Source organism: Conger conger, chromosome 12, assembly GCF_963514075.1.
Source record: "Conger conger chromosome 12, fConCon1.1, whole genome shotgun sequence".
NCBI lineage: Eukaryota > Metazoa > Chordata > Actinopteri > Anguilliformes > Congridae > Conger > Conger conger.
In genome coordinates, this window is record NC_083771.1 from 25,375,025 (window position 1) to 25,504,475 (window position 129,451).

General features: G+C 41.4%; 1 protein-coding gene and 1 non-coding gene across 3 annotated transcripts; both read left to right on the plus strand.

The window, feature by feature from the left end:
- The first annotated feature begins 1,668 nt into the window (after positions 1–1,668).
- On the plus strand, positions 1,669–84,987 carry ptbp3 (polypyrimidine tract binding protein 3). 2 transcript variants are annotated; one of them, XM_061262418.1, is made up of 14 exons: positions 1,669–1,809; positions 47,642–47,717; positions 61,633–61,802; positions 64,993–65,139; positions 68,061–68,228; positions 69,090–69,200; positions 70,697–70,871; positions 72,939–73,013; positions 74,390–74,529; positions 74,730–74,763; positions 75,207–75,299; positions 75,423–75,639; positions 77,641–77,718; positions 78,867–84,987. In XM_061262418.1, the coding sequence occupies exons 2-14, from the start codon at positions 47,693–47,695 to the stop codon at positions 78,997–78,999; spliced, it is 1,566 nt and encodes a 521-aa protein (XP_061118402.1). In that variant the 5' UTR covers positions 1,669–1,809; positions 47,642–47,692; the 3' UTR covers positions 79,000–84,987. The 2 variants fall into 2 exon arrangements, with proteins under 2 accessions (XP_061118402.1, XP_061118403.1); XM_061262419.1 differs by lacking the exons at positions 77,641–77,718; positions 78,867–84,987 and adding an exon at positions 76,252–77,621.
- A 41,546-nt stretch (positions 84,988–126,533) lies between these two features.
- Positions 126,534–126,640, plus strand: LOC133106124 (U6 spliceosomal RNA). Its single transcript, XR_009704296.1, has one exon. It is a non-coding gene; the product is annotated as a U6 spliceosomal RNA (small nuclear RNA).
- Positions 126,641–129,451: the final 2,811 nt, after the last annotated feature.

Sequence of the window (129,451 nt, forward strand, 5' to 3'; positions counted from 1 at the left end):
GATCCAGTTTCTACCATTTGCCTTGCTTCACCTCAAGCCATGAAGCTAAACTAAAAGACCTGGTCCACCCTGTAGCCTAGCCATGGATTTTGCTGTGGGAGAGTAGCTACCCCTAGACTACGGCCAGTTGGTTATTGCCAACTACTTAAAGAAATCTCTTGCAAACTTTAAAATATATTGATCATTTTAGAGATAATTTCTGTAATTACCTCAGAATACTGAGGATCAAATATCCTCCTCTGAAATGCTTAATACTTGGCCAGAATAGCTTAGATCTGTCATCATACTGACACTCTAAAGAGAGGAGTACACCCAGACCAGACCAGGGGACTCCACTCACACAGAGCCACAGGAACCCTACACTGTGGAACCAAGCAATCAAACCTGGAGGCTTCTTCAAGGTATAAGGTGAAGGGTGGGTGATCTGACCATACTCCTCCGTTACTGCACCCCTGTACTTGTAAACATGCATTACCAGGTAGCATGAGTGGTTTTAGGCTCTACATTCTATTCAGTACAATGTACAGTAAGTATGTTGCTATTACATCCCATGCTATTACATTATTTCCATCCCCAGGGCGGGATTGAACCTGCAGCCGCCTGTCTGCCAGACGACTGCTCTTACCACCTGAGCCAATGTCACCCCCCACACGGTCCATCTTGCTGCTCTTTTAAATCTTTTAAATTCCGGAAGTAATGCTGAACCTTTATTGGAACCATGGCCATGGCCAGATGAGACCAAAATGGAACTTCTTGGCCAGGCAAATCAGCAGTGCTGGGTTCAGTGTTGGAAAAAGGATGCTTATGTCCATACCCTTCAAACCTGGCTGCCATTGGAAAAGCACCAGGAAATGGTAAACTGACAACAGAACGACTGTTTTGCAATGGCTCTCTCAGTATCCGGTCTTGAATCTAAACAAAAATTGCAGTCCACAGATGTTGACCGAAGGATCGTGAAAGACTGGTGGGACCTGATGATATCAGAATTGAAGGGTGAAAGAATTCAATATGTAGTTGGAGGCAGAAGAAACAATTAAATTACAATTTACAGTGAAAATGTGTCAGAACCAGAATCCTAGCCCACATATTGACTAATAGTTATATTTGTAAATATGCAATAAATTATGATCAGGAGCAGTTGTTAGTCCGTTTATTTTATTCATTCATATATGACACTTTATTAAAACCCGAAAATATGATTAACATTTCTGAAGGAGTTTATTTCAAGAAATATGCCAACAAGTCATATTGTCGTGTACATACTGTCACATATTGTCGGTGCTTATTCCTGTGCAATTTACCTGACATTAATAACAAAACAAACATAACTGAATCCAACTTCATATTACACTCGTCAGTCGTTGAATTCAATACCTGCACAGAATGCATTACACTCCTGGTTGCGCTCCTGGTCAGCTATCATAAAGCACCTAGGCTAACTCAATTTCCCACATGCAAAGTCAACTGAAATTAGATGTAGGTACGTCATAATTCGTTTGTTGTTAAACTGTAACTTTTTGACAGCATCAAAAACATCACTGAAACCAAATAACAACGGATATGCAGAGCTCGGTGATGTGGCTCGATAATAAAAGGAAGCCATTTTGTGTGGTGAGGCGTCTGTACATGTCTGTGTATTTCTGTGTTCACGTCAGTAGCAGGAAGCGTGTCTTTGTGCCTATGAGAGCAGAATATTGTGTGTTGGCGAGCTAAGCTGCGCTGTAGTAACAACACCCAAACCTATCTCCTTATTTCTGAGCCCTGTCTGCAGCTTCATCCCGTTTCCTGCTTCCTCTGTGCAATGGATGGGTAGGTTTTTTTTTATATTACCTACTTTTAATGCAAGCGTGCCTGTGGCAAGATATGCTGTATACAAAACTAGCAACCTACTGGACTTTTCACAAATCTTATACGGAGCAACGATTCAATCATATTGCTTGGTAGAAAATAGGAGGAAGCGCAAGCAGCGAGGGTGTGTGCAAACAAGCAGTTTTCAGCTTACTGTTCCTCTCAGTTCGTTGAAAAATAACGTTTTTTATTTTCAAGTTATCCGTGTTATTATTTTATTTATAGTCAAATATTATCTAATATAAAACCGTAGAATCGCGCATGTGTTCTTGATGTTGTTTAACTATACCGTCAAATAGGGAATGGCAATGTTTATTATCAAAGTTGGATAAAGGAAGTATGCGTCAAATGTCTTGTCAACGAGATTTGTATCCATTACATTCAGTCCAACAGATGAGATGAAAATACTCCCTGCATTTAGTTAATTTTGTTGAGATATTAGACCTATAATTTTGCTATATTTTAATTACCAATGTGATGCTTCGGAAATATCCCTATGCTGCCATTTTAAGATCAGCGAGGGGCGTAACTGATAAATGTAGTATTGCTCGCGAAAACCGCGCTTGTGCAGCAAGATTTTTCCGTCTAGCCGGATAAAAAATTCGAATTTTCAGCAAAAGAAATTAAAAGTCGACCGAACAGGTCGTTACAAGCACGTGAGGTAGCATATGGTTCGATAATTAGGTACAACAGGAGCAGGAAACAGATTATTGTTTACCATTCGACTGCGTGTGAAAAGCATTCGCCTGGTGGGCGGGGGATTTCTATTTTCACTCTCACTTGAATTTGAGAAATAATACAGATTTTGGGCTTTTTAGCTGAGCATGTAAACCGTTTGTCTCGATTGCGCAGTTCGGACCCCTTGTAATGTTCTGCGAGTCGTGTTTCTTGTAGTCATCAGGCAGGTAAATTTATATAATGGGGCGGAACTGCGTGATGGAAAACACGGTTGAAAAAAGATCACGCTTTATTATCGTTAAATCGGGTTTTTGTAACCGAGGACTATTTCTCTAAAACGTTTGCCTTGCTCATTTTACTGGCTTTTTGTTAAATGTGGAATCGAAAGTGGTGCTGTAGAGTGTAGAGACTAATTAGTGACTTCTCGGTGCCTTTGTTAAACTTCGCATGGTGTCACGCTGGGCACTTCTAGAACAAAAGATCGACGAAGTCTTTTTTGCGTGACTGTCATGATGCTTTTTCCTTTTACTCCACATGCTTCTATTTATGGACCTCGTTATTTGTTGTAGTTTTTTGTGTATAGCATCTGCGTACAGCGTATCACGTTTACGAGTGATGAAAGTAACAATGTATTCTCAGCATTGAAATCGAAGGTGTTGGCCTTGTCCTGAATTAACTGTGGGAATATAATATTGTCCACCATTTGCACTAAAATCGATGTTCTGAACAAATGACCATACTCATTGTCCTATTATATTGACCAAACAGTTTGAATGCATGTTTTGTATTTTGGGCTATGTTTTAGAGATTTGAGAAACTGCCTATATGCCAAATTTTGACTGTGTCACATCAGGTTACTGTGTTGTCAAGTTAAGTAGCCAGATTTGTCCCATGTGTTCTCTATAACTGCAGGAGCATGTTTTTTTTTAATTAACTTAAATGTCTGTGATTAAAATCTTACCTGCACAATATATTTTTATTTTTAGTGTTTTCAAGTTGTGCTCAAGGTCTGTGTTTATGGAAGGGGCTTGTGTCTATGGTAGAGTTATAGTATGTTATAGAGTTTCAGTTTAAATTTTTTTTACTTTTTGTTCCAAACCAAGACAAATACGTGTATGCCTATGACAATAGTTGTGTTATATGACTGATATAAGCTGCCACTATACATGCATGTAACAGACAAGCTTCTATACATGTACAAATTTGGTTTAGATGTCTATCCAAACTTTTAGTTTCTGGGCAGATTGAATGTAGGGGGAGCTTTGGTTCCATCTTCAGAACGTGGAAAGTGAGCCTACTCGTCCGAGATGGAGCTTGGCTGGTTGGATAATGGAGTTAGAATGAATGTGTCAGTAGTAAAGCAGTATAAGATCTTTGGAAGAAGTGCAGTGGGGTTGAAGGTTTGTAGGCTCTGTCATTGGTAAGGCATAGTACTGGGTGCAGGGCCACAGTGGTGAAGCTTCTTCAGACAGAGATAAGTAGTTACACATGGGAGATGAATGTGGTTTGCCCAACAGAGTGAAGAAGGCAGCTCAGGTTAGGATTATTACACAGGGCTGGGCAACACTGCCCAGTGTCCAATCACCAACGTGACTGGACCAGACTAAAGATCAGTATTGAGAAGGAGATGAGAAAATCCAGTAACACTTTACTTGAACCCCTCACAATAAGGCAGACATAACACTGTTATGACAGATGTTACTGTCATAAAATGTACAGATAAAATTATGACAGTTTTATGTAATTCAACATAACCTGACATCCCGTGTTAGCCATCTTGCTAATGACAGCTGTTATGTCAGCCTTATGGTGAGGGGATCAAGTATAACTTATTTCATATAAATGTAAAAGCTTATTTTTGTAGCTTATATTTGTATACATCCTAAATGTAATTTCTAAACTGACATTTATGATACATGTCAAAATGGAAACGAGATAAAAAGGTTATTCACCAAGGCAACAAGCCATAAACTGTATCATGATTGAATCATAAAGACTTTTTTTTGGCAAGTAGGTTATAAGTAAGTATGTTTATGCTGAGATTATGTAGGTTTGGTGTAAAACCAGAAGTTTCTGGTTTGAGCTCTTTTGGTAACTACTGTAGTGTGGTTGGTGGTTCATGTCCCAATGTAACCACAATAAGACCACACAGCTGTTGGCCCCTTGAGCAAGGCCCTTAACCCCACATTGCTCCAGGAGGGATTAGCCTAATTAGTCTAATCAGCTGTAAATCGCTTTGGATAAAAGTGTCAGCTATATAACTAATGTAAATGTAATCTAATGATGCCTTCCCTCTGTTGATGGGAGGAAGTTATAAGAAGGAAAATCATAATTTGTTGAATATGCTGCAGAAGCATTCTCAGGGAGATGCTAATAGTGCTAATAGTGTAAACATTTCATATTGAAGTCCATTGTAACAAAATGATCATTTCTGTCTTCTAAAATAATTTCTTCTTGTTTCATACAGAGAGAAAGGTGTATTGGTAAAAACACAATTGAAAATGGAACAACACAGAATGAATCATGTGTATGTTATGACATCATCTCAGTAATTTCTGCCGCACAGATCAATGGCATTGATGCAGGCCTGCACTCTGGCAGGGGAACTTGTAATGTACAGTAGGCCTGTCTAGCTGTTTTTTCTAATTATGATATGTACAGCAGAGCAGTAGGCCCATGTCTCTAAATGTTTTTTATGTGTAATGTGTCCAGCACAGCAGTAGGGCTATGTCTCTGACTGTTTTGTACTAATAATATGTATAGCATAACAGGAGGCCCATGTCTCTGTTTTTACTTATAATATGTACAGCAGAGCAGTAGGTCCATGTCTCTGACTGTTTTTACTTATAATATGTTCAGCAGTGCAGTACAGCTATGTCTCTGGCTGTTTTGTACTTATAATATGTACTGCAGAGCTGTAGGCCTGTCCCTGCCTGTTTTTTTTAAAACTTATAATATGTACAACAGAGCAGTAGGCCTGTCTTCCTGTTTTTTTACTGATGATATGTACAGCAGAGCTGTAGACGGACGGTTTTTACTTATAACATGTACAGCAGAGCTGTAGGCCTGTCTCTGACTGTTTTATAGTTACAATATATACAGCAGGGCACTAGACCTGTGTCTCTTGACTGTTTTTTACTGATAATATGTACAGCAGAGCAGTCAGGCTTTGTCACTGACTGCTTTGTACTTACAAAATATGTATAGCAGGGCAGTAGGCCTATCTCTGCCAGTTTTTTACTTAACATATATACAGTAGAGCAGTAGAGTTATGTCTCTGACTGTTTTGTACATATGTACAGCAGAGCAGGTAGACCCAGTCTCTGACTGCTTTGTACTTATAATATGTACAGCAGAGCAGTACGCCCATGTCTCTAACTGTTTTTTATGTGTAACATGTCCAGCACAGCAGTAGGGCTATGTCTCTAACTGTTTTGTACTAATAATATGTATATCATAACAGTAGGCCCATGTCTCTGTTTTCACTTATAATATGTACAGCAGAGTAGTAGGCCTATCTCTGCCAGTTTTTTACTTAAAATATATACAGTAGAGCAGTAGAGTTATGTATCTGACTGTTTTGTACATATGTACAGCAGAGCAGTGGATCTGACTGCTTTGTATTTATAATATGTATAGCAGAGCAGTATACCTATGTCCCTGGTTTTACTTATAATATGTACAGCAGAGCAGTAGGCCTGTCTCTGACTGTTTTTTATTTACAATATGTACAGCAGGGCACTATACCTGTGTCTCTTGACTGTTTTTTACTAATAATATGTACAGCAGAGCAGTATGCCCATGTCTCGGTTCTTTACTTCTAATATGTATAGCAGAGCAGTAGGCTTATCGCTGCCAGTTTTTTTACTTCAAATATATACAGTAGAGCAGTAGAGTTATGTCTCTGACTGTTTTGTACTTATGTACAGCAGGGCAGTAGACTCATGTCTCTGACTGTTTCTTAGTTCTAATATGTATTGCACAGCAGTAGGACTATGTCTCTCACTGCTTTGTACTTATAATATGTACAGCAGAGCAGTAGGCCCATGTCCCTGGTTTTACTTCTAATATGTACAGCACAGCAGTAGGCCTTTCTCTGCCACTTTTTTTACTTATAATATGTACAGCAGAGCAGTAGTTATTTCTCTGTTTTGTACATATAATATGTACAGAAGAGCAGTAGGCGCATGTCTATGACTGTTTTTTCTACTAATAATATGCACAGCAGAGCAGTATGTTCATGTCTCTGACTGTTTTTACTTATAATATGTACAGCCGGCCAGTAGACCCATGTCTGACTGTTTTTTACGTGTAATATGTACAGCAGAGCAGTAGACCTGTCTACTTATAAAAAATCCTTTTTTATAGGGCTTTTTAACAGAGGGTACATTTTAATGTACAGCAGAGCAGTAGGGTTATGTCACTGACTGCTTTGTACTTACAAGAGTAGTAGGCCTGTCTCTACCAGTTTTTTACTTAAAATATATACAGTAGAGCAGTAGAGTTATGTTTCTGGCTGTTTTGTGTATATTATATGTACAGCAGAGCAGTAGGCCCATGTCTCTGACTGCTTTTTTTACTTATAATATGTAGCACGTCCATGCCCTTTTGCCGTTGTGTTTTCTGTGTATTCCCTCCCCTTCCAAGATTTTTCTGTTTCCTTTGCATTTTGTGCCTTATGTCCCTGTTCTCTTTCCGTTGTCCATTCTGTTCTGCCTGTTTATTTTCTTCACCTGTGTCTATGCCTTCCACTCCTGATATGTATTTCCTTCCTGTCTCTTGTCATTGGTTTCACCTGTTAGTCGCTGTGCACTTGTTAGTTTCGTATTTAAACCTGTCCTATTTCAGTCCTTGTACCTAGTTCATCTTATACTTATTATTTCCTATCCCCGGTTCTAGTCTCTGCTGTTTCCTTTACCTGTGTTGTTTTCTGTTCTGTTTTTGTTCTGTTTTGGACTCTGCCTGGATTCTGCCTGGATTATTTTTGTATTCTCTTTCTGTATTGTTGTTTTTGTACTTTCGCCTGTTTGGACTGCTTCCCCATTACCGAACTCTGCTTGTTTTATCTTTATGTACCTGATACCTTTTTGCTGGTTTTTGACCTCTGCCTGCCTGGATCTGCCTTTTATTATTAAAGCCTGCCATTTTCGCATTATCCCTGAGTCTGTGCTTGGTTCCTCTGTCCTGCACTCTGTTAGTGGGGCATTTCATTGGCTAATGCTTCTTAACCCTTTCCATTTTGCCCCCCCCCCCCCCCCCCCAGAGGGAAATTTTGTGCTAGTCCTATAAAAGTGTCAATATCTCAAATCCTATTTACTGCTCACTCATGCATGAAAAATGAAATTAAAAGAAGAGACTTGTACCATTCAGAATTTTGAGACACATTTATGTCAGAGCATGACATTCAGTGTACACAAAAGATACACTAAAATACAAACAAAATACAAAACACTGAATATCTCAATTGAAGTCAAGGACCAACCCAGAACTTGGTTGTGCACGAACTTGATGTCAACTCGTTTACAAAATATGCTAATGATATTGAATGATATGGCATTCAAATTCCGCATGAGTTTTCCCAAAACTGCACCCAGATGTTCCCAAATCTCTCCAAATAAAAAACATCTGCATATTCTTTGGTCCAGATACATGAACAATCAGAAAAGCTTATTTTTCTATTAAAACAGATTCTTTGATATAAAATGTAAAGACAATTAGCCTTCACATGCGTTTCATTTACATATATGTGAGTATGTTTTTATAAAGCATGCCCAAAGTGTCTAAAATGATAACTCACCCAAACGCTTTTAACCAATCTGCATCACATTTAAAATGGAACTGTATTTCAAAATTAGGTTACCCAGAGCCCCGTCAGCCCTGTTAGCCAGTGCAATTACAGGTTTATCATTAATTACAATGGATGCTTTCCCTTAGTCTACGCTACATTGACTAGAATAGATAACAAGGATACTGCACATAACCATTGAAAGAAGCACTTTAGCCCTTTAAGGTGTCACAAATATGGGATTAGTGTGAAATCCGTATTTAGATTATTATTCACTGAACATTATAACGCTGATGTAACAATTACTTCTGGTAACTGAAAGCAATGGAGGTCTAGAATGCTGACCAAGAACTTTGAAAAGAACATTCCAGAAAACCTACTCTGCAAGGGGTTAAAAGTCACATGGAAAGTATCCTGGCAGGCAAGTGGGGTCTCATCTCTGCTGTGCCCTTATTGCAAACTCATTAGCAGCTGCAGTGCTGCCCCTTTAGTGCGTCTCTGTGTCAGAGAGCAGTTAATCAGGCTGGTACACAGCGGAGAGTGCTCGTCTGGTGCTTCCACATTGAGAGAGATCTGTGAACGGGGAGCGAGGGTGGTTTAGTTAGTGGCTGACTCATCGTACTGTTAAGACTTTGTCTAGTAATAAGATGCAATACTAAAAACACTGCTGGTTCCATGGCTTAAACTGATATGTTGTTTTGGTACAGATGACAAATCGGTCGTGTACATTATATGTACCTATTCCATGTATTAAATTAAATTCAACTAAATCTTTTATCATTCTACTCATCTTTTTATTCGGTTGGAATTGAATTCCCAGCGTGAATTGAAATATTCTAGTCAAATTCATTCAATTGTCCACGTCAAATAAGATATCGTGGAATAAAAAACCCCCCGAAATATCTGTAGTTTCAGATCGTCACTGATCTGAGTCACTGATTTCATAAATTGCCCTCTCGGTTACAAGATCTTAAATTCCCCAAATTCTGACTGAATGTCTGAATCTCATTGTGTAATCCCCTCACAACCAACCACACTAATGATGCCAACAGGGTGCTGAGGAGATGAGTAGACTGTTTAGATGAGTGGACTGTGTTTAGGAGGTGAGTGGACTGTGTTTAGGAGGTGAGTGGACTGTGTTTAGGAGGTGAGTAGACTGTGTTTAGGAGGTGAGTAGACTGTGTTTAGGAGATGAGTGGACTGTGTTTAGGAGATGAGTACACGTGTTTAGGAGATGAGTGGACTGTGTTTAGGAGATGAGTACACATGTTTAGGAGATGAGTAGACTGTGTTTAGGAGGTGAGTAGACTGTGTTTAGGAGATGAGTGGACTGTGTTTAGGAGATGAGTACACGTGTTTAGGAGATGAGTGGACTGTGTTTAGGAGATGAGTGGACTGTGTTTAGGAGATGAGTGGACTGTGTCTAGGAGATGACTACACTGTTTAAGAGATGAGTACACTGTATTTAGCAGATGGGTAGGCTGTTTAGGAGATGAGTGGAGTGGACTGTGTTTATTAGATTACTAGACTGTGTTTAGGTTATGAGTTGAGTTTTTAAATGAGTGGACTGTGTTTAACAGATTGGTGAACTGTGTTTAGGAGGTGAGTAGACTGTGTTTAGGAGATGAATGGACTGTATTTAGGAGATGAGTGTACAGTAAAAGTCCAGTATTCTCTTCACAGCTGCTTGGAAGTTAATTCCATTTGTAAAAACCTATGATTGAGGGTACTAATGTGGTTGCAGTCTGTGGGGCTGTGAAAGTTAAATTGTTCATAAAAATTTTAGATCCTGAAAGTGTCCCTTTCAATATATTTTTTAAGTAGTACAACTGACTGCTGAGAACTGCTCTGCAACTAGGCTATTGACTCATGGAGATATTTCTGATTGTAATACAGAATCATTTTGTAATCTTGGCCCACAGTAGTCCTGTTGCTGTGATGTTTGATACAGGAACGGATGTGTGCATAACACTGTCAATCCTCCTGTCCCCTCTTGTATTAAGTTGCCTTGGTAACTGCTTTCTCCCCTAACCTTTATCAAAGATGAGACTATAAATAGCACTATGGTAATTCTAGTCGACTCCACCCTTGTCAAGACATTATGGATGGTGTGCGACATGTAAAACTATCCCCCACACACCCCTCTCTTTCACGGCACTTATGGTGTAGGGCACTAAGCACTCACTCATCAATAACCCAACACACACCTCCCCCTGATCTGCCTCAGCTGCTCTTTCATGTGGCTTTCGCTGCATTACAATGAATTATATCGACTATAGATTAAAGATACACTGCTCAAAAAAATTAAGGGAACACTTAAGTGACACATTAGATCTTGAACCCAGGGCCCACTGCACCAGCGTAAGGTCTGACAATCGGTCTGAGGATTTCATTCCAGTACCTAACAGCAGTTAGGGTACCTTTAGCTATGACATGGAGGTCTGTGCAACCCTCCAAGGATATGCCTCCCCAGACCATCACTGACCCACCACCAAACCGGTCATGCTGGATGATGTTAGAGGGATAAGGAGAGAGCAATTGTCTATGGCCACCACATGCAAAACCATTACCTTTTTGGGTTGGGTTTGGGTTGTCTTGGTTTTGCATCTCCATTCCACCTGTTGTCACTTTCATTTGCACCAAAGCAGGTGAAATTGATTCACAATCACTTGTGCTTCCTAAATGGACAGATTGATATCCCTGAAGTTTAACTGACATCACTGTTACACTGTGATGATTAAGTGTTCCCTTAATTTTTTTGAGCAGTGTATATGTTGAATTCATCTTTGTACCTTGACTACATCTATTCACTATATCTGCTAAATGACAATAAAAGTACAGTATATAGTTCTGGTGTTTAAGTAAGGTGCTTTGGTTCTGTAAACATAGCAGCTACACGCACAATCACGGAGCCCATTATTCATCCATTTTCAGATGATTATACATTTTCATGCTTTGTATTGAGGTGTTTTGGACAATCTTATTTCAGTTTTATTTTACTGTTTGAATGCAGGAAAAGTGACAGCTGATTGTGAGGCATACAGCAGCACAGTTTGTTCTGTTTTTATAATATTTTGGTATTTTCTTACATGTCACCTTATGGTAAATAAAACAATGCATGATTTCACTAGGAGAAATATGGCTATTGTAATTTCATAACATTTAAAGAGCAATTCCTGTCCATCCAGTGTAACATTTTATCTAAAATTTAAGTTATTACAAAGTAAGAAAATCCTTTAAGGAAAGCCATATATCAGTCAGGGCTTGGATAAATGGTAAGGCCAGCTCTTACAGTATCGTGTACGCACCATAAGTCATACTATCTAAACACAGGAGACACGCTGGAGTGTGCAGCTTAATAGAAGGTAATTGCTGGTTTAACAGAGCACCAGGTGCTGGGAGATTTAGCTCAGATTGTAGGGTATGGTGAGCTTGGTGTACCATGGCTGTGCTACAGTCTCATTGTAGCATGTTTTTGTGCTTCACCTGCTCAGATCCAGTTGACTCACCACTGAGGATTAATGCAGGAGGATTAACGTTTTGAATGTTCTTTACCTCCTGAACAAAGAAATCCAACGTCGCCTTTGCGATGCATGGCTCCCATTATTATCTGTATTCATACAGCAGCTACTGATGCCACCATTTGGTTTCATTGTAACAGGTGTCTTTCCTGCCACCAGCCTCTAGCATCACCAGCCTTTAGCACCACCAGCCTTTAACACTAATAGCCTTTAGCACCGGCAGCCTTTAAATGGTAAATTGTAATTTATATAGCATCTTTATCCAAAGCACTATACAATTGATTCTTCTCATTCACCCATACACACACCAACAGCAATTGGCTTCCATGCAAGGCACCAACCAGCTTGTCAGGATCAAACCGGAAACCCTCCTACTGCCAGACAACTGCTCTTACTGCCTGAGCCAATGTCGCCCTGAGTACCTTTTGTACTAATAGCCTTTAGCACCAGTAGCTTTTAGCACTAATAGCCTTTAGCACCACTAGCCTTTAGCACCAGGACCCTTTAGCACCACCAACCTTTACCACCAAAAGCCTTTAGCACGACTAGCCTTTAGCACCAACAACTTTTTAGCACCAGTAGCCTTTAGCACCAGGGCCCTTTAGCACCACCAGCCTTTAGCACCAAAAGCCTTTAGCATTAATAGCCTTTAGTGTCAGTAGGAGGTAGTCATAGATTTTCATATTGTGATAACACGTCAATTAACTGAGAAAGTTTGTAATACAGTTTTGAATCTCAAAAACTCTTTTTTGGTATGAGTTGGTGTAATTCGAACAATGATTCCTGTAGCCTGTAGCCTAGTGGTACATGACTGGGACCCAGAAGGTTGGTGGTTCAAGCTGTTGGGCACTTAGGCAAGGCCCTTGACCCCACATTGCTCCAGGGGGGATTTTCCCCTGCTTAGTCTGAGTCGCTTTAGATAAAAGCATCAGCTAAATAAAGGTAATGTATTGTAATGTAATCTTCGTTGAGATGGCTTACTGTATGTCTTAAAACAATGGCATTCTGCTGGATGCTGTCCCCAATAAATGGATCTGAAATCAGGAAAGGAAAAGTAATCTTTAAAATCCTGGCTGGAGGTAGAGAACTCATAAATGTTAAAAGATGATTTATGAGTTGCATCACAGGAATGCACTATGTACAGATGTGGGTATGGACAATTTGACTATTTTCTAAATTCAGATTATGTTTTTATATATCACACAAGCTACACAGACCAGATACACACAAAGGGCCTCATTTATCAATATTTTCGAAAATCCATCTGAAAATGTATATGTGATCGGAAACAAACTAAAGATTTGTGCTGGAGTAGACCCATTTTTTTTCGTATCCACATGTGTATGTTGATAAATACCAATCAATCATAAACAAAAAGCACTTGCACAAAATTAGCATAAATTGACGCCTCTAAAATACCTCATAAGGACCACAGAAATAATTTTCAAGCTATTTAAAGAGATGGCAGAGAAAAGATGAGAACTTTTAAAATACTGTGTAGCCTACACAAGATCAGATTTTTAAAATATATATCATTATATGACTGTGTGTGCTACAGCTACTTTGTACTTTGCGAACATAAAAATATATATTAAAACATATTTAGGTGTTAACATCCTCTATGTCATAATGTTTTGTTATAATAAACTTGAACTCGCCGTTATTGTTCGTTGTTTATTCTGTTCAATGTCGGACAAGGAAATTAAGCTGATTGTTCTGGTGGAGAAACATGCGATGTGCCAAATCTGATGAAGATCCACTGGGATTGAACGTTGTCTACAATAAAGGTGTGCAAGGAGCATATCAGTGTGCAGGGTTCCTTCTTTTCATCCAAACTAACATCTAAACATCGGTAATTTGCGTACTTTTGTTCATATTAGTGACATAAACTACGTATGCGCCACGTAGAACTCGAATAAAAATGTGGAGCGGCGTCCAACCTGCTACAATTTTCTACACATCAGAGATATTGCTGTTTTTGTAATCTATGTCTTGAGTTCCACATACTGTGGAACAGATTCAAATAAATAGCTTGACATAAAACTGGAGGCAAAGTTATAAAATGAAACATTACCCATTTTATTGTTGAATCCTGTTGCATTTTTATATGATATGAATAATTATAATATCCAATTGGCATATTAAAATAATTTAGCGACTCTAAATTCATGGAATAATAAAACAACAAAACTTTCATTTTCATGCTTTCAGCTGAGACCACTCCTGAAGTTCGGCTCCTCGTTAGGCTACACAGCTCACATCTGATAAATGAGGCCCAAAGTGTTTTGTAACATTTCTGCGGCATTATCATTTAACTGATGGTTGGACTATTTTTGCTAATGCCAAGGAACTAATCTGTCTGTAAGTGCCTGTTCCAAAACTCTAATTTATTAAGTGTACTTTTTAGCAAACTCTGGCCTTTCTGCTATTGAGGCTTCTTCTGTTCTTGATGTTTACCAGGATTTGCATCTAGCAATAATCCCTTTGGTTTTGCTAGTGTAGTCATGTCTTTATGGCAATATTTGACACATCTATGTCTACATCCTGGAGAGTGTTCTTGATCTGTTCAACAATTGAAAAGGGTTTTTTCTTCACAATTGAAAGTATTATTTGGTCATCAGTGGTCTTCTATGGTCTACCAGGTTGTTTGCTATTGCTGCGCTCACCTGTGTGTTTTTTTATTTTTCTTGAATCAACTGTAGAACTTATGTAAGTTTCTTGTGAATGCTCTAATAATGATGGCCAAGAAATAGCCGAGCAGAAAATTGTCCAATATCTTCTGATCGCCCAAAATGAGGCACTATGTATGGAATGGCTATGATTCTTACAGGGCTCACCCGATATCGATGTAAATGCCCGTAAATTGAATCTGGCTGTCTGCACTTTAACCTCACATTGTTTCATTTAAAATCCCTTGGGCTTTGAGTCTTCATCATTGCTTAAGCACAAAGGCTTGAATATGCTGCAGTATGAGTCTCATTGTGATGTAAGCACATACAACATAGCCATGGTCAAGCTACACTTCAGATCTGTGGGTCATGTTGGTACAGCACATTATGTGTACACAACGTCAGTCAAGGTAGGTCACATAGTAAATATACCATTTCTGGTGTGGGGTATGGCTATATGAATTGAAAATGTATATACTGTATTTTTATTTCATATACAGCAAATGCTATTTTAAAATCAATTTACCATACAAGACTTCGCATTATGTGTAGACTATTGTTTTGATCCCATTTACTGTGAAAGATGTAGGCTGTAGCAGTTAAGGTGATTTATTTAAGGTCACTAAAAGAACTAAACTTGAAATTATGCCACTAACAGACATGATTGAGTTTGAGCTGCTAACTAACCCAGTAATTGGTGAAATGTTTAAGGTCTCTTGTGTATTGAGATCTTTGTTAGATCTATCTATTTAAAACCAAGACTGAACATCTGTTCACGTTAAGGAACAAGAAAGAAAGCAGTAAAAGCCTCTCAAGGCATATTCCTTGACAGCTGCTGCTGGTGGCAGTAGAAAAGACCCAGACATACTGCTCTCAGACAGATGCTGTACTCACGCCTAACAGTGTCACTCTACCCAACTGCAAAGCGAATGTGTAACTGCTTATACCCACATACTTCCATTATGGCATAACTGTATAGAGGGGAAAAAGAACGAACAGGGACAAACAGACAGTGTGGAAAGGACATTCTTTCACACTAATTTCAGGCCAACATACTCTTCCTCTTAATGGAAACGTTTTTTTCCCAATTTTAAATTCACATTAAAGTACAGCAGCTCTTCTGGCTCCGGACTGGACCATATGGTTCATAATTCCTTATGTTGCAGAATATGATCCCAACAGATCTTGCACACCAATGGGCAAATTTCACACAATATTTAACAGGAGAATTCCATTTTAGTCTCACTGCCCATGATATCGCCTCATATGTGTTTTGTATTTTGCTGGATTTTACAGGTTAATACATTTTCTGTTCTGCAGCAAATTCTGACTGGATAGAAATATATTCTTTATGCAAGAATACTTGATTTAGAGCTTGATTTAGATATTTGTGAAGCTAGTTAGTTTTAGCCTAATTATAATCAGTTGTAATAGTACCCATTGTCAATGCTACTTATCTGTAAAACAAAATGTTTCAGTAGAGAAAAATATATATAATTAGTAGTTTAGCTAGTTAGAAGAGTATGGCAGTTCATTCAGCAATGAATTTATCCCAACTAAACAGTGTTTTTCCCCTATTACTTCTCTAGTTGATCAATTTGTAAAAAAATTCACTTAACCGTGTTACATAGATTTTTGGCCCATTTTGTGTTTGATGAGCAAACGCAAAGCATATGAGCTATGCCTTATTCTTCCAAAGACTGTCATCAGTTTCCTCTCCTGGTGAAAATCACATTAACTGCTCCTATAATTTAAACAGATCTTATACCACATCTTATTACATCAAACCGACAGGTGCAATCAGCTGGTGAGACAAGGCTGCAACATGTGACCACTAAACTACAGAACAGGGCCATAACAGCGTCATGAGTCATTTCTGTGATGTCTTCTGCATTGCTACGAGGGAGGCCACAGTTCCATGGTCATGCTGCACTTGCATGCTGCTCTCATAACATGGTGCTCATTAGGAAATGCTACAAAGGGACATCTATGAACAATTAAATCAGAGTGACATCCCTACAGGCCCCGCCCCCAGCACCCTGTCATCACTCTGGCTCCTCCCCTATTGTTGTGCTGATGAGGAAGATCCCTGAGTCCCTGTTGTCCCTGAGATAAGAGTAGCTTTAAGCCAATCCCCAAACCCTTCCTTCAGAAGTACATTGTTTTAATGGCCAGGGTCTTTAAGGGTTTTTATGTTTAAGTGGCCAGGGTTGTGGCTTTGCCTTGCCCAGCAGAGTGTGAATTACTGCAGGGGGCGCTGTGGTCTTGGTCGATTATCATTTCATATGCATCAGAGGTAAAATTTATTCTACTGCATAAATGATTTGATTAGAATGAGTACCTTATGAGGTGACGCATTGACACTGATATCATTTATTATAGCTTTAATCAGCACAGCCAACCGCCATTCACGATAAGCCCAGTACATTTCACCATTGTAATTAATGGCATTATAATTATAATAGGAAGATAATAGGAGTGTCAGTAGATTAATTGATTCCACCACTGGAATAGCTCACCAAGCAATGCTTAGATGAGAATACAGATACATGTATTGCTGGGGTTGTGCCCACCTGTACGTGGACTGTGGCTTCTGCTAGCTCAGACCATTATTACATTACATTTACATTATTGGCATTTGGCAGACGCTCTTATCCAGAGCAACATACAGTTGATTAGACTAAGTAGGAGACAATCCTCCTCTGGAGCAATGTAGGGTTAAGGGCCTTGCTCAAGGGCCCAGCGGCTGCTTGGATCTTATTGTGGCTACACCGGGGATCGAACCACCGACCTTGCATGTCCCAGTCATGTACCTTAACCACTACGCTACAGGCCGCCCAGCAGTGTGCCCACCTGTATGTGGCCCGTGGCGTCTGCTAGCTCAGACCTCTCACACTGCCATTCTTCAGTGTGTCTCCCGCACGGCCTTAGCGATATAAACCACTTGCGTTTCAGCAGTCCTCATTACATTACATAATGATGTTCTACTGTGTCACTAATTCCTGCCTTTTGATCCGTTGCTTCTGATATTCTCTCATAAGGTTGAGAAAATTCCTTGCAGCCTTCAGCGTGAAAGGTTCTGCTTTCCCTCTCACAAAACCGGTTTATGGAACGAAGCCTAAATGTAACTTTAGCCTGTGAAAGTAGAAGGACTACGTGTTTATTAGGCGGTACAGTGTGTGAGTGTTGTAAGGATGTTCATGTACAGAGATCATGGCTTTATTGGGTTTGCAGTGAGGTGTGTAATGGTGTTTGAGGTGCACCATGGTCACAGTGTGTTTTGACATTCTGCCTGGCCTGTTCTCCATTTGTCTGAGCGCTCTGATTGGCCTCAGAATGCTCTGCCTGTCTCCGCCTGACTGTTCCAGAAGAGCAGACTCCACCCTTTCTTGGTGGGAGATAGTGAGGTTTGGAAACAGGGCTGAGCCACTAGACTGTTCTCTCTCTGCTGTGGCTGTATCCTGCTGTTCTCTCTCTGCTGTGGCTGCATCATGCTGCTGTTCTCTCTCTGCTGTGTCTGCATCCTGCTGCTGTTCTCTCTCTGTACATAAATATTCCAAAGTCTACATAGGCAGTATGTTTTTAACTTGTAAATAATGTGGTATATAAATATTCCAAAGTGTACATAAGCAGTATCTTATCCTGAACAGGGTCGCAGGGGGGCTGGAGCCTATCCCAGCATACATTGGGCGAAAGGCAGGAATAAACCCTGGACAGGTCGCCAGTCCATCGCAGGGCACACACACCATTCACTCACACACTCATACCCACGGGCAATTTAGACTCTCCAATCAGCCTAACCTGCATGTCTTTGGACTGTGGGAGGAAACTGGAGTACCCGGAGGAAACCCACATGAACACGGGGAGAACATGTAAACTCCACACAGTGAGGCCCCGGCCAACCGGGTTTCGAACCCAGGACCTCCTTGCTGTGAGGCAGCAGTGCTACCCACTGCACCATCCATGCCACCCCACTTATAAATAATGCGGTATATGAATATTCCAAAGTGTACATAGGCAGTATGTTTTTAACTTGTAAATAATGTGTATCTGTGATTGTGGAATAATTTCCAGACAGAGATTTGGGTAGTTTGTATGAGGAGTAACTCTGACACTCTCTATTTGAGACCGCAGAGCGACAGTAACTCTGACGTGCTCTCTATTTGAGACCACAGAGCAACAGTAACTCTGACGTGCTCTCTATTTGAGACCGCAGAGCAACAGTAAATCTGACCTGTTCTCTATTTGAGACCGCAGAGCAACAGTAACTCTGAGGCTCACTATTTGAGACCACAGACCAAACAGTAACCCTGACACTCTTTATTTGAGACCACAGAGCGACAGTAACTCTGATGTGCTCTCTATTTGAGACTGCAGAGCAACAGTAACTCTGACATGCTCTCTATTTGAGACCACAGAGCAACAGTAACTCTGAGGCTCACTATTTGAGACCGCAGACCAACAGTAACCCTGACACTCTTTATTTGAGACTGCAGAGTGACAGTAACTCTGACGTGCTCTCTATTTGTGACCGCAGGGCTGTTATGTACGGTTCTGAAGACCCAAACTCAGACCAAGGAGTATCCAAAAGTAGCCTTTATTACAGTCCAAAGCCAAGAGATCACAAGACAACGATGCCAAAACAAGATGCAAAAGAAAAGTCAAAGCAGGGGTCAAAAATCCATAAAATCCGAAGGCAAAGGTACAGAAGGGCTCGGCAAAATCAAAGTCGATGAAAGCAGAAGAATCAAATCCAAAACCAAACAAATCAAAGGGGCTAGGCAAAGGGTTGTCGTAAAGATTCTCAATTAAACAGGAGTACTGGTAACTTGGCTCTGAATAATGATCAACATTCTGACAAAGAACAATGCAGAGACTGAGGTTTAATTACATGAGGGAATGTGGCAAACTAGGCGGAGCTTGGGAGAGAGGTGGGCTAAACAAATAGACAACAGGTGAAGAACATAATAGGGTAATGATACAATAACAAGGTGAAATGAGAACGCAGGCTGGATGCACATCGACCAACACGTAATACAGACAGCTCCGGATTAGGGAGTGGACATTTGCATAGAGATAAGAGACATAGTGATAGCGAGAGACAGATGCGAATACTTCACTGAAACTAAGCAAGTAATCAATGATAGGATAGGAAGGCGGAGTTACAGAACAGAATAGAAGCTGGAAATAACGTTAGTAAGTTAGTTACGTGCTTCAATCTAAATTACCCAAAATAAGTGACTGTTAGTTAATTAGTTAGACAGACAGTAAGTGTGTTAATATAATGATTACTGTACTATATATATTAGTAGTATTTATTAAGTATAGTGCTATACAACATTAACTAGCGAGAAAGCAGGAAGTAAGGAATGCGAGCCTGGGAAGGAATCTTTGAAACCCTGAATACGGCTCGAAAAATACAGACACAGACATAATGGGATGATGAATGCAATGAGCTGTAGTGGATAACAATAAACCAGATATGAAATAATCATAAGAATAACAATAAACAAACAGACAAAACTCAGGAACATTACAAGGGTGACAGTAACCCTGTCGTGTTCTCTATTTGAGACTGCAGAGCGACAGTAACTCTGATGTCTCTCTAAGAAGCACATGAATATGGCTGCCACAGTCAGAAAAACTGGTGTGTGACGGGACAGAGCAGTGTTACAGGACAGAGCAGTGTTACAGGACAGAGCAGTGTACAGGACAGAGCAGTGTTACAGGACAGAGCAGTGTTACAGGACAGAGCAGTGTACAGGACAGAGCAGTGTTACACGACAGAGCAGTGTTATAGGACAGAGCAGTGTACAGGACAGAGCAGTGTTACAGGACAGAGCAGTGTATAGAACAGAGCAGTGTTACAGGACAGAGCAGTGTTACAGGACAGAGCAGTGTTACAGGACAGAGCAGTGTATAGAACAGAGCAGTGTTACAGGACAGAGCAGTGTTACAGGACAGAGCAGTGTACAGGACAGAGCAGTGTTAGAGGACAGAGCAGTGTATAGAACAGAGCAGTGTTACAGGACAGAGCAGTGTATAGAACAGAGCAGTGTTACAGGACAGAGCAGTGTATAGAACAGAGCAGTGTTACAGGACAGAGCAGGGTCTGGTGCCTCATTTATAGCCGTTGCAGAAAAAAGGGCGAAATGTGCATATGCCACTTTCTAAGCATAAATTGGGATTTATATTAAAAAAACATGACACGGAAATTGGCGTACGTTTAGGGAATGACAATTTCGCTCAATTATTTGGACTCATAACATTCAATTAATTTTCACAATGGACTTGGGGCATCAATTTGTCCACACTGATTGATTCAAAGTGTTAAGCAATTCCACTACTATGGCTTTGGATGGAGATGGTGTTCCGGGACCACAAGGATTTTTCGGCCCAAGATGATGACTGGGTTATGAGCCTATTTTGTTGATTTTGATATCATTGAGCCTCATTATGCCATCCGTGTGGGATGGCATAATTGGAATGACCCAACCATACATAAGGTTTCCCTACACTCCCGATGAACAAGCCAACATCAAAGCGCAATTTGCAGCGTGTTCCCAAATGTAATCAGTGCGATCGAATGCACTCATATTGCAATAAGCACACCACACGATGTGGGATGTGACAGTTTTTGTAAATGGATACCATCCCATTTTTTAAACGGTTAATTGTGTAACCGATACTGTTCGTATCTTTTTCTTTTTTTTAAAACTGTACTTCAACTTTATTTTGGGCCATCTTAATAGTTACACATCAACATTGTCAATTAGATAATAGCCTAATTGCCAAATTAAAGATTTACATGTACATTGACATGGTGCAGTGTAACCTCACAGTTAGAGCAGTCTAGGCTGGCTCAATCCATGTAGTTTACATCGAGGCATGCTGGTCGATTGTGTGTCATTTTTAAAAAATGCATCGGTTAAAATAACAATTCTTCATGTTTTCATCACTCTTCACTATGGCTTCTGCCAGACAGACTTGATTGGTGTGAAATCTGTAAATATGCTGCTGTTAAGAAATATTGCACTCCCCCCCCCCTTGGGAGTGCAATATTTGCCTGATATTATATGACACTATAACATATAACACAATTTTACCATAGGCGACTGGTCTACTGATCATTTATGCCAATACAGGTCTCTATACAATTTGATATATTTTTATGTAACAGTAAACTTTGGCAATGGATTTTATGTGGCACGGGACAATCGTGGTTGTGAGATTAACATATTAAATTTTTCGCTGAAAGCAGGATATTTTCGCTTTCAATATCCAATGGATAAATAGCCTACCGCATACCTATTTGACACCGCAAACCACAGAGCGGTACAACTCAGTTTGGTTAACCGTTTAAACAAGGACAAATTTGCTTTAGTGAATAAATTGCATCAATTTCCACCTTTCTAAATTTCTCTTCTTAGCTTTGCGCTCTGATATTGCCATTCACAGACATAGCCAACATAGGGATTATCAAGGACAGTTCTATGCTTATCAATATTAATTAAGGGTGTTTCTTTAACCATGTATGGGTAATTGTTGGAGTGAACTAGGCTGTGTGTTGGGCTTGTGCATGTACGGACAATTCAAAGTTGTTTTGGGATTTATAACAGGAAATTGCGCACTGACAGGCGTACGCAAGGTGTTATAGATCGCAATATTTTTTGGCATACTTACATTTCCTCTTTTCTACATATGCCAACATTTAGTGTGGAATCCACGCAGAGTTTTATAAATGAGGCCCCTGATGAGCTGCCAGTGTAGATGGAAGTCAACGGCAGTTAAATTTCCCCTCTTCTCTCCTACTGCTGCCACCCTCTCACGTTGAGGGACTGTGCCTCCCACTTTTCTTCATGAGCATTTCCTCCTGGTCTCAGTTAATTCTGCGAAGAATGCCCTGGTCATATGACTGTGAAATCCTGTTATTCTCACCCTCTTTGCCTTACCGCACTTTCTGTACTGCAGGAGCAATCCTACCTGTAGCCATTTACACGAAAACCGTATGTCCATATGTGTGCGTGCGTGTGTGTGTGTGTGTGCATATGTGTATGTGTCTATAGTCCTATATGAAATTATTGGTTACTTGCATTTTGCTGTTAGGGCTGATCAGATTTATCTGGGAATTTAAGTTAGATAAAGTATTTTATGTAACCTACTTTTTTTACATGTGCTTTCAGGGGAGAAGGATTTGAGTAAATGTAAACTCACGTAGACAAAATTGTAGGGAACTGTAAAATGTAGCATTGTGGCTGCTCAAAGTAATTGTAATTACTTTGCAGTTCATTCCCAAATACTTTAAGGATATGGAAAGGATTGTGTCATGTGATGCCTGAGGAACAGGTTTGTGTGCAACAGCCTGGCCCAGCCTGTATGACCTCGGGGCTCATCCCTGCAGTGTGAGAGACACTGTACTCTGTGGTAAACACAGTTATCATTGTACACTGTGCTCATCAACAGTTATCATACTGTACTGTACTGATAAATGCAATTATAATTGCAATTATGCATTATAATTATAATTATAAATGCAATTATAATGCGGTTAGTCGTGGGTTGTTGTGGTTTCTTATAGTTGGTTATTGGTTGTGGGCTGTTGCAGTTGGTTGTGGTTTGTAGCAGTTGGTTGTGGTTTGTTGCGGTTGGTTGTGGTTTGTTGCGGTTGGTTGTGGTTTGTAGCGGTTGGTTTTGGGTCGTTGCGGTTGGTGGTGGTTTGTAGCGGTTGGTTGTGGTTTGTTGTGGTTGGTTGTGGGTTGTGGTTGGTTGAGCAGCAGCATGTCACTGGTATTAAGCCCTGTTAATCAGGTGTTTATTTATGTTTAACCTAGGACGTACACACAGTCTGGACTGGCTCTTCTGATTCGTACAATCTGGCACGAAAGAGATCCTAGAAAAACCTCAGCTAGAATTACCTCAGGTTTCACCACTATAAGATTTTGGTTCTTGAGGCAACATTTTGATATTTGGAAATATCAAATCATTTTGCCACAATACGATCTAAAACAATGCAATGTACTGTAGTAAGAAATGATCAATATATTTGATCCAGCCAACACAATCCTGTTACAATGTACATATCCAACCAAAGGTTAAGAATGCAATAACCTATTGATGTCACGTTTAACGGAACAAAAAATGGCAAACTGAGACATAAACAATGATGTTTGATGTCATTGGTGCTAGAGACCATAAGATAATGATAATTTTGTCTATGATTCATAAAGATAGTGATCAATTTTTGCATGTTGTATTGATTGGATTGATTGGATTGGATCTGGGATATAAATATCTGTCTGCTCTTTGCCTATCATATATCTGTTCTTTGTCAATGCTATATTCCCCTATAAGATTTCCGCTCTGAGAGAGTTTTAAATTCAGGTTATTTGTGCCCATTTTCTTATTTAGCTAGCTTCAGACATGCAAGATGAAATACAAATTAATGTAAATCTTTGGTTCTTTCAGAACCAGATGATCAACTTTGGTGCAATTATAGTAGATGCACAGATCAGCCACAACATTAAAACCACCTGCTTAAAACAGTTTTTTCATGATTAAAAAAACTTTAAACTGTATAAACTTGTCTATAAACACTTCATATTTTATTATATGATGTGTGTACTTATATAAGCAGATAATCATAAGTGAATTGCATTCAAAAGTTAAATTTTTAAATGAAAATCGAAATCTTGTAAACTCATTAGGAGGGGGGTGCATTGTTGTGTTATTGAAATATCTTGGTACGTACTAGTGTTCATGATGACATCTATCTTTACAGGTTCTCCAGGACCTGTAGAATTTTTCATATTTAAAAATAAATAAAACCACCCACCAAATTTCAAAATGCATGCGAGCTATTCCTACATAAGATTCACTACATGCAGTACCATGTAATTCCAATGGAGGGAAGAAGGGTGAAATTTATGTAGGATTAGATGTTAAGATTAGATCTAAGATTAGAAGTGTTTATAGAAATGTTTATACAGTTTAAAGCATTTTTAATAATGAAAAAACTGGTTTAAGCAGGTTATTTTAATGTTGTGGCTGATCAGTGTATATGAGGGCGCAGTTCAAACTAAGGAAAAACATGCTTTTTTTCTTATTTTTATGTGCCGTCTTCTTAACTTTTGCAAAAGTAATGACGCTGCCCTGAGAACATCGCAAGACAGCGGGTGAGATCAAACATAGCAACGTCCTCCTAAACTTCCTAAACGAACTAACAGACCTTGCTAAGGAAAATAAAACAATTTGAGACTATCTTGGATCTCCAGTGCTGCAGCAGGTGCGATAATTTTATTTTCTCCGGAATAACACTAGATAACCCAGAGGAATCAGTCAAACAATTTATGCAATCATCCCTGAAACTACCACCAGACACTGTAAACAAAATAACATTTCACCAAGTTCACCGCCTCAGTGCAAAAAATAACAACAACAAAAGACAAAGAGCAATTGTCGCAAAATTTGAACACTGCAAATCAATCATGAAGCAATTTCGGGAGAAGACTAGCCGCATTGACTGTGGACAAGCTCTATGTCGACGGACACCTCTATCGAGATCGCAACATCACCACTTGGCTCTAGTCGCCCCAAACATACAATAGTCCATACGCCAACATGAAAACAGAACTTTAAATGTACACCCTGCTGTCTCCTAAAACAAATGTCACACTTACTGCTGACTCTACAAACACTACCTATCTGTCTCTGTCTCTCTCTCCTCTCTCTTTCTCTCTGATTTTACCAGACCCTCTTTTTATGTTTAATACGTCTCTGCCTTTTATCTGTTTATGTCTATCTGTTAAAACTAGCCTGTGAAATGTGTGTAAAGGGGAATTTGTATCATGTTATAATTATGGTGAAGCTGCTTTATAGTGATTTCAGTATCTCTACTTCTTTTTCATTTTTATTTTTTACTTTTTATTCCTACAAGTCAGATCAAAATGTGACACAAACGCTGAAAACAAATGTTGACACGCCACATATTTATCAACATTTTTTGCACTCATACCTACTACATAGTCCTAACACACACAAACTTCTTCGCCCAACATATAACTGTAAAATTGATCCAACTGATATCAATTCTAAGAAAGGAGGTGTGTCAGTTTTAATAATTGAAACAGTTCCATTAATCCATAACGCCCCCATCTCTGATCCTGCAGGGCGATGTGTTATCACCAACGCCTCCATTAACAACAACAACTTAACTATTGCAATATACGGACCCAATAATGATGACCCTGCTTTCTTTTATTCATTCTTTGATTCACTATCCAGCCTATCCGATTCTACGATCATAATTTGAGGTCACTTCAATGCAGTTATTAATTGCACTCTAAATAGATCATCCACCACTGTGGCACTCCACAGAAACATTAAAACATTACATATGTGATTTTGGTCTTTTGGTCTGAAAAATCCATCTATCAGAGAATATTCACACTTTTCTCTGCCCCGTCAATCATTCTCTCGTATTGACTTTTTTCTCACCAGTAACTCAATTATAACCAATGTTTCAAATTTCAAAATTCATCCCATTATAATTAGTGATCATGTCCCTGTATCATTTAATTTAAACACCAAACAACTCAAACAACCCATTGCCAGATGGAGAAAGCACACTTATTCGCTTAAAGATCCTGAATTCAATACATTTTTCACAAGAGAGTGGGCATCCTTCATGGAAAAACGACTCTCCGGAAATCACATCCACTGTAACAGCAAAGGTAGTATTGAGAGGAAGAATTATATCATACTCACCACACTAGAAAAAACAGGAACAAGAACTTGAATAAAACCTGGAACAAAAAATCTAAGCACTGAATGACACTTATGCTAAAACCCCCAAGGAGCAAGCCCAGAAAGAATGAACAGAAACTAGCACAGCTAAACAATATAAACAAAATAAAGCAGTGTTTAATTAGAAAATTATTCCATTCTGTGAAAAAAGGTCATTTGATTAAAAAGTTAATTGGAGAGGGGAAAAACGTATAAAGAAGTGCAGCAAATTATAGGATGCTCAGCTAAAATGATCTCAAATGCTTTAAAATGGCAACAAAAACCCAAAATAAAACTACTGTTAAAACGGATCGAAGAATAGTCAGAATGGCAAAGATTCAGCCATTCATCAGCTCCAGAAAGATCAAAGATGATCTACCTGTAAGTGCTGTTACAGTCGGAAGACGTTTGATCGAAGCTAAGCTATCAGCAAGAAGCCCCCGTAAGGCACCATTTTTGAAAAAAGGGCATGTGAGGAATCGGTTAACTTCCTTTTCAGGTATAGTGGTCGTCGACAGTATGTCAAACGGCCCCCAGGTTCAAGCCACAGCACACTGTGAAGACAGTGAAGCATGGTGGCGCAAAAATCATGGTATGGGGATGTTTTTCATACTACGGTGTTGGGTTTGTATACCAGGGATCATGGATCAGTTTGAATACATCAAAATACTTGAAGAGATTATGTAGGGCGACATGGCTCAGGCAGTAAGAGCAGTCGTCTGGCAGTCGGTGGGTTACCGGTTCGATCACCCGCTCGGGCTGTGTCGAAGTGTCCCTGAGCAAGACACCTAAGCCCTAAATGTTCCTGACGAGCTGGTCAGTGCCTTGCATGGTATCCAATCGCCGTTGGTGTGTGAGTGTGTGTATGAATGGGTGAATGAGAAGCATCAATTGTACAGCGCTTTGGATAAAGGCGCTATATAAATGCCAACCATTTACCATTTACGATGTTGCCATGTGCCCATGAATGCCCCTGAAATGGGTGTTTCAACAAGACAACAACCGCAAACACATGAGTAAGCGAGCAAAATCTTGGTTCCAGACAAAAAGGATTGAGGCAATGGAGTGGCCAGCTCAACCCCGACAACTTGAAAACTTGTGGGGTGACATTAAAAGTGCAGTTCCTGAAGCAAAACCCAAAAATTCACAGGAACTGTGGAATGTAGTTTGTTCAGCCTGGGCCAAAATACCTGTCTCTAGGTGCCAGAAGCTGGTTGACTCGATGCAACGCAGATGCAGAGCAGTTATCAAAAACAATGGTTATGCAACTAAATATTAGTTCTGCAATTTAAAGTGAAGTTAAATCTTGAAAAATGTCTTCAGTTTATACAGTTTGAAGAGAGTTTGAAGAGAAACTGCCATTTTTTAATATTCAGATTAATATTCATTTTCTTTGCTTCCTGTAAAAGAATAATGCAGACTTGATAAGATTTGCTAATGCTTTGATTTGGAATTGAATGTGTAATGTTTCCACTACATTTGACATATTGAAATTGAAAAAAATATTTGCACTTTATTCGGTTTTTTTTAACACTATGCTATTTAGTGCTATTTATTTGAGCACAACTGTATATTCATTTTTGGTATACAATTTTACCACTGTTTTTTTAGAATGGTCCTTCAGTACTACTCATCTCAGTACTCTCTGCTCCAGCTACCACCCCCTATCACTCATCAACACAGATCTAAAAATGATCAGTAAAGCACTAGCCACCAGAATGGAAACCGTTAACTCATCACTAAACAATAATTGTATCATTAGACGGAGAAAAAGCATTTCATAGAGTAAAAAAAGTTTTTATTTGGAATGCTACACAAATTTGGTTTCTGAGAATTGTTCTTTCACTCAATAAAAATTCTCTATAGTTCACCAATCATCGAACCCCTCGCTGCTGCAATACATCAAAACAACAACATCAAGGGAATCCAAACCCTCAACACTCACCACAAGATTAGCGTCTTGTGGTGAGTGTTGAGGGTTTGGATTTGAGACACAGATTAACCTTTGTCTCAAACCACAAACTTCCGTTCACCCTGGAGCATGAAAGCACGGTAACGCAGAACATTTTGTTCATTAGTGGGACGCAGTTCATGGGGACATCTGACCTGTTACCTTCAACTGCTGATTAAACTATCTGACGTATGCCGATGGCATTTAGGTTGCAGTTCATAAATAGACATTAGGTGAATGTGCTGTACAAGTAGCTATACTACTGAAATGGTCTGATAGCTTTATGTACACTCAGAGCAGGAGAGAAAGGTGCCTGCGTGTGATAACAGACTAAAAAGGTAAGATTTAGCTTAGATTTAGCTAGCTTTAAATACTGTCTGCACATGGATATATAGAACTGTATGAAGTAAGAATGTATATAATTATACACAATAGAATTTTTTACGGAAACGAGTAATAGCCATTGGCAACGCGTGTGAATGGTAACTGAAAAACAGCCAGACACAGCACTACACATGATGTTGTTATTGTGCGACGACTTGCTAACAACTTAGCCGTAGCAATTAGCTTTTTAAATTTACCGATTTTTTTACAAGAAAAATTGGATGAAAGGCATTCTTTTTTCATATACAAACAAATGTCCAAATGTCATAATTTATTTGAAAGGATTTTTAAAAAATAGATTCCCCTATAGGCTGGAAGATGTTTTGATCCGGAAGTCTAGAACCATCGATATTTCCGAAGGGAATGTTGACACGACTTCTGAGGCCTATTGCAGCTTGGGACAACATTCAGTGAAAAATCTAAATAAAGTTGATTTCCCTAGTCTTGGAGTACCCATTCAAATAGCCAACGATAAGCAGTCAGAGCTGCTAGAAAGCTGTTCGGCTGCCTCGTCCCTCCCTCTCTCGCTCATACAATTCTTGACTGTAAATTCCGGTAAGGTTGAATTTCTGTAAGGTTGTATTAGCACCCATTACCTTCTGGGTAACATGGGCTGGAGATTCAAATTGATACATTATGTGAATGTACCTGTGCTGAGGGGATATATGTGCAGAGCAGATACCTGTGCAGAGGGGATACAGGTGCAGAGGGGCTACATGTGCAGAGGGGATACCTGTGCAGAGCAGAAACCTGTGCAGAGGGGATACCTGTGCAGAGCAGAAACCTGTGCAGAGGGGCTACAGGTGCAGAGGGAATACAGGTGCAGAGGGGATACCTATGCAGAGGGGATACCTGTGCAGATGGTGACAAAGGCCAGTCTCTCCTGCTCTTGGGTTTCTTCTTTATATCTCCCACAGTAAAACGGCAGTAAAACCACAGACCAGTGTCAGCTGGGTTGGTTTCACTCGCCCGTTCTCCATTACGGCATACAATATTAAAGGGAAACATACACCAGCTGTGGCCCTCCCTCTGTAACCCAGTTCCTGTTTCTTTAAGTCATTGTGTTTGCAAAGGCCAGCCGGCAGTGGAAAATGTGCAACCAGCAGACCGGGTGCGTTGTAGACAAGCAGTCCTCTGTTTCCCTGTTTGTGTGCATCTCAGATTAGGAAACCTGGATAACGCATATGGTTAAAAGGGAAACTACACAAAGCAGAATGCCTATGTTTGTTTTTTTAATATAATTTCTTTGTGGTAATTAGTGTAGCAGAAAGCACAATGGTGTGGGGCTGCCTCAGGTGTAGCTGCTCTGATTCCAGTCTGTCCCTTCTCGTTATCATACATAATGTATCATACATTATGTTGTTTTGTGTGTTTTTTTAATTGCATGGTGTAGCACCAGCGCTGATCTGAAGGCGCTAACGCTGTAGCAGCCCACATTTATCTGAAGCCAGCACTCACACACACACACTCTCTCTCTCTCTCTCTCTCTGTTACACACACACATACACACACACACAGGCTCTCCTGCCCTCACACACACACTCTCTCTCTATCTCTGACACACACACACACACACACACACACACACACAGGCTCTCCTGCCCTCACACACAGAGCCCTGCAGTTTCCTGTTCCTGTTTGAGCGGGCGTGTTGTGCTCAGCGACAATTCAGTTAGCCATGAGCGTGGTGACCATTGAGTTAGCCATGAGGTGTGGTGACCATTGAGTTAGCCATGAGTGTGTGGTGACCATTGAGTTAGCCATGAGGTGTGGTGACCATTGAGTTAGCCATGAGCGTGTTGTGACCATTGAGTTAGCCATGAGCGTGTGGTGACCATTGAGTTAGCCATGAGCGTGTGGTGACCATTGAGTTAGCCATGAGAGTGTGGTGACCATTGAGTTAGCCATGAGAGTGTGGTGACCATTGAGTTAGCCATGAGCGTGTGGTGACCATTGAGTTAGCCATGAGTGTGTGGTGACCATTGAGTTAGCCATGAGCGTGTTGTGACCATTGAGTTAGCCATGAGAGTGTTGTGACCATTGAGTTAGCCATGAGCGTGTTGTGCTCAGCGACAATTGAGTTAGCCATGAGCGTGTGGTGACCATTGAGTTAGCCATGAGAGTGTGGTGACCATTGAGTTAGCCATGAGCGTGTTGTGACCATTGAGTTAGCCATGAGCGTGTGGTGACCATTGAGTTAGCCACTAGAGTGTGGTGACCATTGAGTTAGCCATGAGCGTGTGGTGACCATTGAGTTAGCCATGAGAGTGTGGTGACCATTGAGTTAGCCATGAGAGTGTTGTGACCATTGAGTTAGCCATGAGCGTGTTGTGACCATTGAGTTAGCCATGAGCGTGTGGTGACCATTGAGTTAGCCATGAGAGTGTGGTGACCATTGAGTTAGCCATGAGAGTGTGGTGACCATTGAGTTAGCCATGAGAGTGTGGTGGCCATTGAGTTAGCCATGAGAGTGTGGTGGCCATTGAGTTAGCCATGAGAGTGTGGTGACCATTGAGTTAGCCATGAGCATGTTGTGCTCAGCGACAATTGAGTTAGCCATGAGCGTGTTGTGCTCAGCGACAATTGAGTTAGCCATGAGCGTGTGGTGACCATTGAGTTAGCCATGAACATGTGGTGACCATTGAGTTAGCCATAAGCGTGTGGTGACCATTGAGTTAGCCATGAGATTGTGGTGACCATTGAGTTAGCCATGAGAGTGTGGTGACCATTGAGTTAGCCATGAGAGTGTGGTGACCATTGAGTTAGCCATGAGAGTGTGGTGACCATTGAGTTAGCCATGAGAGTGTGGTGACCATTGAGTTAGCCATGAGCGTGTGGTGATCATTGAGTTAGCCATGAGAGTGTGGCGACCATTGAATTAGCCACCACTCTGGTGAAAGTATATAAGCCTATTGTCCCTGTGATGGACATTGCTAAAGGGGGAAATGTATCTGCCATAAACCCAACCCCCCTACAGAAGCATTTGTGTTTATAGTGTGTCATGCTTTCCATTTGTTCCTGTGGTTAATTTCTGTTTCCTATGCAATTTTATGAAAGTAGCCCCACTTTCTTCTTTTGGTTGCCAGAGCTATAATTAAGGTCCAATGCCTTAACCATGTGCCACCACGGCACCCAACCCTATTGTTTTTTATTTTATTTTATTTTATATAGGCTGCTGCCTGGCCTATTACTTCGTTTTGGACTGGTGAAAACTGCTGAACATTGGTATACCTGTTAAGGGTGATGCCTGCTACAATTGATAATGATTTTGCATTGATTGGTGGCACTATAGCATTCAGTCAAACATTCAATATTTAAACAATAATTTATTTTGAGCCATTTGTCATAGAAAGACAGGATTGGTCTTGTTAGATTCTCTCCTCATGCCAAACAAAAAGATATTGGACCATTAAAGTTTGTCTGGTTAGATTGTTTGCTATTCACACTGACAGGCAATGTGTGCCAAGTGTACCAAGTTTGGGGTAAATCGGCCAATAGGGGGCGTTATAGCAAACAAATGTTTGAAACCCCTGAACCAATTGCCGGATGAAGTTGAAATTTTGTATGCTGCATGTTGGTCAAAGGTTTTTTGAGAATCTTGGACAAAGACAAGTTGATTTCACAAACAAGATGGCTGGCATCCACCAATCAAATTTCAGAAGCCCTTCAACTGCCTTTTCTATCACTAATCATAATGAGACTTTGCAGTAATGTTTAGGATGTAGGAATTGGCAATCTCCATTAACATTACCCCAGTTTGCCAGATGATGATGGTGTAGCAAGCAACAAAGCGTTGTGGCCTATAACTCTTGAAATTTTGGGGATAGTGTCAAAATTATTCTAGCACCAAATTCCCTGGCTGCAGCTGAACAAAAAAACTGATTTCGACCAAAACTATTCACCATTTTGGATTTCTGCCGTTTAGATTTTAATAAAAGAACCTTTAACCCCATCCACGCCGCCCACTTTTGGTTGAGTTGTTGACGTCCCAAATTATTGTTGCATTCCTATTTAAGTTAATTTAAGTTGAATAAAAACTGTGAGGTAATAGCACCGCGAAAAAGATGGCGATGCCCGATACCCGTTGAAAAGACTCTCCGCTCGCGATAACAGCCTCTTATTTGCAAAGCAGGGTAATAAAACAGCAGGCTTCCCCATGCCTCATTAATGGCTTACAACGTTGATGGAGTCACAGACTGAGACAGAAATATGGTAAGAAATATGTTGACCGGATGTGCAATAAGTGAGCTAAGAAAAAAAAAAGGCATATTCTAACAATCCTTGATACCATTTCTCTATATCAAAAAATCATATCTGAATAAAAATATACAATTCAGAAGTTGCATGGATAAACACATTATTTTTTTTCTGAGCTCACTCTTATTGCACGTCAACATATTTCCGGTTTGTTAGGAATATAAGTTTGTTTTGAAATCATTAGATATCCCACCTGGTTATGAAGCTACAACTGTTTTCTGATTAACGTTGAAGTTTATTTCGTAATCAGAATTTCGTGTTCAGCCATTTTCTAGAAATGTTTTTGCCAGGACTATACCAGAGCAAATGGCATTTTGAACGAGTTGTTGCATAAATGCATTACTAGGTCAGTTCAGTACAGAACTTTCCAACAAACGATAATATGTCATATTCAAGTGACGGACAGTTTAGGAATATTGCTACATTTGCTTAGCAGAATGAATGTCCAGATGTGCGTAAAACATCAAGTGAGCGTTTGCGTTGGACTTGCTATAGACAAAGATATAAATTTACTGTCTAATGAGGCTAAGGGGCGCTCTGGTTAACCTAATTTTGAAATAAAGTTTTAAATGTGATGCAGGTTCATTAGGGTGACACATGCTTTATAAAACATACTCTCATATATGTGAATAAAACCCATGTATAGCTTAATTTCCTTTCACTTTTGCCTCACAAAATTGGGGTTAATAGAAAAGTAAGCCTTTCTGATCTTTCATGTGTCTGGACAAAAAGATATGCAACTGTTTCATATTTGGAGAGATTTGGGGACACTTGAGGACATCTGGTTGCAGTTGCAGATATCTTTACCAAATCTTCTAAACACATTGAGGTCAAGTTTGTACACAAATATGAAGTAATTCTAGGTTGGTCCTTGACTTAGAAATTGTGATATTCAGTGTTAAACGATAAAACATAAGGTGTTTTGTATTTTTATTTTGTGTACAGTGTATGTACAGTCTCTGACATAAATTTATTCTGCGTCTTCTTTAATTAAAGTCTTCAACTATGTGTGTGCGGTAAATAGTTTTTTGGATACTGACATTTTTATAGGACTAGTGAAATTGCCTACTCAGGGCCTAAAGTGGAAAGGGTAAAACAACACCTCCTCCTCAACTGTTTGAGCAATTTGCAGGAAATATGGCAGGAATCATCTTGTGACGAATACAGTTCCCTCCAAAAGTATTGGAACAGCAAGGCCAATTCCTTTGTTTTTTCAATACATTTAATACATTTTTGGTTGAGATAAACATGAATACCGGCGGCACAGATGGTGCAGTGGGTAGCACTGCCACCTCACAGCAAGGAGGTCCTGGGTTCGAATCCCCGTCGGCCGGGGACTCTTTGTGCGGAGTTTGCATGTTCTCCCCGTGTCTGTGTGGGTGTGCCCTGCGATGGACTGGCGACCTGTCCAGGGTGTATTCCTGCCTTTCGCCCAATGTATGCTGGGATAGGCTCCAGCCCCCCTGCGACCCTGTTCAGGATAAGCAGGTTAGGATAATAAATGAATGAATGAATGAATGATAAACATGAACACGAGACATGAGTTCTTAATTTCAGATTTTATTTCCTGGTATTTTCACCTAGATGTGTTAAACTAATTAGAACATAGCACCTTTGGTATTAGACAACCACATTTTTAGGTGAGCAAAATATTGGAACAGAGAGTATTTAAGTAAAAAAATGTAAAACACTTAATATTTGGTAGCATATTCCTTGCTTGCAATAACCGCATCAAGCCTGCCACCAATTGACATTACCAAACTGTGGCATTCTTCTTTTGTGATGCTTTTCCATGCTTTTACTGCAGCCTCTTTCAGGTTTTGTTTGTTTGTTTTTTTCCCTTCAATCTCCTCTTCAGGAGGTGAAATACATGCTCAACTGGGTGAAGATCTGGCCATGATGCTTCCTCCATCATTTAATCCTAGTCTCATGAGTCCATAATACTTTTGTGGCTTATTTCTGTACTTCTTTGCAAATTGTAATCTTGCCAATTCTTAGTACTGATGAGTGGTTTGCATATTGTGGTATAGCCTCTATATTGCTGCTATATTTAAAAGGTATATAAAGAAAGATGCTATATTAAAAAGCTTGGTTGCAGCTAGCCAATTTTTTTTTTTTTTTTTTTGGTGTGGCCTCTAATTGAGATAATAGCTCTAACTCCTGAATGCTAAATCCAATTCTTTATCAAAGCACCTATTGCTTCATGTTTTGTCGAATACGTGAATAGTTGGCACTATAGCAAACAAATCACCACTCCAATACCAAGTGCCTGGTCAGGTTGAACGGTAGGTCAGATGTCCTTTCAAAATCTATGAGGAAGTTGACTGCTCAAACAATTTGGCTGCCATCAGCCAATCAAATTTTGGCTGTATGCTGCTTGGACCTGGTGAATTAGCACTCACAGTTATATGTACTACTACTACTACTACTACTACTACTATTATTATTATTATTATTATTATTATGATGATTATTATTATTATCATTATTATTATGGATTATAATTATAGCATGGGGTTGGCCGTTTCTGTCCCTGTGCCAGCCTAGCCTGCCCAGGTGTGATCCCATCAGAGCCTCAGGGCTCAACGAGGACAGACGCTGTTCCCCGTCTCCTCTCCCTCTTTGCTCTCCTCTCAAATGCATCAGACAGGCCCCCTCAGGGCAGGTCTCCTTTCAGCGGCACTGCTTAATTGGAGTGAGCGGCTGGCTTTGTTTGTCCAGTCGTATCTGGTTACTGATGAAGGGCCAGCTTCAGTAATACATACCAGAGACAATGGAGGTGAGCAGCCACACACACAAACCCCACACACATATACACACACCACTCATACACACCCCACCCTGAGCGAGCGACAGACAGCCCACAGCCCAGCTGTACCTCTATACACCACACTGCCACTGTTTCTAGGGAGACAACCTGTTGAATCTCTCCCTCCCCCCTTACTCTCTCTCCCCCCACACTTATGATGATGGAGGTATCATTTTAGAAAGGCTATGGGATTTTCCAGTGATGGGTTGCTTGCCTGAGGTTAATTTGTTTATGCACAACAGATTTTATGCACCCCCTCCTCATATCTCTCTTCAACACGGAACATCTATCTCTACAGCAGTGTGTGTCTCTTTCGGTCACATAAAACACACACACATGCTCACCCTCCCTCTCCCTCTGTCCCTCTCTCTCTCCCACTCTCCCTCCCTCTCCCTCTCTCTCCCCCTCTCTCCCTCTCACTCTTGCACTTGCTTCTCTCCAGCTCTCTCTCTCTCACTGTCCCCCTCTAGGCCTGACTGCACTTCTTTTTCTCCCTCTTTCTCATTCCTTCTTCCCTCTCTCTTGGCTGTGCTGTCCATCATGCCACACACAGGACTAGACTGACATGCCGCCCACGTGTTACAGGTAAACTCTCTGTTTGAGTGTGAATGTCTGTTAATTGGGACCCAGAGCAACACGGTCAATAACTATGAGATGAATGTGTCTGTTGGGTGTTCTCCCTCAGCACCCTGTCACTCACCAGGTATCCGTGGCTGTTGTGTGTTTGTGAGGGTGTTGTCTTCTCTTCATGTCTATTGCCGGAGAGGACTCTGTTGAGTAGTTTTGTCAGCCTCTATCTGGCAACTCAAAACCATTTTACTCAAGGTTGAGAAAATGTACTTCTGGTCCTTTTATTTAGTTCTGTGCCTGGTAAAGGAGCCATTTTGACAGCTTGTTTGATCTGATCTGCTGGGCCGTTTCCACGGTGATGAACTGAGAATGTGATGATATATATATACATGATATATTCTCCCTTCTGCTGCTTTCTCAAACTTCAACTGTGATAAAGGGCAAAGTAAGGCTCTACTGTAGTATTTGTACATTTACTTATGTGTGACATTTATTTTGAACAGAATACAGACCGTATCGATCATCATTTTCTATACACACATATGTGGTGTTTGATTTATATCACAAATAGCTTACAATGGCATAAATTATCTGCTTTAAATATGTTCTTTTCAGCTCCACAATATAATCACTTATTCATATGAGCAAAAGGAATTTCCTCAAGGCAGACTCTAATGGAAATAAAGACTCTTCTGTAATTAATCTGTTTTCACCTCTGAGGTTAAATTTTGGCTTCCAATCTGCTTGCCCATTTTATGTTCTCCCGATTCCCCCAGAATCTCGTCCCTCCTCCATATCCAGCCTCCTCCTTTAATTGGATGGTAATTACATTTCTCTGTCGCAGGCCTGTGTGTTAGATTTACACAGGGCATGTAGACCAGGACAGAAATGCGGCTTGAACAAGCAGAGCAGGTTTGAGCACCAGGGTCTTGGTTACGAAAGAGGGACAGACATAGGTGAGGGAGAACAAGTGAGAGGAGAGAGAGAGTAAAGAAAGTGGCTGAATTCTGTGTGTGTGTGAGTGTGTGTATATGTGTTTGTGAGAGTGTGTATATATGTGTATGTGTGTGTATTTACATATATGTGTGTGTGTGTGTGTGTGTATGTGTGTGTGTGTGTGTACATGGAGAGAGTGTGCATGTGTGTGTGTACATGGAGAGAGTGTGTGTGTGTGTGTGTATGTGTGTGTGTGTGTGTACATGGAGAGAGTGTGTATGTGTGTGTGTACATGGAGAGTGTGTGTGTGTGTGTGTGTGTGTGTGTGTGTGTGTGTGTGTGTGTACATGGAGAGTGTGGGTGTGTGTGTGTGTGTGTTTGTGTGTGTGTGTGTGTTTAAATTGTTTATGTCACAGTTCCATCAGCTTCCTCTCTGTCAGTTTGAATGGCTCTGACTGACTGACTGAATTTGACCATGTTCCATGTTTTAACTGCATCTGAAAGGTATTTTGCATGGTTGAAATATAGCATGGTCTGATCTTCACTGTGGGGGGTCTACAGTAAAATGGCTGCCTGTTTCAACGGATAAAAACATGCAAATGCATTAACCCCTTAAGTATCGCCTCTTTTCTTTTCACAAGCTTGAGAATTACATAACCAAAATAAAATGGCAACTATTCTTGAAGCCTTTTGACTACAGGCATAATCCTGATGTCTTCTGAAAGGTAACCCTTTGGGGTTTGTTTTCCGAATTTCTCTTAAGTATTACTAAATGTTTTTGTAGGGTCCTCGCATGGGCCGCCAAATAACGTAGGGATTTTACTGTCTATGCCGCCAATTAATGTTATGTAGCAGTATAACTGCAAAAGGTAATCAATCTCATAAAATGACTGTTATCAGAAATATCTAACCACAAATTTAGTATTATAATTAATAATAAAAATAACCAATATCAATGATTAAACATACCAATAATCTGAAGGTTGGAAGTTCTTTGAAAGACTGATTTGATTCTGCTCTGATGTCTACGTGACAACAAAACAGACACCGGGTTTCATGAAATATATTTATTAAACAGACGTACAAACACAGAACATATATGGGGATGAACTAACGGGAAGTTAGTAGGATATGGTATGTTAGGATGTGTGTGTGTGCTCGCGCAGGCTCGCGTGTCCCTTGAACAAAGGAAAGGTGGGAGTAGCTAGTTTGGGTGGCTAGCTTGGGTAGTTAGCTTGGGTAGTGTGGGAGTGTTAGTGTTAGCTGTGAGAATTGTTGCATTGTGGGAAATGTGGTCTCTACAATTTGGAGATTCCAAAAGGACACATGGAAACTAAGTGATACTGTGGGTCTTTTGACATGTAGAATACTGTATTTTGTGTACATACACTTAGTGAGCACTTTATTAGGTAAACCTGCACACCAGCTTGTTAATGCGTATTTAATCAGTCAATCATATGGCAGCAATAAGTGGATAAAAGCATGCAGACATGGTCAAGAGGTTCAGCTGTTTTTCAGACCAATTGTCAGAATGGGTAAGAAATGTGATCCAAGTAACTTTGACTGTGGAATGATTATTGGTGCCAGGGTGGTTTGAGTATCTCAGAAACTTAGTATAATTCTATATGTTTTCTAATAAATTATCTATTTGACCTTTTGGTTTGGCTATTCTTAACTGAAATATCTGGTGGTGCTGATGTAGTAAGCCATGAAATATTTGAAAAGGAATTCCAAGCGGCACTATTTGCCATCATTTCTAAGTCTGAGCAGTATTATGAAACTTGTGTCAGACTGTATGCTTTCATGTTTTTCCCTGCTTTATTGGCAACGATATGGTGCTCCAAATTCGACACAAACCCCAATTTGAGAGTGACTTTTTGGGTACCACCCACCCCTTATTTAAGAGCCAATATCTCTAGAACAACAAATCAATGTTTTGGCTGTTTATTGCATATATATATAACATTTAGACAAAGTTTGAGCATAAATTGGAGTGGTCAACTCCCACGGAATGACCCCATATTCTATTCCACTTTACATAGCATATTCCAATTTACACACCCTATTCCAGTTTACATAGCCTGATCCATTTTACATACCCTATTCCACTTTACATAGCCTGATCCATTTTACATACCCTATTCCACTTTACATAGCCTATTCCACTTTACAAGGCCTAATTCACCTTATCCGTACTACTGCATGAGTCTTGGCACCCTGACTAAATGAAAGTAGCCGACTGATAAATTCTGTCATTGTGGAATGATTTTAGAAGTTTTTCAGTAACTCTGCTGGAGTTCTGTGAATCCTTTGTAAGCACAGCAACACTGCAGTTGTGACCGTTGGTATGTTTTCCTTTATCATCATTTATTCAGTGATAAACTGCCCTTTGAAGAGGTTTGCAGCTGAACCACAGAAAGATACCATTCCGTTTTTCTTTGTAAACTCACTTTTAATCCAGAAGAGAACAGGATTTAAGGTGAAAAATATGCAGGCCTAAGGTTATCCGGTTCTCTCAGTTTGCGGGATGACCCAAATACTGGTGGCTGGTGGATATTTCTGCGGTTTGGCTGAACCCTGTGACGGCTGTGTTCTGCCTCAGTCTGACGGCTGTGTTCTGCAACAGTCTGACGGCTGTGTTCTGCCTCAGTCTGACGGCTGTGTTCTGCCTCAGTCTGACGGCTGTGTTCTGTGTCAGTCTGACGGCTGTGTTCTGCCTCAGTCTGACGGCTGTGTTCTGCCTCAGTCTGACGGCTGTGTTCTGCCTCAGTCTGACGGCTGTGTTCTGCGTCAGTCTGACGGCTGTGTTCTGCCTCAGTCTGACGGCTGTGTTCTGCCTCAGTCTGACGGCTGTGTCCTGCGTCAGTCTGACGGCTGTGTCCTGTGTCAGTCTGACGGCTGTGTTCTGCCTCAGTCTGACGGCTGTGTTCTGTGTCAGTCTGACGGCCGTGTTCTGCCTCAGTCTGATGGCTGTGTTCTGCCTCAGTCTGATGGCTGTGTTCTGTGTCAGTCTGATGGCTGTGTTCTGCCTCAGTCTGACGGCTGTGTTTTTGGGGCTTTTTGGCTCTTGATAGCCATTTCTTCTGACACATTACAGCGGCACAGTTCATTGTAAATTAAACCTGATTGCCATTTTGGCTTCCACAACTAATGGAAAGTGATAGCCTGTGATATTGGCGCATTGTTAGAAAGCCTGCTCTGCATTGTCAAAACAAACGCTCAATTATACTGATGGTGGGATGCGGAATCCCTTATTTTGGCTGAAAAAGCGTATTACACTTGAGGACTTTTAGTCCTGACAAATATGATGGCCCTCCACTAAGGTGAATGGACCTCGAGTCTGACCTGCTTTTCTGCCCAAACAAGGTACTCCAGATCCTGGATAAATGCATATGGATCTAAAAGATCAGCTCAAAATATATTCACGACTAATTGATTATTTTGCTTTTGATGATTCCAATATTACACATTTCCACCTGTGTTGAGGTATACTGCAATTGCAGTGGGGGGAAAAAATTGAATAATGCTAGTCATGTAATGGATGTCTGAAGATTGTTTCTGTACAAAACATAACTTCTGAATTATGTTGTTGAAAAAATATTTGTTTGATATTTACATTCACTGCGCACTTTATTATGAACGCCTGTACACCTACTTATTCAAGCAATTATCTAATCAGCCAATCGTGTGGCAACAATGCAGTACATAAAATCTAGTAGATATGGGTCTGGAGCTTCAGGTAATGTTCAAATGAACCATCATATTGGGGAAAAAATTTAATCTCAGTAATTTTGACTGTGGTATGATTGTTGGCGCCAGACTGTGTTTTTTGTTTTGTGGGCTCGTTTTAGTTTTTCTCCTGGAATTTTCACGCATAACAGTCTCTAGAGTTTGCAGAGAATGGTGAGAAAAACAAAAAACATCCAGTGAGCAGCAGTTCTGAGGGCATAAATGTGTTGTTAATGAGAGAGATCAGTGGAGAAGGGCCAGACTGGCCAAAGCTGACAGGAAGGTGACAGTAATGCAAATAACCACACATTACAACAGTGGTATGCAGAAGACCATCTCTGAACACACATCATAACATCATAAGTGGATAGGCTACAGCAGTAGGAGTCTAAAAATTAAGTGTAATAACTACCTAATAAAGTGCTCACTGAGTGTATTTTAGACTTATTCAATCTTCTGTTGCTGTAGGTTATCCACTTAGAGGTCAGAAATGCTCTTCTGCATACCACTCTTATAATGACTGGTTGTTTTTTGCACTACTGTCACCTTCTAGTCAGCTTCAACCAGTCTGGCCCTTCTCCTCTGACCTCTCTCATTAACAATGCATTTCCCTAGAACTGCTGCTCACTGGATTTTTTTGTTTTTCACACCATTCTCTGCAAACTCTGCAAACTCTGCTCCATTCTCTGTGTGTGAAAATCCCAGGAAATCAGCAGTTTCTCAAATCACCCTGTCTGGCACCAACAGTGATTCCACGGTCAAATTCACATTTCTTCCCTATTCTGACATTTGGTCTGAAAGCTGAACCTCATGACCATGTCTGCATGCTTTTATACATTTTGTTTCTGCCACATGATTGGCGGATTAAATATTTGCATTAACAAGCTGGTTTCCAAGTTTACCTAATAAAGTACCTAATAGAGTGTATATATTTTTTTAGATTTCATTAAAGTTTTAAGTTTAAACTGTTATAACTGCATGGAACATGGAACAGTTAACTGCGCTATACGTTATATTTGCATTATTTCACTAAATTTAAGGAGAAAATGATTGTCATATTTGTCATCACCGAAAAATAAAAGGAGGTGGAAGAATTGCAGATGCGTCATTCTGATGACATGACTACTACGACTGCTGGTCTATACAACGTGGCTGCCAGGTCTAGTGTATAGGCCTATGTTGCAAATCCTTTGTGCTTCCCATACACAGGTAGGCTTTCTGACCAATTGCAGGCTCTTTTTTCAAATGTGCTTTGAGGAATAATTTCCTGTTTCCTACACAAACACAGCTGCGACTGTTGGGCCACATCACAGACTCTTTTATTGGTGCAGCATCTAACACTCACAACTTCATCTGTGGCTGGTATAACACATGTCAGAAGCAGCAGGACACAAGCAGTTAGTTCCTCAGAAGGAATCAAATCCGCCATTTTGAGTCTCTGCCCCGCAAAGCAACACAACTCATTGTTCAGCCACCTTAGCAACCATCAAAAAGTTGAGTATGATGAATGTATGAAGATAAGGGAGTTTTCGGTTGATTTAAAGAAAATGAATGAAATCCGCTAAATGTTATGTGAAAGGTGCTTTCAGATGTGTATACATTTAATGCTATTATAATACCTTTCTGCATATTACTTTATAAAGACCCAAGATTTTTAGAACTGGAAATAAAAGAATAAAAGAAAGATAGTCTGGTAATAATCTCCTTGCAGAAAGGGAATTATAATGTTTTATTGCTATGCAGTACAATTTTGTTTTGGAAATGGGAGGCATATCTGCCCACTAGTCTTTGGAGAATCACCTGGAAAAGCCAAGCAGCTGTAGCTATTTTGATGATATTTTGATATTTTGATGATGTGATGAAGGCAATAAAAAACATTGTCTGCTCACATGTCAGCATATGCGCTTCATTAATTTTTTTATGTGAGAAAGAGACGGCCAATAAATTACTCTTTAGATATGCATCCCGTTTCCTCGCCGGAATTGGTCTGATGAAGTAGCAGCCGCAAAATATCTAATTGCTACTGGGTGTCTGGCACACTAATTAAAGACACTTAGTGGTAATGGCAGCAGAAAGAGGACATGGCACGGCCAGCTAATTTAAGTGGAGAAGGAGCCTGGCAGGGCATGACCTCTGACCTCAGAGATGGGTGTTGGGAAATGGAGTCAGGGGTGGGGATCTCAGTGTGTAACCTCTCTGTGCTCTGTCATTATGGCCGTCACTGCAGGTCAGAGAGAGAGGGGGGTTTGTGCCATGTCTTTCATCTGCCAGACGAAATGTCAAAGACATTACAGAAGTGTTCAGCTATAAAGGTTAAAGAGGTTGCATCGTTTTTGCATTTTCATACTTCACTGGTTGCAATTTGAATATAATACAGGTTTTTTTTTTATTTGATAAGAGCGTTTTCTCAGGAGGAAGAGTGAGTGTCGGAAGACGCAGAGGAGAATAAGACGACAGGCAAATCCGTCTTGTTAGAGCTGCATAGCTGAACTCCTTTCTTATATTTGAAGAGATGTCAACTTTTTGCTTTGTCAGCATAAATTTTCATCTCCCATTGAAAAGTGAAGGCTGAGATATTTTAACTCTATCTATGACAGATTGGGGTATTAATACCTTTTTTAAATTGGCACTGGGAATTGCTGGACTTCTAAGAGCCACTGCTCCTCATGAAACAATTCTGGGCCTTTCTTCTTTCCCTACAAAGCATTAAGAAACATCAGAAAGTCCTTGAGTGCTAAGCACTCCAGCCCACAGTACTAATGGAGATACAGCTGTATGATTATGTCTCTATACATTTACATTTTACATTTTAGTCATTTGGCAGACGCTTTTAATCCAAAGCGACTTACAAGTGCGTAGGTTCTACCATAAGTCAGAGCATCACATCCAGAAACTAGCAAAATACACAGGAAATGCTGTTCTAAATATAGTTGTCATCAGAAGTGCATTTTTTTTATTTTTTGGGGGGGGGGGGGTTAGACAAGGATAGGGATAGGAGGGGCAGGGGAAATCAGGAGGGAGGACTAAGGTAGAGTTTGAAAAGGTGGGTTTTGAGTCTGCGTCGAAATAGGGGGAGGGATTCTGCTGTTCTGACAGTGGTAGGCAAGTCATTCCACCACTGAGGAACCAGAACGGAAAACAGGCGTGAACGAGCAGCTCGACCGCCAGGTGCACGTAGAGAGGGAACCGTAAGGCGACCAGAGCTGGCAGACCGGAGTGGTCTAGCTGGGGAGTAGGGAGTGATCAGGGATTGTATGTAAGGTGGGGCAGTCCCCATAGCAGCCTGAAATGCCAACACTAGGGCCTTGAAACGGATGCGTGCGGCAATAGGAAGCCAGTGGAGGCCAATGAGAAGCGGGGTGACATGAGCCGACCTGGGCTGACTGGTGATCAGGCGGGCTGCAGCATTCTGGACCAGCTGGAGGGGCTTGATGGCACATGCTGGGAGACCGGCTAGGAGGGAGTTGCAGTAATCCAGGCGGGAAATGACGAGCGCCTGGACTAGGAGCTGGGTGGCTTTCTCAGTCAGGAGATGACGGATACGGCGTATATTATACAGAAAGAACCTGCAGGTTCTGGCAGAGGAGGATACTTGCGGAGCCAGGGTGAGGCAGTTATCAAGAGTCACCCCAAGATTCTTTGCCGTACGGGAGGAGGAAACTACAAAGTCCTCAACAGTCAATGAGAGGTCGATTGACGGAGAGGACTTAGCAGGGATGTAGAGAAGCTCAGTTTTGGCAAGGTTGAGCTTCAGGTGATGGGAAGTCATCCACGCAGAGATATCAGCCAAGCAGGCAGAGATCCGTGTGGTGATTTGGGTGTCGGGGGGGAAGGAAATGAAGAGTTGGGTGTCATCAGCGTAGGAATGATAAGAAAAGCCGTGGGAAGAGATAACAGAACCAAGAGACATGGTGTATAGCGAGAAGAGGAGAGGCCCAAGAACCGAGCCCTGCGGGACTCCAGTTCGTAGGGGTTGAGGGTCGGAGACTGCGCCCCTCCAAGTCACCTGGTAGGAGCGACCAGAGAGGTAGGAGGAAAACCAAGCGAGTGCAGAACCTGTGACACCCATCCCAGACATGAGAGCAGAATCTCATGGTTGACTGTATCGAAGGCGGCTGACAGGTCGAGGAAGATGAGGACAGAGGAGAGGGATTTTGCTTTAGCAGAGTGGAGTGCCTCAGTGACCGCGAGCAGGGCGGTTTCAGTGGAGTGGCCACTCTTGAAGCCAGACTGGTTGGGGTCATGGAAATTGTTCTGGAGAAGATAAGTGGACAGTTGGGAGCAGACCGCCCGTTCCAGAGTTTTAGCGAGAAAGGGAAGAAGAGAGACATGCCGGTAGTTGTTCAGGGCAGAGGGGTCAAGAGTAGGTTTTTTGAGCAGGGGACTGACTCTGGCCCTCTTCAGGGAAGAGGGCATGGTGCCGGAAGAGAGGGAGGTGTTGATTAGAGAGGAGAGAAAAGGGAGAATGTCATCAGATATAGATTGTAGGAGGGGAGAGGGGAAGGGGTCAAGAGGACAGGTGGTTGGGCGGTGGGAAGTAAGGAGTTTCAGTGTGTCGGCGTCAGAGAGGGGAGAAAAGGAGGTTAGGGAGTTGGGGAGGGTAGGAGGGTCAGCAGGGGTGGAGGGTTGGGAGAAGGAATTGCGAATAGCATCGACCTTCTTTTCAAAGAAGGAGACAAAGTCATCAGGTGTGAGTGATGAGGGGGGTGGGGGGGGATTTCTATACACTGAAATGTGTTTCTACACCAACATTGTCCAACCCAGGATACATTTTCAGCTAGTTTTGGATTTACTTCATTTCCTTGCATGTGTGTTTATCTTTTTATAAACCATGTGATACACAAGGGGCAAATTAGAAACTTTTGCACCCTTTTTATACCCATGTATTTTTTTTACTTTTTTGTTGTATTTCCATTTATATTCAGTAACTGGCAGTGAATCCCTTCACAGCTCACAATGATCTTTCAGCTGAACTTCACATGGGAAATCAGGGTTCTGAGCTAAAAATCCCACTAGCCCCCCCGGTTAGCCCCCTTGTACATCCAAACTGCACTATGGACCAGTGGATATGAAGTCTTTGAAAAGTCAAATGTAATAGGAATAGTGTAAATTGTAGTGAGGATATAATGTGAGTTATAGGGAGGATAGAGTGTGAGTTGAAAGCAGAATATAAAGTGAGTTGTAGGGGGGATATAGTGGGAGTTGTAGGGGGGATATAGTGGGAGTTGTAAGGGGGATAGAGTGTGAATTGTAGGGGGGATAGTGTGGGAGTTGTAGGGGGCATATAGTGTGAATTGTAGGGGGGATATTGTGGGAGTTGTACGGGGGATATAGTGTGAATTGTAGGGGGGATATTTTGGGAGTTGTAGGGGGGATATAGTGTGAATTGTAGGGGGGATATTGTGGGAGTTGTAGGGGGATATTGTGTGAATTGTAGGGGGGATAGAGTGTGAGTTGAAGGGAGAATATAAAGTGAGTTGTAGGGGGGATATTGTGGGAGTTGAAGGGAGAATATAATGTGAGTTGTAGGGGGGGATATTGTGGGAGTTGTACGGGGGATATTGTGGGAGTTCTAGGTGGGTTATTAAGTGAGTTATTGGGAGGATGTAGTGTGTGTTGTAGGGGGGGTTATTAACTGAGTTGTTGGTGTGGTATTAAGTGAGTTGTAGGGAGGATCTACTGTGAGTTGTAGGGAGGATCTACTGTGAGTTGTAGGGAGGATATAGTGTGAGTTGTAGGGAGGATCTAGTGTGAGTTGTAGGGAGGATCTAGTGTGAGTTGTAGGGAGGATATAGCGTGAGTTGTGAAGTTTGGCCCTGAAAGAGTAAGACTTCACATGGGGAGGAAGTTAATTAATGAAGTATTCCCTCTGGTCTGACGATCATGCACAGGAAATGAAAGGCCAAGGAAAACATTTCCTCTGTAGGTCTGCAGCAATGCAGAGTCTATATGCCGTTCTTTAGCCCAACCCTGACCAAAATTTCCCGTAAATATTTATTTTTACACGGTGAAGTGCCATTTGAATTAATCCACCCAATGCCATTTGAATTAATCCACAATAAGCCCAAGGCCCAAAACTGATGCCTTGCAACAACAAACTCTTCATAAACAATTTTTTTTTTTCTTCGAAATTGTCCTTCACCATGGTGCATGGCAGAAGTCTTTTTGTTTTCTTAGCATGTGAAGGCCACTCTATGACCTTCAAAACATGCAGGGTAACTGGGTAACGCACCAGCGTAAGATCATTTATCCCAGTGTGGGTGTTTATGGCATTACAGCGTGTACATGCATAGTACTGGTGTTTCCTTTTTTTTCTTTTTTTCTTTCAAATGGGGAAACACCTGTCTTCCTATTGCCCAGCTCTGATACATGTTTTGGGCATGACTTATTCTGGATTCAGTACATTTTACATTCTACTCTCCAAGAGATACTTCATATGAATTGCAGTAAATGTGTTTGGAAACACATATTTTCAGTTATTATTAAACAGTGTCTGTTTATAATAGTATTATAAACTCAATGATTAATATTGAAGTGAAATTGTCAACAGTTGCCATAAAATTTGTAGATATGTTTTCACATTATCACTTTGGCCAAAATCAGCTGAACGTAAATGATTGGATATGAGTACTTGACTTCATTGGCTGAGTGTCAACTTTTACTGGTGTGGCAACAGTTTGCCGACCGTGTGACCAACGGGTTTCCCCGTTTTTTGTCTTTCAGTGGGGATCTGAGGAGCCTCTTTCTGCTGGTTTCACGTGTGGCCCTTCTACCATGAGCAATTCCACTCCATCTACAGGTACTACACATTCCCTCTTAAACCAGTTTCTTGGTTGGAGGTTTCTTAGTAGAAATTAAGAAGTCATTGATACTCCATTACAATACATGATGCATCTCTCCTCATGCAGTCTGCTGTCTGTGTGCATTATGCATTCATGTTATCTTACTCGCCTATCTGTGATAAGCATATAGCTGAGCATTTTTAAAATCATAAATGTTGAGAAACTGAGCTTCAATCTAGAAATGCATGTTGGAGATGTTTGCTGGAGTCATTGATGGGGAAGACAGATGGTGTACACAAAGGGAAGGGTTCAGGGTTCTCTTCTTAAGCCCCAGTGTCCAGTGTACCAGTACCAGCGACCTTGTAAAACTGACCCTTGTAAAGTATAAATGATTTTGTCTCAAACATGCATAACACTCCAGTATGAGCTGAAAGGGAATGAACACAAAAATCAAGTGAAAGAGTTTCTTGACTTGCAAGACAGCAGTAGACCGCAGTCTGTTGGTAAATGTACAGACAGTCATTTACACTGGATAACAGAGAGTACTGCAGAGTAATGTGCTGTATTCCACTCTGTGGAATAAACTTGCCTTACCCTCGTAGAATTACAGCTTTAAAACCAAAACCCACCCTCAGCAGGATCTGTGATGCACAACAATCTGTATAAAACAAGTAGCTTCAGAAACTATGTAAAATGCATAGATTTACAAGCAAGGAAGTGCATTCATTATGATAAAACATGTTTTGCTTTTAGACACTTGGCAGGGGAGTGTGTAGGTATGAAGTTTTAACTTGCTTTTTATTCGATAAGCCTTGCCAGCATTGGCTGTGTGATATTAAGGGCTTAAATCACAGTAAATCAGCTGCTTTCTCACATCCTGCTAAATTTAGCCATAGCATGTGAAGACACATCACACCTACAGCATTACCATCACAGCTCCTTTTATTGTTCTCTCTGAGCTTCACTTACAGATACATTTGGAGCCATTTTATCCCCCGTTTCACCCTGTGATTTCAGTAAGCCTTGTTTTATTTGAGACAAGGCATGAATTGTTTTCTTTGGTATTTCACCACTGAAACACATACAGGCATAGATACCGGTTTTGTTTAATTCTACAAAAAAAATTTATTTTGAGAACTTGTAAGGTGATGGTTGGCATTTATATAGCGCCTTTATCCAAAACACTGTACAATTGATACTTCTCACCCATTCATACACACATTCACACACCAACGGCGGTTGGCTGCCATGCACGGTACCAACCAGCTCGTCAGGCATTTGGGGGTTAGGTGTCTTGCTCAAGAACACTTAGACACACCCAGGGTGGGATTCGAACCAGCAACCCTCCAACTGCCAGACGACTGCTCTTACCACCTGAACCATTGTCGCCCCTAGGTGATGACGCATACAATGCAGGATCAACAATTTAGTGTTGGTGACTGTCCATCTAAAACCCTCTTGCATTGTTTTATATTTTCAGCACAAAATGTTACATTTAATATATAAACCCGTATTTACAGCAGTGTGCTGAGACCCTCACAGTAAGCCTTCCCGTGAAACAAAGCTCAGAGACTCTTTAAAACCAACAAAACAGTCCCCTTCAGAAGTATTGCAAGAGCAAGGTCAGTTCCTTTGTTTTTACTATACACTGAAGGCAATTGGGTTTGAGGTCAAAAGATGTAGATGAGATGACAGATCCGAATTTCAGCTTTTATTTCCTGGTATTTTTATCTAAATTTGTTAACCAACTTAGAACATATCACCTTTTTTATTGGACCACCCATTTTTTAGGTGAGAAAAAGTATTAGAACATGTGACTGACAGGTGTTTCTTGTTGCCCAGATTAGACTGATTGGGTAAACAATAAATGGTTCTGAGTGTTTACTCTTGGTTTTAGCCTTGGGCTTTGCCTGTAAAGACTGCATTTGTGTTAGAAAAGATAAACCATCATGAAGACCAGAGAGCTGTCTTTGGGAGTAAAGCAAGCCATTTTGAAGGTTAGAAATGAGGGGAAATCCGCTGCACAAGCATTGGGGATAGCTTGTACAACAACTTAGAATGTCCTGAAAAATAAAAAAGGGATGGAGTACCGAGCAACAGACATCGACCGAGGAAAACAACACCAATTGATGACAGAAACATTGTGAGAGCTGTGAAGAAAACCCCAAAACATCAGTCAGTGTCATCACAAATGATCTCCACAGGGCAGGGCTGAAGGTATCTTAATCAACCTTTCAAAGAAGACTAACAGAGCAGCAATATAGAGGCTATACCACAAGATGCAAGCCACTTTTCAGTAGTTCGAATCGGAAGTTGAGATTACAATTTGCAAAGAAGTACAGAGATGAGCCACAAATGTTCTGGAACAATGTTTTATGGACTGATGAGACCAAGATTAACCTCTACCAAAGTGATGGAAAGGCCAAGAAAGAAGGGATCTGTTCATGATTCAAAACATGCATGCTCATCTGAGAAGCATGGGGAGTGGACTCACTAATCTTTATTGTTGAACTCATGATGGTTGCAACAGGATGAATTCAGAAGTCTACAAAAACATTCTGTCTGCCAACTTATGGAGAAATGCGTCCAAACTTATTGGGAGGAACTTCATCATGAGTAAGACAATGACCCAAAACACACTGCCAATACAACAAAGGACTTTATTAGGGCGGAAACTTGGAACATTTTAGACTGGCCAAGTCAATCACCAGACCTTAACCAAATTTAGCATGCATTTCACCTCCTGAAGAGGAGATTGAAGGGAACCCCCTGAAACAAACAACAACTGAAAGAGGCTGCAGTAAAAGCCTGGAAAAGCATCACAAAAGAAGAATGAAACAGTTTGGCTATATCAATGGGTTGCAGGCATGATGCAGTTATTGCAATGATATGCTACCACATACTGGGTTAAATTAAAGCAGAAATTCAGAACTCTTGTTTTGCATTCATCTTTTTATCTCAACCACAAATGTATTCAATTTATTGCAAAAACAATTGCTGTTCCTATACTTTTGGAGTGGATTTTGTTTATGCATTAGAATGCATTTATTTGCATTATAATAAAAGTAATGTAAGGTGTTGGGTAGCAGCAAGTGTTTCATATATAAACAGTACAAATAATAATAAACTTTTGTCTCTGTTGGTGATGTAGCGTAGTGGTTAAGGTACATGAGACACGCAAGGTCGGTGGTTTGATCCCCGGTGCAGCCACAATAAGTTCCGCACAGCCGTTGGGCCCTTGAGCAAGGCCCTTGCATTGCTCCAGGGGAGGATTGCCTCCTGTTTAGTCTAATCAACTGTATGTCGCTCTGGATAAGAGCGTCTGCCAAATGCCATTAATGTAATGTGTTCTGGTTCTTTGTTGTTATTCATTTTTGAGGACCCTTTGACACAAAATAGCCATCTGATGTTGTTGGAAATTTAGAAAATTTTGTTTACAATACCACAGTAAACTCGATATAAACACACTTCTGTCCTATGAATGCAGTTTCTGCTGCGATAAAAAGCCATACCTGTCCAGTAAACACAGTTCCTGTCACAATATAAACATACTCCTGTCTTGTAAAAGCAGTTTCTGCTGTCATATGAAGTCACTCCTGCCCTGTAAACAGTTTCTATCACAATGTACGGTGGTTTTGGGTTTCATTTGGTGGTCCTGCCTTGGGAGATCTCCCGGGCAGTGGGAATTATTTTGTATTTGCCACAGTAATTGCACAACCACCACCAAGTGGCATATGTTTGCGCACTAATCCGCAGCGGTCTGACATACTTGCAGGTTCCGACAGTAGGGGGGCAGCAGTACCCTTTTTCATTTGTTTCTATTCATACACAATTCAGATAAAAAGTTAAAGTAACATGGTGGTTGAACGTGACACTTGCCAGTTGTCTGTTGGTAACAACAAAACAAATGTGCAGAATTCTGTATTATTCAGCCATTTAAGTGCATTTTAAAACTTATCTTTTGAAGCCTAAAATTCCCATTTTAAAAGTTCACCCAGACTGTCTGGGCGTGGTTATGAGAACTGTCAATTAGCTATGATTGACAGACCACGCTCCCACTTTCCAAAACATTGTTGTTTGTTACCATAGCTACCTCGGTGATATGCACTCAACTATGGGAGACTGAATTTTCACAAGCTGGCTAACTTAGTCTATCAACTATGGATAGCTAAGGTAAGGACACTGACCTATCCAATGATCATTTTTGCTAGCTAGCTAAAAAGTAACTATAAAAGCACAACTATACTGTCCTTATGAAAGCAAACTAGCTAGCTAACATTATCAATAATGTCACCTTATGGAAGCCAACTAGCTTACTAGCTAAATTAATATAACTAATAGTCCTGAAAAGGCACTCTAATTTAAGGGAAACTAACGTTAGTCAAATATTTGCACTGTCTTGTCTGGAGGCCATGAGCTATGAGTCACAAATAATAGGGGAGGGATAAGGAGAGTGGTTATCCTTGTGTGACGCATAACGAGGAGAACGTTCGAAATGGTTGAAAATAGGACGATATATTTAAAATGCTTACTTCTCCAAAACTAAAGAACAGACATATTTAATACTTTCATCGTGTTTCTTCAATACCATCTTGTGCAAAAACCTAGAAAGTGTTACCAACCACCATGTTACTGCTTTAAGGTTAATTTAGGGGGATAACATGTATACATAGTCTATATAAACTACGTGGTGAAATCACACTCAGACAGCAGACATGAGCCCAGCTGTTGTAAGTGAGCCATCTTTGTAAGAAGGGAACATGTTTTTTTAAGAACGGCGAGACCTTTTTATGTTAACTTTATGAGCGCCTCCGAATTAGTCGCGAGGGTTTCCTCTAGCGATTAATACAAGAAACTTTATTTGTCCTCTCGTTTCATACATAAATGCAACGTAGGCTACAGTACAACCGGCGTAGCCGAGGCACGCTGGAACGCTGTTCCCACCATGCACTTTTAATGTAATGTAGTATATTCCATGTAGACCATGCATCAGCCACAATAACTTTTAATGTAACATTGTATATTCCATGTAGACCATGCAATTATTCAGTCCAATTTAGCACTCGCACTTATCAATTTCTTCCGAGACATCAATTTCATATAAAAACAGTTTTTTTCTTGAACAAGGGTCACGCATCAACTTTACTTTATCACTTTATCAGGAGCATTGAAATCTACAGTCCATACACACATTAATCTATCAGTCCATACACACATTAATCTATCAGTCCATACACACATTAATCAGTCAGTCCATACACACATTAATCTATCAGTCCATACACACATTAATCAGTCAGTCCATACACACATTGATCAGTCAGTCCATACACACATTAATCAGTCAGTCCATACACACATTAGCACTCCTGGCTAGTCTGGTGGGGGTGGGGTAGGTGAAGACAATGAACCACCCAACCCCTGCCCCCTCCCCTTCTCATGATATGAACACTAGCCTGTCCTGTAAACCTGGTTTCTGTCACAATATTAACATACTCCTGTCCTATAAATAGTTTCTGTCACAATGTAAGCACACTCCTGTCCTGTAAATACAGTTTCTATCACAATATTTACACACTTCTTTCCTGTAAACACAGTTTCTTGGGGGGGGGGGGGGTCATTAAAATGAGCGGTGCTGTGTACCAGATTCCTCCCATTCTAGGGTCACATGGGAACACCTCAGACCTGGACGCCCAGGTCTGATGCATCACAGGAAGTATTGCAGTACATCATTTTCCTTAAATGAGGATGGTGAAATCTGAGCCGTGAAGCATAATACATATCAATCAGTACCACTGACATTGTGCTTCATGTCCTTTTAACTCTGAAAGGAACATACAGTACACTGATGATAGAACCAGAGATTCTCTTGTGGAGAATCCCAGTATTTTCCATTGTCTCTCACATTCCAGTTCTGAGCAGCACACATACAGCTCATTTTGCTTGAAAAACTTTGCATCAGTGTGTGTGATTTATAATCCAGTAATTAAAATGTAGAATCTATGATTAGGAAGGAAATGTTTAAGGACAAAACAATCTCTAACATGGCAGCTATGTGGCGTACGGATTTATATATGAATGGATGGACAGCCTGGTGGACTTCATTCATCCCTGAGGGGGGAATTATGTTTTTTAAACCAGCACAGCAGAGGAACAATAAACACAAGACAAAAACAGGACAGACAAAATACCATGTAGTTGCACACACTAGTTTGCTGCCTTATGAAAGTGCCATGATTGAGATTGGGTCACCAGGGTGATGCAGCTGATGGTTAAAAAGTTTAGGTTCCAGCGTTAAGAGCAGCTGGGACTGAACCTCTCTGTGAAGCACCAAGTGGGAGTAAGCCATCCTGTAGAGGTGCCCATCAGTGCAGTTAGTCTGGGCTGCAGGGTCAGCAGACTGTTTTGCATAAAGCCTTAGTTTATTTGATTATGAATTTATTTTTTGCTCCAGTTTACTTTGCAGTGTCACTTTAAGAGGATCCAGACTACACCACTTAGTCCTCACCAGACAAACGTGTTGATAAAGTTGCACATCACAAACTGGCGAACTGCCATTTCCCGTCTCATATTTGCCATATTTCTCTGACCAATGCCGCCTTTCAAAAGGCCTCTGCCACAGCTAATGCGGCACATTCCTTCTTCTGGGGCAAGGAGTGGAAACAACAGCCACTGGGGCCATTTACCACACGACCATTAAACAACCGCATTAAATATGCTTTTGTTTTCCTCCTGATATCATTAAACTCAGGCAACACTCATTTTGTGGAATAGAAAGCAATGCGTGCAAGGCTGCAGTCTCTTAAAGGCCAGCTTTAAAGGAACCTATTGTGGTTGCCAGGGCAAGAAAAAGCCAGATGTCTCTTTGGATGTACAAATAATTACATTTGAGTAATTACAGTGTAGCTGGGGTGATGTTATGATGTGGTCATGGCTGGGTGATAAGGGACAGTACATACAGATGCATCTCAAAAAATTTGAATATCCTGGAAAAGTTTTTCCGTTATTTATTCAAGAAGTGAAACTTTCATATATTCTGGATTGATTACACATAAAGTGAAAAATTTTTTCACTTTTTTTGTTTTAATCTTGATGATTACGGCTTACAGCTCATGAAAATCCAGTATCTCAAAATTTTAGAATATTCCATAAAACCAATTAAAAAAAGGATTTATTATACAGAAATGTCGATCTTCTGAAAAGTATGTTCATTTATGCACTCAATACTTGGTCAGGGCTCCTTTTGCACAAATTACTGCATAAATGGAGGCAATCAGCCTGTGGCACTGCTGAGGTGTTATGGAAGCCGAGGTTACTTTGATAGTGGCCTTCAGCTTGTCTGTATTGTTGGGTCTGGTGTCTCATCTTCCTCTTGACACTACCAGATAGATTCTCTATGGGGTTCAGGTCAGGCGAGTTGGCTGACCGATCAAGCACAGTAATACCATGGTCAGCAATTGAGTGCATAAATGAACATACTTTTCAGAAGGTCGACATTTCTGTATTATAAATCCTTTTTTTCATTGGTCTTACGATTAAATTTTTTTTTTTGCACCTGTGAGTGTACGAGATGGGCACCTTAATCCTGTTAGACACACACCCAGATTGCGTCAGCTGTGCAAGGAGATGAACTGTTTTCCTGCAGCAGATACTATGGTCATGTGCATATCACCATGGAAATGCAGGGTCATTGGGAAATTAGCCAATCAGTGCCTTTTATTTCACAGTGGACTGATATGCCTTCCTCTATATATCTCCTTTTTCCCAAAAAAGGTTTGGATATACACCAGGAGGTTTTTGTTGTTGATGCTGTTCCCCCCTCAGTGAAATGAGCCCAAGCATTTCCAGCTCGTGAGAAATTAGCAGAACGTTGTAATTGCTGACAGTTGATTTGGTATATTTTGCCCACAGCGTCTACACTGCATTGCTTAATTGGTTTTTGTACTTTTCGGGTTGACTGCCTGTCCCATACAATCCACCAGGTGGTGCAAAAGCTTGTCCCAGTAATTCTGCTTTTTAATGGTCTCCCTCCCAAAATTCATTCAATTTTTCAACATTAAGCGCCTACATTCATCAGTGTGACGTACGTACATACTTCATAAGAAAAGATTACAAGTGTCTTTTGTTTTGATTGACATCATCCCTTTTGTAAGGTTTATCAGGTGGCAAGCATTTTTGAGGGTGTTTGTCTTAAAAATATGTCATCCATTTGGATCATCTGCTCATTGGTAATGTCCAACGGACCACCTGTATGAGACACCTCAATAATCCTTATACTGAAAACAAATATTATGTATATGTTTATAGTCTGATGGATCACTGACTTTGTATATATAGCCTGACCATCCTTTCTCGCGATTTATAAAAGAGTGTTCATGCTGAAAGTCACCCTAGCGGTGAATAAACGCATGCTCTGTGCAAGGAATCATGCCTGGTGTTGTTTTTTGTTGGCAGAAGCTCTTCCTTTTGTGTTACCTCAAAATAATTACTAATAATGGCATTAACAATCATTTTTATTATAATTATTTTATTATAATTATTATTAGGGTTTTTTTCTTATTATGATTTTTTTCTCCCAGAAAAATGCTTATATCTCCCAGATGGTATGATGATGGTATGATAACTCTTGAAACTTGGTAGGCATGTTAGGGATGTGAGTAATTGTGATCTATTAGAATACTGACCTAGTGGTGGCGCTATCAGGGCTTAAAGTTTTCAGGCAGGGGTGCCAGGTTTCCGGCGTTTGGCCATTTTCTCCACAAAATTATAGAAAAACATTTTTAAAGAAATGAAAGAGAAAACACAACAACCGCCCCACGGCCAAGTCAAGATAATTCGTAACTTTGCTACTTTCCCCCTAAAATTATAGTATATTGTACAGGAGGAATTTAATTCCATGTAATATACTAATATGATAACATCCCTTCGTTTGTAACATGCAACACAAGGTCTTAAAATGTAAATGCCTTTTCACATCTCAGTGAGCATCGTCTGATCAAACAGATCCACAGGAAAAAACTTTCTTATTTATTTGCAAATAGACACAGAAAGTGAGAGGGCTTACCGGCTCTCTGATTTGAAACACACATTCAGTAGGATTTATACACAGTCTAAGTACTTTTCCATAAGGGCGGATTCTTAACCAAAACAAGGATTATTATTATTTAGTCTCCAGATAAACTCCAACCTTGCCATAAGATTGCAATGTGCTAGCACCCCCCTTCTAGGAAAAGCAGAGACATTAATCTGACAGGCTGTCTGTTTGTTTGAGAGAGACAGACAGAGGAAGATTCTTGGTCTAAATCCATATGTATTATAGAGCATTTTTCCGAAGCACTTAATTCAGCATACGTGGTCTAATTTGTGATAAAGATTATAATAAAAGGTTATTTTTAATAAAATGATTGCCTCTATGTTAACACACATCAATTAAGCAAATTACCCTTACATTTCTCTCCTTTTATCATTTCATGATAACATAAACAACTTTCTGATCAAATCTACTTAATCAGGTAATAATTGATTTAAAAACAGAACATGGATGACAACGATGGTCAGCTGTGCATATGTGCAGTGCAGAGCTCCAGTAACACAGGGGAAATCGAAAACCCGGTAATCCCGGGAAAAGACATTTCCTGGCCCTCTTCTCCTAGAGCAACCGAGTGTTGCCTCGGGATACCGACATAGCACTCCACTAACCATTGGATGATTTTTATACACCAGATTAGTAAAGCAAAACATTGTAGATAAACAAAATTCTAAATTGTAGATGAAAAGAAAATCCAGTAAACATCATAATCACGTATGAATCAAATAGGTGATCATGCAACTAACAAACTGATTATGGGTGTAGCATCATTTATATTTTACATACATTAATAATATTATTGGGCCAATAAAATGCGTCTTAATTTTCAGTTTTCTGAAAAACACAAACTATTTTTTTCTCATGAACTTATACATCCAATTGATGTCAGATTTGTTGTGTACCATCAAAAATGGCTGAATGGTGAGCCAATGAAATTGACCGATCCGGGCATGCCCATTAAAATCACTGTAATGAATTCTAGACATGGTATTCAGCCTTGAAACACATTCTATATTGAAGGCAGAGACATTAAGAATTGGTAATTTTACATTGCAAGCCTGGAAAAAATTCTAATTAGAAATCTTTTCATGAAGCAAAAGTCTGATCCAAGACACCATGTGGAACAAGAACACTTTGTTCAATCTAAATTGCCAAGGAAAATTTTCTATGTTGAAAGATAGCAAAATGATAGTCAATAATTTTTTTGTATGAAAATATGAATTGTAAGTCTTGGCTGTTATAGCTCCTTCATTAGTTTGGCCTTCATTGTGTAGCATTGCACTGCCTGCTTGGACCCTGTGTATTGCTATAGCTATTATTATTATTCATCTATACAGTGTGTTTCATGCTGTGCATCAGCAAGTACAATACAAGTTTACACTAAAGGATACACTAAATGTAAGGTAAAATATATAGTGCTAAAAAAGACAGTGTAAAGCTAAAATAATGTGTCTGAAAGAGATTTAAGCTTAGTTAGTGTTGGTGTATGACCTTGAGTTCTGAAATGAAACTCAAGTCTACTTTTATCTTTAAACCCTAACTCTTAGGCTTATAGGGTGGGGTTGGTTCAACAAACTGGGTTTTTTTTTTTTCATCCATTTCCGTTGTGACTGTTATGTGTCTGTGTTTGTAACCTTCGTTGTTTTAAGGTAGATGAACCACATCTTTAGATCAGACATGAATAATCTTTGTAACTAAATAAATCTCTTGATTTTCACCTGGTTGCAAGTTTGATAAAGGTTGATCCAATCACTGAATTTGGCAATTTAATTGATCATTTATATCTTTGATAATAATTACAAAGTTAAGTCAAATAAACATATTTTACATATTGAGTAAGTGGGGTGTATTAACTGTTGACACACCTGTGTTCAGTATTTAGAGTGCAGGACATTTAAATGACTGCTGGATTCAAAAATAGCTGTTTTAAACACATTTCAATTCATCCTTGCTTCCCTGACAGTACCAATTACCAAAACATTAAAACCAAATGAACAGACTATTTTGTTTAAGTTGATGAAGGATGTATACAGTAATAGATCACACCCTGTTTAAAAAGTGGAATAGTCCACAGTGGCTATACTGATAACTGCAATCAGACTTTTCCATTTTAGATAATAGGGTTGTTACAGGTATGTAAAGATGAATGAATGAACTTAAGGATCATTGGAAACCCACTGAGTGCCAAAGCTTTTTTCTTGAAAAGTTGGTGTTTGAGCAATCTATAGTCCCCTCCAAAAGTATTGGAACAGCAAGGCCAATTCCTTTGTTTTTCAGTACACTGAATACATTTGGGGGTAAGATTTAAAAGTTGAACACGGGACAGAGAGTTCAGAATTTCCTCTTTTATTTCCTAGTATTTACACCTAGATGTGTTGAAGACTTAGAACATAGCACGTTCATATGTTCTAAGTTATTTAACAAATCTAGATAAAAATACCAGGAAATAAAAGCTGGAATTCAGATCTGTCATCTCATGTACACATACATTTTAACTCAAACTCAATTGTCTTCAGTGTATAGCAAAAACAAAGGAATCAACCTTGCTGTTCCAATACTTTTGGAGGGGACTGTACATGCTTAGGAGCATGGTTGTAGCGTGAAATAAGAAACTGCTTTGATATCTCTTTTTTTATATATTTCTTCCTGGGTATGAATTAAAGTATATCAAAGTTTTTATAATAAACAGAAACTATATAAATGCCATATAAATGCCAACCATTTACCATTTACCAACTTTGAAGGCTGCACTGCTATAGTCTGGATGGCCCGCATTATAACAATGCACTCTCACGCTTCAAGGTCTGAGTGCCAGATTGCCCACACTGGGTACCGTTTGCAGGCTGCCTGGCGTCATAATCCACATAATCCTGTCAGAAGCCTCTCTGCCACGAGGTTCAACATTTGGAGGGCTGCTGGGTGCCGCAGTCAGAGGATGACGTGGTCATCGTTAGTCAGGGGTGACGAGGATGTATTACAGGATATACAGTCAGGTCCATAAATATTGGGACATCGACACAATTCTCATCTTTTTGGCTCTATACACCACCACAATGGATTTGAAATGAAACGAACAAGATGTGCTTTAACTGCAGACTTTCAGCTTTAATTTGAGGGTATTTACATCCAAATCAGGTGAACGGTGTAGGAATTACAACAGTTTGTATATGTGCCTCCCACTTTTTAAGGGACCAAAAGTAATGGGACAAACTAACAATCATAAATAAAACTTTCACTTTTTAATACTTGGTTGCAAATCCTTTGCAGTCAATTACAGCCTGAAGTCTGGAACGCATAGACATCACCAGACGCTGGGTTTCATCCCTGGTGATGCTCTGCCAGGCCTCTACTGCAACTGTCTTCAGTTCCTGCTTGTTCTTGGGGCATTTTCCCTTCAGTTTTGTCTTCAGCAAGTGAAATGCATGTTCAATCGGATTCAGGTCAGGTGATTGATTTGGCCATTTCATAACATTCTACTTCTTTGCCTTAAAAAAACTCTTTGGTTGCTTTCGCAGTATGCTTCGGGTCATTGTCCATCTGCACTGTGAAGCGCCGTCCAATGAGCATTTGGCTGAATATGAGCAGATAATATTGCCCGAAAAACTTCAGAATTCATCCTGCTGCTTTTGTCAGCAGTCACATCATCAATAAATACAAGGGAACCAGTTCCATTGGCAGCCATACATGCCCACGCCATGACACTACCACCACCATGCTTCACTGATGAGGTGGTATGTTTTGGATCATGTTCCTTTCCTTCTCCATATTCTTCTCTTCCCATCATTCTGGTACAAGTTGATCTTTGTCTCATCTATCCATAGGATGTTGTTCCAGAACTGTAAAGGCTTTTTTAGATGTTGTTTGGCAAACTCAAATCTGGTCTTCCTGTTTTTGAGGCTCACCAATGGTTTACATATTGTGGTGAACCCTCTGTATTCACTCTGGTGAAGTCTTCTCTTGATTGTTGACTTTGACACACATACACCTACCTCCTTGATCTGGCCAACTGTTGTGAAGGATTCTTCTGTCATCCACCACAGATGTTTTCCGTGGTCTTCCGGGTCTTTTGGTGTTGCTGAGCTCACCGGTGCGTTCTTTCTTTTTAAGAATGTTCCAAACAGTTGGTTTGGCCACGCCTAATGTTTTTGCTATCTCTCTGATGGGATTTTTCAGCCTAATGATGACTTGCTTCACTGATAGTGACAGCTCTTTGGATCTCATATTGAGAGCTGACAGCAACAGATTCCAAATGCAAATAGCACACTTGAAATGAACTCTAGACCTTTTATCTGCTCCTTGTAAATGAGATAATGAGGGAATAACACACACCTGGCCATGGAATAGCTGAGCAGCCAATTGTCCCATTACTTTTGGTCCCTTAAAAAGTGGGACGCACATATACAAACTGTTGTAATTCCTACACCGTTCACCTGATTTGGATGTAAATACCCTCAAATTAAAGCTGAAAGTCTGCAGTTAAAGCATATCTTTGTGGTGGTGTATAGAGCCAAAAAGAGGTGAATTGTGTTGATGTCCCAATATTTATTGAGTGCTCATTGCTACAATCCCTACTAGTCATTTTGGAACACGTGTTCTCATCCGATGCACATCAGCCACCACCTCTAATCACACCAGAGTTTATAAGGCAGTCTCGCAGTCAACAGTCAGAGGAAGGACCTCATATGCAGTTTCACACACACAACCATTTAGATGCACAATGTCATTGTTGGAGTGGCTATCAGATAAGCCGACTGAAATCCTCCCATCCTGGGATGATGCGAGAAACAACTGTGTTTAAACCCTGTTTAAGATGAAGTGCTAATGGTAGCCCTTTCTCCCTGCAGCTAATGGCAACGACAGCACAAAGTTTAAAGGAGACCGTTCTCCCTGTGGCCCCTCCCGCGTCCTGCACATCCGCAAGATTCCAATCGAGGTCTCTGAGGCAGAAGTCGTCTCACTAGCGGTCCCATTCGGCAAAGTCACCAACCTGTTAATGCTCAAAGGGAAGAACCAGGTAAGTCCTCTCATTTCCACACCAACTGTTAATGCTCAAAGGGGAAAACCAGAAATATTTTCTAAGTTTACTTCTAGGAAGTATGGCAAAAGTAAACTTTAAAAAGAATACTTTTAGTATACGTTTATAAACGTATTTTTCGTAAGGGATACTTATATATCTTAGCTAACTGGTTATATCGTAACTTTTTTGGACTTAAGGTCAGTACGAAGACGAGTGGATAATCAACGATGGAAAATTCCACATTGGAATCAAAGCTAGTTTGCGAGCTGAATCGCTACTGAAATATCATACCCATAAATTAAACCTGCACTTGATTAACGAGCTGCAAAATGCCATGGTGCTACCGAAAAATGATGTGCGCAGAAAATGTTTTACCGTTAGTGAGTGACTGTAAATCACACCTGTTGAGTGTAGGTGTATATAAGGCTATAAGACTGTTTTATAGTTACGATATTAGCTTATTTCTGTTGTGTTGCCGCTTTTATGTTAGTGAGGCATAAATCAAGAGTATTAGTCAGAGTTAAACTTCTAAGTGTGTTTGCTTCTTTTACAGATCAATCATTCAGCCTTTAAATTAAAACAATTTTTAACGGATGCTATGCCATCTAGGCCTAGTTTAACCCCTGTGTTTTACCGTAAAAAAAAATAAATACAAAATTGCTAGTTGATATGGCCGCTTGTCCTCCAACACGTCACCATCAAGGAAATTGTTACGTGATTAAGAACGATCCACGAGGAACTCGCAGTATTTTACATGCGTGTCATTTTGTTCTTATTCTTAATGCTACTGAAGAGCAATGTCAATTTAGGTAATTAAGTTTACAGTAGCCCCTGAAGAGAGAGGTTCTGATCTATGTTCTATTTTTTAAAAAAAAAGAAAAAAAAAAGAAGCTTTTTAATGAGGTAGTAGCAAGGTTACTAATAACGCAAGTGCAATGAGTTAGCTATTGGTAGGCCACATCCAAATTGTGACGCCTAGCTACTTGTCACTTTGGTGTTGAAAATGGTAAAAACCAATCGGGTTAAAACATGTTAAAGATAATATGTCGGTCTAACGTTGAAACAGACCGATTACACTGCGTCCCAAAAGAGCTGCAAATCTCAGGAATTGTCTGTTATAGTTAGTTAGATATGCTGCTGCAGTAATGAACAATCGCTTTACATGAACCTGACAATAAATACTCTACCGTAGCATAAAGAATATACACAATCGCATGGCAATTTAGTCAGTAACGTTAATTATCATAAAATCAGAAATACAGTAAAGTTAGTCTAACGTTATTTCACTGTCGCAAATAATGGACACACTTTCAATATTCTGCGATCATGTAAGACACTTCTCACTTCCTATGAGGCCAGTGCAATAACGTAATGAGAAATCCCGGAGGCAAGACGTACTGTAGCTAAATGTTTAGCTGATTTAGCTAGCAACTATTGCGCGTTACCGTATCGAACTGAGGAAGGTTAAAACTTTGATAGAGGTTAATTGTGGTCTCATCAGCCAATAACACTTTGTTCCAGAACTTTTTGGCTTATCTCTGTACTTCTTTGCAAATTGCCATCCGATTCTTACTACTGATGAGTGGTTTGCATCTTGTGGTATAGCCTCTATATTGCTGCTATCTAAGTCACAGCTCTCACAATGTTTCTGTCATCAACTGGTGTTGTTTTCCTCGGTCAGTGCTCAGTACGCCAGCGGTTTCTTTCTTTTTTAGGACATTCCAAGTTGTCGTACACGCTATCTCCAATGCTTGTGCAATGGCTCTGGTCAATTTCCCCTCTTTTCCAAGCTTGCTTTCTCCCAAAGACAGCTCTCTGGTCTTCATGTTGGTTTATCTTTTCTAACACCAATGCAGTCACCACAGGCAAAATCCAAGGCTAAAATCAAGATTAGACATTCAGAACTATTTATTGTTTAAGGACACATCTACGCAACAAGAAACACTTGTTTAATAAATCTAGATAAAAAATGGCAAGACCTAAAAGCTGAAATTCTGTCATCTGATGTACATCCTAAATCGTGGCCTTTTGCAATCAGATCTTATCAACTAGGTGAACCGTTTCAGCTTTTCTACATGTAGAATAATGAGAAACTTCATTTCGATTCCCATTTCTATAAGGGATCCATTTCCAACTTCCCCAGAGTGCTTTTCAGATAGCTTTCATTTGCCCTTTTGCCAAGACACAACACTATTGTGTAAAAAAGTGGACAAAACGTATTATTTTATCCCAAACCCAGAACAAGCACCACTCCCTTTAATCATCTAACTGTGAATAATAATTTAAAAATAATAATAATAATAATTTAAAAAATCTAGCTGTGAATACTTACTTCACCAAATAATTGAAAATGAACTCATTCATCAAAAGCAACTGTAGTCGGTTTTCATTTCTCCCTTCGTCTTTCCCTCCATTTCGTATAGAACAGCACAGATGGAGTCATGATACTCAATGTACAAGACGCATTTCTAGTCTCTGCACAAAGATACAAAGACACTGTGCTGCAGACACTTGTTGTCCACCTCTTTTTTGGGATTGATGGGAGCACGGTGCTGTAGTATGTGTCTGTTCTCTTTAGTAAGAGCCGAGATAAGACAGATGCCTGGGACCAGCACACCGGTGTCTTACTAAAGTGCCCTTTCATATTTAAATTGAAAGGACACATTTCAACATGAAAGAAAGACTGATTAATAATCCGATGCTTTGATACATACATTTCCCCCATGCGGTTTATAAAAGTTAGCTGGACATCAAACAGGGATTCATCCTTTCCTCTCCAAGGTGTCTTATTTATCATGTGCCATTTTTGAAGCTAGGTGGAGAAACCGTGCATTTGAAAGCATGCTGGATTAGCACAAACACGTCACTTTAAGGGGTCACCACTCATTTATCACAAGTAGAATCAGAAGTAGACAACAGTCCTTTGCTTCCCAAAAATATCTGCCAGTCAAGTCATTTTCTTTTTTCTTTTTCACACATTTGCAGCACAGTTGCTCAAATTTAACAGAATTCATGACAGTCTGGTTTGTATGGAATATGTAACATATGTTAAGTATTTTTAAGGATTTAATTAAGCAAGTCACTCTGTTGCTGTGATATATTTGAACACACAGAAGTTACAGTATTGAATAGGGTGTAGATATACGCGCAGTGCGCTTTGATTGCTTCCGTTTGTCGTTTCTCCAAGGCTTTTATCGAAATGGCTTCCGAGGAAGCAGCAATCACGATGGTCAACTACTACACCACTGCCACTCCCCACCTCCGCAACCAGCCTGTCTTCATCCAGTACTCCAACCACCGAGAGCTCAAGACCGATAACCTGCCCAACCAGGGGGTGAGTGACCCACAGCAAGTCCCACAGCTCAGCGCTAAGGAGCCTTCTGACTGAGCTTCCCCCCCCCCCCGGCTCGCCCCTAGATTCTCATGCAGTGTTATAGCTGACAGTGACAAATGGCGACAGAGCTGTACAATGTATTGGTACAGTGTCGGTTCTTCAACTGTATATTTTGAAACCCGAATTTAAGGACTGTAGGGGCACTGTAGCATAGTGGTTACGGTACATGACTGATCCCCGGTGTAGCCATGTTAAGATCCGCACAGATGTTGGGCCCTTGAGCAAGGCCCTTAACCCCACATTGCCCCAGGGGGTATTGTCTCTTGCTTAGTCTAATCAACTCTAAGTCGTTTTGGATAAAAGCATCAGTCAAATACCATGTAATGCAATCCAAAAGGACTATAAACGCAGGCAGATGGTCAACATGTCAGTGAGCCCTTTTCAATGATAGGAAGGGATTTACAATGGACTTGTAACAATGTTTTAACGCAAAAATCTTACCTATTATCCTAATAGAGATAACATGATAAACACGGCTCAGTTTGAGATCATTGATTGTAAAACTCTTCAGGAAACTATTAGGTCTTAAGCCTTCCTCCTGTTGCCTTGATAATCTACAGACCTTTTTACGGTAATTAAGCCTCTATTAAAAAAGAGCAGCCTAGATGTGGCTATTGATTATAATTACAGACCTATATCTAATTTACCAAATAGGCAAAGTTATTGAAAAAGTAATTAATCGGCAACTTAGTAACTTTTTGATTTTTAATGGCTGCCTTGACAAATTTCAATCCGGATTGAATCCATCACAGTTCCTGTAGGGGAAAATTCACAGAACAAAAGATCTCCCTCCTAAAAGCATGATAACCAATCACAAGTTAAAATCAGACTGCGCCTTAGTGAGCAGGCTGGTTCCTCCAAAACTCTTGACGATATATGCTAAAAGTTTATCAATATATCTGTATTAAAGTATGATATGTACCCTGTATAGTTTCAAACTGATTAACTGCTAAATTGTGCTAGAATTACACAGTGAGCCAGCTGGGGTGGGGGAGGCGTCTCAAACTGTGTAGTCAAGGACACGGGCAAAGCAAGATATGCCTTTACAGCTGATTTCTCCAGGACTCTCAATGTTTTATGCCAGGACTGTATCTATTTGACCTAGAACATTAATTATAGCTGAGCTTATGAAAACGCAAGAAACCACAGTGAAAACTGTTGAAATGAGAGCAAAGAATGCAACGTACATTTACGTCTAGGAAACAACATTCCGAGACTGCCCTTATCAAGGTCCTAAATTACATTTGTTTAAATACAGACTCTGGTAGAATCTCAGTATTAATGTTATTAGATCTTAGTGCTGCATTTGACACTGTAGATCATAAAATTCTGCTTGACAGATTAGAAAATTGGATTGGACTTTCAGGCACCACCCTAAAGATCTAGCGGATGGAAAGCTTTTCGCCTCCATTGGCAATTTTACTTCTGAGCGGATTACACTGACTTGTGGTGTAGTCAATACTTGGGCCTCTATTATTCGATCTTTACATGCTCCCACTAGGTCAAATCATACAAACAAATAATATTGCTTATCACAGCTATGCAGACAACATCTAAATTCACATAGCTCTCTCACCAAATGATTATGATCCAATAGACTCGCAATGTCAAGGCATCGAACATATTAATGTATACTAAGTTTTCTGCGGTATTCAAACTGATAATTGTTTTCGGTGCTCACAATAAAAGACTGAGAGTCAGTGCTCTCCTTGATTCTCTGTCCCTTCAGACCAAAACCCAGGTTAGAAATGTTGGTGTAATCTTGACATTTCAATAGCCTTATCAATTCAATAACAAAAGGAGCTTAATATCACCTAAAAATATAGAGTCAGAGACTTTATGCCTAAAAAGGATCCAGAAAAGCTTATTCACTTTATCTCCAGCACATTGGATTATTGTAATGCCTTATTAACAGGCCTATCAAAAAAAAAAAAAAAAAAAAATTTGCCAACTGCAACATATCCAAAATGCTGCTCCAGCTGATAGTTTATTAACAAAAACAAGAACATTTTATCACATCACACCAATTCTTAGGTCTTTGCACTGGCTCCCAATCAATCAGAGAAAGTTCAAAACATTGCTGCTTGTGTACAAGTCACTAGATGGGCCTTCATTTATCTCCAATCTACTCTTGCCATACAACCCCCCCAGAGCCCGAAGGTCATGTGATGCTGCCTTATCAACTATTTCAAGAGTTAAAACAAAACATGGAGAGGCAGCCTTCTGTTACTATGCTACCCACTGCTGGAACAAACTCCCAGCAGATATGCCCAAACTCTAACCACTTTTAAAACTAAGCTAAAAAAATTCATGTTCTGTGCTATATATACTTAAATGTTTGGAGACTGTTTTACTTCTTGTTTTTCCTTTAACTTACTACGATTGTTTTTAAATTCCAATTTACTTTGATAATACTTTTATGGAATGTCTTTCTATGTCTTATGTAAAGCGCTTTGAGTTGCCTTGTGTATAAAAATGCGCTATACAAATAAATTTGACTTGACTATTGTACCTTTAAAATGGACAGTGACAGTAACGATAGTCAACAGCAAGATGGTGGGGAAAGACCCTTTCTGCTAGACTTGGGCAGAACATGATGGTGGGCATGTTTGTGGAAATGTTGAGACCTTCCATTAATGCATCCATGGCTGAACATCTCCTGTGGTTGGTATTTCAGCAATGAGATGATTATTATTTGTAAAACCACTGGAGCAGCACATGTGGAAATGTCCTATTTGAAAAGTACCATTGTTTGATTGACAGCAGTACTTCACTCAAGTGGAATGTCCTCAGTGTGAACCGTAAGCATCGACTCGAGGTAAGTGTGCTGTAAGTAACGCTGATAAATGTGTGTCTCGCAGAGAGCTCAGGCGGCACTGCAGGCAGTGAACGCAATGCATTCTGGGAACATGACCCTGTCTGGCTCGGCGGCTGGCGGCGAAGGAGGGCTGATGCCAGGACAGAGCCCCGTTCTGCGCATCATCGTGGAAAACCTTTTCTACCCCGTCTCCCTGGAGGTGCTGCATCAGGTCAGCACCACTCATTTCTCCTCTCAGTGTGACATGCTTCCTGTCTCCCACCAGACAGGATGTTTACTGTTGAACGCAGAAGCTGCCTTCAGCTGAAAACACTGCTGGCTGGGGGAGTGTTTCCTCTAAGTAATGATGTTGTACCTCCTTATGACCGTTCCATCCTCTGAATAAAACATTACTCTGGTCAAATTATCCCCAATGCCCCAGCATGAGATGGGGACACTGTGCTGTAGCAGATTCCCTCTTTCAGATGAGACATTAAACAGAGGTCCTGAATCAATGTGGTCATGAAAGATCCCACTCTTCGAAAGAGTAGGGGGTTCCATAGTGTCCTGGCTAAATTCCCAACCTGGCTCTGTCAATATGCCGCCTAATCATCCCCTGATTCAATTGGCAAAAACATTGTTCTCACACTCTTCACCTCAGCTGGTGTGTGGTGAGTATTTTGCTGCAAAATGGCAGCCATGCTTCACCCAGTTGGGGTGCTACACATTGGTGGAGGTTGAGGCAAGTTTCCCCCTCATCCTTGTAAGTGTTTTGAGTGTCTAGAAGAGTGCTGTTTAACTGTAATGGTCTATCTATCTATCTCCAGTCAGTGGTGCTGGCAGCTTGGTTGTTGTGTAGTGAGTATCAAATGTAAGACATTGGTCTATTCCAGTGCAGTGTCCACTGCTAGTCCTCATTGTGCAAGTTTAATGTGATGGGCATTCTAAATTTGGAGAAACTGGAAAAAAAGGACAAGGACACATCTGGTTTAAAAATTGAGAACAGACCCACCGTTGTGTGTGTTGACCATGGCTGCTATTGCTTGAAGTTTGGAACTACTCTCAAACTTGGTTGTTCTCTTATATTCTGTAGATCTTCTCCAAGTTTGGGACCGTGCTGAAGATCATCACTTTTACCAAGAATAACCAGTTCCAGGCCTTGTTACAGTATGCTGATCCTCTGAATGCTCACCATGCCAAAGTGGTATGTCGTTTTTTTCTTCAGCTCTTGATTTTGTGGTGACAGATTATTCAGTAAGGTCAAATGTTATAAGCATAAGCACTGTAAAAATATGACTTTGCTATGAATGGCTTTAAATACGTTTGCACCTTTGTTTGTACTATCCCTTGAGCGGATGGTGCTTTAGGTTTCTGGAGATAATTCTGGCACAACAGTAGATGACCGTGCATTAATTTCGCTCCTGGTTCTTCAGGAAGACCATCAGGGTGAATCACAGCTGCTCTCTGTTCAGGTTTATTCCAGGTGACACCTGCATCCTTCTGAGCGCTGTTAAATACCAGCAGTACTTACTCTCTTACTCAGAGCACAGCTGTGTGAAACTCTTCTTCAAAGCACAGCTGTGTGAATCTCTTACTCAGAGCACAGCTGTGTGAAAGTCTTACTCAGAGCACAGCTTTGTGTAACTCTTCCCACAAGCACAGCTGTCTAGTGAAACTTGAGAGAACGCTCTTGTTTTTGCTCCTCTCAGTAAACGCGAGCCCTTGCCGCCCTGCCACAGATCTCCCGTCTCAGTGATTAATTTGTCACTGCAGAGGAGATCTAATGAGCGTCAACAGAACAGAAAAGGAAGTAATTACTCCTCTGGTCCAGGGGCGTTGCACATTGTGCTCCTGCCATGTTCCACTGCTGCCCTAAACAATGACAATATTTGTAGCCTTGCAGTGGGGGCTGTTATTGGGAGCACCTCTGGCTGAAGAGTGTGTGCATGTGTTTGTGTGTCTATGTGTAGGGGGGTATAGGAGTACTCAAAAGACAAAACAAATGCAAATTAGCATTAGTTTGCAAAACACAGCAGTAGCTCTTATCTAATGGACGAGGAGAAAAGAAGCAATCAGCCCCCCCTCCCCCTTTTGAAAAGAGAAACGCGCCCCCACAGAATCGCAGCCGGGGCCCGTGTGCCGGTTGCTACGGTGAAAGGACTCAGCTGACAAACGTTTGTCATCAGGGTTTATTTAACAAACAGCCCCCAAAAGGAGCCCCCCCTTCTGAAGCTTGTTCTGCCTGCAGTGGGCCCTGGCCCTGTCACAGCACATCAGGGGACACATTCCATCAGCACAGCCAGAGCACTTCTTATTCTGCAGCAACCTAGTGAAGCCCATATACTGTTATTATTCTGTCCCATTTCATCCATCTAAACACAACATGCTGTGGTAATGAGTCATGAAAAGAGAAAAAAAACCTTTGCTGTGGGGTAATTGCATACTCTAAAGATGCTTAACAAAATGCAGACTTCCATAATGGCGTTGGTCATTGTAGTTGGAAATCATGAAGCTCAAGTTTGTTTTCCAACCAAATGAAAGATTACATGTATGGGGGTTTAATTATTCAATGTTTTTTAGTTTGAACAAAAAACTGAATCTGAAAAGCTTTCCCTCAGTCTGTCAGCACATCAGAGCACATCCCAGGGGGCCATTCCATGCCTATCTGTGACACACTCTCACTGGCGCTTTCTCACCCAGACTTTGGACGGCCAGAACATCTACAACGCCTGCTGCACCCTGCGTGTGGAGTTCTCCAAGCTGACCAGCCTGAATGTGAAGTACAACAACGATAAGAGCAGGGACTTTACCCGCCTGGACCTGCCCTCAGGCGACGGGCAGCCCACCCTGGACCCCGCCATGACCACTGCCTTCGGTAAGCCCCTCCCCTCCCCCGCAGTAACCTGTCCTCCTACTGGCCTTTCATTTCCACAGACCAACTGTGTCCTCCTACTGGCCTTTCATTTCCACAGACCAACTGTGTCCTCCTACTGGCCTTTCATTTCCACAGACCAACTGCGTCTGCCTACTGGCCTTTCATTTCCACAGACCAACTGTGTCCGCCTACTGGCCTTTCATTTCCACAGACCAACTGTGTCCTCCTACTGGCCTTTCATTTCCACAGACCAACTTTGTCCTCCTACTGGCCTTTCATTTCCACAGACCAACTGTGTCCGCCTACTGGCCTTTCATTTCCACAGACCAACTGCGTCCGCCTACTGGCCTTTCATTTCCACAGACCAACTGCGTCTGCCTACTGGCCTTTCATTTCCACAGACCAACTGTGTCCGCCTACTGGCCTTTCATTTCCACAGACCAACTGTGTCCGCCTACTGGCCACATCCTCAAGCCTTTCAGTCCTTCAAGCCCAATAAGAAGTGGCTCCCAAGGGGTTTTGGCTGAGAAAGTAGAAAAACATTAGGATTTAAATAGAGGCTCAAAGCAATGGTATATCAGTCATTTTGATTGGTTGAAGAGGTATTAGAGAGTGCCATATGGCAAGGGAAATTGTCTTTATTTAAAAAAATATACACCTTTTTGTAAGACATTTCAGCCTGAAATGAGTCTTTTTTCCGTTTGTCGTGATGGCGCTGAAGCCTGTGACAGGCAGAGCAGGGTGATTGTGTCTTTTATTTATCCTCCTGTTCACTGATGTTAATCCTACCTGTTTGGATGCTGCTGCTATCTGCTCCCAACACACACACACACACACTCACACACTCACGCTCCCAACACTCACACACTCACTCACATGCATACTCTCACACACACACACACACACACACAGGAGCCAGAGAAAGGGCCCTATCTGCTCCCAGCATACACACACACAAGGCAGTCGAACAGCCGCTCATCTTGTTGTCTCAGGCGGTTGTAAATCAGAGGGGATGTTGGGGCTATTGGGGTGGGATGGCTGCAGATGGCGATAAGCTCAGTGCCGAAGGGTGAAGCTTCATACAAATACAACTACCCCACCTCCCCTCGCCATGTAAATCACCCCTGATGAGTGCACACCCTGAGCGGGCTGCTGGCTCACTGACACATGAGCACGGTGCTATGCTGGAGCTGATCTGCAGCGCGAAGAACAGGGCAGTTAGACTGGCCTTGTGTAAAAGACCAGCACTCTGCTTGGACTCAAAGCAATACTGTGTCGGTGTTACAACAGGAGAGCTGCATTTACACACATAATCTCATAACAGTCGTTAGGTAAAAAAATGGAGGAGGGGATCGGTTGGAGTGATTGATACTGTGGACAGTGCAGCTCATTATGGCTTATGTCAGACTTTAAGTAATCACTCATTTTATTGGTTGGTCTGTATGCACATCAAAAGCACACCTCTAAAGAAAACAACCATTTATTCAAATAAAGTAATTGTCTACAGTTGAAAGTTGGCCATACTCACAACAACTAAAGAAAGGGACTGTGGAATGAGACTTCTGTTCATACCTACTGAGAACCAAGCACATGTCAGGATTTTGTACCCATGCCTTATTTTATTAATACTCAGGCTCATTATTTTTTGTGCTACTTGTAATGAGTTAACCATTTTGTTACCATTTCCAGGACTTGTGTTCAGTAGCTGGATGATTTAAGCTTAATTTAGTTTCTGTGTTGAATGATAAAGATATTTCTGGAATGAAGTGAACCATGGTACATTCAGTGTGCAGAAAATATCCCTTTATACAGCCGGGGTGTGACATCCACACCCATATTAGACCCTGGCTTGTTGAGTGTGATTGCGAGTAATATTGAGTGTAATATTGCGCTGATTTCATATGACTGCTGTTTGCTGTGTGCTGATTGGCTGGTTGCATACGGGTGCTGATTGGCTGGTTTTATAAGGGTACTGTTTGCTATGGGTAATATTGGGTTGATTGGCTGGTTTCATACAGGTGCTGTTTGCTGATTGGTTGGTTTTATAAGGGTGCTGTTTTTTCCCAGGAGCCCCTGGGATCATCTCCTCTCCCTATGCTGGAGCTGCAGGTTTCGCTCCCGCAATTGGCTTCCCCCAAGCAGGTAGGAGCGCAGTCATTGGACAGAGATTCATAACCACTCCCCTTTCCCCCCCAGAGAGAACTGCTGTCACAGTAATGGACAGGCATAGGTCATCTTTGGCAAATTTAGTCAATTTAGCAAAATTAGATTAGGCTTGACAACACGGCAATACAAAAGGAAACATGACCTAAAGTGTGTGTGTAAGATACTCACATCTCAGCAGAGCATGAACATTGGCAAGTGTTTAGACATACAAACATTTTCAGCATATATTCTTGAAAGGGCTTTTGTACATGCTGTGTGTGCTAAAAAGGCTTCATGTGCCTTCAAGGTATCAACATTCTTTTTAAGTCACAGTTGGATGAATCTGTTAAAAAATATATGACCTTTTTTTAAATAATTTAAGTATTTTCAGAGAATGCTGTCTGATACCTAGTAAAACTGTTTGATGAGTGTTAAATGGGCCTATACAAAGGTGAGCTCAGTTTCTCATAAATTATGATAGAATAGAATTAATTATGCAGAAGTTAGTAGTCTAATTTCCCTGTGGCCTGTGGAAGTACACTTTAAATTATGATTCATTTCTGGTCCTGAACAACATTCTTTTATCATGTCATCCATAAGGATGACGATAGCCCCAGCACGAGGGTACAACAACATCAATCACTCTTCTGTTAACTTTCAGATGTTGGACAATATTGTGTCGGAACCAAATTAAAAATGGAAAGGTTGGACTCAATCGTATCAACCTTCATTTAATTTTAAATGGGTTCCCCTTCAGAGAGCACATGACACACAAGCCTTCAGAGAGCACTTACAAGCCTTCAGATAACACAGAACACTGGCCTTTAGAGAGCACATAAACACACAAGCCTTCAGATAACACATAACACACAAGCCTTCAGAGAGCACATAATCACACAAGCCTTTAGAGAGCACATGAACACACAAGCCTTTAGAGAGCACATAAACACACAAGCCTTTATAGAGCAGATAAACACACAAACCTTCAGATAACACATAACACTCAAGCCTTCAGGTAGCACATACAAGCCTTCAGAGAGCTCATAACACACAAGTCTGCAGATAGCATATAACACACAAGCCTTCAGATAACACATACAAGCCTTCAGAGAGCTCATAACACACAAGCCTTCAGATGACACATAGAACACAAACCTTCAGATGGCACATGGCACACAAGCTAACACAGAACTGAGGGAGTTTAGAAATGTTTGGAAGCAAGCCCAATAACAGCACAACATTTTCAACAAGCAACTTTCATTGGCACAGTTGTTGTGATAAATAGTTGTGTATACAGCCCTGTTTGTATTGGGTCATGCTAATGATCCATTTTTAATTGTAACTGTTGTTCTAATTGTTTCCTTGTCCCCCAGGTCTCTCCATGCAGGCCCTTCCCGGAGCTCTGGGACCTCTGTCACTCCCCACAGCGGCTGTTGGGGGCAGGATGGCCATCCACGGCATGGCCCCTACCACCGTGCACTCTGTGCTCCTGGTGTCCAACCTCAACCCTGAGGCAAATCCATTTACCATTTACATTTACCCCTAAACTTACCCCTCCACGCCCCCAACCTGCCCTAAACCTCCTAACCTCCTAACCTATAGCATGAGGGGTTCAGTTATTTGGATAGAATGAATGACTTATTATCCACTCTCATTGTTCACTCGATTTGATCAAATTGTTGAATAACAGATCCCATTTATTCCCTCCCACAGAGTATATCACCTCACGGCCTCTTCATCCTGTTTGGTAAGATGGACTTGCAAAGATTTTTTCATTTTCTTAATTTTTTAAGCATTAAAAAGCTTTTGTAAAATGAGTCGATATAATTTAATTCACGGTTAACAAACAAGTAAGGTGCAGATAGTTTCGAGACTTCAAATTCAAAATGTGTGGTTGTCGAAATGTTCATATCCTCCCCATACAGAACCAGTCTGTTATATTGCCATTGTCTCTGGGATCTGTGGCAGACTGTGGATACGGAGGGCGTTAATGTTAGCCCCCGTGCGGGGCTGATAGCGGTTTCCTCTGCACACTCACATTAAGCCACATTAAGATCATGACCAGGCCTGGAGGACTCAGGAAATAAATGATCATTTAGCTCTTACTGTATTCTTTCATTTTTTATTCTCTCTGTGTCTCTCACTTTCTATCTGGCATGACCTTCTCTCTCCATCTCTCTTTTCCTGCAGGGGTCTACGGGGATGTTCACAGAGTAAAAATTCTGTTCAACAAGAAAGAAAATGCCTTAATACAGATGGCAGATGCAACACAGGCACAACTGGGTAAGGGTATATTTTTGTCAATTTGAGAGAGAGAATACCATCACTGGATGTATCAATTTTAAGGTTTCTTTCCCCACAGCAGCCAGCCCCAAATCTGAGGTTGTGTTTTTTTTTCTCGCCCAGCCATGAGCCACCTGAACGGGCAGAGGCTTCATGGGAAGGTAATCAGAGTGACCGTCTCCAAGCACCAGACCGTGCAGCTGCCCCGGGAGGGCCAGGAGGACCAGGGCCTCACCAAGGACTTCAGCGGCAGCCCCCTGCACCGCTTCAAGAAGCCCGGCTCCAAGAACTTCCAGAACATCTTCCCCCCGTCTGCCACCCTGCACCTCTCCAACATCCCGTGAGTGCTCCACCGTTCGAACCCACGGCAGGTTTCAGCACCTCTAAGATTACAGAGTCTGCCCCATTCTGTAAAAGGGTTGCAAGGTGCGCTGAATATATGCAATTGCAGTACAACTTACAATAATGCAATTGCCAAAAGCAACAGTGTGCAAATTATTGTGAAACAAAGTATTTGAGGGACAAGTTTTCATCCATCCAGCTGTCTGTCTATCTCTCTCTCCCACACCTTAACCAGAGGAGATAACCAGAGAAAGTGTGTCACAGGTGGATATGTTGACTCTTAGTTGTGATCCCGATGATTGGAATATTGGAGCTTACACTGTACATTTTAGTTTTGAAATCATTAATAGGTGGGGTTTGTGCATGTAAGGACTGGCTGCCTTGTGTGCTTTGGGATTGGCCATTATCCCCGGTTTCACTGCCGTTTTCACTGATAAACGCACCTCACCTTGGGAAGCTTGACACCGTGAATGGCTGCTGTGAACAACCTGAACAGCTGTCTAAGACTCAGCCCAGGGACCTCCCAGCTCTGTAGGCTTCAGCTGGCTCCCCTTCCCTTTCTGCTCCATAGCTGTTCCTCTCCAAAGCCAGTTGCCTCTTTTCTCCACAGCCTGACAATGTCCTCACTGTGCTGTGCACCTCCCGTTGCATCCTGGGTCCTCCAGACGGGCCAGTGACTGTGACACATGCCCCTGGCAGCCAGCCTCCACTGGACAGGTTTTTACAGCCCATCCACGCTGTTCAGCATATGCCATCAACCCAGCCTCTGTCTCATTTGACTCCTCCATAACCCCCCCTTCCTCCCAGGCATGGTAAACTACATTCATAGGGCCAGACCAGCCCCCAAATTAGCCATCATCAAATTTGGTGGGAAAAAGTTCTGCAGTCTACCATTGTCTTTGGTGGCTTTGAACTCTGAAGGGGGCCTAAGTTGGGCCCTTGAGGCACAGACTTAGGGTCTGCTGCACTCTGCCATGCCGTCAGATATAGCACCCCGTCTCAGGACCACCTCGCATCCCAGCAGAATGCATCTCCTCCTGCCCGTCGGGAATGATGTGGCATCCTACAGACAAGGGAATGCGTCCCGAACGGATCTGATCGGGATGATGATTGCAAAAAGCTGCATGCCTTGCCAATCGATCCGTTATTCTTCTCCCCAGTCCCTTTCCTGCCGTATCTGTGAAGTAACCTCCGCCCACATTTCCTCTTCCTCCTGCTCTTGAATGGCAGAAACAGTCTCCCTCTGCTCTCCCTCAGGACATAGTTCAAGCGGCGATTGCTTTGAGGAGTTGCATCTAAGGCCTTTCCCTCACGTTTCTTACTGCCTTTAAGTGTTCTTTGAGTCAGGGAATTTCATTAAAAGAAATTCCAACTTCAGATTGCTAAATATTTCTGGAAAATTACTTATTTCCAGTTGGAACGGAATAGGCAGGCCTCTTTAGGAATATGTATGGTAAGTTTTCATGAGATAAGGATAACCATTTAGAACAAGGATATATGATTTCAAAATGATTGAAATGCTCACAAATTTTTTGATTAATTGCTGTTCAAATTAAACTAACATTAATGAGCAATAGTGTTTGGGCTTTAATCAAGCTTTCAGTGTTCTATTTTAATATAAAGAAATTTGGGTAAAATCACAAAACAGTGGTTAGTATTTGTATGAGCCATGAGAGGTCTTTGCTACTGTGCTCATAATGAAGCTGGATTATTTCAATAGCTGTGTAATGTATAAATGTGTGATTTCCTCGTTCCTAGTTTAGCTTTCCAAGGGTAACTTCTACCCTACTGAGTACATATAGGGATTATCCCTTTGCCTGCAGAACCTAGCTGTTGCAGTATTTGCTTGATTAATTTCATTTCTGGGGAAAAAACAGACCTTAAACCTCCTTAAAGCAAAGAGAGGAAAGATATTGTTGAAGTCTTTTTTAATTGTCTTGTTTAATTGAAGTATTTTAGTTAATTAAGGTTTCTTTCCACCATCTCATTATTTGTGCAGGCCTTCAATCACTGATGACATTCTAAAGGACTTATTTTCTTCCACTGGATACACAGTGAAGGCCTTCAAATTTTTCCAGTAAGTTTCCTACAGCTTTATCCATCTCCCCTTGAGGTTGAATGTGTTGCAGTTACACATTGTATAATTGTTATCAATGATTTAATTGGTCTCCAAAAATATAATTACGTAGTAATGGCATTTGTCTTATATAAATTCAAGGCCCTCAAATCGAAATCCACCCCTGGCTGTCTTTTCTCGCCGGTAATTAGTGCTGCTGATTGGCCAGAATGTGTTCACACTCCCAGGACGGTGGGAAACCAGTAGTTCTCCCTTGAGGACCATGAGTTCCCTGATCCCTGACATTGGGTTTGCCAGTGAAAATCTAGATGAGGTGTAGCATATTCTTACAGCCACTAGGTGGATGTACTGATCAAAGAACAATCTCTGACTCTCATCTGCTTTCTGTGAGACATTTCATTTAAGTGTGTATGAGCAATTAAAACTGGTCAGCATTCGTCAGCTCATTGTCCTAATTTCCCGTTTGGTATTTTCAAGATTGTTTTTCTGATACTCAGTGAAATTGTGCTTTAATATATCGGGTAAATGTAACTAGTTAGTGCAGCCTGGCACATTGTCATAAAACTACTGTCCTAAAATAATTCAAAATAATGTCCATACACGCCAAATGCTACCTGACCTTGCTGATGAAAAAGCAGTCAGGCCCTGACGCTTAAACACGCAGTCATAATCCAGCTCATAGACACCATGAGTTTGTCATTTGGTTAACTTTTGTAACTCATGATTGTGATAAGTTCTCATGACCAACTTTATAATCTTTACTGTAAAGTTCTCCTTTTGAATCAGAGGTGTAAGAGTGAACCAAACCGAACTGTTGAGTTTTGTGAACCGCTACCTTCTTGGCCTAGCAGTCTTATCATTCTCCAAATCACCCACTTTTGATGGTTTTGTGATATGTGTAACTATAAAAATCAAATGCGTAAAGCTGTTAAAGTACTGTTTGAGTTCTGTTGAGGAACAGGCACCTTCCACCATCAAAATGAACTTTTATATAGGACCCCATCCTTATAACATTTTAAAACTGTATTATTTTTATCTTTAGGACGTATTGGGGAGTTGATACATTCAAATTCATACAAGTATCTGCTCTGGAATTAATTTGTTCTGTTCCAAATAGTTTGATGTGAAGAGACTTGTTGGTTTGGCAGGAAGGATCGCAAGATGGCGCTGATCCAGCTGGGCTCTGTGGAGGAGGCCATCCAGGCCCTGATCGACCTCCACAACCACGACCTGGGGGAGAACCACCACCTGCGCGTCTCTTTCTCCAAATCCACCATCTAACAGCCACCCACCGCCCCTGCCCGTTCCCCTGCACGCACAACCCCCCCGCCCCCCCCCCCCACATCCCCACCACTCAATTTACCCTTTTCTATCACCGCCTACAAAGACGTAACTATGATTTTACTATGGATAATCTCAACTGGGTTAGTTAGAATAAGAGATTGATTTTAAAAACTACTCTATGCCTTCAGACAGAGACTGAGGTTTTGTAAAGACCAGTCCTGGATGCACTGGGGAGGATGTCGGTACACTTCGGTGATTTGCTTCATTGATGCCACCCCTCAGGGGGGGGCGTCTGACAGTGAGACAGTTTGGGCTCCCAGGGCTCCACCGGAGCTTCTCGTGCTCGAGCATCTGAACCCAGCTCTGGCTCGGGATAAGTAGCAAATGCCTGCAGAGCTCCAGGCAAGGTGCCCAACACATCCTCCTAATGCCTGGAAGTGCTTCACAGGAAGTAAAAAAATGCTGCATCTGCAAAGCCAGCCATTTGAGAAGTGTCTGCAAATGGGACTCCAGCAGTCATAAGGCCTTGTTACAGCTGAACTGAACTGGGGGACCCTTCAGGAAGATCCCTTTTATGGACTCCCAAGTGCCGCACTGGTCCGGAGAAGGGAATTGTGGGTAGAGTAGGCTGCTGTGCCCAGGGAGGGCTTCATGGCAAGAGAGATTCACACCGTGCATAAGGGAAACCCTGTAGCCACGGCCCCACCAATGGGTTATCTCCTTTTAGTTTTCTGTAGCAGTATGTTTGAGTGATGATGACCTGGTTTTGGGTCTCAATGTAAATGTGCACAGTGGTTTTGTTACTGTACAAAATGCATTTGCACCAGACAAAGCCAGCCTTGACTTTTTCACATTTTTATTTAAGAAAAAAAAAAATTCTGTGAAGGGGTTGTGAAGACTGTTCGAAGACCTTCAGACGAAAGTGAATTATGTGCAAACAGGCAGACTGGTGGTTTGCTGTTAATCGGCGGTTTGAGCTAAGCCCATCTGCTACATGCAGCCCTGCCCAGATAAGCCTCCTCTCCAGCTCAAACACACGGGACGTGTGCATTTCAGAGCCGCGGCGGACTGCAGGTCCAGCAGTACCCCAGGCGCTGGGCTGTTCTGCAGGATGAGGGGTGAACGGACTGGAAGCCCCCATCTCTGGAGCTCACCGATAGAACCGGTGTGGAGTCATGAATGTGAAAACTGTGTTTTGTCGCTCATCCCCCCCCTCCAAAAAAAGGTTTATAGATGGACCGTTGTCTTTCCCGAGCCCCACCCTGCATTTAATTGATTTGCCCAGTGAGTCTCCTGCATGCCTTCTTTGTTGTTTTTGTGGTGTTCGTTTTTGGTCTTTCAGCCTTGCCTCCGCTCCCTCTCGGCCCTCACTGCTCGTCATGCTCCGCACTCAGGTTGGGGGGATCTCCACCGATGACACGGCGCACCTCTGATCAAACCAAAAACACAGTCTGTAATGCCCCTCCTGCGCAGTGAGGAGCGCAACTTGGGAGGCAGTTGGGAGCACGGACTACACCGCTCTCGCTGAAAGAGAGGTCAGGGTCAGAGCTGAAAGAGCAGTCCGGGTCAGAGCTGAAAGAGCAGTCCGGGTCAGAGCTGAAAGAGCAGTCCGGGTCAGAGCTGAAAGAGCGGTCCGGGTCAGAGCTGAAAGAGCAGACAGGGTCAGAGCTGAAAGAGCGTTCGGGCGATGCCTCCCTCTTACACGCAGAAGGCTGTGCCGGGTTGCCAGGTTTAGCCTTAACATTCCAGGGAGGGCCAGGGTGGGCGTTGCTACGTAGCATAAAACACAGGGTGGGCGTTGCTGCACGCATTGAACCTGGTCCCAGTTTGAGGGGAAAAAACAGATTTTTACCACAGCGAGGGGCAGCGATTCTTCTGAACTAAAACTTCACCTGAAGCGATACGACAGCAGACACGTGTTCAAAGAAATCTATATAATTTCTTGTTTGTTTTGAAAGTTTACAGTCTTAAATAAAACAAAACTATTCAGGTCTATATATCTTAAGGATTGTCAAGATTTTTTGAGAAAAAAAAGAAAGTTACTTATTTTTGGTAATTTGTTCTTTTTTATGGATGAGAAAAAAACCGGAAACCTCATGGGTTTTTGTACCACTATAATTATTCAAGAAAATCACGGAGAGAAAAAAAAATCATATTTACTGTGTATTTACTTAATTTCTTATTACGTGCCTTATTATGTGCTCATAATCAAATAGGTTTTAGAAATTTTACCGAAGATATCTTACGTACTATTTTGTGGGGTTGGTGAGAGGGTTGATTTCTTTTATCTTATTTTGTCTTGTAGAAGTTATTTTTAGATGTGTATTTTTGTGGGGTCTCGATGCTATATGGTCTTAATTGGAAGTGTAAGTTTATATTTGGTGCTTTGAATGCACAGTTTAGAGAAATGAGTAGAAGCTAAAATGTCCAGTGTGTGCTGTGGGCCTCTAGTTTTAAACCTGAGGGGAAACAGACAACTGATTCCTTAACAGCGGGGACTCTCTGTCTTCAGCCGGCATGAATGTTGAAAACGCAAGGACTGCCTGACCTAGGACCACAAAATGCCCAATTTCATCCCGTGAAAAAGAACGGAGGCTTTAGCACGTGACAGAGAATGTGCTGCATTTCTGTGCTATTCTTCATCATCACAGAATTATGAATTATTGTGATTTTGATTTTCAAACAATCCTTTTTCCTCCATTGGTATGACTTTATGATTTTTAAGAGATTTTCCAGTCCAGTTTCTCCACTATTCAGTGTGAACAGACGCATGCTGCTTTATAAGCAGTTATAATACCGCCTCTGTGTAACTTAGAGTAGTTCTTTTTTCCAGGTTCTTTATTCAGTTAATAATTAAAAAGTACACATTCTGGTGCAAGTGCTTCCTCATTTGACCCTGCCCAAAAATCCATCCTTTTCCGTACAACTGCTGAGCCCAGAAATTTTAAATATATTTACATCAGAGACAGTTGAACTGGAATAAATACTAAAACTAAATACTAAATGATTAAAGATCTCTAAAGTAATCTTTACTGCTTTATTCACAAGCTACAGTGCAAGGTAAAGGCTAATGTAAAATGTAAGGAGCACATATTAATGGACCTGCTGGCGTAATTCTGATCATCAGCATTTACAATACTAGCAATATTATTTTATTATTTTGATCAAAGGATTACAAATATGAACGTATAACATGTAAATGCAAGTAATAACAGGATTGGTTATAAAGGGAATAAGGTGTGCCCACCTGACATTGGTAACTGGTACTAGGAGAAAAAGAAAATTAAAAAAGAAATTGAACACCTTCACACTGTAACTTGCAAGACATCCTTTAATATTTAATTCTACTCGATTAAACGTTGTTATGCAAGATACAGTGTGCAGGAGTTCAACATGATTGGTTATGACATATCCAAACTAAATTTGATTGGAATCATGAAATCACTACATACTCCATTTGAGACTCATATTTCAGTTTTCTAGTAGAAATGTAGTTTTTACATAATTTCTACAGGTTGAATAGAACAGGAGACAATCCTTTACATAAAGGACTCTCATCCTACAGTGTGAGGCCTCTGCACAGTGCTACAGTGTGTCACATGATGTGGGCTTGTACAGTGGCCTTGTTTCCTGGGTCTTGCTCTGTCTGACACTACCACAGACACCAGGCTGAAATCCTTCACCAGAATGTCCTGGGAATGCACGGTAATTGCTGACCTAAGGCACTGGGACTGTTCATCTATATGTGCTGCTAAAACCCATAAGGCTCTGACAGAGCCCCCATGAGCAGTGCCCCCTTCCTAAGAGGCCCACAGCACACACATATGTTCAGGTATGCCTGTTTTTCTATTTTGCTGTTTGAGATTTCCCATCTGTGTGCTTTTTTTGGGGTTGTAGTCTTATTTACTCTATCTAATCCATTATAGGGTTTTTTTGGTCTGTAGTGTGAACCTTTTTTATTTGTATTTTATTTTGCATCTTTGTTTAGTTTTAAGAGGGTATGAAACTGGTTATGGTTTGTTGTCTGTCACTCTGCTTTCCCACATGAGTTTTGAGTCTGCATTTGGTAATGCAACAGTTTAACAGTGTTTAATCAGAGACCAGCCCCAATTACAGCCCGTTCCTCTGGTGAATCCTGCCACACCTGGTTATTTATGCAGAAACATAAGGGAGATGCTGGGATGGTGGGCCACACGGATGAATCACCTAAACACGGGCTCTCCTGTTGCTATTACTTGCTTTCACTTTTCTAGCATTTCTTTTTAACAGGAGAAAAGCCAGACTCCAAACCTGTGTCAATGAAGCTGTACACTTAGGAAATATCTTCAAATTCTTCTGGACTTTCATATACAAGACTTTTTGTTTCATTTTGTTTTGCCTTGGCTCAAACTTTCTCCACCAATTGTTTCTTGTCATGCATGGACTTAACAGCATGATATAACACATTCTGTTCACTTGCTCAGTAGACTACAACACTCAATGATTCAAGTTGTTATGCTGAAAAGTCACAAAAAACACAGGACCAAAGTTTATGTGCCTTTCATAAATCATGTAAAGAAAATATGTCCACCTTACTGTCATCAGAGATGTAGAAATGGATGGTTCAGTAATGCATTGAACACAGTAGTTGTGTTACATTGTCTAAGACATCACGTCACTTGAAGGATGTTTTGCTCAAGACAAAAAGACTTCCTTCATTATTTCAGTTTCTGATTATGTCCAAGGCTTTGTGTGTCTGCTTCCCTCCATAAAAACAAGTGAAAAAAGCCATAAATTTCCCTGTTAATACTGTAACAAAGATCATAGCGCACATTTTTCTATTATAATTTAATTTTCTTTTGAACAACCTGTCAGCTTCACAGGAAGCAGGACTGCAACAGGTCCTTGTTCACAGAATGTCTAGTTTTGTAAGCAGCGCTTCAGTGGGGTGTATTGAGCACGTACTGTATGGTGTTTCCCAACAGAAAGGAACCACTCTAAATTACTACTCTACCCTGAGTTTATGAAAATATCACAAAGAGCATTATAACTGCACATTGTTTCAATAAGCATTATGCAGCTGTATCTTTTTTTTATCTGATCAACTCGCATAATATAATTTAAAAAATAGCTTTATTTAAAGTATGTTAAAGAAATATACAGAAACCAAAGGAACATTTCACAAATTGGAATAATAGTTTGTAACATTTTAAATGAGCTGTATATTAAATATAAGTCACTTTTCAGTTGAGAGAACAAGCATAGACCTTCAGATTTTCCCAATGTTTAATGGTGTGAGACTGTGATCATTGCTTTTTGCCTTCCATCAGTCGACTGTACAGGAGATGCTGAATAAGTTAAATTAACGCGAATCAAAGGGAGGATCGGAGTGGTGCAGTAGTGTCTTAGCTGAGGAGACATTTCCACACTGTTCCATTTGCATGTCTTTATCTACTCAGCTAATTGGTCAGTTTGCCCCCCGCTCCCTCCCCACCAACAGGAAACAAATGCTGTAAATATAGACCACACCCCACCCCTTGTTTTGTTTTTTTAAAGCCTGGCCAAAAAGGGTTTTGGGAACAAAATAACTGGTTTTTATATTTGAACCAATGAACAGAAAAACACAATTTGTCTTGTGTATTTTGATAACCCAGTACCAGCTTTCATTTGTAAAGCAGTTTCTGTGACATTGCGGGAGATGGGGGAGAGAAACAAGAGGTTTCTTTTTATGTTGAGTTTGTAATAAAATGCAAATAGAAGATGAACTATTAAAGAAACATATTTTCTAATTTTGCAGTGCATGGTTGAGTGGAGTTTCTGTATTTTGTAGAAACCATTTATTTTGTTTTGTATTGCCTATTTAATTATTATTATTATTATTATTATTATTATTATTATTATTATTATTATTATTGTTAATAATAGCCAGATTCTCTGCTTACTTTTCTAACCACCTTTAATTGTAGCATGCCTTGAATAAATGTTATGACATCTGTACTTCCCTCAGTCCTCTCGTGTCCTCGTCTTTTTGCTATAAACCAACCTCTATCTGTCTATTGATCTCTCTGCCTGCATTCTCCTCTAACAGACTGCCTCCCTCTCTCTCTCTTTCTCTCTCTCTAACCTCCCTGCAGTGTAAGACTCACTGTCAGTGTAAGAATCTCTTGCTTAAATGCTTCATGCTAATTTCAGCTGCTAACCTCCCCTCTGCTCCCTTTCTCTGGTCTTCCCATGATTCTTCTCTCTTCTCTGCAGGGTGGTAATTAGGGACACGTGTTCTCTATGTAAAAGTGCACAGGACTAAACACCCACACTCACTCTGTCCCTGCAGTAAGGTCATGTGCTTAGGTTCAAATATAGTGTTAAAGAAAGTTCACTACTTATCCATGCTGTAAAACATGTACTGTTTAGAACAACACTTTATGTGTATTTTACGAGTTATGGATGTGATGCTTTAACTTGTGGAAGAACCTATGCACTTGTAAGTCGCTTTGGATTTAAATAGTCTGCCAAATGACAAAAATGTAAATGTAAAAAATGTACTGTTCAGAACAGTAAAACAAGGGTTAGGGTTGCAATTATGGTTGGACTAGGGTTAGTGTTAGGTTTAGGGACAGAATTAGGGTTAGTGTTACAAGTAGGGTGTGTATCTTATAGCATGATGACAAAATAGGATAAATCCAACTACAGTATGTTACAGCTTGTACTTCAACACAGTATCTGAAAATACAGTCAGGTCCAGAATTATTGGCACCCTTGATGAAAATGAGCAAACAAAGCTGTTTAAAATAAACAACATAGATAATGAGCTATATTGTATGTCCAAACATTTGGGAAAATGATATACTTTTAATCCGAATACAATTATTATAATTTTTATTTTATTTTTATTGAGTAATAACATTTTTTATGAAAAATGTAGGTGTCAAAATTATTGGCACTCTTAAAGATTATTTTAAATAAAACCAAACAAAGTTAAATCTGCAGTACAATTCTACTTATTTAAGTTAATCTCAGTCTTAAGGAACTGTATTGTGGCCTTCCATCACTTCCTGCTTCCCTGGGGTATAAAAAAGAGGTAACGCACATGTAAAATCCCTTTTTTTCCATCACCATGGGGAAAGTCAAAGATCTGTCAAATCAAAAGAGACAGATGGTTGTTGACCTACACAAGTCAGGTAATGGGTACAAGAAAATACACTACATACCACTAACCACTGTTAGGGCAATAATCAAAAAGTTTAAAACATCTGGAACAGTTGCATACTTGCCAGGAAGAGGACGCAAGTGCATGTTGCCCCTACGCACAGTGAGGAAGATGGTGAGGGAGGCAAAAAACCCAAGGACCACAGTTCAAGAACTGCAGACTTTAGTTGCATCTTGGGGTCACAAAGTCTCAAAATCAACCATAAGACGTTAACTCCATACCAACAGGCTCTTTGGAAGGGTTGCACGAAGAAAGCCCTTACTGAGAGCAACCAACAAATTCAAGTGTCTGGAGTTTGCAAAATGTCATTGGAACTATGACTGGAATGGGGTGCTATGGTCAGATGAAACCAAAATTGAATTTTTGGCCATGTACAACGTCTGCATGTTTGGCGTCAAAAAAGAGATGCATACAAGGAAAAGCATCTCATACCTACCGTCAAATATGGTGGTGGATCATTGATGCTTTGGGGCTGTTTTGCTGCCAGTGGTCCAGGGGCTCTTGTTAAGATCAATGGCATAATGAATTCCACCAAGTACCAGGACATTTTAGCCAAAAACCTGGTTGCCTCTGCCAGGAAGCTGAGACTTGGCCGTAGGTGGACCTTCCAACAAGACAATGACCCCAAACATACTTCAAAATCAACACAGAAATGATTCTGTGAAAACAAAATCAGTGTTTTGCAATGGCCTTCTCAGTCTCCGGACTTAAACCCTATCGAAAACATGTGGTCTGACCGGAAGAGGGCAGTCCATAAGCACAAACCTAAGGATATTAAGGATCTTGAAAGGTTCTACATGGAGAAATGGTCCAAGATACCTCCAAATGTGTTCTCCAACCTCATTAAACGTTATAGAAATAGGCTCAGTGCCGTTATCCTTGCCAGGGGAGGCTGCACAATTACTGGCACCCCTGTACTAAAAACAGGGGTGCCAGTAATTGTGAAACTTTTTTTGGGGGGGAAATAAATGTATAATTTGAATGTGTAATTTTGGTCGATTCCATTCAATTATTAATCAAGTTAAATATTGTCCACATGTTGGAAAATTACAATATATCTGAGTAATGGTATTATTTGCTTTCTACAGTCTTTTTTGCTCATTTTCATCAAGGGTGCCAATAATTCTGGACCTGACTCTTCTCTATTTATAACTAACCTAACTAAACGGATTTCAGAGCTTGAAACATATGATTTTGATTAAGGACACATTACATTGATGTGTTATGCTCCTTAGTTCGTTGTGTTTTAAAACATAATTTCAGTGAGAAAATGAATGGGAGAGAACTGGGAGCCTGATAACACCTGGGGACATCACCCTCTTTGCACTTCCACGTAGTGTTCTGTTTCTTCCCAATGTCCATCCTGCACAGCATGCATCTCTTGCGACCATACGACGCCACCAGAGTCTGTGTGGCTGGAGGCACAGGCACAGGCACATGATCATACATGGCCTGTTGCGATTCCTTCAGTTCCTTCTGTGAGACCACACAGCTGTGCAGTGAGCTCCTCCATAAAAGCTTCAAGTGTGATTGCTTCCCAGTGATGACCGTTCTTTGTATAGCATGTATGCATTTGTTGTAGCAATGTCCAAAAATTTTTAAAACTATTTCTGGTGTATATGTGTATATATATATGCCTACAAACAAAGGTGCCTCTTTACCTACTAGCCTACGTCTAAGACAGAAATGCAGAGGTATTACTTTGAGATGTAATGGTTAGAATCCTTCATAAATTCAGAACAGAGTGGGAACATGCATAACTGAATATTCAGAAGAACACAAGTTTCAATACACCACCCATTTATCTAAATACAAATTTTCAATTGTCAAATTCATTACAAATCTTTAAAAGGTTTGATTCCAATAAATACCAATACCAATACCAGATGGCAGCCCATCCAAACCAGGTGCTTTGCCTTTTTTAAAGGATTTAATGCTGTTTACCAATTCTTCCCCCCCAATCCCTCCCTCCCTCTCTATAAAATTTAGCACCTCCCCAATCCTTTCCTCTTCTACCTTCCTCAAAAATGTTACAATAAAACTCCTCCACCACCCTTAGCATGCCATCTGTATCGGTATTTAAAACTCCATCCTCTCCCTTCAGACCCTTCATTAAAATACCCCTTGATAAAATCTTTTTTTTTTAAGTACCTTGTACATTTTTCTCCTTCAATCTCTTTCTCTTTACTCCTAAATATTATGCTTTGGCATTTAATTTCCATTAAAACCTCCATCTCTCTTTTTATACCTTGATAATCCTCTTGAAAATCAAACCCCATGTTTGTTAAATTCCCATATCTGTTAAACCTTTTTTGCAATCCCGCCCACACCCTCCTCTCCCTTGCCTTTTTCTCCCTCTCCTGTTTGATAAAAAATTCCTTGCACTTCTTTTTTACCCACTCACTCGCTCGGGTCTCATAAAAACATTGGAGGGTTTGCCACTCTTTATACGCTTTATTAAAAGCCATCACTACTGCCGGGTCCTCCAACAACCGGCAGTTCAGTTTCCATATTCCCCTGCCTACTGCTATGCCTGACTTCACAGCCAGGGAGCAGCACAGCAGGGAGTGGTCTGAGTAAAATACCGGGCTCAGAGATGATGCCAGACCAGCAAAACCCCTGGCAAAGAGGAAGTCAATCCTCGATGCCCGGGATCCATCACTTGTGCGCCAGGTAAAACCCTCGTGCCCCGGGTTAAGTGAAAAATAAATATCAGTGAGTTTAAAATAATTTATTAATTTCTGCAAGTAAAAGGATGTCTTATCCAGTTTTAAATCCTCCCCTGCTCCTTTCCGCCCAGCCCTATTTAAAACACAATTAAAATCCCCAACCAATAGCAGAGGAGCTCGCCCTAAAAGGTACATGGCATTGGGAATACTCTCCCCAGACATAGAACTTGTGGAAAACATGTATGTTTACTGCAAGGACTTTCCCCGACACTGTTAAAGCCCTGCTTCTCCACATGTTCAGTCTTTTTTCCACCTTCCCCAAACAAACTTCCCAATTTAAATTGTCTGGCCTCCCTTTCAAAAATCGCACTCCCAAAATGTTTAACCCCTCCTCCCCACTCTGAACAATCCCATCCCTTCCCCCAGTCCTCCCCACCCATCCCTCTGAAAATAAAATGGCCGATTTAATAAAATTAATTAAAGACCCTGTCCCCCTACAATACCTATTCAAAGTCTCCATCGCCCGGTCTATATCTGACTTGCATGACACCAGTACTGTGGTGTCATCTGCATACTAGAACACTTTCATAGGCTTCCCCATACCCCCTGGAGCCTGCACCCCAACAAAAGCCCTATCTTTCCTCAGCCCCTGCCTAACCCCCCTACCCTGCGCTACTGGACCACTCAGTTTCCCATTTAGTTTCACCCAACTAAAAACTCCCCGATACAAAGTCTTGACCCATGAAATAAAGCCTTCCACAAAATTAATTATTTCTAAAACCTGAAACAATAATGGTAATAAACCAACCCTCCAAATTTCATTATAAACCTCAATTAAATCCTCCTCCATAATGTCCCATAAAGAAACAAATAATTATTTTGGGATGCCATCCCTCCCTGGAGCCTTGTCTCCCTTCATCCCAAACAGGGCCTTCCCCAAAGCCTCTTGCTTCCCCTCCCCCACTCTCCTCCACAGCTGCTCCACCATTCCACAAGTATCCTCCACTGCCAGAACCTGCAGGTTCTTTCTGTATAATATACACCGCATCCGTCATCTCCTGACGGAGAAAGCCACCCAGCTCCTAGTCCAGGCGCTCGTCATTTCCCGCCTGGATTACTGCAACTCCCTCCTAGCCGGTCTCCCAGCGTGCGCCATCAAGCCCCTCCAGCTGGTCCAGAATGCTGCAGCCCGCTTGATCACCAGTCAGCCCAGGTCGGCTCATGTCACCCCGCTTCTCATTGGCCTCCACTGGCTTCCTATTGCCGCACGCATCCGATTCAAGGCCCTAGTGTTGGCATTTCAGGCTGCTAAGGGGACTGCCCCACATTACATACAATCCCTGATCACTCCCTACTCCCCAGCTAGACCACTCCGGTCTGCCAGCTCTGGTCGCCTTACGGTTCCCTCTCTACGGGCACCTGGCGGTCGAGCTGCACGTTCACGCCTGTTTTCCGTTCTGGTTCCTCAGTGGTGGAATGACTTGCCTACCACTGTCAGGACAGCAGAATCCCTCCCCCTATTTCGACGCAGACTCAAAACACACCTCTTCAAACTCTACCTTAGTCCTCCCTCCTGATTTACCCCGCCCCCCCCTTCTGATACCCCTATCCCTGTCTAACCCCCCCCAAAAAAAAAAAAAAAAAAAAATAATTGCACTTATGATGACGACTATATGTTTAGAACAGCAGTCCAGGTGTATTTTCCTAGTTCTGGATGTGATGCTTTGACTTGTGGTAGAACCTATGCACTTGTAAGTCGCTTTGGATTAAAAGCGTCTGCCAAATGACTAAAATGTAAATGTAAATGTAAAATGTAATGTCATAGAGGAAGGCAGAGCTCTTGATGAACACCTCTCTCTGGGGCATAGCTCCACCACTCCCTGTCTACTTCGCTCGCACAGTATTCCGCACCACTCTCCAAACTCCAGCCATCTTCAAAAATGCTCTCCTCTTTACACAAGATCTTGATCTTAGCGAAAAGGTAGTTTTTCGGGCTGTTTAATACGTTTATCGTTACCGTTAATACACAGAATGAATGAATGAATGAATGAATGAACTTCCCAGGTGTATAAACACATGTTGCGTGTATTTTCACATGAGAAATATATCGTAAGACAAAGCTGGCATGTCGCACATTTCGTTTTAATTATAAAAAGTAATATTCTCTGGCTTGCAAGGCGGATAGCTGCTTGGCTACCTACCTACCTACCTACATACCTTGAATCAGTGTGTGACAATACGAATAATGTAGCCTAATTACTCCCCCAGTTTAATAATTTTCGTCGAAATGTTTAAAAAGTGAGTAATTTCAGTGGTATAGTGTAGCTAGCTAGCTGTGGTTAGGTCTGTCAACGGCTAGCCTACATCTTAGTAGCTCCTGTTAAGTTGAATTAAATGTTTTTAAATACTCTGTGTCACATAGCATGTTCATAAACCTTGTGATAAGCATGTGTTTCCTGTGTGCAAAGCCTCACATTGCAGGGGACCTCCGTCGCGGACGGGCCGGGCGCTGCAGGACATCAGCTTGGACCATGACACTGCCAACATCTTAGACCAGGACACATGCCTTCCATGGGCATGCTCTATTTATTCTACTTATTTATGTGATTAAAATATCAGACCAGTGATAATTCTGATGTGACCGCGATAGCAGTCACTTTAGAAGCCAGTGAAAAATATACTTTCATACATCTTGAATAGCTCAGCTTTAACACTAGGCGTCAGCATAGCTCCACTTTAGGTTTGAGGACGTGCACATCAGTCCTCGTTTTGTTTGATGGCAGTTATTTGTATCAATCTACTGTTGGAACAATTGCCGAATTTACTTGCAGCAACAAGTAGGTCCCCATTCACGTCACATTTACGTCCACCTCTTGTACTCATGACATTTCTCCATGTTCTGCTGTGAACGAGTTGTGCCATATTTGTATTTTTATATATATATATATATATATATATATATATATATATATATATATATATATCCATCCATCCATTATCTTAACCCGCTTATACTGAACAGGGTCGCAGGGGGGCTGGAGAGCGGTGCTCCCTTTCTGCATTTTGTACTGTCAAATAAAATGTCTGCCTGGAAAAGAAATGAAATTGGACCATGAGTAGCAAAACATTCTCAGGAACTGAATTCGAGTTTGCTAGGCGTGGATATTTGTACAGTCACAAAATATTAGGAAATACACTCATAATACTCAGTGTCATCAGAGTAACAGACAACAGCGATTAGTCTCATTTAAAGTTTTATTAACAATATACAGTCACAGTGGTTTGCAGTGTGCAAAGAAACATTTGCACCATTCAACAGAGGGGAAAGAAGTGGCAAGTTGCAGGTCAAAAGCAAACAACCAATCAAAAATGAGCCCTTGCTCTTTGGAATTGGGGTTTATTTGATCAGAGGGAAGATGGCCAGCTACTGGCCCACCAGTGGGCCACACAAGCATACCACACCTCACCCTCACTGCAAAGGCGATCCTGCTGTCATAGAGGTCCCACACCCGCTCCCCCCACCTCCACCTCCCACCACTGCCGCAGGAGAAGAGGAAGGACGGCCCAAGCCACAGCAGTCCTTCCTGCCACCAAGGCCTCCCTCTCAAAGTGCTGAGGTGAGTGTAAAACACTGAACGTGTTTTTATTTTTTATTTTATTTATTTTTTTATGAAAGAAGATGCCAAACTGATTGGTCGGGCGCTGTTTACCAGGGACAGCTTGGGGCAGACTACTCACCACAGACCCTCCCCAGCCTCCCTTCTCGCCAGCTGCCTTCTCTGCATGTCTGCTGTTCCTCTGGATGCCACTCTGCATGTGGGCACTCAAGCTGACATGCACCCAGCCTGGTTGTAAAGACCACTGATAAAGGCTGGGCTTTACAAGACCATCCGGAGGGTCTTGGACATCGATGGCTTGTACTTGATGGCTACAGAGTACCTGAGCTGCCAGAGATGTCAGAAGAAGGTAGCTGGCTGATCGCAGGATGTGCTGAATCAGCTTGATCCGGCTCATCAGAACCAGTTTCCAGCGATTCTGACATACAAGTAAGTGGAGATTTAAGTTTTACTTTCACGTCCATTCTGTGAACAACAAGCCTGCTTTAAGTGTTGTGGGCACATATAACCTAAGTATGTATTACCTACACATATAACACATAAGAAATGCATACAAGACGCATCACCATGTAGCCCTATACAGCATACGGAGAATCCGCCCCTTTCTCACCCCCTACTCGACCCAGCTCCTAGTCCAAGCGATGGTTCTGTCCCGCCTGGATTACTGCAATTCCCTCTTGGCTGGCCTCCCAGCATCCGCCATCAGACCCCTCCAACTTATCTAGAATGCAGCAGCTCGTCTGGTCTTCCCAAATACTCACATGTCACCCCCCTGCTTACTTCCCTCCACTGGCTGCCTGTCATGGCTCGCATCAAATTCAAATCATTGGTGCTAGCCTTCCAAGCAGTTAAGGGGTCTTCCCCAGCTTACCTACAAAAAATCATCAGACCCTACACCCCTGCCAGACCTCTTCGTTCAGCCTCCACAGGCCGCTTGGCACCTCCCCCTCTCCGAACTTCCACCTCACGCTTACGACTACTGTCTGTTCTGGCTCCGCGGTGGTGGAATGAGGTCAGAACTGTAGAATCTCTTTCCACCTTCAAGCGCAAACTGAAGACGCACCTCTTCAAGCAGCACCTCTCTCCCTACCTCCCTGTGAACCTTAATTGTTGTCTTTCTGTGATTTACTTTTTATCAGTATTTTTAGTTTGGCTAGGTAAGCAGAGTTTGGTTAGTTAAGTTTGGTCACTTTTGCTTTGTTGTTTGTTTGTTTATTTGTTTGTTAAAAAAAAATAGGCCCTGGTCCTTATCTTTGTTGTACAGGTAGCAGTTGAAATTGTACTTCCCTCTAGGTTCATTCAGCGCATTTATCCCTGGTTATGGGTATGCACTTTGTTGTACGTCGCTTTGGATAAGAGCGTCTGCCAAATGCCATTAATGTAATGTAATGTAATCTTCTTTGGTGTTTTCATAGATTGTGATCATATCGGGAAGCTCTTTGACCATTCCTCCAAACAGAATCTCACATGATCTAACAGTTAGCACTTGTGGACTGTACTCTTCGATTCAAACAAGTGTTTAATCAGGTTCAAGCCTGGAGACTGGGAGGGTCATTGAAAAACAGTTAACCAGGTAACAATTTCTTGGTTGATTTTGAGGTGCTGGGGTTAATTTCCCTGCTGAATTTGTTTGATTCCATCAACAAAAGTCCCATGATCAGCTGATGCAAAGCCACCCAAATAAAATCAAAGATTCCCCACTGTATTTCATCATAGGTAGGCCATTATTTTCAATATAAGCATTTGCTTATCCAATTGCAGTGAAGTGGGAGAGCAGCAAGTTCAACCTAAAATATTTTCCTTGAACTAACATAATTACAAGAACATAACAACAATCAGATAAACCACACAAGCAATAACTACCAGAAACTATGCACAGAGGGCTAACAGCAGATGGAAGACACACAAACAGAACACTAAGACTAAGTAAACAAACAAGGAACTTAAGTACAGGGAGAAACTGGTGAAAATAATAAACGTTAACAATCAATAGCAACCACACTGACAAAAATGACCTACTAGGGCTGGGGAACTGGCGCCCTCTTGTGGGTAAACTAACTAAATTTTCTCGCACCAAACGCAAGACTTTTTTATTTTCCTCAACAGTTAAAAAAAAGAAATCTGCTAACACATCCAAAAGCCTGTTGGTATGGTGGTGGCATCTTATGGTCAATTTGAAGACTTTGTGTCCCCTTAATGCAACCTCTCCAGCTATGGCCCTTCCTTTCTTAAGGGTTCAGTGATTTTAAATGACTAATTTGGGTACGATGGTCCTAATCATGGAAATTGGTCTATACTGTATGCAGCTTATCTTTTTGGACTGGGGGCTGGCCTCTAGGCTGAATTAGAGCAGGCAGGCAGCTGCTTAACAACTATATACAGTGGGAGCAATAATTATTTGATCCCTTGCTGACTTTATAGGTTTGCCCACTTACAAAGAATGGAACTGTGTAGAATTTTAATCATAGGTACATTTTAACATTGAGAGACAGAATATCACAAAATAATCCACAATAACAACATCATATACATTTTATATCATATTTTCACATGAAATAAGTATTTGATCCATAGAACAATAGGACTTAATAATTGGTGGAGAAACCAAGGTCAGAGGTCAGACGTTTGTTGTAGTTTTTCACCAGGTTTGCACAGGTCTTGGGAGGGATTTTGGTCCACTCCTCTTTGCAGATCCTCTCCAAATCCTTAAGGTTCCGAGGCTGGCTAGGCCACTCCAAGACCTTAATATGCTTCTTTTTGAGCCACTCCTTTGTTGCCTTGGCCGTATGTTTTGGGTCATTGTCATGTTGGAAGACCCATCCATGACCCATTTTCAGTGCTCTCACTGAGGGAAGGAGGTTGTTGCCCAAAATTTCCTGGTACATGGCCCCATTCATCCTCCCCTCGATACGGTGAAGTCGTCCTGTCCCCTTAGCTGAGAAACACCCCCAAAGCATAAGGTTCCCACCTCCATGCTTCACAGTGGGGATGGTGTTCTTGGGGTTGTACTCAGCATTTCTCTTCCTCCAAACACGGCGAGTCGAGATGATGCCAAATAGCTCAATTTTGGTCTCATCTGACCACATCACCTTCTCCCAAGCCTCCTCTGGATCATCCAGGTGTTCTTTGGCAAACTTCAGACGGGCCTGTACATGTGCCTTCTTCAGCAGAGGAACCTTGCGCGTGCAGCAGGATTTTAATCCTTCACGGTGTAGTGTGTTATTGATGGTTCTCTTCGTGACTGTGGTCCCAACTGCCTTCAGGTAATTAACAAGCACCTCCAGTGTAGCACTGGGCTGATCCCTGACCTTTCTCGTGATCACTGATATCCCACGAGGCGAGATCTTGCGTGGAGCCCCAGACCGAGGGAGATTGTCGGTGACTTTGTGTTTCTTCCATTTTCTAATAATTGCTCCAACAGTTGTTAACTTCTCACCAAGCTGCTTGCTTATTTTCTTGTAGCCCACCCCAGCCTTGTGCAGGTCTACAATTTTGTCCCTGATGTCCTTAGACAGCTCCTTTGTCTTGCCCATGGTGGAAACGTTGGAATCTGATTGATTGGGTGGACAGGTGTCTTTTATACAGCTACATAACGATGTAACGAGTTGACACAGGTGTTTTGGGTAATGAGTTGAGATTAGGAGTGCTTCTTAATGGAAAACTAACTGGTCTGTGGGAGCCAGAATTATTGCTGATTGGTAGGGGATCAAATACTTATTTCATGCAAAAATACGATAATAAAACTCAAATGCAAATCCAACTGCCAGAAGTAACACCCAAATCCAACTCCCAGAAATAACATCCAAATCCAACTTCCAGAACACCCAAATTCAGCTCCCAGATGTGGTACACAAGACAGAGGACAGGATGGAAAGGAGAGTGAGTGAGACAGAAAGAGAGAGGGAAGTGTATTGCCACAGAAGGCCGGGACTGGGGTATGCTTTCTTCATGATGTTTTCTTCCCTTGTTTCAAATCCCCAAAATGCCAGGATTGAATATAAAGGCCACGCCAAGTGGTGTTTGGTATCCAAAATATGAAAAGTGAGGGAAAAATTATACTCCCCTGCACCCTCGTTTTTCCTCCCTCCCGCCAAGGGTATAAAATGCAAACTCCCAGCAAGGAAATCCCACAATGCAATATTCCATGCGTGAAGAAGAGAGGAGTGAATCAGTGCCCTTTCAAACGGGAGAGGTGACGTTTTTCGTAGGACTTCGGAGATAATTCCCAATTCATGTTCATCGTTTATTCTCCCTTGCGGAGCATCTGTTAGGTTTGCGTGTTGCACGTCACACATTTAGTGGGGATATACCTCCCTGGAGGGGGGACAGCAGGGGCAGCAGGGACAGCATAGGGGCGGCCTGTAGCGTAGTGGTTAAGGCAAATGACTGGGACACGCAAGGTTGGGGGTTCTAATCCCGGTGTTACCGCAATAAGATCCGCACGGCCGCACGGCCGTTGGGCCGTTGGGCCGTTGGGCCGTTGGGCCGTTGGGCCATTGCGCCCTTGAGCTAGGCCCTTAACCCTGCATTGCTCCAGGGGAGGATTGTCTCCTGCTTAATCTAATCTAATCTAAATGGCAATAATATAATGTAATGTGATGGCTTCTTATGTCAAGATAGGGTTTAATATGTGTGTATATTGTGGTAGATAAACCGCCCCAGTCTGAGCCAGATGGACTGGGTGTTCATACTTGATGAAAACTTTCCAGTTCGCAGTTATAATCTGATATTGACTTCAAATCTTTTTTACCATTATTTTTATGTCTCCCATTCAGCCCCATAAAAAAATAAATTGTTGACTTTCTCTGCTGTTGGTGTTCAGATGGTTAACGTCTCCTTTTTTGTTGCACTATTCGTGCATTACGTGATGTTACTGACAATGCATGTTGCCTGGAAACCATGTGTGGTCATACTGGTGTGGTCATAGCTTGAACTTGCTCAGGCCAAAGTTTTTTATATAAGCAAACTGATGTTACAGTGGCAGGCTTCAAGTTCCTCTTATCTTTTTGTTTTTCTGACACAGAAATACACAGGAATGCATCAGAGAGTGTTTAGACTTCCAAAATATGTGACGCAACACGGTGAATGGTGTATTAGAGCAGATCTCATTTTTCTTTTTTTAACTCGAAGATCAGAGCTACAAAATGAGGTATAACATGCACTATAGGGGGCACTATTAGTAAATTGTATAAGGGGTACTACTGTATTAGTAAAAAAATTTGGGCTTTTCTAAAAATATATTTCTAATTTGAAAAATGTGTTTGATTGCATTGCATTAAAAATACTATATTTTCTACCTAAATATATCTCAGTAATCATTTGTTTTCTGGTCTTTTTGTGCATCTTTATCAATGGTGCCAGTAATTTGGACCTGATTGTATACATTTCTTTGTGAGTGCTATAAGCAGTTATTACAACCTCTGTAGGCTGTAACTTTAATACACCTCCTGTGTGAAGTTGCTGGCCCCACCACACACACACACACACACACACATACACACACACACACAGGCACACCTACGCACACACACACACACTAAGCCCTATCTCGACAGAAAAAGCCACACAGATCTCTCTCGGACTGAAAATGCTTGTCCTGTTGGTGCCCACACTGCTGTTTGCAGGTACGGTTTAATAACTACGTCTATTTTAAATATGTATTTATATAATAGGTGACTTGCCTCTTATTTTGTGTGGTTCAGATTTATCACCTTTGTCACCTGCAGAAACATTTTCCTCCATCATTTTGACTGTAGTTAGTATATAGACAGATGTATTTGGTAGGCATGTTCTACTTTGTGAAGATACATTAGCACATTCTTCTCTGATCTCTCATTCCAGCCAGCCCTGTTTGCTTCCTGAAGGAATTAGCTGTGCTGTGCTGTGCTTGATGCCCTGTTGAACATACGGGACATTCTCAAATTCAATCAGCTCCGGTAGATTTAAATAGTCTGTAAATACTCACTCTTTGAGCTGAGAATGGCATTACTGTCTAGACTTCATGTGACTTCATATGCAAATGTCCTTTGTAAAATGGCTGCTTTTTATATTACTCATTGTACATTATTGACTGTATAGTATAGAGCTTTGTGATTACATGACAACTTATTTAAAAGATTCATAGTACGACAGAAACTAAAAAGAACTTGGATTTTCCTATATTTAAACTCAGAGACCCATTGAGAACATTTGGAGGTACACATAAAACACGATAACAATTTGAAAGAAAAATTTGTAGTACTAAATAAGATAAATTAATAATAAAGATTCAAAAGGAAACAATATAAAATAGAAACTTAAGAGACACAGTAAAAATAAATAATTTATTTATGTGAGTGAGTTTTGTTGTGGCGGCAAGGATGGTGCAGTGGGTAGCACTGCCGTCTCACAGCAAGGAAGTCCTGGGTTCGAATCCTGGTTGGCTGGGGCCTCTATGTGCGGAGTTTGCATGTTCTCCCTGTGTTTGCGTGGGTTTCCTCCCACTCTCCAAAGACATGCATATTATGCTGATCGGAGAGTCTAAATTGCCCATGTGTGTGAGTGAATGGTGTGTGTGCCCTGCGATGGACTGGCGACCTGTCCAGGGTGTATTCCTGCCTTTCACCCAATGTATGCTGGGATAGGCTCCAGCCCCCCTGTGACCCTGTTCAAGATAAGCGGGTTAGGATAATGAATGAATGAATGGTTTTGTTTGTTTGTTTGGTTTTATGTACATCTTCCTCTGAGCGGTATTTGCATGTGCAATAACACAACCATGTACATACGTGGGTGTACACAGCAGGAATTGGCAGTATTGAAAATACAGGCATTTAAAACAAATGCTTGCATTCATGCATTTCATATGTAATATGAATGGTGTGCCTCTTTTGGTTGTTTACATTTCGGATGTAATCGGACTCTGTGCCACTTTACAAAACGACTTGCTCCTGCACCATTTTGATTGTAGTTTAGAGTTTGTTTGTAGTTCATTTGTTTGGAGGTATTTATTTTAGTGTATGCTTCACCCTTACCTGCTGACATTAGCTTGTGAGCCCCCTGAAGGGTGCATGAAGCCAATCCCCCTCCCGCCCCCAGGGGACATTGCAAACATAATTTAAGTGAATGAAAGTATATGGGCACTGAGGCTATCAGGTTGCCATATGGGGGGGCTTTCATTCTGAAAGGCCTTCATGAGGATTTCACATTGGCTTGTTTAATTTAATTCTTTGCTCGTTGCCGATTTCTTGCACGTGACTGGCCCTACTATGTGTCACTTTACCTTACCTGTTGTGGCAGGTAAATGTTTTATGTTTGATGGAACTGCCATTTAGCTTTGTTACTTTTGGCAACAGACGAAAGGTTTTTTATATTAATAATGAAATATCTTTCATGGTACTGTGGTCCTTTACCTCACTGCTATGATGCACCTGCCATCTTCATAATGCTTTAATTGCACTCAAGGGGACACATGGTGACTGAAGAATTCCATACCTTATTCCTGATTTGTTCCTTTTCTACAACGTTTCTACAACAGATTGGCTTGGAAGCACCTTGATGGTTTAATCTTTGCTTGAAGTTAACCACCTGACAGAGATTAGAGACAAAATCATTTCTTTCCAGAGCTTTTTTTCTGAAATAATGTGATTATTATTATTATTTTTAAATAATAATAAAACACAAAGCATGGCAAAATACAAGACAACATCAGACAAATCATCTGACTATAATTTACTGAGAAAACAATACAAAATTTTATAAAACAATACAAAATACAACATTTTGTGATATGTCAGTTCTGCATTGTACAGGAAGAGTTGTACACTGGAACTTGCGTTCTATTAATAGAAGTGTAGTTATGGTTGTGGGGTTGTAATTGTATGGTAATAATAGTTATATTCACATATACCATCCATCCATCCATCCATTATCTTAACCCGCTTATCCTGAACAGGGTCACAGGGGGGCTGGAGCCTATCCCAGCATACATTGGGTGAAAGGCAGGAATACACCCTGGACAGGTCGCCAGTCCATTGCAGGCACACACAGCATTCACTCACACACTCATACCCACAGGCAATTTAGACTCTCCAATCAGCCTAACCTGCATGTCTTTGGACTGTGGGAGGAAACCAGAGTACCGGGAGGAAACCCACATGAACACGGGAAGAACATGTAAACTCCACACAGAGAGGCCCCAGCTGACCGGAATTCGAACCTTCGACCTCCTTGCTGTGAGGCGGCAGTGCTACCCACTGCACCATCCATGCCACCCTCACATATACCAGTCATGGTTAAATTGTAGTCGTTTTTGTGTTTTTTAGTTAGTAATGCCTGTGTGATATATTGCAGTAAAAATAGTAGTAGTGCTGTAATAGTTGTTTATTAGTAATCATGTTGTAGTGGAAGCTGTGTTGCAGTAACAGTTGTAGAAATTATTATCAAGTAGTCACACTTGAGTAGTACTTATCTTGTCATAATTGTACAGTGGGAGTGTTGTTGTAGTGATTGTGTATTAATAGTAGACCAGGGTTCAAATAGTATTTATTTTGGATTCAAATACTTTTTGTGCTCTATTGATCTTGCATGGTGTATTTGAGCCTGCAAGGAGGACCAGATGGGTGAGGTAAAAAATTTTTGGGATAATTCCATTAGTTCCAATACACCAGGCAAGCTTAGTCAAATTCAGAAAAGCATTTGAATCCAGAAACAAGCCCTGGTCTGATTTAGTAGTTGTGTTTTAAGTTTTGTAACGATGGATGTGTTGTGTTGGTAACTGTGTTCTAGTAACAGTTGTGTTGCTGTTGTATTCGCTCACAGTGTTGCAGACGTTTAATGTCTGCGGAGATTCACTGGAGTTGAACGGAGTCGTTGGAAAGTCCATTTTGCTTCCCACGGAGGAGGAAGGACTACTCAAAGGAAACGGTTTTATGGGGTGGAAAAATAACAGCGATTATGTCATCTTATTAGTGAAAGAATCAGAAAACACAAGCAAAATCCAGCTAATGGACTTAAACTTCAAAGGGAGATTGATCATGAATAATGACACTGGGGCTCTAAACATCAGCAATCTGAGAGAAGAGGATTCGGGGGAATATGACTTTTTGGGTTTAGTATCATCCAGGTCCCTGAAGCCAGTGACACATAAACTGCAAGTTTATGGTGAGCACCTCAGTGTTTTTGTCTGTAGATCTCTGACCTGTAATGAAGCAGTGTGTTTCAGCATTTGTGTCTGTTGATTGTAATATTAATTTGATGCTGGTGCTTCCTCTCTCCACAGAGAGGATTGTCTCAGTGCAGGTAACCACCCAGGTCAATAACAGCACAGACAGCTGTAATGTGACCCTGAGTTGCAGTGTGTTTGGAAGCCACCAGGTGGCGCTGTTCTGGTCCACAAATGGAGGCAATATTCCCGGAACAGAGAACAAAACTACCCTGACTGTGTCCCCCACCCTGGCAGAAGAGATCTACTACTGTACAGCCAAGAACCCCATCAGCTCACAAAACAGCAGTGTGACAGCCAAGTCCTGCCAACCTCGCGGTCAGTCAACAATTCCTCTCTGATTAGCATAGTCTGTGATTTGCATGTACTCAGCAGAAATTATTAGATGACTCCTTGCACTTGGTCCGTTCTCTGCCTATTTATGTTAAATCCGTATATCCTAGAATGAAAATTGCAGTTGATAATAGTGAAGAATGTGTGCAAATTGTGTGCCATAAAACATGGGACATGCGTCAAAATAATTTTATGTAAGTGCATGTGCGTTTGTGTGTGACAGTAGTTGTCTCCGTGGGGTCCTGTGTAATGTTTATTTCCTGGTTCAGTGCCTCCTGGCCTCTCACCGTGTGCGCTAAAGTCAGTGCTGTTCTCCACGGGTCTGGTTGCCATGGTTTCGGCTGTCATCGCAGTTAATGTCAGAGAGAGGTGCTGCAGGTCAGTCATGGTCACTGTGTTTACATTTCTCATCAGCAGTGAGCTTCAATCTGAAACACTCTGTACCCTCTTTAAAAAGTGGTACAAAAACACTCACACGCTCACAATACAACACATTCTACCACACACTCACACACTATACCATGCACTCACACTCTACCACATACTCTACCATGCACTCACACGCTCTACTGTACCACACACACACACTCTACCACACTCACATGCTCTACTGTACCACACACACACTCTACCACACTCACACGCACTACTGTACCATACACACACACACTCTACCACACTCACATGCTCTACTGTACCACACACACACTCTACCACACTCACACGCTCTACTGTACCATACACACACACACTCTACCACACTCACACACTCTACTGTACCACACACACACACTCTACCACACTCAGATGCTCTACTGTACCACACACACACTCTACCATGCACTCACACGCTCTATCACACACTCTACCACACATACACTCTACCACACATACACACTCTACCACACACTCACACACTCTACCACACATTCACACTCTACCACACACTCTCACACTCTACCACACACTCACACTCTACCACACATTCACACTCTCACACTCTACCACACACTCACACTGTACCACACACTCACGCACTCTACCGTGCACTCACTCTACCACACTCTCACACTTTACCACACACACACACACACACACTCTACCATGCACTCACACGCTCTATCACACACTCTACCACACATAAACACTCTACCACACACTCACACACTCTACCACACATTCACACTCTACCACACACTCACACACTCTACCACACATTAACTCTCTACCACACACTCACACACTCTACCGTGCACTCACACTCTACCACACATTCACACTCTACCACACACTTACACTGTACCACACACTCACACTCTACCACACTCACACTCTCTACCACATACTCACACACTGTACCACACACTCACACACTCTACCACACACTCACACTGTACCACACACTCACACTCTACCACACTCACTACCACATACTCACACTGTACCACACACTCACACACTCTACCACTCTCACACTGTACCACACACTCACACTCTACCACACTCACACTCTCTACCACACACTCACAGATTCACACTCTCTATCACACACTCTACCACACACTCACACACTCTGTCATACACTCACACACTCTGTTGCACACTCACACACTCTACCACACACTCACACACTCTGTCATACACTCACACACTCTGTTGCACACTCACACACTCGGTCGCACATCCTACTGCACACTACTGAGCAGCACGCTCTCACCTCCTTAAAAGAGGTCTAAAAAGCCACACTGCTGCAGATTGTATTACTTAATATGAATTTCGGATGCAGTTCTTCATTTAAAGTTCTTTATTTCTGTTGTTTTTTTCAGAGAGAAATTAGGACTGAGGAAGGAGGGTGAATCTGATATTTGGTGTGTGTGGTAGATTAGGTTACATTACATTAGATTTGTATTACAATTGAGCAAATGAGAACTCTCACACTGCCACATTATCTGGTTTGCAAAACTGCAAGCTAAAATTCATTCAAATATATAAAATAGTCCTAGCAATGCTGTACAGTACATATTTTATATGATATTTTATATCTTACTGTATCTTAACGGTGTTCCTTACAATGTTTTTTTTATTTCTTGCTGTTACAGTATGTTTTTTTATGTCAGTGAGCTTGATTTTTAATGGGTTTTTGGATTTGTATGTATTTTTATAAGGCCTATAAAAATACATACAGTGGGAGCAATAATTATTTGATCCCTTGCTGATTTTGTAGGTTTGCCCACTTACAAAGAATGGAACTGTGTAGAATTTGAATCATAGGTACAATTTAACATTGAGAGACAGAATATCACAAAATAATCCACAATAACAACATCATATCAATTTTATAAATTTATTATCGTATTTTTGCATGAAATAAGTATTTGATCCCCTACCAATCAGCAATAATTCTGGCTCCCACAGACCAGTTAGTTTTCCATTAAGAAGCACTCCTAATCTCAACTCATTACCCAAAACACCTGTGTCAACTCGTTACATCATTATGTAGCTGTATAAAAGACACCTGTCCACACAATCAATCAGATTCCAACGTTTCCACCATGGGCAAGACAAAGGAGCTGTCGAAGGACATCAGGGACAAAATTGTAGACCTGCACAAGGCTGGGATGGGCTACAAGAAAATAAGCAAGCAGCTTGGTGAGAAGTTAACAACTGTTGGAGCAATTATTAGAAAATGGAAGAAACACAAAGTCACCGTCATTTCATTTATTTGGCAACATCTGTGTCCCTTGGCCTTGTGACCTAAATGTGTTCTTTGTTCTGTAAATAGATTTGTAAATCGCACTTATTGCACTTCTCTGTAATATACACCTTTTTGCACTTTAATTCTTTAATTGTCTGGTCCTCATTATTTACACCAAATGTGCTCGACACCCATCCAACATATATGCTACACACTCCCTCCTACCCCTAGACACCTGAGGGACGTAACAAAAGCATTCATATAATAGGTGACTTGCCTCTAATTTTGTATTAGTCATACCTTTATCACTTTTACACCTGGAAAGAAGGTAGTATATAGGCCTAGTATATAAAATGCATTAATTGATGCTTTAAAAGAACATAGTCTAAATATTAGTGATTCTAAAACACATTTTTTTAATGAATTATAGTTGATACAGTTTGTAAAACCCCACGTTAACCCAATGACGGAATTTAGCGCGGGCCAAAGGTATTTGCATGCTTGTCCTTCTGGTGTTGCTGGAAGAATATTAATTGGGTTAAATAATAATGACCGCTATGCGGAGAGTCTAGATCATCCAATGAATAAACCATGTTACAAAGACAGTAGTAGCACTCTGCCTTCCGCTCTTTACTGGTCCAGGCTGACCAAGAATCTCCACAATAGGGCCAATACATTTACCTTCGTTATCTGACTCCATTTAAGATATAATTTAGAAATTTGGTTTTGAAACATACGCAAACCTTGGGAGTGATTACACTCGACTCTTACCTGCACCACCATTACTCAATATATGCTCCCGGGATTAGCACTATTGCTGAATCTCAGTTCGGCGGAGAACTCAGAGGCCGAGGGTTGTAGGTTCCGAAGGGTAATATCCTATTTCAAATCAGTCTCATTTAATTATTTCAATTTAGCTACGTTATAAATAACCGACTCAATAGTAATGATTGAATAAATCAAAACAGTCATACAGTTTAATTAATAATATGAATTCAATAACAACTTATATGAATTCGATTTTATATAAGTAGGCTAAAATATAGTTCTCAAATAGCTAGTTGGCTTAGTTCAGTGTTGGAAAAACATTGAGACGGACAACCATTCATTCACCCTTCTCAGCTCCTTCCCTGAGGATGGCACCCCACTGATTCTCCTTGGAGACTTCAACGTCCAACTTGAAGCCTCCCAGGCTGCTGCCTTCCTACCGCTACTCCACTCCTTCAGCCTCTTCCTGCAACACTCTCCTCCAACCCACAAGGCAGGCAATATCCTAGACCTTGTCTTTGTGAGGAACTGCTCATGCTCCGATTTCACGGTTACCCCTCTGCATACATCTGATCACCACTTCATCTCATTCTCCCTCCTTCTTCCTCCCCATCCTCCTCCCCCTCCTCCCACTCACACTTCCTCAGCCCGCCGTAACCTCCACTCCCTCTCGCCCTCTTCCTTTGCCACCACTGTCACCGCCTCACTCCCCCCTCTCGAATCCTTCTCCAAACTCCCCACTGACTCTGCATCTGCCACCCTCCTTTCATCTCTCTCCTCTGCCTTTGACTCTCTCTGTCCCCCTGTCTCAAAGCCACCTAGCACATCCCCCCACAATCCTTGTATATCTGACATGTTCCGCACCTCCAGGGCCAGCCTCCGCGCAGCGGAGAGGAAGTGGGGAAAATCCAGAGACCCTTCAGACCTCACAACTTACCAGTCTCTCCTGGCGGCATTCTCTTCCGCTTCACTGGTGCCAAAGCAAAATACTATCAAACACAAATTCAGAACTCCACTTCTAACCCCCGGAAACTGTTCTCTATTCTCTTCTCTCTCCTCAACGCACCGCCTCCTCCACCTCAGTCCTCCTTCGCTGCTGATGACTTTGCTGATTTTTTCGATGAGAAGGGCACAGACATCTGCAGTTCCTTTACAACCACCACCCCCTCTCTGTGCTCTTCCCCCCCCCTCTAGGCCCATCCCTTCCTTTTCCACTTTCTCCCCCCTTACAGACTCTGATGTTTCTCAACTCCTGCTCTCCCACTGCCCTACAACCTGTGCCCTTCACCCTATCCCCTCTTCTCTTCTCCAGACTATCACACCTGACATTCTCCCATTTGTCACCTCCCTTGTCAACTCCTCCCTGTCTTCTGGCTGTTTTCCAGCATCCTCCAAGAGGGCCCACATCACTCCGCTGCTAAAAAAGCCCACTCTGGATCCCTCCATCATCCAGAACTACTGCCTGGTATCTCTTCCTTTTCTTTCTAAAACCATAGAACAAGCCGCTTCAACTCAACTTTCTTCTTTCTTTTCTAACAACAACCTGCTAGACCCCCATCAGTCTGGCTTTAGATCGGGCCACTCGACAGACACCGCGCTACTCTCTGTCAGTGAATCACTCCATGCCGCACGAGCAGCCTCCCTCTCCTCTGTCCTCATTCTTCTAGATCTCTCTGCTGCCTTTGACACTGTGGATCACTTCATCCTCCTGTCCGCCCTGTCAGCAACGGGCATCTGTTGCACAGCCCTGGACTGGATTGAGTCCTACCTCTTCCAGGTTGCCTGGGCTGGTATGGTATCGACCCCTTGGCCTCTTGCCACAGGAGTTCCCCAGGGCTCAGTCCTAGGCCCGCTTCTTTTTTCTCTTTACACTCGTTCCCTCTTCATCTCGTTCCCACCATCTGATACACAGGTTTCAGCCCGTATCTCTGCTTGCCTGAGTGACATCCAGAGCTGGATGGACAACCACCATCTAAAGCTCAACCCAGGTAAGACTGAAATTATATTCATCCCTGCTAATACCTCTCCCCATCTGGATTTCCCTCGGGGATACCACACTTACGCCATCACCCAGTGCAAGGAACCTCAGCATGGTGATGGACAGCAGACTGTCCCTCTCTGAGAACACTGCGGCGGTGACCCGGTCATGCAGGTTCTTCCTATACAACATACGGAGAATCCGCCCCTTTCTCACCCCCTACTCGACCCAGCTCCTGGTCCAAGCAATGGTTCTGTCCCGCCTGGACTACTGCGATTCCCTCTTGGCTGGCCTCCCAACGTCCGCCATCAGACCCCTCCAACTTATCCAGAATGCAGCAGCTCGTCTGGTCTTCATCCTTCCCAAATACTCACATGTCACCCCCCTTCTTACTTCCCTCCACTGGCTACCTGTCAAAACATTGGTGCTAGCCTTCCAAGCAGTTAATGGGTCTTCCCCAGCTTACCTACAAAAAATCATCAGACCCTACACCCCTGCCAGACTTCTTCGTTCAGCCTCCACAGGCTGCTTGGCACCTCCCCCTCTCCGAACGTTCACCTCACGCTTACGACTACTGTCCGTTCTGGCTCTACGGTGGTGGAATGAACTCCCCGTTGAGGTCAGAACTGTAGAATCTCTTCCCACCTTCAAGCGCAAAGTGAAGACGCACCTCTTCAAGCAGCACCTCTCCCTGTCCCTCCCTACCTCCCTGTGAACCTTAATTGTTGTCTTTCTGTGATTTACCTTTTTGTGTATCGGTATTTTTAGTTGGCTAGGTAAGCAGTGTTTGGCTAGTTAAGTTTGGTCACTTTTGCTTTGTTGTTTGTTTATTTGTTTGTTAAAAAAAAAAAAAATAATAATAATAATAATTTCAAATAGGCCCTGGTCCTTATCTTTGTTGTACAGGTAGCAGTTGAAATTGTACTTCCCTCTCGGGTCTTTCAGCGCACTTATCCCTGGTTATGGGTATGCACTTTGTTGTACGTCACTCTGGATAAGAGTGTCTGCCAAATGCCATTAATGTAATGTAATGTAAAATTAGGAATTCAGATCCCCACCTTCAGGGGTTGTTAGAAGGGAAAAAATGGATGATTACCAGAGAGGACATGTAGGTTTTCCCTTGAGTCACTGAAACTATGGTTTATTAAACTCCATTTGGTATGAAATTTATCTCATCCGATTCCTTGATTTTACTGGATCACATCCATACCAAACAGATTATCCGTATGTCTTATTATGTTGTAGTTACATACAACCACAGTCCATCTTTCCCAGATGTATTTGGGAGTTTTTGTGACAACCGTATTATGTAGTAAATATATTTTTGTACCTCTCATGGTAATATACCTTGTGATTTTGGATAAACCTGATTTGGGTGAATTAAAGGAAAGAAGACAAAATCCCAGATTGCTTGGTTTATTCTCCTTATCACCAAAATCCAGGCCTTTGTTATTGACCATAAAAGCCAGTCAGGCCTGCTGGGTCTGTGATTGTGATCATGGCCCATGCAGGGGGAGATTGTGTTCTTGGACCGGGGGCCAGGAGATTGTGACGGGGTACCGTAGCTCTTTCTCCACGCGTGTCTTAAGCCAGGAAGGGCACGTTTCCAGGAAGAACAGTGCGGCCCTGATTCCAGTGCCCCTGTACTGGACCCAGCCTGGATCAGGCGGTCACTGAAAACCCAATCTCCGCTGAAGAACACGCACACTAAGGACAACACTGTGAGGCCTTCAGTCACTTTCGAACGGATCAACAGTTTTAATTTTTTATATGCACTAAAATAAAATAAAAAAAGAAGTCAACACTATGGCAGGGGCATGAAGCAGAGTAGTACTGGAAAATCTGCATGGCAAAGCGTTTGCAACAGAGCAGTTAAGTGCAGTTCCAGGATTCTTTTACTGGGGTGGCCAAGGGGGGGTCCAAGGGTTGTCTGGGGGTGGCCACCACATCTCCTGGCTTCACGCGCACAAATCATTTTATAACTCATAACCACACATTACAACAGTGGTATGCAGAAGAGCATCTCTGAACTCTAAGTGGACAGCAGTCTAAAGTCTAAAAAATAAGTCTAATGAATACCTTATTAGATAATTGCATGAATAAGTAGGTGTAATAAAGTAAAAATGTTCCCAATAAAGTGCTCGGTGAGTGTGGTATATTGTCGTTGTATCTTCATCTTGCTCTTTCACATCGCACTTATTTCTTCATCTCTTATGATCATGCCTCACTTCTAGTTTGTCATGCCAAGACATAGCCTGTGCTTACCGTGTGAACTCGACCTGATATTCTTGGTTATGGATAAGTGACACTTTATTCAAATTGTACCTTGTCTGACCTGTGTTCAGTAGTTATTCCGGTGACCTTCGGTATGCACTGTACATCGCCATAGAAGCGTCTGCCAAATGAATGTAATGTAAAAGTAATGCAACTGAGGAAAGGGGGGTAGGGTGGGAGATACAAAGCTGTCAATAGAGGCTTGTCAATCAACCACTTCTGGACCAAAGCAGCGTGGTTGAAGCTTCCATGGATCCAGACATTGTCTTACTTGGGTTGCCCCGAGCCACCAGGATCTTTCTGCTCTAGTGGGATGAGGGTGCGATGGAGGGTGCCAAAGGGAATAGGAAGCAGAGCTATGTTTTATGGTCCCATTTTGGCAAGAAGATGGAGGGCCTCATGGTGATGAGGTGACCTCTCCCCTGCCTCTGCCAGGGACACTAACAGTGGCACACGAGCTGCCCTGTGTTACCTAGCCTGCACTAAAGCTTTGAGTATCGATTGGACAATTTAGGCAACGCAATCTTTGCACTTGTGGGGACTGAGTATGGTAGTCTAGTATGCTTAATTTGCAGAATTACACTCATTTAAAGTGGCTTTAATCTATGATTTCCTCAGTTTTGGTCTATTCTATACTTTAGTTCCTCGCAACCTCCAGCTCTCTCACACAGCTTTCCCTCTCTTGACTGTCAGTGTGGTTTCTTTTTTTCAGTCACTTCACTACAGACAACAGTTCTCAAACTCCTCCTCCTCTTGTGTTAATGGCGCTTAAATTCTCCTGCGTTACTGCCGGGCACTTGTGCCATGCAAACTACACATCTCCGCCCTCGCAACATGGTCCATGGTGTTCCTGCATACATTTACATACAGGGTGCCCGCCACAAACTTAAAGTTTTAATGTATAGAAATGAAATTAAACACTGTGAATGATCTCAATTGTGATTGCTAGAGAAACGCCAGTGGCAATATGTCTCTAATATGGTATTTGTTCATATGGAAAAATCATAGATTGCCACTTTAAATGCATTAGGGTATGATCATTTTTGCACCCTTATGATTGTATATAGTTGGCATTTACATAGCGCCTTTATCCAAAGCACTGTATGCTTCCCATTCACCCATTCATACACACACCAACTGTGATTGGCTGCCATCTAAGGCACCAACCAGCTCATCAAGAGCAATTGGGGGTTAGGTGTCTTGTTCAGGGACACTTCGACACACCCAGGGCGGGATCGAACCAGTAACCCTCCCACTTCCAGACAACTGCTCATACCTCCTGAGGTAATGTTGCCCCTATTCGTATTTTACACATCCCAGTCACTGTAACAGCGTCACATTTCTACCTTGAACTGTGAGCCTGTAGGTAGCAACAGCTTTATCCTGTCCTCCACCAGGATAAAGCCATCATTGCTGTGTAGATCCCACTGTTCCTCTGCTGCACATTCTTCAGTAGTAGAGAGAAGCTTGTGTTATCAAATTCTGATGTAATAATGTTTCCATATTTTTGCATATATTTCAAATTCCGAATGTAATTCACTATTTTTGAAGAGATATTAAAACTCCATGATATGGTGTCAAACTGTAGTTCTTCATGTCTCTTCACATCCAGACTCTGTTCGAGTCTCCCTTAAGCACAAACAAATCCTCTTCAGCTCTGGAAACTAGAAAGAAACAGAAAAATGTTTTTTGTTCTTATCAGGCACTCAGAACAGGGGATCTAATAGTGAGACCACGATGAAAGTTCTTTGGTTAAGTTCTTTATTTTCTCAGGGTAGGTTTAGCAAGCGAGGGTCAATAGCCAGCAAACAGATATAGCAGGGATAAGGCAGTTTGTGTACGATAGTCCAGGCAATGGGGCAGATTTCCAGCACATCGATATGTCAGCGATAATCCGAAGAATAGTCGCGGTCACAGGCAATAGGTCAAAAACAAACAGGCTAATTAAACAGAAACACAATCCAGAAACGAAAGTCGATAAACAGAAACAGGTTGGAAAACTATAGGTTGGAATGAGACCGACCGACAAAACGGGTCAAAACAGATATCAATCGGAAACTGCGGGAGAGTACATATGCAATCATGGGAGCATTTTAAAGCGAGGAGAAATCTAAAAGGGCAGTCTCTTTCTGTCCAATGGTAAGTAGTGCCATAAAAAAAACTTTGAAGTCTGAAGATTTCAACACTTGCTGTTTTGAAAGGGCGGCCTGTAGCGTAGTGGTAAATGACTGGGACACCAAGGTCGGTGCTTCTAATCCCTGTGTAGCCACAATAAGATCCGCACAGCCGTTGGGCCCTTGAGCAAGGCCTTTAACCCTGCATTGCTCCAGGGGAGGATTGTCTCCTGCTTAGTCTAATCAACTGTACGTCGCTCTGGATAAGAGCGTCTGCCAAATGCCAATAATGTAATGTAATGAAAGACCTCAGGGGCTATAATGCAGCACCAGAACTATGTGCACAGCAGAGCACGTGTCCAAGTCCAAATCCATTTCCCAATTAACCACTGCAGAGGCAGCTTGGTGACATCAGGACCAGAAAAGGACGTGCTACGTTTAAATGTAGTCATTGCCCAGAAACCACCTGAAATGTATTTGATTTATTTATTTTTATCATTAAGTACAATGTTAGCTGTACATGCAGCCGTATTTAGATGCTTGAGCTAGATTGCTCTTGGTATTCTCACCTTGTGATGCATTCAAAAGTAGCAAGCCATTTTGAAGCTTAATAAAGAGGGGAAATCAATCAGACCCATTGCAAAAGCATTGGGGATAGCTTGAAAAACAATTTAGAATGTCCTGAAAAAGAAAGAAACCGCTGGCATACTGAGCAACAGACAGTTCAGCAGTTGATGAAACATTGTGAGAACTGTGAAGAAAAACCCCAAAACCACAGGAAGTTCATTATCTTAATCAATCGTTTTGAAGAGAGCAGCAATAGAGGCTATACCACAAGATGCAAACCACTCATCAGTAGTTCTCAGTAGCGAGATAACATTTTGCAAATGTAATGTAAGAGTACAGAAGTACAGAAGTACAGATATGAGCCACAAACATTTTGGAACAATGTTTTATGGACTGATAGACCAAGTCAATCACCAGCCCTTAACCGAATTGAGCATGCATTTCACCTCCTAAAAATTGGTGGTCTGATACCAAAGGTGTTATGTTCTAAGTAGTTTAACATATATCAGTATAAATTCCAGGAAATAAAAACTCTTGATCTTGTGTTCATCTTTTTATCTCAACCACAAATTTATGTAATGTATCACAAAAACAAAGGAATTGGCCTTGCCAATACTTTTTGAGGGGACTGTATATCATCAATACTACATTTTGAAAAACCTTTTGCATACTTTCTGATCCAATGTGTTCAATTTGTGTATGCAATAGTAAGCAAGTAAGCTTACTATTTTCAGACAGCCAAATTCTGCACAATACTACATCAGGAAATACCAGTGGGTTCAGTGCAACATGATGATGTACAAAAAGAGTACAGTGTGTTCTATGGTGAGGAGGCAGATGTGAAACATCAACAACATAATTAATTTCAAAAATAAAAATAAGATAAATATCCTTGATTCTACCTTCTACCAAAAACCAAACAAGTCAATCAAGCAGCTGCTGCTGACTGTCCTGAAGTCTGAGTCATCACACGCCTCATTTAAAATGAAGCTCACTTTACAGTATTTTGTTTTCAGTGTTCTTTCAATACATTCAATTACGGCATAAAAGGTGTTCTATAAGGTCTGCAGTTTAATCACCAGGCCCTCAGCACATCACCCACCCACACACACACACACACACACACACACATACACACACACATACACACGCTCACATACACAAAGCACACACACACACACGCTCACATACATGCACAGACAGCAGACACACACACTGCAGTTTATTTCTCGTGATAGTTATTTTCCAACCACCAAGCTCTCACAAACATGCAGCACAACAGGAAACCTGTACTGTAGGGAGGTATTTATAAAGCAACCAGTCACAAAGAGAAACAACTACCAGATCATCTCAGACCCATGTTGTGTCCTGGCTCTTAACATGTGGGGTCTGAGATGATCTGGCACTTTTTAAAGAGGAAGACAGTACTTATGACATTAAATTACTTTTTATTTAGCAGATGCTAAATACAACAAACAACCAAAAATGTCAGATAAGGTACAATTCTAGCATTACATTATATTATTGGCATTTGGCAGATGCTCTTATCCAGAGCAATGTACAGTTGATTAGACTAAGCAGGAGATAATCCTCCCCTGGAGCAATGCAGGGTTAAGGGCCTTGTTCAAGGGCCGAACGGCTGTGCGGATCTTATTGTGGCTACACCAGGGATCAAACCAGCGACCTTGCGCGTCCCAGTCATTTCCCTTAACCACTAAGCTACAGGCCACCTCCCTCTTAAATCGATCAGCCCTCAAATTAACATCAGCATGCTCTCCATCAAGATGTATCAGCACAGATCTTTGATAACATGCTACAGTCGTACATTATACATTTCAACAGTCCAATTTGACTAACAGAAAATAGTGCATCGACTGTAATGCCACTGATTGTTAGTTTTGGTTCAATGATTGATGAAAAAAATTCTAGCGCTGGTGCTTTTCCTTTGAGACATGTTCGCGGTGGTTTTGTAGTTTTGATCAATTTTGTGAATGAAATGAACTGACAAGCTGCATGTTGGCGCAGAGAGCAATTGTGAAAAAACTGTAATCATAGCAACAAAATTATAGGTGCAAAGTGGGAAGAAATCCTGAACTGCAGTGAAAGACACTGTCCTCTACCAGGACAACCCCCCCCCCCCCCCCCCCCCCCAACTTTAAGATGAGAAACAAGGTACTCGTCTGCCCCTGTGACAAAAGATGGTGATGCAATATTACGTTCAATGATAATGTAGTAAAATTGATCCTGTTCCAAAGTAATTGGTGTCAATCGATTTAATTATCCTAAAACATTATTGATCTAAACATGGAATGTTGTTACAAGTAATCTGTTTCCATAAAACTATGCTTTAGGAGTAATGTTACAGTCACTTATCATTTTGAGTAGTTGGATACATTGGTAGTTAGATGCATTGAAAAGACAGTATTTTCAAATGTAATGTGTGTATTTAATTTTGAAATGCTAATACTTTGAAAGTTAAGTTGAGTCATTGTGAACAAGTGATTTGGTTCAGTGATCAAATGATTTTTGGTTTATGTATATTGTATCCAAGCAATTGAAAAAAAGTGTTTAGAGTTTCGAAAAACGCATTTTGAATATACGTTTTTAGTTTTGTGTCTACGGTTTTGAAAAATGTCTTCAAGGTTTTGAAATGAGTGTCAAAGTGATTGTACAAAACTGTAAAAGCTATAGGTTAGTGTCAGGTATTTTGAATGGAGCAGCCAACCAACTCAAACCTGCCTTACGAAACTCAAAGGAGCAAAAATTCAGCCAACTTTGATGTTTCCAGTTTTTTTTTTTTTTTTTTACATTCCCAACTAAATAACACCGTGCCACTGTGTAGGCCATCTTGAGGATGTTAGGTTGAGTTGCCACAATGCTAGCTATAAATAAATAAATAATCATTTGTTATTTAGCAGACGCTTTTATCCAAAGGGACCTACAAGTCCTGATGTGTGTTGTACCTACAGGTTCAAAGAGAAAATGAAACCGGAAACCAGTCTACAATACAAGTAATGTATTTTGATAACTCGAGAAATATACCTAGGTGTATGGCCAGGCTTGTTCCAAATGCAAACACGTGTTTGTTCCAAACGTGTTCCAGTCGTAGCTCTTCCTCCGCTTTGACTCAAATCGGCGCCTCGGCCATTGCTCCTGGATCAGTAAAAGGTAAGCTTTCAATGCGTTTTCTAGTGAAATTTATATTAAAATCAGAAGAATAATTTATATTTTCATGTTAACGATGGTCAGAGCAGGCTAGCTGGTTGGCTTTCGCGCTGTTCAATGCGTTTATCGTTACTGTTATTACACAGAATGAATGAATGAATTAACTTTCCAGGTGTATAAACATATTATGTATGTGTTTTTACATTAGAAATATATCGTAAGACAAAGCTGGCATGCCGCACATTTCGTTTTAATTATAAAAAAAAGTGAGTCATTTCAGTGGTATAGTGTAGCTAGCTAGCTAGCTGTGGTTAGGTCTGTCAACTGCTACATCTTAGTAGCTCCTGTTAAGTGAAATAAAAAATAATTTAAAAAAAAAATACTCTGTGTCACATAGCATGTTCATAAACCTTGTGATAAGCATGTATTTCCTGTGTGCACAGCCTCACATTGCAGGGAACCTCCGTCGCAGACGGGCCGGACGCTGCAGGACATCAGCTTGGACCACGACACTGCGAACATTTTAGACCAGGACACATGCGGCATGTGACATGCCTTCCATGGGCATGCTCTATTTATTCTACTTATTTATGTGATTAAAATATCAGACCAGTGATAATTCTGATGTGACCGCGATAGCAGTCACTCTAGAAGCCAGTGAAAAATATTTTATTGAATAGCAGAAAAAAACGCTCAGCTTTAACACTAGGCGTCAGCATAGCTCCAGTTTAAGTTTGAGGACGTGCAAATCAGTCCTTGTTTTGTTTGATGGCAGTTTATTATCTACCGTTGGAACAATTGCCGAATTTAGTTGCAGCAACAAGTAGGTCCCCATTCACGTCCATTTACGTCCACCTCTTGTACTCATGACATTTCTCCAAGTTCTGCTGTGAACGAGTTGTGCCATATTTGTATTATCATTATTATTTGTATTATTATTATTATTATTATTATTATATATATATATATATATATATATATATATATATATATATATATATATATATATATAGCATTTTGTACTGTCAAATAAAATTTCTGCCTGGAAAAGAAATGAAATTGGACAATGAGTAGCAAAACATTCTAAAGAACTGAATTCGAGTTTGCTAGACCTGGATATATGAACAGTCACAAAATATTAGGAAATACCCTCCTGATACTCAGTGTCGTCAGAGAAACAGACAACAGCGATTCGTCTCATTTAAAGTTTTATTTACAATATACACTCATGCAGTGCACAAAGAAACATTTGCATCAATCAACAGAGGGGAAAAAAGTGCCAAGTTGCAAGTCTAAAGCAAACAACCATCCAAAAATGAGCCCTTGCTCTTTGAAATTGGGGTTTATTTGATCAGAGGGAAGATGGCCAGCTACTGGCCCACCAGAAGCCTTTTTCAAGTCACCTCAGTGGCCTGTTCTACTTCTTAAAATGGGAACAATACAGAGAACCTGTTCTACTCTTTAAAATAGGACCAAGATGGAGATTCTATTTTTAAAATAGGACGGAGTTTCACTTTATTAGGTATATCTCTGCCCTCGAGCAGAGTTAGTGGACACTCAGGACCACTTTATTAGGTACACCCGGACAGCAGCTTGTATAAATTAAAATAGAACTTTCTGTTTTACAAAAATCACAAAACCCTGGAGCTCAGGTAAGGCACAGAATCACCAAAAAATGTTACCTGGACCTCAGGCAAGGCACAAAATATGCACCGCTTCACTAAAAATGTTAAAATGTTACCCAGAGCTCAGGTTAGGCATGAAAATATCAACTGGTGCGCAGGTTAAAAGGTTAAAAATATGGAACGCTTCACGAATTTGCGTGTCATCCTTGCGCCTAAGAGTCGGCGTTCTTCTCTGTTCCAATGTTCCAATATGTTCCAATATTGGAGCCAATCACAGGCCGTCCCTTGTTCCAATTTCCATCTTTGACCAACTTTGACCAACTTTGACAAAGCTGCTCGGCCAATCGGACGGCCGGATTTGTTCCAAATTCGTCACGTGTTTGTTCCAATTTCATCACGTGTTTAGCCGGCCAATTGTAGCTCTTCCTCCGTTTTGACTCAAATCGGCGCGCCGGCCATTGCTCTCGCTTCGGTGAAAGGTAAGCTTTCAATGCGTTTTCTAATGAAATTTATATTAAAATCGGAAGAATGATTTATATTTTCGTGTTCGCGCTGGTCAGAGCGGGCTAGCCGGTTGGCTTTCGAGCCGTTTTTCGGGCTGTTTAATACGTTTGTATGACTTAAACGGCACCGAACTCGTTAACGTTAATACACAGAATGAATGAACTTTCCGGGCGTATAAACACATTATGTATGTATTTTTACATTAGAAATATATCGTAAGACAAAGCTGGCATGTCGCACGTTTCGTTTTAATTATAAAACGTAATATTAGTTTGTTTTGGCAAGCTAGCTACAGACCGAACCGGAACCATACAGTAGAATCGGTGTGTACAGTAGGAGTATTGTTTTGACTCCCCAGTGTAATAATTTCTTTCGAAATGTTTAAGAAATGTTTTGGCATAAACGACAACTGTCAGTCAGTAATGGCATCTCAGTCGCTCATTTAAAATACATCACAATTTAAAGCATACTTTATGTAACTTCCCATATTCTCAAACCTTGTGATTTGTTTGCATCTTTTTATTTTGACTGTTTTATAAAGTATTGTCAGTTTGGTATAATACAATTTGAATTAACTGTTGTTTCATTGTAATATTTATCAGAGAAAGAAGGATCTCCTTGAAATAGGAATGGTAGGTTTGGGTAAGAGATTCAATGTGTTTATGCATGCTTTGTACCTTTGTCCTGTCATCCATCCATCGCTGCCTAGCTGTGGCTTTCACCCTGCGCGTAACTGCAACTTTTGCATTTCCCTGTCTTAGAGGCTCATCTTTCTTTTTGATCACACCCATCTTCTCCTGCACCCCCTGGTATACTGGCACTGGGCAAATTTATGGCATTACTGTAGATGCACTTTCTAATGTACATCACTGACAACCATAATAACTATGGCACTTATTTGGGCTGAGCTGCTTGTAATCATAGTTAAAAAGCATCTCATTTCAATGCTTGATTGACACAAACACATAGGTTTTTGTTTTAAAATGATTTTTATTTTTTAGGTACGTCTCTGCAAAGGCGATCCTGCTGTCGTAGAGGTCCCACACCCGCTCCCCCCGCCCGCACCTCCCACCGCCGCCGGAGGAGAAGAGGAGGGACGGGCCGAAGCCACAGCCTCTTTGAGTTGAACCAGCGCACTCTCTCCCAGTGGTAAGTGGTGGCACGATGCAGAAATTGTATGCCGTAATCCTGTGATGTGTAACTTTCTGCTGACTGACATGCTAACATGTGGTGTTTATCGCTCTCAGGTTCTCCCGGAGGCAGAAGGCGTGGGAGAGAGCTGTGCTTCAGCAGGACGTGGTGGGTACCCGCATCCCTGACAGCGTGAGGAGAAGTACATCTGCCTAAAGTGCGGACAGCCGAAACAGCGGCAATTTGGCCATAGCCGTTTGGGCAACATCGCGTTCTGATCCACTGCTGCCGGCAAATCGGTATAGGAGTGGTTGGCATGAAGGACACTCATGGAGGCTGATCCACTGGCTGGGTGGAGGACGCTTTTATTGTATATAGTTCTGTGATCTGCCCTCTACTTGGACCGGTACCATGGCGAGGTGTAGAGGCTTGCGTGTGCTGAAGACCCTCAGAGCTACATTGCCTGCAGTCCTTGGACTGAGGTGAAGCACCAGACAAAAGCCGGTCCTGCAATGGGAACATTGAAATGTCAAAAGTGTGCCCTTGGCTGCATTTGTAATGGACACTTTTTTATATGGACACAGTAAAGCTCCCAGTGGTGTGCATCAATGTTTCCCATTTTGTATAGTGCTATTACATTATGTCTAAAGTTCAGCATAATTAAGTATGTTTTTTAAACACAATTGTATTACAGTGAAGCAGCTTGTGCATCAATGTTTGGATCATTGCATATTGCAATCATTTAAGGAAATGCTTGTGAAAGGAAATGCTTGTCTTTTGTTTCTGAATTTAACAATACTTGATTTGAAAGTCTTTGAAAGTGAGAATGATTTCCTTCCTTCTCATGCATACAAGTCAAAGCTTCAAAGCTTTTAATGTCCTTCCTTCTCCTGCATCACTGACTGTCTAGACAGGCAGGCAAGCAGGCAGTCAGTCAGTCCCAAGCCAATTATCCCTGCCAAATGTGTTTTGGATTGTGTACTGCAATCGCTGTTTTATCTAACAAAAGTAACTAAAAAAGTCATCAATAGAGTCAGTGAAAAGCAAACTCTTTTCTCTGTCTTTTTTAATTTTGTCTTTTTATTTCAGTTAGTGAATACATTGCATTGATGTTCACAATTACAACATCTCTGTATAATTCATTTCTGCTGCAGAAATCAACGTGTTGTATAAGAATAAAACATGCACAGAAAGCATAGTCTCTCTGCATTATTCTGTCAAGTTACATTGTCTGACATTCTGCATTTGAAGTGACCGTTCATTAAAAATTCTACACATTACAATTCCTGACATTCAAATTATGTGCATTTACAATTAAAATTTCGGACAATCTGCATATTCATAGTTCCAATGCAGTTAATGCCTATACGTATACATATAGCGCCAGTTACTAATGTAGTGCCAATACATGTACAGAAATAGTTCCTATACTATTTGGCCCTTGAATTCTGCATATACACAACGCAACAGATAATTCGGCAATTCGGCCGGGGTCGGATTCGAACCTCAGACCAGGCGCAGGGCGCGGGGGGCCCTGCGGGCCCTCCTTGCGCCGTTCTTCTCTGTTCCAGTGTTCCAATATTGTTCCAATATTGGAGCCAATCAGAGGCCGTCCCTTGTTCCAATTTCCAACTTTGACCAACTTTGACCAACTTTGACAAAGCTGCTCGGCCAATCGGATGGCCGGAGTTGTTCCAAATTTAACGTGTTTGTTCCAAATTCATCACGTGTTTAGCCGGCCAATTATAGCTCTTCCTCCGCTTTGACTCAAATCGGCGCGTCGGCCATTGCTCCCGCATCGGTGAAAGGTAAGCTTTCAATGCGTTTTCTAATGAAATTTATATTAAAATGGGAAGAATTATTTATATTTCCGTATTCGCGATGGTCAGAGCGGGCTAGCCGGTTGGCTTTCGTGCCGTTTTTCGGGCTGTTTAATACGTTTGTATGACTTAAAGGGCACCGAATTCGTTAACGTTAATACACAGAATGAATGAATGAATGAATGAACTTTCCAGGTGTATAAACACATTATGTATGTATTTTCACATTAGAAATATATCGTAAGACAAAGCTGGCATGTCGCACATTTCGTTTTAATTATAAAACGTAATATTAGTTTGCTTGCAAGGTGGATAGCTGCTTTGGCAAGCTGAACCGGAATCATACAGTAGAATAGGTGTGTGCAGTACGACCAAAGTTTTGACTTTGACTTTTACTTGTGTTGTTTCAACTGTAAAATTATTTATATTTATACACCCCCTGATATACTGGCACTGGGCAAATTTATAGCATTACTGTAGATGCACTTTCTAATGTACATCACTACCAACCATAATAACTATGGCACCTATTTGGGCTGGGCTGCTTGTAATCGTAGATACACAGCACAAACACTTTTTTTTTAAACTTTATTTTAGGTACGTCTCTGCAAAGGCAATCCTGCTGTCATAGAGGTCCCACACCCGCTCCCCCCGCCTCCACCTCCCACCACCGCTGCCGGAGAAGAGGAGGGATGGGCCCAAGCCACAGCCTCTGAGTTGAACCAGCGCACTCTCTCCCAGTGGTAAGTGGTGGCACGATGCAGAAATTGTATGCCGTGATCCTGTGATGTGTAACTTTCTGCTGACTGACATGCTAACATGTGGTGTTTATCGCTCTCAGGTTCTCCCGGAGGCAGAAGGTGTGGGAGAGAGCTGTGCTTCAGTAGGACGTGGTGGGTACCCGCGTCCCTGCCATTGCTTACCAGCAGCTGCCTCCACCACGGCGGCTCCTTCAGGGTGACGAGGCGACCGGACAAGCGGCCTTCATCTTTGTCACCCCAGAAGACCGATCGCGCCAGGCCACCCAGCGAGGAAGGAACGCCCACGCGCCCATCCTGCCACCCTCCGTCCCAGCCCAGACCTGGCCTGCCACCACCGTGCCCGCTGCTACAATACTGCCGTTAGCCCCACGGATGACAGTGTGAGGAGAAGTACATCTGCCTAAAGTGCGGACAGCTGAAACAGCGGCAATTTTGCCATAGCCGTTTGGGCAACATCGCGTTCTGCTCCACTGCTGCCGGCAAATCGGTGCAGGAGTGGTTGGCAGAGATGAAGGACACTCATGGACGCTGATCCACTGGCTGGGTGGAGGACGCTTTTATTGTATATAGTTCTGTGATCTGCCCTCTACTTGGACCGGTACCTTGGTGAGGTGTAGAGGCTTGCGTGTGCTGAAGACCCTCAGAGCTACATTGCCTGCAGTCCTTGGACTGAGGTGAAGCACCAGACAAAAGCCGGTCCTGCAATGGGAACATTGAAATGTCAAAAGTGTGCCCTTGGCTGCATTTGTAATGGACACTTTTTTATATGGACACTGTAAAGCTCCCAGTGGTGTGCATCAATGTTTCCCATTTTGTATAGTGCTGTTACTTTATGTCTAAAGTTCAGCATAATTAAGTACGTTTTTAAAACACAATTGTATTACAGTGAAGCAGCTTGTGCATCAATGTTTGGATCATTGCGTATTGCAATCATTGTTTTATCCAACAAAATAAACTAGTAATTGGAAAGGAAATGCGTGTGAAAGGAAATGCTTGTCTTTTGTTTCTGAATTTAACAATACTTGATGTGAGTCTTTGAAAGTAGTGTTTGAAAGTGAGAATGATTTCCTTCCTTCTCACAAGTCAAAGCTTCAAAGCTTTTAATGTCCTTCCTTCTCCTGCATCACTGACTGTCTAGACAGACAGGCAGGCAGGCAGTCAGTCACTGTCCCAAGCCAATTATCCCTGCCAAATGTGTTTTGGATTGTGTACTGCAATCGCTCTTTTATCTAACAAAAGTAACTAAAAAAAGTCATCAATAGAGTCAGTGAAAAGCAAACTCTTTGTCTTTTTTAACTTTGTCTTTTTATTTCAGTTAATACATTGCATTGATGTTCACAATTACTACATCTCTGTATAATTCATTTCTGCTGCTGAAATCTGTGTTGTATAAGAATAAAACATACACAGAAAGCCAGTAGTCTCTCTGCATTATTCTGACAAGTTACATTTTCTGACATTCTGCATTTGAAGTTCATTAGAAATTCTACACATTACAATTTCTGACATTCAAATTATGCGCATTTACAATTGTCAGAAATTTTAATCTGCTTATTCATTACAAATTCCTGACATTGAAATTATGCACATTTACAATTAGAATTTCTGACATTCTGCATATTCATAGTACCAATGCAGTTACTGATATAGTGCCTATACATGTACAGATAGTGCCAGTTACTGATATAGTTAATGATATAATGCCTATACATGTACAGATAGTGCCAGTTACTGATATAGTGCCTATACAGTTCCGATGCAGTTAATGATGTACATTTACATATAGCGGTGATTACTGATATAGTGCCTATACATGTACATATAGTGCCAGTGACTAATATAGTGCCAATAGATGTACAGAAACAGTTCCTATACTATTTGGCCCTTGAATTCTGCATACACATAACGCAACACATAATTTGGCGATTTCAGGGCCAGGGCCGGATTTGAACCTGCGCCCCCTGCATTGTGGGAACTAGACCTAACATCCTGAGGATGACCTACACAGCGGCACGGTGTTAATTTGTTGGAAATGTAAAAAAAAAACAACAACTGGAAACAGCAAAGTAAGCTGAATTTTGCTACTTTGAGTTTCGTATGGCAAGTATATTTCTTGAGTAATTAAAATACATTAGTTGTATTGTAGACTGGACTGGTTTCGGTCTTGGAACCTGTAGGAACACCACACATCCAGATAAAAGCACAGATCAGGACTTGTAGGTAGCTTTGGATAAAAGCGTCACCCTCAGGATGGCCTACGCAGTGTTATTTTGCTGAGAATGTCTGTCCTCTAGGGTCCTCGTCGCCCTGTATTCGATTTGCACTTCATTGTGCGTCGCTCTGGATAAGAGCGTCTGCTAAATGCCTGTAATCTAATGTAGTGTGAAAAAGAAAGAACGGGAAACCGCAATGTTGGGTGAATTTTGTTGGGTGAAACAGTTACATTTTTCAACAACAGCATTGAAAACCAATTGCATTTTTTTCCCTTTACATAGTTCTGAATGTAGATCAGGTATATCATTCTGAATACAGTAAAAAGAAAAGAAAAAAGAAACTTTGTGCATGGGGTATATTCCAGATGTCTCATCAAAAACGCATGTCTTACATAAAAACAAAATCAGATTGAAGGCTTCACAATAACCCACAGTCTTGTCCCGGAGGCTAGAACCTAAAGGCATATGGTGAGGCAGCTTCTTTTGGTTATTACTGCCCTAGCCTTTTGAATAGCCTGCCGATGGGTCTTCGCGACTCCAAATCCGTAGACATTTTTGAAGGGAATCGTAAGACCTGTTGTAGGGTGTTTTGCGCAGCCACGCCCGTATTTTCACTTGGCCTACACGGCCAGGTGGCTTCGTCGCCTACGGGAGATAATATTGTATTTTTCAAAATAATTTCACTTGTTTCAGTTCGGTGCAATATGGACGCGTGCTCACATAAAACAGTGCTACTGCGGCCGGACGTCTCTCGGGTAAGGTTGCCTGCTGTAGGCCGTCCGCATATCACGTTAACTTGGTGTAGAATCAACTTGTTCGCTTGCTAGCTAACGACTCGTGGCCATAGTCCCTCGCCTCCGCTTCGTGCTATTTACAGTAACCCCCTTGTTAACAAGATTATTCCTGATACACGTAGTAAATACAGTCGTGTAGGCTATTTATTGCATTTTCTGGAAGGCTTGGCTGCTGTGTGGATTATCCAGCTACTGAGCAAACTGTTCCCACGTGCTAGGCCGGCTATAGCTAGCTGGTTTGCTACCGTGGCGAGGCGATGTAATTTAGTGCTCCGGTGCCTCGCTTATCGTATGTGTGGCCATTTTGCATGCTTAGAGATTGGGGAAGTATAGGAGAAGCGCCGTACGTGGCACAGATAAAGACAATTGTCACAACATTTTCAGAGGCCTTGTTGGAAAACGTGACATTTTCCCCACGTAGGCCCCGGGCCCAGCGGACGTCAAAAGCTGTGTTAAGTTACACTACAGAAGTAAATAATCGTACGCCATAGTGGCTAATGAAAACGACAACGCAGAAGAACCACTCAGCTTAATTTGGTCGGATATTCACATACGGTAGTCTGCTGAGTGGTCAAAGAGGGAATGCTGCTTTCCTCGTTTGTTTTGAGCAAACACTAGTTTCCTCCGCGTTTTCGTGCTTTTTAGTGAATTTTTTGTGCTTTGCTAAACCTTGGTCATGGTTCAGGTGTGCTTGCCTACCGTTTGATGAATTGCCTTGAAAAACTCAGCCTCCAGTTTCTGTTATAGTGTAAAGTACCTTTCAGGTGTACTGTATATCGTATTAAAAATGCAGTTAAAAATGTATTTTACTTCTATGTGAATTATGTTCTTCCCATAGACTGTATAAAAATAGGCACCGTCTTTTTTTTTTTATCTTTATAAATTTCCCACAATTTGTTGCACAACTATGTACATCCAGGGAATGACACATCAGAGACAGAAAGTACAAACATACAATATCTCATACAATACCGATGCATTCTACCTTATATACATGCGTTTATCTTGTTAATCAGTGAAAATAAAAACAGGTTACATACAGTTTCCATCCATTCATAGTGGTACGAAATCTTCTCTTAAAGGGATCACATAGTCAACCCACCTTTCCCACCATTTCAAAAATTTGTCAATTTGTTAATTTACTGAGAAAGTGATCTTTTCCATCACGTACATTTCTATTACAATATCTAGCCAGTTATCAATATTAGGCCTTTCAGGAAGTAACCATTTCCGTGTCACTGCTTTTTTACTTGCTGCTAAAAGTATGCCCATTAAATATTTATCTTTACTCCCCAAACCAAGGGATATATTCCCCAAGTATAGAGCTTTGCTTTCAAAGGGTATTTTCATCATAAATATATTTTGAAGGGCTTCTCGTATCTGTTCTCAGTATTCTTTAATTTTGGGGCAAGACCAAAATATGTGGTGGTGATCAGAAATCATGCCGCCCTGTCTCCAGCACATTGGGAAGGCACCGTCTTTTTGACCGTTTCCCTGTCGCCCCTTATCTAGCTGGAGAGCCCTTGTGAAAGGAATGAGACGCCTGACCTCTAGTGGCAATTACTAGCAATGTACGGGGAAATCCGGAAGTATTTGAATTTGAAGATGGCGGGCTCCTTGTTTACTTTTCTTCAGATTTTACCTTTTGCTGTCAGATGGCCTGATCTTACCTATACCTAGTAATACTATTGTTTTGTTGTTGTGTTTTTTCTGTCTTTCAGTGCGTGATGAATCTTTCAAGCATGTTCAGCTGATGGTGACTGAGATGAGGACAGCATGCAGCGGACAGGCTGGAGGCGGAGACAGTGCAGTTCTTTGTGAGGGTGCAGCCAATAGCAGGATCGAGGCAGTCGGCTGCATAACTCAGCAGCGCACATCCGTGGACTCCCATTTGCCTGCCTCGGAGGGACATTGATGTCTAAATTTGTTCAAATCAACATCAGAGGTTGTGTTTGATTAACCTCCTGATGCAGATTTGTCTTGTTTGTAAGTGCTGCCGGTTTAGGCTGTCCTTACGAGGCACACATGCTTGCTATGCATGCTTTCACACTCCGTCCATGGCTGGGAACCATGGGCAGAACCCGCCCCTTAAGTAGCGCAGGCTCAGGTAGGTCTCTTGTGCTCGCTCCGGCAGCACATATACTAAAATTGGAACGATACAGAGAAGATTAGCATGGCCCCTGCGCAAGGATGACACGCAAATTCGTGAAGCGTTCCATATTTTTAACCTTTTAACCTGCGGACCAGTTGATATTTTCGTGCCTAACCTGAGCTCTGGGTAACATTTTAACATTTTTAGTGAAGCGGTGCATATTTTGTGCCTTGCCTGAGGTCCAGGTAACATTTTTTGGTGATTCTGTGCCTTACCTGAGCTCCAGGGTTTTGTGATTTTTGTAAAACAGAAAGTTCTATTTTAATTTATACAAGCTGCTGTCCGGGTGTACCTAATAAAGTGGTCACTGAGTGTCCACTAACTCTGCTCGAGGGCAGAGGCTCACAGGAAATGGGTGGGCTAAATATTTGCATTTACAGGCTGGTGTACAGGTGTACCTAATAAAGTGGTCTGAGTGTGTGAACCGCTAGAGGGCAACGGCTGTTGTATCACAGGCTATTGTGACGTCACGGCAAATTGGTGGTCTTAAGTATTTGTATTTACGAGTATAGAGATACCTAATAAAGTGAAACTCCGTCCTATTTTAAAAATAGAATCTCCATCTCCGACCTTTTACCTTTTTTTTTTTTAGAAATAAAATCTCCATCTCGGTCCTATTTTAAAGAGTAGAACAGGTTCTCTGTATTGTTCCCATTTTAAGAAGTAGAACAGGCCGCTGAGGTGACTTGAAAAAGGCTTCATACGCCAGCGGACAAGTGCCGGGACATGGGTGGATGCTCTGCGTGAGAAGAGCACTTTTTTCCCCTCTGTTGATTGAAGCAAATGTGTCTTTGTGCACTGCACACCACCTTGAGTGTATATTGTAAATAAAACTTTAAATTAGACTAATCGCTGTTGTCTGTTACTCTGACGACACTGAGTATCATGAGGGTATTTCCTAATATTTTGTGACTTCATATATCCAGGTCTAGCAAGCTCAAATTCAGTTCTTGAGAATGTTTTGCTACTCATTGTCCAATTTCATTTCTTTTCCAGGCACAAATTTTATATGACAGTACAAAATACAGAAAGGGGGCACCGCTCTTGTTTTTGGTTTTTTTTGTTGTGATTTAAAAAAAATGATTATATTATTTATAATAATAATAATAATAATACTAATAATAATGATAATACAAATATGGCACAACTCGTTCACAGCAGAACTTGGAGAAATGTCATGAGTACAAGAGGTGGATGTAAATGGACGTGAATGGGGACCTACTTGTTGCTGCAACTAAATTCGGCAATTGTTCCAACGGTAGATAAACTGCCATCAAACAACAAGGACTGATTTGCACGTCCTCAAACTTAAACTAGAGCTATGCTGACGCCTAGTGTTAAATCTGAGCGTTTTTTCTGCTATTCAATATGTAGGAAAAAATATTTTTCTCTGGCTTCTAGAGTGACTGCTATCGTGGTCACATCAGAATTATCACTGGTCTGATATTTTAATCACATAAATAAGTAGAATAAATAGAGCATGCCCATGGGAGGCATGTGTCCTGGTCCAAGCTGGTCCAGGTCATGGATGTCAGAAGAAGGTAGCTGATCGGTCGCAGGACGTGCTGAATCGGCTGGACCTGGCTCATCGGAAACCAGTTTCCAGCGATTCTAATGTACAAGTGGAGATTTCAGTTTCAGTTTCACATCCGTTCTTTGAATGGCGAGCCTGTCCTAGCTCTGTCCTGTTCTTTTCTCACCATTCCATTTTCAGCCCACACTTTCTTTGTTGCGTTTATCGACTGGACGCACAACGGAGAAGCATGGAAAAGGAAAAATCAGGAATAGCCCCTCTAAAGCCTGTATGCTTGTAGGCCTGCCTAATTTCTGTGCCCTTTTACTATGTATAACTTGTGTGCTTTACAAGTCATATTAATTGAATTATTTCCTTGTAGATCATTCAGTGTTCTTGCATACTGATTCCAGAAACCATACTCCCAGCATAATGTGCAGATTCATTATTGTTAATTTTCCGTGTACCACCATCATTTAATTCCGTTTCCTAAAATAAGTCCCACTGTAGATAAGGTGGTCCTAGGCCCAGCATTCTGACTCTGTTCCCCTTCTACCTCTCAAGCGTTAGTATTACAAAAAAAAAGGTTTGATTTGCATATGGAAAGGATTTCCGTGGCGGCACGGATGGTGCAGTGGGTAGCACTGCCGCCTCACAGCAAGGAGGTCCTGGGTTCGAATCTCCCCGTGTTTGCGTGGGTTTCCTCCGGGTACTCCGGTTTCCTCCCACAGTCCAAAGACATGCAGATTAGGCTGATTGGAGAGTCTAAATTGCCTGTAGGTGTGAATGGTGTGCGTGCCCTGTGATGGACTGGCGATCTGTCCAGGGTGTATTCCTGCCTTTCGCCCAATGTATGCTGGGATAGGCTCCAGCAACCCTGTTCAGGATAAGCGGGTTAGGATAATGAATGAATGAATGAATGAATGAATGTGTTTCTGTCTTCCATCACCTCCAATAGTAGAGCCTTGAATACTATATTAGTGTATTATGCATCTGCAACAACTGAAAACGAAACCCTTTTATTTCGTTGCAAGTTGCAAGTCTAAAGCAAACAACCATCCAAAAATGAGCCCTTGCTCTTTGAAATTGAGGTTTATTTGATCAGAGGGAAGATGGCCAGCTACTGGCCCACCAGAAGCCTTTTTCAAGTCACCTCAGTGGCCTGTTCTTCTTAAAATGGGAACAATACAGAGAACCTGTTCTACTCTTTAAAATAGGACCGAGATGGAGATTTTTTTTTTAAAAGGTCGGAGATGGAGATTCTATTTTTAAAATAGGACGGAGTTTCACTTTATTAGGTATATCTCTGCCCTCGAGCAGAGTTAGTGGACACTCAGGACCACTTTATTAGGTACACCCGGACAGCAGCTT

Coding starts and splice junctions, on each gene's coding strand:
- ptbp3 (XM_061262418.1), top strand. CDS start 47,693: ATGAGCAATTCCACTCCATCTACAG. Junction 47,718..61,632: donor CAATTCCACTCCATCTACAG/GTACTACACATT, acceptor TTCTCCCTGCAG/CTAATGGCAACGACAGCACA. Junction 61,803..64,992: donor TGCTCAAAGGGAAGAACCAG/GTAAGTCCTCTC, acceptor CGTTTCTCCAAG/GCTTTTATCGAAATGGCTTC.